The sequence below is a fragment of the Erpetoichthys calabaricus genome, chromosome 1 (genome assembly GCF_900747795.2).
Source record: "Erpetoichthys calabaricus chromosome 1, fErpCal1.3, whole genome shotgun sequence".
Classification (NCBI taxonomy): Eukaryota; Metazoa; Chordata; class Cladistia; order Polypteriformes; family Polypteridae; genus Erpetoichthys; species Erpetoichthys calabaricus.
This window is the reverse complement of record NC_041394.2, coordinates 292,091,055-292,230,512: the sequence shown is the minus strand read 5'-3', so window position 1 is coordinate 292,230,512 and position 139,458 is coordinate 292,091,055. Positions and strand designations below refer to the sequence as shown.

At 36.8% G+C, this 139,458-nt stretch overlaps 4 protein-coding genes across 9 annotated transcripts; 3 read left to right on the top strand and 1 right to left on the bottom strand.

The window, feature by feature from the left end:
• Nucleotides 1–2,182: 2,182 nt before the first annotated feature.
• Nucleotides 2,183–28,840, bottom strand: tcp11l2 (t-complex 11, testis-specific-like 2). 3 transcript variants are annotated; one of them, XM_028816726.2, is made up of 10 exons: nt 28,688–28,840; nt 25,223–25,394; nt 24,000–24,132; nt 20,021–20,141; nt 18,981–19,201; nt 18,618–18,754; nt 16,591–16,781; nt 5,878–6,059; nt 4,083–4,255; nt 2,183–3,068 (listed from the first exon to the last, which is right to left on the bottom strand). In XM_028816726.2, the coding sequence occupies exons 2-10, from the start codon at nt 25,383–25,385 to the stop codon at nt 2,815–2,817; spliced, it is 1,575 nt and encodes a 524-aa protein (XP_028672559.1). In that variant the 5' UTR covers nt 25,386–25,394; nt 28,688–28,840; the 3' UTR covers nt 2,183–2,814. The 3 variants fall into 3 exon arrangements, with proteins under 3 accessions (XP_028672559.1, XP_028672567.1, XP_051780642.1); XM_028816734.2 differs by lacking the exon at nt 28,688–28,840 and having other exon boundaries at nt 25,223–25,447; XM_051924682.1 differs by lacking the exons at nt 2,183–3,068; nt 4,083–4,255; nt 5,878–6,059; nt 16,591–16,781; nt 28,688–28,840 and adding an exon at nt 17,599–17,907 and having other exon boundaries at nt 25,223–25,705.
• Nucleotides 28,841–32,796: 3,956 nt separating this feature from the next.
• Nucleotides 32,797–43,404, top strand: actr6 (actin related protein 6). Its single transcript, XM_028816714.2, has 11 exons — nt 32,797–32,990; nt 33,347–33,464; nt 34,977–35,045; nt 35,352–35,475; nt 38,555–38,690; nt 38,975–39,031; nt 39,916–40,014; nt 40,104–40,182; nt 40,393–40,564; nt 40,863–41,001; nt 43,102–43,404. The coding sequence occupies exons 1-11, from the start codon at nt 32,920–32,922 to the stop codon at nt 43,229–43,231; spliced, it is 1,194 nt and encodes a 397-aa protein (XP_028672547.1). The 5' UTR covers nt 32,797–32,919; the 3' UTR covers nt 43,232–43,404.
• Nucleotides 43,405–45,693: 2,289 nt separating this feature from the next.
• Nucleotides 45,694–63,262, top strand: depdc4 (DEP domain containing 4). Its single transcript, XM_028816703.2, has 9 exons — nt 45,694–45,927; nt 49,932–50,352; nt 52,056–52,201; nt 54,599–54,791; nt 56,960–57,189; nt 57,819–57,961; nt 59,532–59,657; nt 60,833–60,911; nt 61,282–63,262. Exons 1-9 carry the CDS (start codon nt 45,852–45,854, stop codon nt 61,479–61,481), a joined length of 1,614 nt encoding a protein of 537 aa, XP_028672536.2. The 5' UTR covers nt 45,694–45,851; the 3' UTR covers nt 61,482–63,262.
• A 9,046-nt stretch (nt 63,263–72,308) lies between these two features.
• Nucleotides 72,309–136,408, top strand: scyl2 (SCY1 like pseudokinase 2). Of its 4 annotated transcripts, none has more exons than XM_028816688.2 (19): nt 72,309–72,332; nt 75,688–75,889; nt 76,764–76,921; nt 87,808–87,952; nt 91,449–91,598; nt 91,905–92,126; nt 97,613–97,729; nt 98,424–98,549; nt 101,779–101,955; nt 102,598–102,609; nt 102,691–102,813; nt 103,973–104,086; nt 108,981–109,113; nt 109,659–109,777; nt 111,194–111,294; nt 111,676–111,739; nt 125,993–126,082; nt 130,264–130,383; nt 133,385–136,408. In XM_028816688.2, exons 2-19 carry the CDS (start codon nt 75,713–75,715, stop codon nt 133,988–133,990), a joined length of 2,754 nt encoding a protein of 917 aa, XP_028672521.1. In that variant the 5' UTR covers nt 72,309–72,332; nt 75,688–75,712; the 3' UTR covers nt 133,991–136,408. The 4 variants fall into 4 exon arrangements, with proteins under 4 accessions (XP_028672521.1, XP_028672513.1, XP_028672505.1 ...); XM_028816680.2 differs by lacking the exon at nt 72,309–72,332 and adding an exon at nt 72,957–73,014; XM_028816672.2 differs by lacking the exon at nt 72,309–72,332 and adding an exon at nt 73,018–73,156.
• Nucleotides 136,409–139,458: the final 3,050 nt, after the last annotated feature.

Genomic DNA, 139,458 nt, shown 5'->3' with positions numbered 1-139,458 from the left:
AACTAATCCGGCCATCATGTTTTTGTGGCTAACTAGTGGTTTGCATCTTCGATTGTGGCCTAAGCATTTCTGTTTATGAGGTCTGTGGATAGTTGTCTGGGACACATACACTACATACAGGCCTACAGAAGACCATTTCTGATCTACTGGACAGGTGTGTGTGGGTTTTTCTTGACCATAATGTGGATTCTTCTGACATCAGCAGTGTAGGACTACCAGTTCCTTTGTAATTACTGATCTCACCAGTGTGTTCTTTCTTCTTAATGATATTCCAGACTGTTGATTAATATACTCCTAAGGTTTTATCAGTGTCTCTGATGGTTTTATTCTTGTCTTTCAGCTTCATAACAGCTTGTTTGACTTTCATTAGCACAGCCCTTGTCGTCATGTTGAACAATGGCAACTGCAGACTCCAAAGATAGGCTTACTTCTACCTACAGCACAGGTACGTGAGCAATAATGAAGCAATGAAACACACCAGAGTAACCCACAAACACCTGGGACTCCAATTGTCTGAAATGGAGTGAGCCATGTAGATAAAGTGTTGATATTTCTACAAAGTGTAACCAAAACGTATGCAAATACCCTTAAAATGAAAGTCAGCACTGCACACTTTAAAATAACAAATCACACAATTCAGACATGATTAAACTGGAGCAGAGCAGTAAATCAATGAAAAAACAAACAACAAAAAAAAAAGCTTTAAGAAGGGCATTTCCTTAAGAAAAAAAATCTAATATAAATTTAAGAAAAGTGTGAATTTACTAAAATATTCTCAAAAACAAAAATTACTGTTACAGAAAATAAGACATAGTGCAGTAAAGACACAGAGACGGTATCCAGAAACGAGTTTTACTTCAAGAACTCTTTCCAGTATTTCCAAAGTTGGATACACCAATTGTTAAATACATTGTCAATTGGATTTTCTTATATAAAAGGTCCATTTCTTATACAGAAATAATTTGATGTTCATGTCCTGGACAACAGCCACTTCATAACAAAATATATTTATACAATTGAGCATTGAGGAACAGATGCAGATACAACACTGATCATATATATTGCTTTGTGAAAGTTTTCAGAGCACCATGAAGATGGTTCTTCTATACTTGTGGCTCAAGTTAAACTACAGCACCATACAAAAAGGCGATAAAAGCTGGAGCATTTAAAGATGGTCAGTGACTGCTTGGAAAGCAACCTGAAGCCAATGGCATTCGTGAAACTTCAGAAAGGTAACTTGTGCAATATACAGCGATGGCCAAGCAGAATTCCCATTATGTTCCCATAATCTCAGGCAGAGAAAAGAAAGAAAGCCCCTTAGTCAATAGAACATATCTTATAAAATGATTTTTATCATTCATCTGGACTGTAAAATGGCAGTGATACAATGGTTTTTTTTTTTTGGTTTTTTTTTAATTCTACACATGTTCATTTTTCTTTTTAATTTGAGTGACTTGTAGAATCTTACAAGTTTTTAGAACCACTAATATTAAACTTAACATCCTTCTTCTCTGGTCTAAAAAAGAAAAGTGTTAGCCTCTTCAGACTTTGCAATGTAGACAGTATGTAATGGTGTCACCTAAACTATACTTTAAGAAAACTCAAATATTGAATTTAAAATGTATTACAAGAGAAAAAAAAAAAAAAGTATAACAGGTATATGGCAGCCATGATAGAATGTGTAGGTGCAACAGACAGAACCTTTGCCTTGTTCCAATATCATTCACTTGATTCAACTCCAAAGTCGGCTACAAGACTCAGGATGACACTTCTTAAACTATGGTTGATAATGCAACAGTATCCTTCAACCCAAGATAATACAAGTTGGTAATTATTTGTATTAAGAGCAAGGATGGACTTACAAAGTTTATTGTACAATAGTTTTAATGCCCACTCTGTACCCTAGAGAGACAAGCTGTTGCCTGCAGGCTCTCAGTTGGCATCTTTTCTTTTGCACCTTTAAGGAATTCTTGACTAGATTAAAATGTTTTGGGAAACAAAACCAAAATCAGTGAGGCAAAGCCACTGAAGCAAGTTCACTCCTTTTAAATCTGTAACATCTTTTACCTAGTCCAATAAATTATACAAAATATACATCCAAAAAAAGAAATATGTTAGTGCATACTTTAAAATTTCACTCATTTAAACAAATTAGACAAGTCAACACCCCCCCCCCCCCAACCCCCCCAAATGTGAGCATCAGATCTGACATATATAAAAACGGGAGCTATAAAAATGAGCTCCACAGTTTTGGACTGTGACAAAGCCAGGTACTGCTGTGGTAGACTGAAAGACTTCAAAATCCTAATTTAAACAGTGAGACCCTACAATATTTCCCTGTGTGAAGGCTAAGAAAGTTACTTAAGCACCATGAGCATGGGAAAGGTGCTATGTATTATTTTTATTATTATTATTATTATTAATGTACTGCAATTGCCCAGCTATGCACAATTAAAAATATTGTGCATTTACAAGAAAACTCCTTCAAGTATTTACAGTAACTTCTAAATGTTACATTTTTATATACAAATAAAATGCAATTAAAACCAAAGCAAGCTTAAAAATGGACATTTGACTTGTTACAAGTTGAAGTCACTTCAAAATGCAGCTACTTTTAGGTTGGAATTAAATTTTGAAACGTGCATTTTTCACTCCAAACACAAAAAACACACCCAGTAAACAAGATGAAGGCAAAAGGTACTGTGGCCTATTCATAAGGTTGCTAAAAAACAGCAAAACATGTCATTAATGTACATTTTCATGCAAGGAAATGGCACAACATTAATTATTCAAGCAGGCTAACTGGTTTTTAGGTCATTCAGATTTTACAGTAGTTGGCGCAGGGTTTGCAGTTTCCTCGGGTGACTCAAGAAAAAGCAACTTCCGTAGAATTTTGACATAAAAAGGACTGTAAACCTGTTTGTTAAAGTTCACAATGCCAAGAAACTGGGCCCCTAACGTCTCAAGCTCTGCCTGGATAAGCAAGAGTCCTCCAGGAACGTCAAGTCGATTTCGGGAGTCAAGAGGGTAAGAGAGGAAATTTGTCAAGTAAGCGTGGACTCTGTCATCTGCAAAATAAAATTAAGTGGCTATAGTTAATCATGTCATGGCTGGACTACATCTACAAGATGCGACAACTTAATAATGTCCGGAACCATTCAGTGTCTCCAACACATCAAAGTGTGACTGAAAAGTTGGAGTGAAATCAGGGCGAAACCCTAAGTCATAATGTGCTCAGTGTATGCAATTCCCTAGCTAAAAAAATAACCAAATTGGATTATACACCCTTTTGATTTCTGATTCTTCCAAAAAATATAAACTATCATGAAAGAACAAAGATTTGCAGCCATTTCTGACATCCCGCGTAACGAGAGAAAGGAACTCGAGGGCATTCCAGAAACAGAGTTCCAGCAGTGGTAACACTGTCTAAATGCATAGCTGCAGAAGATTACTTCAAAAGGCAACAGTAGACACATGTGTGCCGAGACACACATTTTTTCTATTGGTTCATTAAGAGAACAAAAAAATTCACACCTCATAACATACTTCCTTTGAAGTAAGACTAATCAAGGAGTAAAAATAAAAAGTGAAATGTTCCCCAGTTACAGTATTAGAAAAATCCCTCAAAACTGTTTCACAATGCCTTCCAAAAAGAGGACTGAAGATGCTTACAGTGTCAGCAGGTGTAAAATTCCCTCCCCTTGCATTGTTGTGAAACTCTTAGACTAAAACAGACGTAGGATGGAAAGCTAAATACTATATCCCCCAATTCTCCTTTTCTAGCCCAAATCTCAATCCATGCTATTCATTTCCCACCTTTGCAGATTGATCCTGCCCCAGAACCCAACATCTATTATTCCTAATATATCTCCCCTCAGAAAAATTCTTGTTAACAGTTCTACAGAGGACATTGAGATTAGCTGCCTTTCTTACAACTGCCACCAACAAAATGGCCAGTTTTGTTCATGGTCTTGTGCTAGCAAAAATTACCAGGCTGAATTTATCAGAAACCCAACCAGCAGTTATTTGCAGCTACTTTGTGGCTACATCACTATTACTGAAATACACCAATAAAAACTTACCAATCAAATTGAAAACTGGATTGTCATCATTTCTGATGGTACCAATCTGCCCTGCAAGACTAGCTTGAACTTCCGAGGAAAGTGCAGAATAGCCTCGTTCAGTCAGCGACTTGTTGAGTTCAGAGCACACCTGAGCACTTATGTTTTCAAGTGCATCCTTCAAGTTAAATGTTCTAGTGGAAGACAGAAAGAAATGGGGTATCATTACTCTAAGGTGTAACGCATTCATCAGTTAGAAGCTTACTGCCCACATTAAGCTAGCCTTCCTTCCCTTGTATACACACACACACCTTTTTTCACTACAACTGTTATAATCAGTCATTCTTTTATGACAACATCCACGTTTAGATGATCTATAACTTCAGAACTGAATATACTTGTCAGCACCCACACAAACTTTCACTGTCAATTAACCCGATATGCAAGTCTTTGGAAAGTAGAAGGAAGCTTCAAAGATTTTTGCAGCATACAACTCCTGTCATTAGAGAGGGGGGAGAAACAAAAAAAAAAACAAAAAAAAAAAAAATTCACACTATCACTGCGGAATTTAATACATCTTTAAAGATGTTCTCAAAGTATTCATTTTGACCAATACAGCAATACTAAGTGCCACGCATGCACACTTGAGGATTAGCTTTCCCCCAGGTACAGTATATGATACCACCACAGGCTGAGAGGGGGCGCTGCTGCCATTCATGTTGCTTTTTTTTTTTTTTTTTAAATGCCATCAAGCAGGTTTTTTGTTTGAGACTGAAAGTATACTGGGAGGACTGTGATGGCACTCCAAAATACTATAGTTGTCAGGACCTTCTCTCACAATAACCAAGTACAATCTGGGAGGACTGTGATGGCACTCCAAAATACTATAGTTGTCAGGACCTTCTCTCACAATAACCAAGTACAATCTGGGAGGACTGTGATGGCACTCCAAAATACTATAGTTGTCAGGACCTTCTCTCACAATAACCAAGTACAATCAACTTTTATCATGAAGCATATATGTAGTTAACATATTTGCTCACCCATCCTTCACTGGAATTAGGAGATTCTAAATTTGTGTGATGAGCATGTGTGAACAAAGACAAGGTGGTAAATGGACCACAGCCCCACTGCTGCTGGGGGACAGGTTTGATCCGTCTCTTGACTAAACTGTAAAACACCTTGGTTATTAGTTTCACATATCCACTATGCTCCTTTATTGTGAGCTTCAATTGGAATAATGACTTGTCAGTGTTTCAGTAAAAGCAAGCCATTTCATGAATGTACAGTTGTGCTCACAAGTTTAAATGCCCTGGCAGAATTTGTAAAATGTGTACCATACTTTAAAGAAACTGACTGATCAGGGAAAAGACATTTTATTTGCTTTTGATGGAACCCAAACTAAACTATAAGGCATCACAGAATAGCACAACTTTAAACAAAACATAGTAAACAACTAACTATGTTAATTAAAGCATGCATGCACTTAAGTACTGTATTAAATCTTTTGCACACTTCACTTTATATATATATATATAAAAAAAAAAAAAAAAAAAAAAAAAAAAAAAAAAAAAAAACTTATTGTCCAAATATCAAAACCTAATCTATAGAAGTGCTCTGCAGAGGTATATTCAAATATTGAGGGTCTTGCATATTTACCTGCAACTGTACTACAGCACACAGACAAAATAAAAGACTAAGGTGATTTAATAAATGTGTTAGTTACTAGGCAAAGTACAGCAAGAATTTTAATTGTTTTAGTGTAAAGAGAGAAAGGGAGGGGAGAAAAAAAAAAACAAAAAACCTTCAAGCTTACTGGCTGTTCATGCCTTCCAGAAGAATCCTTATGACCCTTTTCAGCCGGTCTGCTAGTTTAGGGATACCTGAAATTGGTCCTCCTCCAACATTGTAGATAATTAACAGTATAGCTGCCATAGTCTTCAGCAGGTCCAATCTATATTGCAGGTCCTTAAGTCGAGCCTCATCAGCCATTAATGTCTAGACATACAATGCAGGCATAAGGTTACAGCACTGATTTTTCAAAATTGTACTAAAAAACCTTAAGCCAATGCAAGACTACAAACTTTGTTGATTTCTCTACAGCATGTAATATTAACAGAATCCAAAGAAATCTGTTCATGTAAAAGCAAGATCAAAAACCAATAAAGATCCAGTCCTTCAGATGACTATTGAAAACTGGGATGCTTCTATGACTAATAGAACCACATGGAATAGTTTGGAAGAGAAGCTGTGGAATTTCCAGATGGTGAACTTTGACACATCCGCAAAAGGCTTGGTCATTATTATTATTACGACGCTTCTTTTAACTTCATCTGTTTGTTGTCTGGTACAAATCTTGTAATTGATACTGAACCCACTTCCTATTGTCCAAATGACTTGGTATTTTGCACACTTACTCTCTTCCAATGACAATTCATGAAAATCAGTTTCACTAATTGATCAATTAATCCATGTTAATTAAGAAATTAAAATCTTCATATGAAGAATAGTTAAAGATTTCACCAATAGATGGCGCTAGTAACAGATAGCAATATTAAAGGAAGTGTTAAAATATTGATTACAAAATTATACTAAAACAACCCCATAAAAAGTAAAAAACAAGTCTCTCATACATCAATCGTAAAATAAAAGCATGGGCACTTTTGCCAAGTTTTTATTGATTGATGAAAAGCGCCTACGCTTTTATTTTACGAGTGATGTATGAGAGAGACTTTTTACTTTGTAGTACACTTTAACTTAATATAAGCGTAGTTTTTAAAAAGTTTTTTTTTTTTATATATATAGATATTAAATTTTTATAACCAAGGATGTTCCTTTTACACCAAAGCATGACAGTAGCAGCTTTGAAGGACATTTCTTGAACATTCTACGATGTTTACAGTTCACTTGTGTTGGTACATACTGCAAGCACCAAATTCAGAATGGTCATGTATTTACAAAAAAAGTTGCTATTAAATTCCTTGTCATTTTTACGGTGTTAAATTTAACCACTACTTTATTTTTATTAGAACTTTATACACTGTCACAACATTTTTGAAAGGAAGGTTTTGCACAAAACATATCCATATTTCTTCTTTGACAAGAGTTGTGTCTTCTATGCCAGAATAGTGCTTCTTTAAACTTTGGCCGAATTATCACATATCATCACTCTGAAAGGATTATAAATGCATGATAATGGTGCACCAGTCCATAACTGAAACAAAAGCCTTAAATTACATAATGCTATTATGTTTATTGAAAAAAAAAATCCTGCGACGAGACATGATCTTTTGAAGAGAGACAGAGACACTTTCACGTCCCACGAGATGGTCAAGTCACATCATACTTACAACCTTTGAAAGCAAGTCCCGTGAGAGTGACTTTTGCAAGTCACGCCCTTCTTACAACCATTTTCAAACAAGACCACGGTCATCTAACCTCTCACTTGTTGGAATGCTTTTGGCAGACACTTCCTGTGCTCTCTTTGTGCCAAGAGATTTAACCACGCCCGGAGCCGGAAAAACAAAGTAGAACATCGTAAAGAATTCGAAAATGTTGGCTCAATACACATGCAGAGAAGGTGAGAGATAATAGAAGTAGGAAAATTTGAAAGTCTCAAAAATATTATAGTAAAGATCGCATTAACGCAAACAAACAGAAATTACTCTGAAATAACGGAACAGCGAAAAGAGATCGAATAGTGTGAGGATGTCTGGGGGAGAAGAGACACAAGGCAGTGAGACAAAAGGACAGCTGCTGTACAGGCTTTTAAACATTCGAAGTGCCGTATGAGATGCAGATGACGCAGCATGGCAGCAGCAATCCAGCAGCTGCTCGAGCAAAAAGGTAAAAAAAAAAAAAAAAAAAAAAAAAAAAAGTTTCCCATTGTATCACCATTTAAGAGGGGTTTCAGAGTAGTGACCATGTCTCCTTGGGGTGCATTCAGTCCCCCTCTTCACAATGGCGCATAGCGCTGGCGTTGGGGGGTTGGACGGAGGAGATGAAGTCCCATATTTTCCTCAAAAGAAAGTTCCAGTTAATGGATTTGCTTAACTAAAAAAAGTCTTCACAAGGACATTTACATGCTTCCTTATCACTTCATCTCAACATGCAGAAAATCCATTCACAGGGATGAAACATTAAGTCTCATGACAATACTGGGTGGGGTTGCTGCACCATATAGAAGAACAAAGGAAACACTGTTGTGCTGATTATGGAGACATTAAGAGGGGAGGAAAAAAAATTGCAACTCTACCACCAATTTGATGCAACCTTTTCTTATTTTTCTTATTATTTTAATTTTCACATGCTGCACCACTTCTAGTTCATTTGAAGTTTTATCATAGCCCACTTTCAACTACCTCTGCTATATCCCACACACAGATCTTTCTTTGCATAATCCCACCCACACTAGTCATTGTGAACACAGACTTCCCTTGAAAGGAAACCCTAAAAATTTGAGACAATTAAATTTCTAGCCTATTTTCACGTCATAGACATTTAATGTAAATGCATTTTATAAATCTGGATCTGCTCTTTTAAAAATGAACAAAATGTGAAGTTTAAAAAATATTCTGAATTGGGAATCAGCACACATGTTAAATGGCTCTCAAAAGTGGATATGTCTCTCTATTATTAAAAAAATAAATCCTGGCGAGAAAAACAGTAGTGCGTCGAGACGTGATCTTCACGTTAAGATCACGGAAGACAGGAGTTGGTTTCGTCCGTTTATAGGAGATGGACGTCTGAAGCAGAGCTCCGCTAGCAGCGGCTTTATTTTCCCACGTATTTCATATTATTTAGAGGTATCCTGTATTTAACCCGACCAAGGAACTTCCACTACAATATACAAGCATGAGTAACAAGAAGAAAAGTCAGAAAGAACCGGAAAAGAAACTTAAAGCTGCATCAAAGTCCGGACAGACTTCCGGCCTGAGTGCAAGTGTAAGGTATGGCATCACGGAGACTGACCTAGAACAGGCAGAAGAGTGCGCAGAATTCCTGGGACCCCGCTCCATTGTATCGTCTCCAGTCGAGAGTGAGAATGGGAGCGAAGGCGCAAGTGATACAGGTCGCAAGGGATCGCCGATTTCTGAGGATCATTCGAGACTAGAAAGGGCTCTGCAGGACGTGCTCTCATCTACTCATCGCGAGCCTGTAACAGGAGCTGCATTTTCACTTGCGGAGCACGAAAACAGAAGCGAACTGTCTGAACTGAAAGAGATGATCGCTACACAGAAAGAGATGATCGCTACACAGTCCACTGCCATAGTTACGGCCATGAAGGAGCTTAAGAAAGATAACACAAATGATCTTAAGAAGGTGGCCACTGAGCTCAAGAAGGATAACAAAGATAAGGAAACGCGTCTATTTGAACGTTTCGACGTGAACTTTAAAGGCATGTTGGAGAAATTAGTGGAACACATTGAAGAAACTAACTCCAAACTGAAAAGGCTTGATGATCATATTAATGACGTTTCAGATCAGCTGGAAGACGTTAAGCAGGGACTCACGGCTCGAGTGGAAACAGCGGAACAAATGGCATCTAACGCCGATGAAAAAGCCACAGCTGCGAACTCGGAATACAAAAAACTTGGAGACAGACTTGCAGCCCTGGAGGATGGGTGCAGAAGAAATAATATAAGAATTGAGGGTATACCTGAGAAACGAGAAAGCTCAAGCCCAGTGAAATTTGCAGTAGAATTACTGTCTAAAATAATTGGAGATGACTTTAAACTCGACAATGAGATAGCCATGGCTTATCGCACAAAGATACCAAGCGCCTTTAAATCTAGGTCTTTTATTGTCCGCTTCGAACGACTAAGATGTAAGCTTGATGTGATGGCACTTCTCAGACACAAGCAAGAGATTATATTCGAAAATAATCTTATTCGTATTTTTCCCGACTTCTCACCATCAACAGCTGCAAAACGCAGATCCTACAACGACATTAAAAGGATGCTACGGGAAACCGATATCAAATACAGCCTCTTGTATCCTGCCAAACTGAAAGTGGAAGTTCAAGATGGACATTATATCTTCTTCAGCAAAGAAGAAGCTGAAAAAGAATTAAAGAAGCTGTTTCCGACACTTTTTTGAAAGTTAATTAAAATTAAAGAGCCGTATTCTATCAAGGCACGGGAAAGACCTATGATCTGATCGCTGGATCCATGTTTAAAGAGACTGGTATTATAATTATACATCTTATTTTCTTTTTTTTTTTTTTTTTTTGTTTTTAGCTGGACTTTATATGTTATATGTTTATGTTTTAATCAGAGTTATAGACGTGAGTGTGAAAATGTGGAAGTGATTAAAGTAGGATTCGTTTTATTTATTTATTTTTTTATTCCTTTTTTGTTTTTTTTTTTTTTTATTTATTTTTTTTATTTTACTATACCTTAAAGTAGACTGTTTAACTTCATACCCTTGGTTTAATGCTTGTTCTACTATTTATACAATTACCATTATACTATTACAGTATGAATTACCAGGTTTATCCTAGACTAGTTTTTAAAATCACTCCCAGGGTTTTGTTTTTTTTTTTTTTTTTTTTTTTAATCTTATTATCTTAACTTAAAAGCGCTGAAGATTATTTCAAGCTTAAATATTGTTAATGAGAACATTTTTGGCAGATAGTATTAAGGATTTAACTGTAAAAGATATCTCTGTTTTAATTCTGTAACGCCGCTGCAGGGTGGGGTTTGTTTTGTTTTGGACGTGCTCTGTCTCTTCGTATGTCAGAGGACTGGAACATCGCGAAGTGGGGTCTAGCCTCATGTGGGGAGGCAAAATGGGGGGGGTGGGGGGATAAAGGGGGGAGAGAAGGAGAGCAGGTTATATTTAATCTATTCTTATAATCCTTATAATTATAAATATCAATGCAGCAACAGGCTAACATGCAACAACTCCTGGGGAATCTTGAAACTAAGATTAAAACTGCCATTTTACCAATTAAAACTATAAAATGACATTAAAAACTCAGAATCAATGTCTCCATGATGGGACAGTTAACTTTGTGAGCTGGAATGTTAAAGGCCTGAATCACGAATTAAAGAGAAAGAAAGTATGCTCTCACCTAACAGGCTTAAACGCTAAAATAGTATTTCTACAGGAGACCCACTTACTAACCAAGGATCAGTTCAGATTACAAAAAGACTGGACTGGCCAAATGTTCCATTCTAGCTTTATAAAGAAAACTAGAGGGGTGGGAATTCTCATACATAGAACAGTTCCATTTGTAGCATCAGAGGTAGTGTCGGACCCTGAAGGGAGATATGTGATGGTCATGGGCAACTTATATAACAGTAAAATGATTTTGATAAATGTTTATGCACCCAATGTTGATGATAAGGAATTCATGCAAAATCTATTTGCATCCATTCCCAATGTGAACACTCATAAAATTATAATGGCTGGGGACTTTAATTGTGTTTTAAATCCACTCTTAGATAGGACTCCCGTGACAGGGGGGACGACATCTAATACTGCAAAGATAATTACACAGTTTTTAAATGATCACAACTTATCAGACCCCTGGAGGTTTCTTAACCCAAACTCAAGAACATATTCGTTCTACTCACCAGTGCATTATAGCTACTCAAGAATTGATTATTTTTTTATAGATAATAATTTCCTGCCTACAATTAAATCATGCAAATATGACACAATTGTTATCTCTGACCATGCCCCTCTAGTCTTGGAGCTAAAATCAATAAGCCCCTCGTACTCACCTCGCAGATGGCGTCTTAACCCTCTTTTATTGGCAGACGAGAACTGCACAGAATTTATATCCAAACAAATCAGCTTCTTCCTAGAGACAAACACGTCTACAGAGGTTTCTGCAGGAACACTCTGGGAAACTCTAAAGGCCTTCCTAAGAGGCCAGATTATTTCATATCTTTCCCATAGAAATAAATTAGAAACCAAGAAAGTGTCAGAGCTAAGAAATGAAATTACTAGAATAGATGAAGAACAAGCCAGGCGTCCAAGTGAAGCTCTTCACAGGAAAAGGCAGGCCCTGCATACAGAACTTAACATCTTAACAACTAAAGAAACTGAACAACTTATTTATAAGTCTAGACAGCATTACTATGAACACGGAGAAAAAGCTAATAAGCTTTTAGCTCAACAAATTCATAAACAAGAAGTTCACAATGCAATACCAGTAATCACCAACAAGAATGGAGAAGAAATCATCGACCATAATAAAATAATGCACACATTTAGAGATTACTATAAGTCTTTATATTCCACTGAGCCCAAAGAAGACAACACGCAATCTAATGCATTTCTGGATAATTCACAAATACCACAAATAGATGCTTTAAGTGCTGAGGAACTAGATAAACCTCTAACGCTAACAGAATTACTAGACGCTATAAAGTCACTACAAAGCGGGAAATCATCAGGCCCTGATGGTTACCCCGTAGAGTTTTATAAGAAATTCTCCACTCAGCTAGCTCCACTCTTATTGGTAACATTTACAGAAGCTAAAGACCACCAAATACTACCTCAAACATTTCGACAAGCATTAATCACCGTCTTTCCTAAACAAAATAAGGACTTGTTACAATGTGCATCATATAGACCAATTTCACTCCTGAATAATGATGTTAAGATACTCTCAAAAATCCTAGCTAGAAGGATGGAGAAAGTGCTGCCCTCGGTAATATCACAAGATCAAACTGGATTTATTAAAGGCCGACATCTATCTTCAAATCTCCGACGCTTGTTTAATGTTATATATTCACCAGCAAAATCAAACACCCCAGAGATATTACTATCATTAGACGCAGAAAAGGCATTTGACATGATCGAATGGAATTACATTTTCACTGCATTGGAGAAATTTGGGTTTGGCCCGAATATTTGTGCTTGGATTAAACTACTGTATACCAGTCCAGAAGCTTCAGTTTGTATTAATAAAATTTGCTCAGACTACTTTAAACTAGAACGTGGTACCAGACAAGGATGTCCCTTGTCACCACTGTTGTTTGCAATCGCTATTGAACCACTGGCGGTTCACTGCCGAAATTCTCATCAGATAAAGGGGATTGTCAGAGAAGGACTGGAACAGAAAATTTCTTTATATGCAGATGATATGGTCTTATATATATCGGACCCAGAAAACACTGTCCCTGCTGTTTTAACAGCACTAACAGAATTTCAAAAGATATCTGGTCTTAGAATTAATCTGAATAAAAGTATACTCTTTCCAGTGAACTCACAAGCATATAATAATAAATTAGACACCCTACCTTTTACCATAGCAGATCAGTTTAAATACCTAGGGGTAAATATCACAAGTAAACATAAAGCTCTTTATCAACAAAATTTTGGCGTCTGTATGGAAAAAATTAAGCAAGACTTGCATAGATGGTCAACCCTTCATCTCACTCTAGCCGGAAGAATTAACATCGTTAAGATGAATATCCTTCCTAAACTTCTCTTTTTATTTCAAAACATTTCAATATATATCAATAAATCGTTTTTTAAACAGTTAGATTCAATAATAACCTCATTCATTTGGAACTCAAAACACCCACGTATCCGAAGAGCGACCCTACAAAGACCTCAGGCAGAAGGTGGCATGGCTTTACCTAATTTTCAGTTTTATTACTGGGCAGCAAACATACAAGCCATAAAAACCTGGACACAAATAAATGCACATACACAGGCTTGGTCTGCAATAGAAGTAAAATCCTGTAGTACTTCTTTATATTCCCTGCTCTGCTCTCCAATAAATGAAAGTTATCGCAAATATACTAATAACCCAATTGTGCTTTACTCACTCAGAATATGGAACCAAATTAGGAAGCATTTTAAGATGGAAAATCGTTTATCAGTGGCACCTCTGCAAGGGAACCACCTCTTTCAACCTTCGCAAGTATATCCAGTTTTTAATACCTGGAAAAGTTTTGGGATTAAAATGCTCAGAGATCTTTATATAGACAACATATTTACATCTTTTGAACAATTACGTTCAAAATTTAACCTCCCAGCTACACATTTCTTTTACTATCTTCAAATTAGAAATTTTGTTAAACAGAAATTGCCCGATTTCCCCCACCTTGCACCCTCCACAATGCTGGAAAAAATACTGCTCAATTCCGAGGAAACAAACACTATTTCCGCAATATATAAAATCTTATTAGAGTCCCTACCTTTCAAAGATCCAAGAGGACATTGGGAAGAAAATCTCTTAATCAATATATCAGAAAAGGAGTGGAAGGTAGCAAAGCAGAGAATTCACTCGAGTTCTATATGCGCAAAGCATAGAATTATTCAACTAAAAATTATATATCGAGCTCATCTGTCTCGCTTAAAACTGTCCAAAATGTTTCCAGGCCAGGATCCAACCTGCGAGCGCTGCAACCAAGCTCCTGCCTCACTGGGTCACATGTTCTGGGCCTGCACCAAACTAACATCATTTTGGACAAAAATTTTTAAGTGCCTCTCAGACAGCCTTAGTATCACAATCCCTCCTAACCCACTAACAGCTGTGTTTGGTGTCCTTCCAGATGGACTTGAATTGGAGAAGGACAAACAAACGGTGATTGCATTCACTACACTCTTGGCACGCAGACTTATTTTGTTAAATTGGAAGAATCCTAATTCTCCTCTTATAAGTCAGTGGGAAACTGATGTTTTATATTATTTGAAATTGGAAAAAATCAAATTTTCAGTTAGAGGATCTGTACAAAATTTTTTCAAAACTTGGCAGGATTTAATCAATATTATTTTAGAATAAGAGAATTAACTATTATTGCATTTAACTCCCTTCTCCATCTCTTATTTATATAGATATTTACTTCTCCCCTTCTTTTGTCTAATGTTGCCTTATTAAAAAGCTTAAAGCAATTTTCCTTTAGCTAAGCTCTCCTTCTCAGGGGTGGGGTTTGATTTGTCTTCAAATTTGTTGGGTTATAAATTGATCCGTTTGTATGGAATGATTACAATGAAAATTAATAAAATAAAAATATTAAAAAAAAAAAAAAGATCACGGAAGACAGTTAAAAGACCCGTGAGGACCTTAAACATGAGACGTTGTGCCAAGAGATTGACCCAGGACAGTCTCGCGATGATGTAGAACATGTGATTCTTGCAAGACATGCCCTACTTACAATCAATATCAAATAAGATAATGGGGCAGCAAAACATTCAGTCTTGAAGGATTTGAGCACACACAGATCCAGGGTCTCCGCGCATATAAAGCGAATAAGGACAATACGTTATAAATGAAACGTCGACGACTAAGCGAAGAAGAAAGCAGCGTGGAAAAAAGAGACAAAAAGAGCAAAAAAGAAAAAACAATCTAGGTGCAAATTCAGAAAATAAGGAAAGCAATTGTGGAATTGAAACAAAGCACGTCCAATCGGGCTGAGAATTAAGAGTAAGAGAAAGTAGAACTTCATAAACGTTGGTGCTATACACATGCAGAGCAGATTATGAAAGCAGTGGAATTCGAAAGGCTCAAAAACAACACGTAGGCGCGATACAAATGTTAAGAAAGTTAAATATTAAAGTATAAAAAAAAAAAAAAAAAAAAGTAAAGATCGCAGTAGTGCAAACAAACGGAAATTACTCGAAAAAGGGAAAATAATCACCATGGACCAGGTGTCATTGAAAAAAAAGCAAGACAAAGCGAGGTCAGAAATAAAAGAGTAGAAAACAAAGTAAAACGTCATAAAGAGGTTACAAAACAAAGGGGGCAAACACATGCAGAGCAGGTTAGAGATAATGCAAACTGGAATTCAAAAGACTCAAAAAAAACGTAGGCACGAAACACATGCAGAGCAAGATACAGAATATGAAAGCAATATGTTTATTGGTTACTTTGCAAAAAAATTATTAACTGCAGATGATGTAGATCGCTTTATCTGTGCTGAAAGTCCAAACAGAGAAACCTATCCTGAATTATGGTACAAAGTCATTAAACAAACATACATCTCACTGACCTCATTTAAAAGATTCAGCATATTGGGACCCGAAAGATTCCAAATATTATTTATACATAAGTTCTGAAATAAAAGTGAAGCTAATGAAATAGCAACAATTCAAAGAAAAAAAAAAATCTTAAAAATGTGTATCTGGAAAACCAAACACGGGGGTTGGCAAGCGAAGTGAGCAGGTGGTGAAGCCCCCTAGTATAAAACAACAAAATGAAGGGTAAACACGGTTGCCCTTAACTTCAATACCAAGCGTAACAAAGACACCTTATACCCCCACCACCAATTCAAAAATGTAAAGAATTAAGCAAAAAGATCCTTCATTTTCCAGCACACTTTTGGCCGGAACATAAAAGGAATAGATTGTTTAATTTATTAGTATTTAAAAACCAGCCAATATTATTCCAAGAAAATGTTTGAATGTAATTTAATTAAGAAAATTGCTGTTCATACAGGTATTTAAAGCCATTTTAATCCCCATATACTGTATGTTAGAGACAATTTATAAATAAGCACTTATTAAATGTAAAATATTCATTACTTGTATTAAAACGAATGGCGGAGAGGGGGTTAAAACTCACCTCAGGAATTGCTTTCTTGCCATGGTCCCAGTCCAAAAGTTTCACATAACCTCTATTTAGGACTGCAATTGGACTAGGAAGACTAGTTTTACTGTTTTCAACAAGTGATCCACATTGGCTAACACAGGGTTTTGATACCATTAGCTCATCAATGGACTCCTTTATCCATTCAGTTGCATGGTCGAGAGCACCTAAGAGGAAAACAATAGTTAACACCCAAGAAACCTATTGAAAGTCTTGCAGCTCAAGACAACAGAAATAAGCAGAATGTAGCTCAGGATTACAACTTTGTCTTTTTGAGTCATTAGGATATAAAAACAAAACTGGTACTTTTGATAATTATTTACTTTTTGAAGTTTAGTCGATGACATATCTAAGTAGTAACAATGCCCATGATATGCATGTTATGGGGAGGTCCCCCCTCCCCAAACAGGATAAGATCTAGAGGTCAATTTAAATTGAAGTTAGTTAATGAAAATGTCAGCAAGTTAGGATTAGCCCCGGTCATTAATAGAATACTCATTTCTAATTTCCAAAGCACATTCTGGATAGTAAATGGATGTTGCATTATTTTCAAAATTACAGATGCAAGCACCAACTTTCTGCTATTTAATCTTTTTTTGCAAAGCAGCCCAAAACAATTAACTGAGAGGTATCAACACATCCTGAATGAACGCAGTTACTTTCTGGTAGCAAGACGTCAGAGCGCTAAGAAAAGGTACAAAATTTAAAACAGTCAGTTTAAAAATAAACACATTAACCTACAAAACTGTTCTGTTTTAGATGGGTGGCAGGGTAACAGTGGCATTATTTTATGGACGGCTCCAGGGCTTTTGTCCCTGATCAATCGGAACCCTCCTGCCTACTGGATCCAATGAATTTAGGTTTATAGGCCTAGGAAATCTCCATTGCTCTGGTATCATTGACAGCAGTTAACCTCTGCAGAGCAAATCTTCAAATGCACAATTTATGAGGTAATGGATTTAGAAGAGAGGGGTTAAGCCCCTAATAAGTGCTAAGGCTAGTGATGCCCTTTGATTAGCAGCACTGCCTCGTGTATGAGGCATCTTGGGTAAAAATCAATTGCTCAGATGCCTTTCATATGGAGTTTGTAGGGTCGGTCTTCATCTGCAAGTGATTGGGAACTTGGTACAAATCTATACAGGTGTTTGGTCTTCTGGTAGTTGATAGTTCAATAAACAAATCCCCAAACCAGTAGACATGAGAGAAAAGCAAAAACGTACCTTGAAAACCTATGGAATTCAGTGACCAAGAGTCATTTAATACTTGCATCAAAGTGGTGCAGAATACTGGCAACTGCCAGCATGTATGAAAATTTAACAAGTTAAGTTTTTCTATAAGGTTTTACGGACAGATAAAACCAAGTTTTAAACCTTTGAGGGCAATGCTCAAAGCACTATATGTGATAAAAACCCAAAACTGCCCTCTGTTTAAGAAACACTACACCTACAATACAGTAAGTGCAACATTAGTAAGGAACTGATAAATCACAGCACAGGTCTGAAGAACATTGTATTTAAGCTGTTTTGTTAAAAACAGCAATTTGAAAGATTCACCTATTGTCATGACAATGATTCTAGGCACAACTACACTGGAGAGTTTAAAAAGTTGAATGTTCTTGGACTGAAAAGTCAAAGTTCTGACCTCAAAACACAATCAGAATTTGTGGACACTATGCTTTCATTTAAACCAGTTATTGCAGTGAAGCTGGCTTATCTAATACAAGCAAGAATATTTAACAAAACCGCATATTTTAGTTTTTGACTTTAAATACCCTTTGAGCAATAATTCACATTTAGCACTTGAAGATTTAGATGTTTGTGATAAAAATGTAAACTGAAAGATGTTCATTATCTATTTCATTTGGCAGTATCCGAAAGTTTTAAGAAAACAGGAACAGATTTACTGTAAATTGTACAGTATACACTTTTATTGCATCCTTCAGCTTTGGAGAACGATTCACACTTGGATGCAAAATTCTTAGCAACTTAATGTGCTCTACTTACTAGGAGTTTTGTCCAAGATAGCCTGAAATGTTTCTCTCTCAAATTCGATTGAATGCTGTTGAAGGTGGGGCCGAACACTCCAGATGGTAAAGTTTACCATATCAGTTTTCATCAATTCCAATACGTGGAAAATCTCTCTAGAAATTGCAAACAAAAAAATGATTCAATAATTGTGCAAAAACAGTCCTTACTCTTCCATAGCAATCATATTAAGGTAGTCAGTCACTGGCATTATAAATCTTTCACTTAAGAAATTAATGTGGTACACAGCATTAGCAATTGTGTCCATAAAGAAAAATGCTAAAAAATTTAAAGAAAATGCAGAATTGTAAAAGTCACAGGACTTGAATTTGTTTCACTTACTTGAACAATAAAACAATGTCGGAGATCTCTCTTAGCTTTTTGACATCACTGTCTCGTATTGGTGCACAGAGCTTTTCCATAACTGTTATGATGTAGTTTGCAATTCCACAAATATCCACAGCATCATTAGCAGCTTGCTGGCGCAAGAGATCTATATCCAGAACTTCACAGATTTGACTGCGAATCCTGTTGGCACCAGGATTCAGAAATGACAATAAAATCTAGGAGAGTAAAAAAAAAAAAAAAAAAACAAAAAAAAAACACGTTAAACTCTACAGTAAACTATATACAAAAAATACTTTAAATATACATAGCTACATATAATATAAAGATATATTTGCAACATAGAAGGGGACAAAATGTTATCACATGCACATGGTTTTAAAAGTATCAGGGTTCCCAATCAGAACCTTATATAAGCTCCAAGACCACAAGATTGGAGTTTTAGAGTAAGTGCATAGCAAGTTGGAAAAGAAACATACTGGAACACTGGTTACATAAAGTTCAGATACTTTTCAGTTTACCATTTTGCTCCCTATCACCCAAAATCTATTTTATTGCATGACAGTCAATTCACTTTAAACACTTCATATTTGTGCAGCACGGTGTCAGAGTGGTAGCACTGCCTGCCTTACAGTAAAGAGACCAGGATTTGCATCCCAGGTCCTCCCTGCATGGAGTTTGTATGTTCTCCCCATGTCTGCATGGGTTCCTTCTGGGTGCTCTGGTTTCCTCCCACGGTGCATTGGCGATTCTAAGATGGCCCTAGTGTGTGCTTGGTGTGAGTGCATGTTCACCCTGTAAAGTACTGGCACCCTGTCCAGGAGATTGTTCCCATCTTGCACCCTAGGGTAACTGATACAGACTCCAGCACCCACCTGTCACTCTGTTCAAGAATAAGCAGGTTAGAAAATGACTGACTGCCATTTCATATTTATTTTATGTAAAGTATTCCTGTGCAGATGGCAAAATATTTACTACTAGTAAATGTAATGGTAAAGTAAAACACAACAGCATCTTGGTTGCAAGTATGTCTTCACCTCTTTAATTTCTTCAACAAGACGAATGGCATGTTCATATTCTGGTGGATCTTCCATTAGGTCTTTTTCCAACTTATCCCAGAAAGCTTTATGCACAATTTCCTTAACTTTTCTCTCTAAACTGTAAATAAATGACACAGGAAATATCAAAAACACACTGATAAAGTAAAGAGATTTACAAATTAAATTACAGAGTTCTGAACATGAGCTACATACTCTAGTTTGGCAGTAAAGGCCATATAAACATACTGCAATATATGTAGATATTGCCAAACAGGCTACACAAAATGTTCTATACTTAATAATGTAGTACCCCCCCCCCCCTTTAAAATGATGCATTTATTAAGGCCCTGTTTCAGTCCTATAGGAATAATAATAAATAATAATAATTAATTCAATTTATAAGGCACTTTACATTTGTAGTAAAATCTCAAAATGCTACATAAAAAAAAAATTTAACAAATACAAAAGATAAAAACCCAAAGATAAAACAATTAGTGGCATTCCTGTTAATATGCTTTCCTAAATAGAAAAGTCTTTAGCTGTTTTTTTAAAAACAGCTCAGAATCTGCCATGTTCTCAGGTTCTCTGGTAGGGCATTCAACAGCCGTGGAGCATAAACTGCAAAGGCTCGATCACCCATTGTACGACGTTTGGTCATAGGGGGGCGAAGGCAGTAGGAATTTGAATAACGGAGGTTTATTGTAGTGGATTGTAATATAAGGAGTCCCTTAAGATATTGTGGAGCATTTCCATGAATACACTGATGAGTGAGCAAACAGTTTGTACTCAATACTGAGGTGAATAGGGAGCCAATGAATTGACCGAAGGATCGGTGAAATATTTTCATATTTCTGCACCCTCAACAGGATCCTTGCAGCACTATTTTGAATTTGTTGGAGTTTTTGAAGGCTTTTGTTGGGTATCCCGATGAGGATTGCATTACAATACACTGTTCATTCACCTTCCAGAGACAAGAGTGGGAGAATAGTAAAAAGCATCACAAAATTGCATTGCCAAAACTCTGATCCTCTCAGGACTAATCATAGTATAGATCAATTTACCACTAGAAAATGTATTTTAAAATGAAGCACTTTGCTGTACATTTTAAAAAGACCTAGTCTGTTCTTGTCATTTACAATGGGGCTATAGGGCATCAGAATCCAAAGGTTAAAGAAAAAGCCTCATCTTACAAAATACATCCACTTTGAGGAAACAATAGTTTTGATTTAAGAAAACGTGCAGCGTTTATAAGGCAACCTTGTAAAAACAAAAAAGGAAAGCAGGATATATAATTTTTACAATACCAAAGCATTTACATTAGGTGTTATTTTATTAAGCCTATGGAACAAGCTGTACACCATGTGGGGGTGTAGTGTAAACTGCACATACATGTCTCATTGTACTTAATTCAGTTCAATTTATTGTTATGTGTACAGATTACACTGCTTTCTATTTTTATTTAAAAAAAAAAAAAAAAATGAACAGATTAATGATGGGAAAATATTGAGAACAGAAATTATTGTGCAGCAAAGTGGTGCAGTGGTAATGCTGTTGTCCGTCAGTGAAAGAGACTAGGGTTTGTGCCCCAGGGTGCTTACGGTATGCAGTGTGCACATCCCCCTCCACAACCCACCACCAGCCCCTGTCCAAACAAACACATGCAAATTAGGTGCACTATTTTTGCTAAAGTAAACTGTGTGTGTTCACTTGGGTAATAGACTGGCACACGGCCCCAATAATTGTTCTTACATCGAGTGGGATGCTGGCTGGGATAGGCTTTAGCTGCCCTATGGCCCTGCAGTTAGGAAGACTTATGGATGCATGAATGCCTAAAACCTCTGTTCAGTTTTTATCACTTGGATTACAGGCTATGGGCACACAATATTCTCTCTCACTGAAGCACAATCCAGAGGCAGGAAGGACCTTTGTGAAACAAAAAGCTTCTGTACAGTGAAAGAATACAAGCAACTGTGTGACTTTTCATTTATTGTTTAGTTGTCTGAGACAGAACTGAGACAACAATCCACATCTGGTGCTTGTCAATGACTTTCCCAGATGAATTCACACCCCTGAAACTCAGACTACAGCAAGGTCAGTTGTCCTGGGGCTTAAAAGGTGCTGCGGAGGAATAATAACTTAGAGAATCTGACACAGACGGTCTCCTTTTAAAAATGGCTGAATAGTTTACTTTTTGCTTATTGTCTTCTATAAACACAGATACACTACTTTGCACTGTGTGCAGTGTCAAGACACAGATTAATACTTAACATTGTTCGCTTGAAAAATTGACATATGTAGTAGGCATACTGTATATACAGGGTTTTCTTAACAATGGGACTCCGGTATCCTTCACTTCCATCATAAAAACTCCAAGAGTGGGCTAGTTATTTTTCAATTTAATTAATTAAATATGCTGCATTTTTCAACAATTTCATGTGGAAAATGGATATATACCATTGTTATGAAGGAGTTTCTATTTGAAAAATAAACATATCCTTTAACACTATAGCCCCCTTTGTTCAATCCAGCACTTTTGAGCATGATGCAGGTAGTCAGCACTCATATTTTATAAAAGTGGGAGTAAAAATGTTGGTACAACATTAACACTACAATGTGCAAACTTTAAAGACTGAAAACATAAGAAAATGCGGGAGTATACATTTGTCTTATATCCATTGGAAGAAAATCAGGACTTGTCGTGATACAGTAATAAGCAATTCATTTATCAAATATTCTGATTTAGACAAAGGACATAACAGTTATTGAAAGTTGAGTGAATTTTTAAAATTTAAGATACACGCCATAGAATATTGTTATTCCAATTAAGTTTATTACCTCTGAACTATAAAAAAAAACAAAAAAAAAAAAAAAAAAACACCCCATTTATACAGTAATGGGCACAAGTCAGAATACCCAAGAATATTTGAAGTTATCTGGGGCTTACTTATGTGAATACATGCAAAATTAGATAAAAAGGTTGATAAAGTAAAAACACCAAAAAAAAAAAAAAATTCATGGGATTTCAAACTACAGGATACCTTACAAGCTAGAACACAGGCTTGGTTCCATAACTTTTTTGTTTTTAAATTCAACCAGTAGCACACCTAATTCAAATTAAAGTACAGGTTAGCCATACCAGGTATGATAGTATGAAGTCCAACATATTCAAATACAAATAGTTTTGTTTCAAAAAGATTAGTCAGCAAGCAATTCAAAACTAATTCAGGATTAAAGTAGTTTCAAACATGGATAGATGGAGTAAAATACCAAACCTTACAAAATAAAAATGAATATTCTTTAACATATCAGTTATTAAATTAACACTCCACCTCAAATTTTTTTTATGTTACTTACCCTATGATGATAGGACATTTGACCAATGAATGTGTGGGGAAGACGAGTCTTCAATTTAAAAGCACGATATCATGTAAAGAAGCTTTCGGTTTGTGGACTACTTCCATTTTTTGGAGATATTTAAGAGTACAGTACTTTAACAAAAATTCATGTGTTTTATACGCTAAGCATAGGACTGGGTGACCTGACATGATTATGCGACATGAGATTTTTTTTTTCCCCCATGGATGTTTTGATATTGTTTGCTGTTGTCAACACTGGTCACCATTTGGTTCTGTTCTATCCAAATGATGTCCTTTTTCAGAGAACAGGAGAATAAAAATTTCTCAGCCATCACTACAAACTAAAACGTGGTGTGTAACATATTAAGAAAAATTATGGGAGGTGCGTTTTAATCTAGTTTAACAACAAACAAAACACACAAGCCATTTTTCAGTTAAATACAGCAAGTACAAGCTTACTTAACACAGTCACATTTCCAGGATGTGAACCTCTGCAACAGCAATACATACACTTAAGGCATACTGTAATTAAGTTGTTGACGCTTCCTTGTTCCTTCATTTTAAAGTAACATCAATTTTTGCTTAATACACCAATGTGCAAATCCTTTCAATTGTCTCACCTGTTTTGAGGTAGTTCAGGTTGTTCCACTTGGAAATCACCATTAACAACAATTTCATGAGCAAGACGCAAGTTACACAGGTTTTTGGAACATGCCATAATTTCATCAAATGCAACCACTTTGGGAGGGCTTGCTGCAGAAAGACAGAAATGTTAATACACTGCTTTTTAGAGATTTGCAAATGCTAATGACCACTGTGTGATCAAGAAAGCTGAATAATTAAAAGGAAAGAAAACTTTTCAAATCAGTCATGAATAAGGTTAGTGCACAAAATGTGATAGCATTACCCACATTATCCTACATCACCTCAATTAAAACCCATCCATTTTCACAATATACTTTTCTAGTATAGGAATACATCTCTTTGATGTATTGACTCTTACTCTGGTTTAAAATTTGCAAATCAACAATATGAATTTAAATGTCAAGTTAGCAACCAGACTCCAGGGTGCAACATTTGTAGGGTATTCTTAAAAAAATAAATAAAAAGACTGAGCATAGCGAGAATAAATGCAGGTACAGAAAACTGCTTTGTGGAAGAAGCACCCTGCAGGCTAATCAGTTTGATTGGTATTCTGAGAACAGCATACTGGACAGAAAAAAAAAAAAAAAAAAACACCAATGCAATAAGAGTAAGAAGTTGGGTTTCATTACAGCTAAACGCATTGAACCTATAACTAATAGATTTTTTGTGTCAGTGAGTAGACACTGACACTCAAGTGGCTTTGCTTATAGTATTGAATACACTGCTGACAATCAACCTTTACTTTCTGTAGAACCTTTCTACACCATCCCAAATCATTTTACAATAACTGACAAATATACTGTATATATACTGTATATGCATAGTACAACAGTTTTAAAGATCTGAAGCGCGGTCAAAGAAGACTTGCTCAGGGTCAGATAAAGGGTAAGAGGATAGAAATGAACCAGCAATTTTGCAAGTCTAAAACTCCACGCATTTATCCACACAATCCACAAAATCCATATTAAGCAATTGTCTACTTTGTGGGCCTTTAATCCATTGGAGATAATTGGGTACAAGCCAAACCTGGGAGTATTAATCTATTACAGGCATGCATAACTCTAGTTATTAACCAGGTCAGGAAATAAATACAGATCTCTTGAACAGAAACAGAAAAGGCAGCAATCAGTTTACTGCACTACTATGCAAACAACACACAATAGTTTTGAATGGTTAGAAATAAGTAAAATAATCTCACAGGCTGGTGAGCCAACTTTGCTTGAGGAATCACTAGTGAAACTCTGTCGTGAACTCTCAAAATCATTTGAGGAAGCCATGCTATCACATCTTTCTGAGGATTCCGTGTCACTGCCCTGGTCATCACTAACAGAAACGGAGGGTCGTTCATCATTTAGCGGCATCTTAATGAGCTACAACCGTGGAAATAAAAAAATAAGGAAAAAAAATCAAAACAAAGCATTAGTAGAAAAATAACATTTCATTAATGTATTTTAGTCTCTAAACACAATCATGTTGGCAATCTTTAGCACCACAAATGACAAAACAGTCCCAACTTCCATTACTCCTAAACAATCCATCCAATTTTGGTACCCAGTTAGCCATTTCAGCATCATGGCAGCTGGAGTTTATCTATGCTGACAGAATCAGGTGCAATTCTGAAATTAACTTTGAAATAGTCCACTTCAGTATAAAAATGACCCTGATTCATATGGGGAAATGTAGTCATCCTAACTGTCAGATCTTTAGGATACACAAGAAATCAGATTATCTACAGAAAAGGCTAAACAGACAGAAGGAGAAAATTCAACTGGATAGTGACCAACCCAAGAAATGAACACAGTACTCTTCAGCTGAGTAGACACTGACACTCAAAACAGAATCTTAAAACAAAAAAAAAAAAAAAATTGAAAGCTAAGAAGCAATGACATATTTAAAATTTGTAAAGCTAAACAAAATGCTTGCTAGCTAGAAAAAAATAAGTATGGTCAACATAAACACTGCTTAACTACTGTGGAACATTGTACCTGTTGCCATCTGCTTGGAATAATGGGTTTAAAGAATGAAAAAGAATACAAGAACATATTGTCCAAGTAAACAGCTGTGTAATGGCAGAGCCAATACAAATAAGAGCCAGAGGAGGAGGGGAAATCAGGCGTAGCTATGACAACAGAGCGAAAAAAACAAAACTTGGTGATACACTCTGGATATGTGCAATTACTGCAGACTTCAAAACATTGAGCTAAATGGACTGTGGAGGTGGGGTTGGCAAAGGCAACATTCCAAAAGATTAACTTCCTATTTCAGGGAGGCGCAGATGTTTTAAGTAGTTATACATACAGTATGCACTGTGTATCAGTAACAGTTAGAGGCCAGTTTTAGCTGCGGTCTTTTAAGTGTCTGCTCCCTTTAATGCATTTCAGAGAGAAAATGTAATGTTATGTCGGTGACATCTATATAGAAAGTGTCTGGGGCATGACTTTTCCCTAGGTAAAGCTGCAATTTTAGCAGTAAAATTACTGCAATATCCTGCTTCCCATTTTTTCTGATGCTGACAAAAAAAAAAAAAAAAAAACGTAACTGCAAAATTTCATTCAGATTAAGTAATTCAATTTATGTCCACAGCCTCACTGATACTGTATATAAATAACTCTCAAAGTAGGCAAACCACGTTAAAAGATGATTAAGACAACTGAAAAAAAAATATCCAAAAATTGTGTCCCATTACTGTACTTTCCAGTTATATATACACCCAAGGTATAAATAAGGGAAAGTTTACAAAAATAGGAACTGGTTTGCCAGAAACTATTCTATTCTGAATACAGATTAAATAAAACCTCAATGACTGCTCACCAACACAAAGGAAATCTGGTTAGCAGTAATTCTAGGGTCTTACAAATTGATACACAGTAAGCAACACAGATTAGCATAATAAAATGAATATGAATTAAATCTGTTTATTTTCTAAATTAGAACAGTTTTAAAGATGATGCTTTCAGCAATACCATAACACAGGCCATTACAAAGGGCTTGGGTATTATTTCCATTAGAACGCTACATTTAGGAATGAAGGAAATTCCAATCATAAGGTTCTTAATCCCACTTAACCCAATTCAGAGGCACTGCAGACTGCAGCCTATACCAGCAGGAAGGCAAGAGCCAACTCTGGTCAGGAAAACCAATCCATTACAGGGTGCATTCATGTACATACAATGGACCAACCAGAAGTCACCAATCAAACTACGTGTACGTCATCACAACAATGTTAAGTTTTCACAATACAGTACATGTTGTGAGCAGAGTTTTCCGGTAAAAGGCACAAGGAAATGGAGAAAATTCTGGGCATCACAAAGCAGATACTTCCCTGAAAGTTAACTGGGATCGATGTTCTTGAGTGTTAAATTTCCATCATAAATTATCATTAACCACGCTAGGAGAACTTAACCACTATATGCGAGTTGTACATCATCATCAACAAGATAAGCACAGGGAAAATGAACTTGCAGAATAAGACCCTGATACAGGGTAGTTCTTCTAAGGCAGGTACAAGAAGATAATACAATTGAACATTATCAATTAATCACACTGTTCACTTTGTCCTGCATTAAAGAGTCGTTATTATACTGGATGAAAACTAACTTTACAAATAGAGCATATCCTCCACAATGCAAAAAAATAGAGTTGTGATGGGCGGCACAATAGAGTAACCACTTAAAAAAAAAAAGAAATGCAGATAAGCCCATCTGATGGAGGTCTGCACATGGGACGACGCATAACCTAGCGAACAGACCGTGGCATTAGAACGTTATCCTGTACGTTAAACAGTAAATAAAAGAGGGTAACATTTCTTCAAATAAAAGAGCGTGAAATTAAAATCCCAAGTGATATCGAACTTAAAACGTATACTTCGATAACCGACGCCAGCAAAAAGGGCCAAGGATGATGATCTTTCGGTGTGGTTACGTGTAAATACTCCATGACCGACAAAGGCGAGTGTTTATTCCCTTGTAGCTTCGAAAGCTGAAATGTTGGATGTTTGGATATCTTTTCATAAGCAGCATTCAGGGGAGGGACTGGCAGAGTGATATTCCTGCATAGCAACTCGTCTTGAATAGGTCCCAGACTGTTAGTGGGATGAGCCCCGGATGTGCGATGGCTCAGTTTTTCATTCGCGGCTGCTCACAAAGGACGTGTCTATCTAGCGGACGTCACCGTACATTCTCATACCAAAACAAGAGAGGTAGTGAGGCTTATCTGAGCAATCACCAGCATGCTCCCTAGGGTTCATCGTACCGTCCTATCATTAGATTAGAACAACACGGAGTACTAGTAAAGCAACGATTATCGCCAACAGTGTAATGTTGCCATAGAGTCTACAATACTTGAAGATGCAGCTGCAAAGCAGCGTAGTGGCAGCCCTTTAAAGCCTCAGCAAATGACAATAAATAGAACAACTGCTGACAAGGGAACTTATGTAAGCAACCATTGTCCACACATCGGGGAACGTAAAATTATTTATTGGCACATATATGTAGAATGCGCATCACCTCTATAATAACGCGTTTTTACTCGTTCCACATCGAACTTTAACCCTTTTTTTGGAAAAAAAAGTGTGTTACCAACAAGACCTGAGTAATAGGAATAAACAAAAACAATCGAGCCTTATGACTTAAGATAGTCCACAAACAATTTAATTAAAATATACCTTTAAAACTCTGCTGAAAGAGGCAAGTGTGCAAACCGCAGCTAAATCCGACGTTTCTGCTTTTAACTGGGTCGATGACAATTACAGGTCCAATAAATGTCACTTCTTGGTAGTCTTAATCTCCCCAGCTGGCTTTACACGCTACTATTTATATTCTTAAAGAGCTTGGGTATCCCGAAATTTCTGAGGGGGGGGAAATGACTCTAAAAACTATTTTTACGCTGCAATTGTTTTAAAAGAATTTTCAAAATTATTTTCTTACACTGGTCATATATGTTTGAATTAATCTTAAGTATTATCGAAATGCTAAATTCGTAGCATAAAAGTGTTTAGCTATTATTATCATGTAGAATATCCACCCCCGTTCAAAGAATAAACAATGGACCTTCCCACCTGGAGCGCAAGGCTTTGTTTACGGATGTGACGTTGGAGACTGAGTGCGGTCAGGTTACTTTGCGAGACAAGAAGGTGGAGGTTTGGTGTTTGAAGACTTGCGGCTAACCTTGGGGGTCGAGTGAAAGTGTTGCCCGGTGCAGTTGCCGCCTCCTTCGGCGGTAACTTCAGGAGCGGGAAGGAAGGCGCGATAGAACAATGGAAAACGCTCTGGAAACTCATCAAGGTCATCTCTTCGACAGTTCTTGGACTCGCAGACAAGCCTGTTTTGTACAGCTGCATTAAATAGTTAAATGAAAAATGCTTTTAAAAATAGTTCATAAAACATAAAAATCTGGAGTCATGACTTCCTGTAGGGAATTGTGGCAGGTGGTGAGATGTAAGGTAGCCAAAGTAACAATCTTTTTCCACAGCACCACGTTGTGACCAGTTTGTCACATTGTGTATCTTATTTTCAACCAGTGTTTATAATAAACATTGGACACTTTCACCAATTTTCTGCCACAACCAGAATAAGGCAGAGAGACTGGTAGGTGTTTTTCCGTTGAAAGTAAAACTTTAAATGAGTTTTTTTATATATAAGTTGCTAAAGTCATATAATAGATGCTGCCTGTTTTGCCCTCATCCATGTAGAAGAAATGGAGAAAATAACTGCCATGTATGACAACCATTTAATAATGCAACTTATTATTTTTTGCTGTTTTTTATACTTTTTTATTTTATGCTTCACAGAATGCCTGCTTTTGTCAGCTTTTTGTTATTTTCCTGTTCCCCTTCATTATGGATAGTTGCTTACAAGTCACATTCAGTTCCATCAAATAAGCTCTTATACTTCTTTCCAGTACATTGGTTACTCCGTTTTGCATAAAAAGAGAGATTTGCAAATCAAAAAAGTGTTTAAACATATTACACAGAGAACACTTCTGGCTTATCGTCTGCATGGGAATTTGAGCTGTAACTAGTCAGTGACCATGACATCACTGTGGTCTCACTGAGGCATCCTGAGGTCAGCATTGGTTTTGTGAACTGTGTGAGTATCAACAGAGTTGGGTTTGCAGATGACACCTCTGTGATTGGGCTCATCAGAGATAATGATGAAGCTGCTTACAGGAGAGAGGTAAAAAAAAAACCTGACTGTATGGTGCCATGACAACCTCTCCCAGAACATTGACAAAACAAAAGAGGTCATTGTTGACTTCAGGAAGAGCAGAGGCAATCATGCTCCTCTCCATATCAATGGCTCCCCCATTCAGACAGTTAGTAGCTTCAGATTCCTGTGTGTCCAGATCATTGGCTGCCTTTTGTGATCAGTCAACAACACCTGCATCCTCAAAATGGCCTAGCAAAGGTTGCTTCTCTGGAGGCAGCTAAAGAGCTTTGGGGTGGGAGAAAAATACTGGTAAACTTCTATCTCTGCACTACTGAAATTATACTCACCAAATTGCCAGGATCGCAAACTCCTCCAAAGGATTGTTCATACTACTTCTAAAATCACTGGGGCTAACCTTCAACAGCTTCATAACATCTACTCTACTGTATGTCTAAAGAGTGCTGAATCCATAATGTTTTATGCCACCATCCAGCTTATCCCAGTTTTCATTCCTGTCCTCTGGTAAACACTACTGGAGCCTCACCACATGCTCCACCCTCTTGAGGGACAGCTTCTTACCCAGGCCATAAGAGCGCTGAATTCTCAGTAACCTGATCTTACTGATTCTATGTCATACCCAGTGGCTAGTTTATGTGTAATTTCACTGTATGTTACATGTGTACTGCATGTGTTTTTTATCTCTACTGTTTATTATAAGGGGCGGCACGGTGGCGCAGTGGGTAGCGCTGCTGCCTCGCAGTTGGGTGATCTGGGGACCTGGGTTCGCTTTCCGGGTCCTCCCTGCGTGGAGTTTGCATGTTCTCCCCGTGTCTGCGTGGGTTTCCTCCGGGCGCTCCGGTTTCCTCCCACAGTCCAAAGACATGCAGGTTAGGTGGATTGGCGATTCTAAATTGGCCCTAGTGTGTGCTTGGTGTGTGGGTGTGTTTGTGTGTGTCCTGCGGTGGGTTGGCACCCTGCCCAGGATTGTTTCCTGCCTTGTGCCCTGTGTTGGCTTGGATTGGCTCCAGCAGACCCCCGTGACCCTGTGTTCGGATTCAGCGGGTTGGAAAATGGATGGATGGATGGATGTTTATTATAATCTACTGTATATGTTTGTGCAGTTCTGTTTTGTACTGTGTACATTAGGCCATTTTTCTGCTACTCTTATTTATTCTATTTATTTATTTATTTATAACTCATTGTTTTATTGCCTGTATATACTTACCTAGACCCCAAACCTCCAGCAGCTGTGGCACAAGAAATTCAAAGTGCTCTCACAGTATATGTGACAAAGAACTTACAACTCCATTATGTATTAAGACCATTAAAACCTCAGTTTTATTATCCCCATTCTGATGGTCTGGTTGAAAGATTTAGTCAGGCACTAAAACAGATGTTAAAGAAAATGGTCAGGGAAGACTTGGGATCAGCTTACATTCTTTTTGCTTATAGAGAGGTGTTTTAGTGGTACATGGGCTTTTCTTCTTTTAAGGTGCTTGGTGAGCATTTTCGATTTCATCAAGGAGATGTGGGAAGAACTGTTAACATAGTGAAGTATATAGTATACTTGCATGAGCACTTCAACCACAACTGTCCCCTTGTTCAGACTCACTTAGAAGTAGTGTAAAAAATTAGATTAGACTATATGATCACAGAACTCCCATAAATTCAAGCTCTGGCTTTAAGTAAAAGAGAAGAAAATGAGTTTGTTGTAAGTTAGTGTATTTTTTTTTCTTTTTTCAAGAGTGGTGTTTTAGTATGGAGTATTATGTATAGTTAGGAATGTTTTTTGTAATAAATGGTGCCCCATAATCCTTTTCATGATCTTTATTGTAGAACTGTGTGATGACTTCTTTGTGACATTCTTTAATATTCCTCCTGCTTGTCTGGTATTACTCCTGATTTTTGGTGTAGATGATATGCTTGGTCTTTTTATTATTTGTTTCATTTTATTTTACTTATTTTAACTTATATGTAGCATTTTCTGGAGAAAAATTAAAAAAAAAAAACCTTTGCCAAAAATAATATTCTTTAGAATGGTTTTTGAAAATATAATATTTATATATTGTAGCATTGGAACCGAGCACTGCAATGAATGGATTCTCTGCTCTTTACATGGCTCTTTGAGGTGGCTTGTAATCCTTAAAAGGACTGCTCCCCTTTTGCATCACCAGTTGGAAAAGCATGCGACTTTGCAGACATGCCATTTAATTAGAGACCCTGCCACTGGTCATGTAATGCCAGCTCATATTTGGATGACTCATACCTGGGTGTTGTAACTTGTAAGCGCCGTTACAATATCAATATATACTGTGAACTGAAAAAGTTGTAAAATTTCACATTGACAAAATTCTCTCTTTTATTTGGTCAGACAAAAATATATATTTTTTCAAGTTGGCTAAAATGCACATATTGTATAGCATTTTGTGATAATGCACTTCTTTTATTTTCTCATGTGTTCTTCCAAAAATGCGAATTAAAAAAAAACGTATTCAGAAACAGAAAGTGTTTGTATGAAATGTGCCTAATATAGTGGTCTTAATGTTTACATACTTGAGCAGGTTTAATGAAGTTTATTAATCTAGTCGGAACTATTATTCCCAGGTACAATTTCAGGACGGAAGAAATACTGCAGACTCCTTAGCCGCTCTGCGATTGGATAATAGAAGAGAGGCGGTGTGCTTACTTTGTTTCAGGGAAGGCATATGTTGTCTATTTTTTTCTTGTATGTTAATCTGGTCTAAATTCAATGATGACAACGTTAGTTCTTGACAACGGGGCATACACAGCCAAAATTGGATACAGCCACGATAAAGTCAGGTTAGTGGAAGAGATTATGTTAGGAGAATGCTCCGAAAATATTGACGCAAGATCAATCACTAGATTCGAACGGATATTTAAAATAGACATGAACTGTACCGACCACTCATATTTCGCTTATGGAATAGTTTGTTAATGTTAAAAAGGTTTACTTTTCTATGCAATGAATGATACAATACGATTTTTAAAATTTACTGTGCAAATATTCATTGTGCACTTTATAAAGTGTTTATTTGAGCGAAATATGCGTGTACGGAGAATGATACATCCGCATACACATCTCTAACTGTGATGTTTAGAATTTCTGTGGCTTAATCATAAAAGCATTCGCGAAGTTATCATCTATTTTTTTCTAGTGTGATACCCAACTGCCAGTTTCGTTCAAAAACGGCTAGACTGAAAACTTTTACTGCCAACCAACTCGATGAAATAAAGGATCCTTCAGGTCTTTTCTATATCCTGCCCTATCAAAAGGTAAGTGTACTGGTAGTTTTCCTTTTACCATGCGTAATTATTAAGTCCGTTTTTGCAAAGTTGAATGGAAAATGTAATTGTACCTTCACCCGTTGTTTTATAAGTCGCTTTGGATAAAAGCGTCCACTAAGCAAATCAATGTAAATCTATAGAGCTTGATTTTTGGAACACTACCAATTTATTCACGAAAAATTAATCTGTGCAAGAGTATGCCAAAGAAACTTACTTGGAAAAAAACAAATATAATAATAGGCCTGTTTGATTGCCACCGGGATTCTTGAAAAATTATGGTGCCAGTCCATCACAGAGACTCCCCATCTATATGACCCCATAGCCCAATTTGCAATCGCCAATCAACCTAACAAGCAGGTATCAGAAATTAGAAGTTTGTTAAACTGACATGTCAGGTGAGTTATAGTACAGTAGAAGGCAACTGAACACGAATAGCAGTAATGTTGAAAGTGCTTATTTATTCAATTTCTGTGTTCCTTATACCATACAAAACAGAAAAGTATCACCACATTGCCAAAAGTGTTGGGGCACCCCTCCAAATCATTGAATTCAGGTGTTCCAATTACTTCCATGGCCACAGGTGTATAAAATCAAGCACCCAGACATGCAGACCGCTTCTACAAACATTTGTGAAAGAATGGGTCACCGTACATCACCAAGTGCAATGCAAAGCATCGGATGCAGTGGTGTAAAGCACACCGCCACTGGACTCTAGAGCAGCAGAGACGTGTCTGCTGGAGTGACGAATCACGCTTCTTTGTCTGGCAATCCGATGGACGAATCTGGGCTTGGTGGTTGCCAAGAGAACGGTACTTGCTTGACTGCGTTGTGCCAAGTGTAAAGTTTGGTGGAGGGGGATTATGGTGTGGGGTTGTTTTTCAGTGATTGGGCTTGGCCTCTTAGTTCCAATGAAAGGAACTCTTAATGCTTCAGCATACAAAGCCATTTTGGACAATTTCATGCTCCCTACTTTGTGGGAACAGTTTGGGGATGGGCCCCTTCCTTTTCCAACATGACTACGCACCAGTGCACAAAGCAAGATCTACAAAGAAATGGATGAGCAAGTTTGGTGTGGAGAAACTTGACTGGCCTGCACAGAGCCCTGAGCTCAACCCGATAGAACACCTTTGGGATGAATTGGAGCGGAGAGTGCGAGCCAGGCCTTCTCATCCAACATCAGTGCCTGACCATACAAATGCTTTCCTGGAAGAATGGTCAAAAATTCCCATAAACACACTCCTAAACCTTGTGGAAAGCCTTCTCAGAAGAGTTAAAGCTGCAAAGGGTGGGCCAACTCCATATTAAAGCCTATGTATTAAGAATGGGATGTCATTAAAGTTCATGTGTATGTAAAGGCAGGCGTCCCAATACTTTTGGCAATATAGTATATTTTTAACCATTTTGTTTAGATCATATCCAATACAGACTCTTAAAGTATAACAAATAGGTCATGACTACTGAATAAATTATTGTTTTCTTTTCGTTCTGCCTATATTACAGGGGTACTTAGTGAATTGGGATGTCCAGAGAAATGTGTGGGATCACCTATTCGGTAAAGAAATGTTTAAGGTATGAATAACTAAAGAATAAAAACTTATTTGCAAAAAAATATTTTTCATTTCTGTGTTATTTTCTCCTGCTTTTTCCAATGCGTAACTTTAATGAATTACACAGTGGAAATAAAAGTAAATTAATTAGAATTTATTAATGAGTTAAAGTAACATAGCTAATTGTGAACTGGTATGATTTCACAACTAATATTGATTTTCTTTCTTTGCAGAGACACTGTGTTTGAGAACTGAAATGAATTATATGTTTGGTAACTTTCAGAGATGCAGACTGATGTGCAATGTAACTTTTTTCTGTAAATATTAGGTTGATTTTGCAGACACTAGCATTGTGATCACAGAACCATACTTCAACTTCAGTTCAATTCAGGAGTCCATGAATGAGATACTTTTTGAAGAATATCAGTTTCATGCTGCCCTCAGGATAAATGGTAAGTGTGCTTATTAGTGTTGGATCGGTACCAGTATCAAAATGGTTCCAAGGCAAATAATGGGGACCTCCAAAACCTCCCATTTTAGTCCAGCCTCCCTAGTGCGCCTCACAATTGCTCATCTCTGTGGTGTACAGCACCATTGTGTCACACTATGCACCTGTTGCTGGTTCCGGTCACATCACAGCACGCATCATTTCATGAAATCTATAAAACAGACATTTTTTCACAAATGCAATAACAAGTCCCAAGGGATGGGGGTGCAGAGGAAAAGCTGACATTTATTTCCAGTACTGAACATTCTGAAATGTTGGAGCCGTACTGTTTTAAAATTTGGGTTTTTTGGTGCTTTTCCAGTACCAGTATACCTTGTAATCGTAATAATAATTAATAATACATATTATTTATATAGCTCCATTCCAACCCTAATGCTTATTTATATACATTTAGCTTAGATGAGTAGGACTATTCAACACCCCTTTCAAAATCATAGGTGACAAAGTCATTTTTTATATAATGTTTAATATGTTTTGGGGTACATAGTGACAAGGCTCTTGAACCATTTCTTTATGCTAAATATTTATAAATCCTTCATGCCCTTGGCTTGTGGGCTATCCTATTAAAATCGGACAGTTTTTTTCATGTCAGATTTTGGGGTGGAAGCTAAGATAATGGTGATTGTTAAATATGTTTTCAATTAACCATTTATTTCTTAATTTTGAGTTGTGTATGCGATCATTGTCATATTGGAAGATCATCTTTTGACTAATGTTGATTAGCAAAATTGGCCAGTAACCTTATTCATTGAATTTTACCCTGAAAATTCACTATGCAGCCAGCTTAGATGAACTTTTTGTTCACAGTTCCCCATGATGCTCCATGAGACGAGTGTGACATTACAGTGCTAAAACAGCTAATGTTGGATGGGGAAGTCACTAAACAATCTGTGCAATCTGTCTGAATTTAATCGCCCATGCACCAAACTTTCACACGAGTACTGTAAATGTACTCCGCCTCACCCTTTATGCCACTGCATGATCTACTATCTGCATTTGTGAATAATTTATCTTGTATACATGCATGCATGATGTCACTACTGGAAGGGTATTCCAGCTGAATTTGCACTCCCACATGCAAATTTAAAAAAGGTTTTTTCATTTGAAGGGTACATTAGCTGACCATAATGACAATATTATGAAATAACACAGTGTTCTGCATAGATTCATTGTATATTGTGCGTTCACTGCAGGATTAAACATGTAATGTTCCTCACTATGTAGCACATAATGTCAGGAAGGGCATAGGCTCCTTACCCACTGACTTCTGTGCCTTTCATCAAGTTTGGTGAAATTTTTGATCATTTCTGTGTTTTTACTGAATTTGAGGCAAAGCAAATTCATTAGGGTTTGCTTATCACTACTCGTGATCAAACCTGTTTTTTGGGGTGATTGGCTCCAGCAGAAACCGTGTCCCTGTAGTTAGGATATAGCAGGTTGGATAATGGATGGATGTTGAGTTTTGGTAGATCAGGGACCCCAGGGCCAGCTTTGGCAATTCAGAGTAGCAGCTTCAGTCATTCATTAGATCCTTTACTATGTTTGCACCCTTTCTTTTACGCCTGATATAATGGTGATGACTGTGGTCATAGAGATCCATGTTGGTGGTATCTGGCAATAGTATCTGGTTCCAGTTAAAGTTAATTTTGTGTTTGGCAGCTGTAAGTTTTACAGCCTGCTTTGAAGGAGGGCTTTCTTCTATCAGTACTTCTAAATAGTCTGTTTGAATGAGTGCATGCATCCATTCACCATCTTCAAACCAGCTCTGTCTAGTTCAAGGTCATAGCGAGGTCAAAAAAAACTTTACGATATGTTCTATTGTCAGTTAATGTGTTGTTTAAATTTAATTGTGGTATTGATTTTAATCTATGATTGTAAATTATTAGTTGCCACAAGTGAAGAGATGTAGTAATCAGCTTTTGTTACCTGTCCTATTACACTTGCTAACAAGCCAGCCCTAGCCTAACTAATGTTACTCGATTATGTAAGTTGCTTTGGATAAAAGCATTTGCCAAGGAAATAAACATAAATGTCATAGCTGGAAGTACAGATCTTCACTTACACTGAGGTCACTTTAGAGTCATCGGTTAACCAAATGAACCAGCAAGACTTTGGAGTGCAGCAAGTGAGTGGAAAGCTGAAGTACCACACATTAAATAAACTGACCATTACTAGGCCAGGATTATCCTTGAAGTTTAAAAACTATACTAAATTATACTATACTAAATTATTGACTTGAACATCACAGTGGCACAATCCTTGCTGCTGCAGAGTCCTCTGTGCACATCTGGTTCCCATGCACAGCCACTGTTAAATCTGCACATTTCACCCAAGCCCCCCTCCCCCCCCATCTCTTAAATGGGTTTTCCTTCCACACCTTTCAGATCGATAAGTGGAAACCTATACTTATGCCAATATTGGAGCTTGTTCCAACCTTGTGTCTAATGCTGATGGGACAAGCTCCACCCTAGAATGGTTTTAAGTGGGTTCGGTAATGTATTGATCAATGAATTAACTTTTATTTGGTGCCCTAATAACTGTAAGGAGTAACTTTTTATATATTTCTGTATACACATTAAGTAATTTTTGATAATTATTTTTCAGGGTTTTCTTTAACACAGTATAATGCATTAAAAATATTTTATTTTGTACTGTCTTTCTTTTAGTCTTTTGAAACCAGTAGGTCTAGAAAGGATCTTTTAATATTAAAGTTTATTTTAATAAGCAGAATTTCTGTGTAGAATTAATTTCCTTTTGAGAAAAAGTTGCATTTCATACATTTTAAATAAATTGTTTAGAATTACATAGATTAAACTCCTGTAGTTTTTCTTTAAATGTTGGCTAGTAAATATATCTCATAATCTGTGACAACTGTTTTGCACATTTTATTTTGTTAATCTTTTATATGCACAGTTGAATTGTTCCTAGATAATGTAGATACAGTATATATGCAGTAGGGCATTTTGTGTTGTTACTGTGGATGGACTCTACCTTCATTTTAATGTGCCTTTCTTGTTTGTTAGCTGGATCCTTAAGTGCTCATAAGTATTTTCAAGAAAACAGCTCAGAACTGTGCTGCATTGTTGTGGACAGTGGTTATTCATTCACACACATCGTTCCCTATTGTCGAGGGAAAAAGATGAAAGATGGCATTTGCAGGTACATTGTTCTAAACCACTTTGCTGCCTTGGCATGGAAAAGTTTAATAGTCTTTCAATGGGATGAATACAAAATACATAGCATGTTTAAAAATACAAAACTTTAATTATTTAAGTAAAGATTGAATCTTCCCTAAGCATGTGTGCTTATGTGCAGATAAAGTGTGCGTTTAAGCCATAGATTGTGCTTTTGGTTTTCTTGAAAGAATTACTTGGGCTTTTTTTCTTATGCATTTTTCTTTTCTTTAATAGGCTAAATAACTACCCTTTTTGCATCTTTTGCAGGATAAATGTTGGGGGAAAATTGCTTACAAATCACTTAAAGGAGATCATTTCCTACAGGTATTTTATGTGTTAAATGGTAAATAAATAGTTAAGAATCTATTGCAAACAAAAATATTTAAAAATGTAAGAAGTGTTAAGGTTTTTGCTTATGTATTACTATGTAATTGTAAAATGCAATCTAAAAATTGTGAGAAAAATGTTTTGTGTGTATTATGAAAGGATAAAGAAGTAGTTGTAAAATGTGCACATCCACTAAAGATGCAGACACTTTTTTTTTTAACCATTTAATACATTAAACAATTACCTTCATGCTCACAATAACAGTATAATGTGACAAAAAGTGTGAATGCCCTCCTAAAATCTTAGCTCATGAAACCTCTCAAGCATATTAAAACAAAACTAAAAATAAAAAGAAATGATTAAATTTTAACTTTCTATGTGTTTTTATTAGGGTCTATTCTTTGGATATGTGTACTAGTAAATATTTTACTCCTGGTCCGATGTACCAGTGTGCCATAGTAGCAGACATTTGTTGAAGGAATCGGCATCCCAGAAACTTTGAAGCAGTCATCTTGTTACCTGCCATAAAGATGCTCAGAGTATTAAAGATTGCTTTGAGGACTTTGTTTATTCTATACCTGTCATTCCATAAATTACCCATTCATTATTTTGCTCCAGTACTATCTTAGCTGTCATGACAGAGCTATAGTTCTAAAACATCTTTCCATACAGACTCTTCACATTCAGAGAAATTTATGTGGAGTGGATCAGAACTTAAATAAGAAGTCCCTCCTCTTCCTATGCAGTTGTTTTTTTTTCTTTTGAATTATATGTCATTTGTTTTAACTGTCTGTGACTGTATACTTTTTCTATTTTTTTTATTTATTCCAGGCATTCCATTAGTGTTTTTTTAAATGTAATTCTTAAATTCTTTCCTATAGACAGCTTCATGTTATGGATGAGACACATGTTATAAATCAAGTTAAAGAAGATGTATGTTATGTATCTCAAGATTTCTACAAGGACATGGAAATAGCAAAGTATGTACTAACGTTTTTAGAGTTTGTGTATTTACGAATGAAAAGCTTATTACAACTTAAACTTAAAAAAATCCTCTTTTTCTCTCAAGGTTGAAAGGAGAAGAAAATACCGTAATGCTCGATTATGTACTCCCTGATTTTAGCACAATTAAAAAAGGATTCTGTAAGGTAAACTGTGCAAAACATATTTGCAATGACTCCTTGATGATGCAGTATGTACAGTATCAAAGTGTATGCAAACTCCCTTGTCTTACAAATTATGATTGGTGAGGTGATAGTCAGAAATATTGCTTAATGTGAATAAAAAGTGTTTAAGACCACAACATTCTAAGTGGTTTTCTATGTTGTTTGTCTCAGTAACATCCTTTAATTTTCTAGCCACGAGAAGAGATGAACTTTAGCGGAAAGTACAAGACTGGTGAGCAGATTCTGCGTCTGACCAATGAGCGGTATGCAGTTCCTGAAACTCTTTTTCATCCTTCAGACATTGGAATTCAAGAGATGGGCATTCCAGAAGCCATTGTCAACTCTGTACAAAATTTACCTGGAGGTGAGATTAAAGTGGAACACTGCTGTATATTATCTTTTCTGTATGTTACTTTACCAGAACTAGAATTTAAGTATTTAAAAGGATATGCTTTCACCTAAATAAGTGTTTTAGTAAAGCATTCTTTCCTAAAACAATTTTTTTTTTTGGTGCAGGAATAAAAATGAAAATCAATATTTTGAAATGTTGGCCATTATTGGCTGTATTTGTATACAGTATACTGGTCATATGTTTCTTTAAAAAAGTGTATTAGATTTCCTAAATTATCTTAATTCCTATTAAAACATTCTGCTTTTCACAGAAATGCAACCCCACTTTTTTAAAAATATTGTGCTGACTGGAGGCAATTCACTTCTTCCTGGTTTTAGAGACAGAGTGTTTAAAGATGTAAGATCTCTTACTCCAACAGATTTTGAAGTCTCTGTGGTTCTGCCTGCAAAGTGAGTATGAATATGATACTGTACACACATACCTATGAGCATACAAATTTATTTATGTAATATATCTGCTTTGTGAGTCATGTCCTGTTCTCTCTGGGATACATGTGATTTGCTTTTGTCCAAATAGAGGTTTTTAGTATACTTTGCACATATCTAAAACTTAATGATGCTAAGTATTGCAAATGGTTTTTACACATTATGTAACTCACAGATTTAAAGTAAAAACTTCCTTACCTATAAATTTCTTTCTTGGTTCTGGGTTACCTGGAAGCTGGTAGCTTTTACTCATCCCTTCAGACTTGCATTTTAATCTTCATTTTGCCCTGGATGAATGGGTTAGGAAAATTGATAGATGGATGAGAAGTAGTTAATTCAGAGTCGGGTCAACTCCTAGCTATTCTAGATAAAATCACTATTGTGTCTTAAACTGAAGTTTTATAATTGCAGTACTGGTAAATTCATACCATAACTCAGATTCCCAAAGCGAGGCAGGATTTGAACATTCTGGTTTATAATTAATTTATTGTTAACATCAGTATAATCCTGTTACACTGAATTGTTTTTGCCATATGCAGCAGCTCACACCTGGTTTCAAAGAAACAACCTATTGACTCGAATGCAGTCCATTTCAAAAAACAAACATATTTAATTTTTTTCTTCACAAAAGTTAACATTGGACCCTTTAAATGTATTTCTGTCCACACACCTATACTTTTTAGTTGAAAATATATGTTCACCAATCCGCTATAACATTAAACCCACTGACAGGTGAAGTGAATAACCATGATTACCTTGTTACAGTGGCACCTGCTAAGGGGTGGGATATATTAGGCAGCAAGTGAAGAGTCAGTTCTTGAAGGAGAAGTGGCGGAAGCAGAACGAATTGCCAAGAGTAAGGACCTGAGTGATTCTGACAATGGCCAAGTTGTGATCGATTAAATGACTGGGTCACAGCATCTCCAAAACATCTCTGCATCTCTCAATATGCAGTGGTTAGTACATGCTAAAAGTGGTCCAAGGATGGACAAGTGGTGAACTGGCAACAGGGTCAAGGGCACCCAAGGGTCATTGAGGTGTGTGGGGAGCGAAGGATAGTCTGTCCAGTCCAATTCCATGGAAGAGCTACTGTAGCACAAATCGATTTTGTACTGTAGCACAAAAATGTAATGTTGACCATCAGAGAAAAGTTTCAGAATACACAATGCGTTGCAGCTTACTGTGTATATATAGTCAAAGACTGGTCCAAGTGCGCTTGCTGAGCCCTGTCCACCACAGAAGGCATCTACTATGGGCACTTCAGCATCAGATCTGGACTTTGGAGCAATGGAAGAAATGAGCCTGGTGTGATAAATCACATTTTCTTTTAGATTATGTAAATGGCTGGGTGTGTGAGGGTTATTTACCTGGGGAAGAGAAGGCAGCAGGATACACCATGGGAAGTAGGGAGAAGTCAGCAGAGGCAGTGTGATGCTCTGGGCAATGTTCTGTTAAGAAATCTTGGGTCCCTACATTCATTGTTGCAAACCATATACACCAATTCATAGGAAAGTTATTCATTGGTGGCTGTGGCCTCTTTCACTAGGATAATGCGCCCTGCCACACTGCACAACTTGTTCAGGAATGGTTTGAGGAACATGACAGAGTCCAAGGTGTTGACTCGGCTCCCAAATTCCTCACATCTCAATCCAGTTGAGCATCTGTGGGATGTTCTGGAAAAACAAGTCCGATCCATGGAGGCCCCACTTGCAGTTTACAGGACTTAAAGGATCTGCAACTAATGTCTTGGTGCCTGATACCAGATGATGCCCTCCAAGGTCTTGTGGAGTCCATGCCTCAATGGGTCAGAGCTGTTTTGGTGGCACGAGGGGAACCTGCACAATATTAGGCAGGCAGTTTTAATGTTGTGGCTGAGAGGAGTATATCATGACACTAGAGAGCAGCAGTATAAAACTTTTTAAACTCAAATTCTATCTTTAAAAAATGGTTCTTTGTTAATTTTAAGTATTTTGTTTTCATTACATTTTGCTTCATTTACAGAACAATCTTGTTTATGTTCAGTTAATTGATGTATTTTTGTTAATACCTTAAATTTTATTCCAGTCCAATATGCTACTCTTGGGAAGGTGGAAAATTGCTGTCTGAGAATCCAGATTTTGATGAAATGGTTATAACAAGAGATGATTATGAAGAAAATGGACACTACATATGCGAAGAGAAATTTGACATTTAATGTATTTTCGATTTCTATTGAAATTAAACTTAATACAATCACTTTTCTCAATATTTAGTTATAGTTTATATTTTCAGTTGTAAAAAACATACAGATACATGCACTGAAACTTGGCATTTCAGTTTGTATTGAATGTAGGCTGCAAGGGTTTTGTCATTTTGTATTTTGTCTTTTTATAAATATTTTAATATACTGTATGTACAGTATAACCAGGTTTAAAATGTGTGTTTTTAAATATCAAATGTAATGTAAATAATACTACACCCAAAGAAATATTAACTGTAAATACTGTCTTAAATGCATTGTAAAATGTAAGAATGTATATATAAAACATGCCAGTTTAAATTCTTATCTTTAGATTTGCAATTTTTTAACATTGTTATTTTTCCTATGCACTTAATTTAACACATTCTGTCAAAAGAAACTTTTTTTTTTTTGCAGCATTGATTTATGGTGTTTGGTCCACCCATCCCCCAAAGAATGAACATATTGTGTATTTTATGAAACTATCTGAAAAAAAATTGTTTAAAAATGATTTGGACTCCTGCGATGGGCTGGCGCCCTGCCCAGGATTTGTTTCCTGCCTTGCGCCCTGTGTTGGCTGGGATTAGCTCCAGCAGACCCCTGTGACCATGTAGTTAGGTTATAGTGGGTTGGATAATGGATGGATGATTTGGACTCTCCGTACTGTATATTACATTTATTTATTTGATGCCTTTATCCAAAGCATTTGGGATAAAATTGGTTTAGGTTTTTTTTTTTTCCCCAATTGGAGCATACATGAGTGAAGTGACTTGCTCAGAGTCACATGGTGTCAGTGGCAGGATTTGAACCCACAACCTCAGGGTTTGAAGTCTAAAGCCTTGACCACTGCACCACACTGCCTGCCGTTTTAATAAGTAAAATATGTGTCTGAATGTACCTCTGCAGGGTTGGGTTCTACATTGTATATCTTGTTGTTAGGATAGACTATGTGAAGAAGCTGTTTCAGAAAATGGATAAACACAATGAAGCTCATTAAAGAAGGGCTAAAACAAAGTAAATGTGATTTTTATCTATACTGTTTTTAAAGAAAGATCGCACATTTTGGTTTAAAAATGTTCAAGTTAGTTGAGAAAAGAATAGGATTATTGAGCATTTAGTTAACACAAATATAAATACAATCATTTATATTGAAAACAGAAACTTCTCAAATCTACTTAATGCACAAGATTGGGTCATGGGGGCCAAACACTATCCCAGGAGCACTAGACAGAGTGCCAGTGGTGCTACTCGTATAAGTAAAAATATTCTGGAAGTGACTTTCTAGAACATGCAAGGAAATTTGACTAGATTAAGTGCAGTACAAGAGTATATAAACAATACATTCAATAGTCAAATTTTACACTACACACAAAGAAGAAAAATTACCTTTACAGTACAGCCTGCCCAATAATAGGTCAATTGACTAAACAAAGTTAAAATATAATTAAATACAACCCCAAATCAGAAATGGTTGGGATGGGATGGAAAATACAAATAAAAAAGCAGTGATTCTTAAATTCAGTTTGACTTTTATTTCATTGCAGACAGTATGAACCCGATATATCATGTTTTGTCTGGTTAACTTTATTTCATTTATTAGTATATATCCTTTCCTGCATTTCAGGCCTGCAACACATTCCAGAAAAGCTGAGACGGTAAAGCATTAACCACTTCGTAATGTCGCCATTCCTTCTCACAACATTTAAAAGACATTTTGGCACTGAGTACCATTTGCATTTGAATTTTCCATACCATTCCAACTTTTTCTAATTTGTGGTTATAAAACTAAACAGTACGACAATACAAAGCAAATAGAAATGTGGCACTGAGAAATACAAAAATTTGCTTGGAAGTATACCTGTTAGCATGCATCAAACAGAGTTGCAATGTATATACAGTAGCTGTAGTATAATGCTTGAAATCGGTGTACACTTCATAATGAAAGACACATTAGTAGCAAGGAATAAAAGAAGCTGTAGAAATTGACTACAATTATACTTTGAAACTACAAGGACTACAATGTAACAGAAGAGATCAACAGATTGATAAATTGTTTGAACTTTTAAAGTTAGCAGACCAAGTTACATTGTTACTGTTTGTTAGTGAAAGTTTATTGCACAGAATTGTACCCTTACTTCCCTGCTGACCTGTAAGTCTTTTTATCTGAAAAGTATGCTTTCAATAGAGTTCTCAGTTAAAGTAAACATTATAACACAAGAAGATTTTACTGCGGAAACATCCTGGAATTTTAAACCTTCAGCTGGATCTTGGAAAGATTAGCCATCCCCCTACTGGAGACGAGCAGCCCCGTAAGAATCAGAAGACCATTATTGTGTTCTAAGTGGACCTTTCCCCTAAGTGAACTGTTCTTCTCTTTTATAATTACATCTTTACACTTACTCTAATTAAATTGCGATTTTTTTTTCTAAGGAAAAGTAAGCTGCAATTTTAAGAAAATAGTGCAACGAAAAATAAATATTGCAGCAAAATAATCGGCAAATGCGCACTCCCCATTTTCCATCTTAATGGAAGAGCTTGTCCACCCCCTCCTTGTATATAGATGGCTCGGCCCAGGTGACGCTGGCACTAGATCATCATGGCGGTTGATTTGACACCGAGGTTTAGGAGAATAAAAAGCCAGTATCGAACGTTAGGTGAAAGTGCAACGACGGGTAAGAGGATTTTCATCGATATTGTTATTTTAACTGATTAGTTTGTTATAGTTATAGGATAAAGAAGCTTATCTATGCGTTTGGTGTTTTGATTTAAAACTGTCAGCGTATGTATAAGCGAAGATGAGTTTAGTAGTAAAATTGCGCCTGAAAAGGCCACCGTCTGTGTTTTTCATGTTGCCACATGTTTTTGTATAGTATGCATAAATAAACCTTATTTTATGTTGTTTTGTAAACCTTATATCCGTGTCACTTTGTTGTTTCTCTTTTGTCAAGTCGCCCAGGTTTGGCTGCCAGTGTGTTAACTCAAAAATGCACAACATTGTGTATGGGCTGTTGTAAAAAATGTACTGTAGATTGTAAAGAATTCATCAAAGGAAATTACATTTTCAGTTAAAATTAATGAAACATTTTTTACATTCCGACTTACATGACAGTGAAGTGTTGCTAGTGTCCGTGGTAAAAGATAACACTAGGTGCAGTTAAGACTGTCACGATGATTACATTTTTAGTTTTCACTGAGATTTATAACTTAATTTTATTTTTCTGTTCATTTTATGCAACTATTATAGATTAAGCCTCATAATAGTTTAATAATACACATGCACTTCATGAAGAAGAAGCATCTATTAGTAGTTAACACTGGAACATATACAGTAAATAAAAATTGCTTTTGTTTGCCTTTGTAGACAAAAATTATATAGAGCATAAATAACAAAAAGCTAAGGTAACATAATCAAAATACACAATGTACTAGAGCCAAAACAGATCATACCCCTGTCATCCATAACCACAGTCATGCTCCTCACTGGCTAGGTATATTCTGGACAAGGACCACTAACATATTTGCCTCATCTGGCTTAAGGCAACATCTCTCTGGGGTCACAGTGTTGGTAGTCACACTGAATGTTCTCTCAGAGGCAGTATTTGTTGCAGATGTGCACTGCTCAAAAAATTAAGGGAACACTTAATCATCACAGTCTTCACACCAAGTAAGTTAAGCTTCATGGATATTAATATGTCCAGTTAGAAAGCATATGCAATTCTGAATCAATTTCACTTGCTTTGGTGCAAATGAAAGTGACAAGGCAACCCCCAAAAAGGGAATGGTTTTGCAGGTGGTGGACACAGACAATTGCTCTCCCCCTATCCTTCCAGACTGATTCTCGTCTAGTTCTGCATTTTGCTAGTGTCCTTGTCACTACTGGTAGCATGATGCAGCCCCTGCAGCTGATTCAGGTTACAAAAGTAGTCCATCTACTGAAGGGTGACACATCCAGACATGCCGTTGCAAGGAGGTTTGCTGTATCTCCCAGAACAGTCTCAAGAGCATAGAGGAGATACCAGGAGATGGGCCATTACACAAGGAGAGCTGGACAGGGCCATAGAAGGGCATCAACTTAGCAGCAGGACCGGTATGTGCTTCTTTGTGCGAGAAGGAACAGGAGGAGCTCTGCAGGAGCCCTACAAAGTGACCGCCAGCTGTCTACTGACATGCATGTTTCTAACCAAACTGTCAGAAACAGACTCCACGAGTGTTGGTATGAGGGCATGACATCCTCTAGTGGGACTTGTGCTCACAGCCCATCCCTGTGCAGCATGGTTAGAATTTGCTGGGGAATACAAAAATTGGCAGCTCTGCCATTAGTACCCCGTTCTCTTCACAGATGTGAGCAGGTTCACACTGAGCACATGTGACAGATGTGAAAGAGTCTGGAGATGACATGATGAGCATTATACATCATCCAGCATGACTGGTTTGGCTGTGGGTCTATGATGGTCTGGGAAGACATATCTCTGGGGGGGATGCACAGACCGCCATGTGCTAGGCAGTGTTTCTCCTGGTGCAGAACAACACTCAGCTTCATGTGGCCAGAGTGTTTAGGTAGTTTCTGGGTAACAAAGGCATTGATGAAATTGACTGGTCTACAAATTTCCCAGACCTGAATCCAAATAAGAACCTCTGGAACATTACTGTATGTATCGGTGCATTTGCTGGCACCAAGTATTACCAAACACCATCCAGGAGCTCACTGAGGCCCCCTTCCAGGTGTAGGATGAGATCCCCCAGGACACCATCTACTGTCTCGTCGGAAGCATCTACAGATTTTGTTGGGAGTGCATACAGGCACATGGGGGCCATATACACTACTGAATCACATAATGAGTTGCCGTGATGAAATTCATGCAAGTTGGATCAGTCTGTGGTTTCAATTTTTGACTTTGATTTTCGGTGTGATGTAGAATCTAGTCCTCAATGGGATGATGATTTTGGTTTCCATTAGCCATTGTTACATCATTTTGTTCTCAACAAATTACACAGTATTAGTCATTAAAGATTTTACACTTTAATATTTAATTCACTGAGATCTGATTTGCAATCTGTGTTCCCTTAATTATTTGAGCAGTGTATTTTATATTTCCTCCACTCCCAAAAAATGACTTAATTACTGCATTATTCCGCAGAAGTATTGTCCTTTCTTGCAAATATGTTGCTTGCTGCTGTCAGAGTAAAGTCTGTTTTATACTTTCCACTTGAATCTTGCACAAAGTCAGGACTGAAACAATACTTGTATACTTGTGGTGGCCTATTCAAACAGTGCAAATCTAGAAGGACAAACAAACTATAATTGCCTTTACTACACTATTGCCACATAGACTTATCTGGCTCAACTGGAAGAATCCTAACTCTCATATTCTAAGTCCGTGGGTAACTGATGTTATATACTATTTCAAACTGGAAAAAATTAAATCCGCACTTAGAGGATCTGTACAAAACCTTTTCAAAACCTGGCAGGATCTAATCAATAACATTTTAGAATAAGCATTTAAATTGAGGAAGCAGGTTCTCTCCCCTCTTCTACTCCATTTATCTTTATTCATTTATTAATTTATCCATCCATCCATCTTCCAACCCGCTGAATCCGAACACAGGGTCACGGGGGTCTGCTGGAGCCAATCCCAGCCAACACAGGGCACGAGGCAGGAACCAATCCCGGGCAGGGTGCCAACCCACCGCAGGACACACACAAACACACCCACACACTAGGGACAATTTACAATCGCCAATCCACCTAACCTGCATGTCTTTGGACTGTGGGAGGAAACTGGAGTATCCAGAGGAAACCCATGCAGACACGGGGAGAACTTGCAAACTCCACGCAGGGAGGACCCGGGAAGCAAACCCGGGTCTCCTAACTGTGAGGCAGCAGTGCTACCACTGCGCCACCGTGCCACCTATTTTATTAATTTATCTATTTACTTATTTTTACTAGCTTAAAGTTTTACTATGCTGGCCTAGCTCTCTTTCTCAGGGGTTGATTTGTTTCTAACCTATTTTAGTAAAACTTGAGTTATTTGTATGGAATGTTATTTGATTTTAATAAAATCAAAATAAAAAAAAACAGTGCAATGCTATTCTTTTAGTCAGTAAACGACAGTGTTTGGTCAATGCAGAGGAAGTGAGATTCTTCTGATGGAAGAAGAATTGTGCCTGTTATTGTTGGCTTTAAGAAGAAAAAGAGAAGGTGGTGTGTCAGACCAGTTAACCAAAAATGGTAAAGGGAGGGCAAGTATAATATTCTTGTGAGTGGGTGGCCTACTTGATGAAGAGATGTTCCTCAAATATTTTTGCATATCTGCCTTCTGCTTTGATGACCTGCTGTCTCATATTCAGCATTTCATTCATCATTCTGACACCGATGTAACCAGCCTCTCCTGAAATTCACTACTTTGAAAAACCCAGCACTTCCAATAAGTGATGTCCTATCTGATGTAATACAGAAGCTATGGGTCTAATTTAGAATCATCAATTAAAGTAGCAAATATATGTTTGGGATTTTAAAAAAATCGGTTATCCAGCTTAAATCATATGGAGACATCAAGTGAATGTGAAAACTAAACATAAATGGTTTCCAGAGTAGGATGTGAACCTAGACCTGTTTAGCAGGTGTGTTTATCGAATTATTTAGGTTACATAAATTGATGTTTTGTTTTCATTTTAGGTTTTACTGGACCTTTTCAAGCCACAAGGCTGTGGAAGAATATTATTCATGTTCTTCAGGCTCAAGTTGATATCAAGAGGAGAAGGTGGCACTTAAGAACATACAATGCGTGTTTTACTGGCTCTGATGCAGTTGATGTAGTTCTTAGTTTTTTAATGCAAAATATATACTTTAGTTGCACTGACATTTCCAGGCTGAAGGCAGTTCGCCTATGCCAGTTACTGATGGATTCAAAAGTATTTGAACCAGTTGGAGGAAAGTTATTTAGAAAGGAAAAGGACATGGTGTTTGAAGATGCCCATTGCAGTCTTTATCGCTTCTTAGACTGTGATGCTTTGCCAGGTTCATTTAAACGAGTTAACACTGAAAATATGTCACCTGATTATCTTCATGTGAAGAAGAAGAAGAAGAAGAAAAACAGGTTTGCTGATTTCCAGTTTCTTTTGTAGGGCTGTGACTTTGGAGGGCTACACCTAAAATTTACATTCAACATGGTTGAAAATAGAGCAATGGGCTATACACATCATCAATGATTACTTTCTGCTTTCTTCTTTGGACTTAGAAATAATAAATCTTTTAACAAAAAGCATTAAGGAAAAGAGAGATAAACCTAATTTGGCAGTGGCCTCAAAAGAAGGAGTATGCTTTAAATTAATTTAAAACTAGCAAAAATTAGAACTGTATTTTTTTTGAAGTTTCAAAGTTTGTTGTTCAATTATTAACATGTATTATTAAATGTGTAACTAAAATATAGTTATTCTTAGGTTTTTTAAGGACAGAATAGAAGTTTTAAGAGAATTTCATATCTTTTTAGTAATAATTGGTTGTACAATGTGGGAAATATATATATATATATAATATCATAAACATACTGTAGCTTCAAATCTGGTGCCCATTTGGTGTCTGTTTGGAGTCTTCATGTTTTCACATTGTCAACATGAATTTTTTTTATGAGTACTTTACATTTTCAAAAGGTATTAACTTTGATTTCTAAAATGGCTTTATATGAGCATGAATGTGTATGACAACTGGCCTTATGATGAACCAGCAACTCTCCAAGTCTGGTTCTTGCTTTTGGGATAAGGTCTTGCCCCATTCTATGACACTGAACTGGGTTATCTGCAAGTGCTTTGAAAATGTTGTGAGATTACTGAAAACTAAATTAAATTATTAGTATTTTTTAAGTAGTAGTAAACCAGGAATGGAAATATTCAAATAATAGTTTAAGCAAGGGAAGTGAGGAAAAATTAACTTTATTTAGTTAAGTTTGTTTTATTTTTGGAGATTTAATTTGCAGCTGGGATTTGTGACACATGCACTAGAGGATGGAAAAAAACTAAACTATCCATTTGCAGAAAATACTTACTCATTTTTTAATTGGAATTCTGAGAACAAACCTTGATGCAGGAGCATCCTTTTGCAGGACATAATTTAGCATACATCTACACTTGCCTATACTAGACCAATTTAGCAGTACTTAATCAAACATGCCTTATGAAGGTGACCTGGAGAGAGATTGTCTGCAGGTAAACACTGAGCTTGACATATTTGGTTTACCAGATGATTCCTCCCCTAGTACACCACACCTCACTGCACCCTGTTTCCTTAGTACATGTTGATATCTGCTTAGGAAACTATTTTTGGATATACTTACAGTATTTCTAGAAGACTGACTCATTGTAATGCTCTTTTAAATGTTCTTTCAAATTGTAGCGATCAAGTACAGTCAAGCTCAGCACAGCACCTCCACTTGTCCAGTTTGTTCTGTCCTGTAATGCAATAGTGCGATTTTTTTTTTTTTTCTGCACATTTTTCTTTTTCTTACTACTTACAAATAAAAACAAGAAAATGAGTATGTTTTTTTGGTTCTGAAGTAGTCTGGTCAAGGCAGATTCTTGTGTTGGACTGGCTTTTGCTGTGCATGAAGCTGGGAACTCACTATCACTTTCCCCACTTATATCCACATCTCTGTATTATTTTTTTCCCTATTTACTTTATCTCTTTATAATACAGAAATGCAGTAAGCATGTAGTTTTTTTACCTTTAGCTCATCAGTTTCCTTGGGGATTTGTTAATAAAGTCCATGTTTAAATAATTAATTGATGAGAAAATAATTTTTTACAGTTTGGAGAAAATTACATTTTCAAACCCCCTTGCGCTGGAGTCTTCAGACCGAAGAATAGAGAAACTGTTACAAATGATAAATTTGCGTCCATTAGTTCCAGCAAATTCTACATCAGAATCATCGACCAGCTTGCTATCAAAACAAGGTATTCACCTTATATATATAATAATATATATAATTGACAAATATTGGTAAAGTCTTATTTGAGTGCAGACTGAGGAGATCGTTCCTCCCCCAAACTATGCGACTCTTCATTTCCACCCGGGGGGGGGGGGGGGGGTAAACGTTAACATTATATAAAGTTATTGCCTGTTTTTACCTGCATTATTATTAATCTTTAATATTTTTTTTTTTGTATCAGTAAGGTGCTGCTGGAGTATGTGAATTTCCCCTTGGGATTAATAAAGTATCTATCTATCTATCTATCTATCTATCTATCTATCTATCTATCTATCTATCTATCTATCTATCTAATACTTTAAATGTGATACGAAGAAAGTGTGTTACTGTCCTCATGTATACATACATTAGCCACAATTATGATAATAAATGTTAAGTATTAAGTTTCTGACGTACATCTACCTGATATTTAGAAATACTCCTGTAGCAGGATTTTATTTTCTGAAGATTAAAACTAAGTTTGGATTTAAAAATTGGACTGATGATGTAGCTCAGTGTTTTCAAACCATGTAAAAACCATGCATCAGACACTAAGCTCTATATTATGTGTTATTTAATCTCAGTGAAACATTTTTAAAAACTAGTCTATGAATCATATGAATTTATTTTTTCAAACCCAACAGTGTTCCTTGACTTTACTGTAAGACAAAAAAACTTGGATATATTTTAATGATAGTAGAATTTAATGTGAATGTCATTTAGTACAGCTGTTGCCTCTGCAGCACTTCTTTTGTTTGACTGGGAAGCTTAGGGATAAGCTGAAGTTAAAGAATGAGACTTTGTGTGCAATGTTAGTGCAACATTCTGTTGATTTTCCTGAAAGGTATTGGCAAGATCAGAAGGTGACAGTAACTGAGGCCAAGTGAAAATCTGTATGTTGCAACAGTCCCATATCTCCTTTATATGGAAAATGACTTTTAGATGGCCTTGAAGAGATTCTGTTTAATGACTTAGGAAGGTTATGTTGTTGTACTCTTCCCTGGTTGTTATCAGGGAAAGAATACGGTACTAAACTAGTAAACATGGCTATGCCCTCTCTTTGCATCATTCGTTCTAGGAAGTATTTGGTAAGATTGGGTCAGTAGGCAAAGGTAGTTTTGCAGTGGTAGGGCTACAGTGGTGTAACTAAGCCACTTAAGCTTTGCTTGGAATGCAAAGGAATTGATAAGCTGGCAGGTCATCAACATTTTTCAAAATAACTACCTACCCATTACAAATCAGGTACCGTCATCAGCTGAATATTCTGAGGTATTTGAACAGAGACTCCAGCTTATGGTGTAACCTTGGATGCTAGAGGATAAATACCATTTCTGGCCAGACCACAAACAGGTCTCTAAGGATTTGTCCATGCATAAATTTCTGAAATATTGTGGTATTTTGCTAGTTTTTTTTTTTTTTTTTTTGAGCTATATAAAGGTTATTATTATACATCCGTTTTATCTCTTGTACGTTGCTTTAGCTATACTGGGCTCCTTCCTTCAGGTACTCTCATTATTAGCATATACAACACTGTGAGCATCATACTGAGTTTAATTGAGCAGGTTCGATAATATATATGAATTCTTCCAATAAAAACTTCTAAAATGGTGATTGTGTGCACCAACCCAGTCAGTAACTTTAACTGTTTCTTTCTTTTATATTGCAGTAACTTCTTTCTGAACCTCCCTTAATCTCTGCATTTATAAATGTAAACAGATTTGATCTTAATTCCTCATTGTAGCAATTGGACGTATGACATGGACATCTGGTGCAGTGGTGACAAACATTATTGTACTGTTGCTGCACTACTTAAAAGCTAACACACTAGTACGTAATTCCTAAGAGTTAAAGTTAAAACTGTTACAGAATATTGAATCCACAAATTATTTTTTATAACCTTATCAGCCAGTGCTTTGCTTTAGCTACCAGATTTTCAAAGATGTAGGATAAGAACTTGAAGGAAGTAGCCTAAAATATTAGAAGGAAAATAGTCTTCTGCAGAAGCAGTATGGCACCTACACTTCATGTATATAATGCCTTAATAGGGCAAATCTTTCCTTGTACTGTACAACATACTGTCCAAACAGAACTGGCAGGCAAGTTATTACTAATGACACACAACAATTAATACCTTTTTATTATTAACAAATTGCCACAAGGTTAAATTTTACAGTTGTATGCATTGGGAGATGGCATAACTAGATGCACTGTATTTTCTTCTTTGTTGCCTGTTAGGAGATAGCATAACATAAATTCAGACTGCCTTTTTTGGATATGGGAGAGAGAGATGGTTTTCTGGGGGGAAAATTTTAAGGTGACATACTTGATAAGTCAAATATATATGCTTTTGAATTTATTATGTATTTTGTTTATCTTTACACAGTTGTGGAGGGCATTTGGAGGCAGCAGACATTGTTATATTTGCTTCAGTTAATTGAGCTTCCTATTCTGGATGGTATTCTGGCATCATCTGTGACGTTGGAGCAAAGAAATACAACATTTTGTAACCAGGATGGACTAATAATTTCCAATACTTTTGTGGACAGAGTGGTCTCTCAGTCTCTACAACTATCTGAGTTAATTTATTTAGCTTATTCTATTGTATATGGGTGGTGAAATATTTAAATTTTGCACAGTGATGAGAAAAAGGAGTTGCATTCTCTTCTTAGGTTATATCCTGATATGTAAACTGTAGAACTAACAATCAAGAAGTAAGTCTAACATCAGGTAACAAAAAAAAAACCCACAATACAGTTTACTCTGTCATTTTTATATTAAATAAAAAGCCATAATGGAGAAACACTGTCCAAAAAATGGAACTGCCTTCCTTGAGTTCAGAGCTTATAGAGCCACCTTCACTAGTAATAACTTGAAATAATAATTTTCTATATAAATTATTCATTCATTGCATTGCTTGTTTGAGGGCATTTTTTTATACTCTGGTCTTTTAACTTTCTGACTCACCATCTCAATACGGGTTAAAGTCAAAATTTTGGCTTGAGCACTCCACAGCTATAGATGTGCTGGTCTGCTTAGGATCATCAGCCTGTTTCATTTTGCAAATTATATACATCTTTTTTAGGACAGATGGTTTTCCACTTAAACATTCTGGTATAAAGAGTACTTTATAGTGGACTCTGTGACTGTGAGCTGTCCAGGTTCAGTCGCTATAAAGCAACGGTGAGCCACAATCCCTCCTTCATTCTTCTTAATGGTTAGAATGATTTTCATGAGGCAGCATGCTGTGTTTTTTCCCAAACTTGCCACTGGGTATAATGAATGGATTTGGTGTAAACTGTCCAGAAGAGAAGATGGGTTTTATCCATAGTACTCTTTTTATGAAATCCATACTTGCTGAGCCTTTTTCTGATGAAGTCTAACAAATTTCAGGTTTAATTTAGTGAAAATTGCATTTAAATCCCTGGTTGTAACTTTTTAGTTCTTTGCTATTTCTTGGATCATTGTGCAGCCTGATATTTAATTTTGCTTGCACACTCACTACTCAAAAGATTGGCAGCTCTGTTCATTTTTTTCTGTTTGTAAATACGAATTCTCAATGTAGAATTATAGATAGCAAATTATTTAGAAATGGCTTTATGTCACTGGTGAAAAATTTACTTGGGTGATGCTCCTCTCAATTTCACATCTTTACCTGTAGCATTTGATTGTGAACTTTGGCTGTTTGATTCAGAATATAGCGTACAGCTGTCTTAGTCAGTAGAGCTAAAGGAGAGTTCCTTCCTGTCCCGTGACCAATGTGGCTTCGGATTGTGAGAGCATCTTTTTTTCACATGGGCTATTTCTCTTTAAGGCTTGCTATATTTTATAACCCTTCTCAGACTGATTAGTAGCAACAGTTGTCTGCAGATGTTATTAGTCCTTGGCATGGTGTCAAAACACATCTGAATCCTCCAACAGAAATTGGCAAACTTTATTCTTCTATTTAGATGTCATTAGTAGTCAAGTGTCCTTAATTAGAAATAAATGTTTCTAATAACTAACTTAATTCATGTGGAAGCAGTAAGGGTGCACTTACTTTTCACAGATGGCGCCTACATGTTGGCTAAAAAAAGCATTAAAAAATATGTTATGTGTTGTTACCTGATGTTTGAACTTCATAATTATTTGACTTGTATGACTAGATGGTTGTTAGTTTTCTTCAGATACATACAGCTTCTTCCAGGTCCAAGATTTTTTATAACATATTTTATATAAATTTTAATCTTCATGCTTTCTGAAGATATATTTTTATTAAGTGGTTTGTTATTGCCGTCCCTTCCCCTTAATGTTGGGTTAAGTAAGAAACTACATTGAAATATTGAAGAAATATACAGTAGTATTTTCCTTTTAAAAACTGAATACAGTATATATTTTTGATAACAGAAGATGTGAAATCTGTAATAGCTACAAGTTAGATACTTGCTAATTAGTATTAAATGACATTAAAAAAATTTAGAATAGTTACTTAAAGGCAACTATACTATGTATTTAATACAACTACTAATGCTATGGTGTTGAATTCTTGAAAAATCCTAGGCTTAGTCACATAATGTATAACCCTTCCGCTTAAATATCTTTTATGGATTACCCTTTTATACATGTCCGTGGAATGATGCATTGTGTTTTGAAAATCTTCCATGCCAGAATGCAAATGATGATCTTATAAAATTGTTTTATATTGTAGTTTTAGAGAAAAGATGTACGTAATTATTAATTTGTTTTTCTTTGGTTAATCGTCTTTTAGGACTGATATGTGGCTTTCTGCTGCTATTGACTGTCTGGACCTTTTCCCTGACCAGATGTTGGTGACAATAGAACATCTTTTATATAAGCAGCATGCTAATGAGAATGAGAATGTGGAGGCAAAAAAGAGACTACTTTTTGACACCATAGCAAAATATTATAATCGGGATTGTGATCCACTTATGACAAGTCGATATTTTAACATCCATTCTGGAATTGTGGACCTTCTTGGTAAAAAAAAGTCATATATACTATTTATTGTATATTGTGTTATAAATTTTTCCAAATTAAAAAAAATATATAAAAGATTGACTTAAGTTTAGATTTTCAGCATCATACAGTATATGGTAGTTTTTAGGTAGCATTCCTAAAACAAAGTGTACTTATTGCATCACAGTTAAAGAGAGACCTGTAAAGGAATGTAATAAGATTATACTATAGTTTGTTTGACTGAATACAATTTTTGATAGTTGCATCTCAGTGTGACATATCCCTTTCTGTTCATTTCATTTATGATGTCATTGAGACTAAAATTTACACAATGTGGGGAACAACATCTTGAGGTTGTTTATTTATTTTTTAATGGTGTTTATCAATTTTCCAATCAAGTTATCCGTGTTCTTTTATGTGAGGTTAATATGACACACACATTAGGGTATGCATTTGTTCCATTTTCTGTTAAATATTTATGGAAATGATTTCCCTCTTATGAACCATAGGTTTTGTTAAGAAGTAATTATACCATTACAAAGTAATATATAAAATTGTCCTCTTTAATTTAGTACTGTTTAAATATGGTTCAGTAAATTTTTAACTTGTTTCACAAGCTAAACGATAATTTCTGATTTTTTTGGGGGAAGAGAAAGGAAAAATTCAGCAAGCACTTGAAGCATCTCAGCTCTGTTTCAGACTGCTTGAACCTAACGTAAGAGATGAACTAAGACGCCTTTTGGCATTCATGAATTTTGCAGCTGACCCTGATGCTTACAAACTTCATAAACAGGTAGCACTAATTGTTTTTTAGTATTGTCAAAATAAGAAGCAGCAATGCATTTGACAGTGTTTTGGATTTCCATTTGAGTCAGTACTTAAAATGTGATTCAAGCACAAAGGCTGTTTGGCAGGTGTTGTCATATTAAACAAAAACGTAACTATAAAAATATTAAAGTTCAGCAGTATTGTGGCTTCTTAAAACAAAATTGCAACTTTATGAGGGGATCTATTATCTGATGCATTACATAGATTAAGTACATTAGTAAGGTGCGAACTGCGGTGGGTTGGCACCCTGCCCGGGATTGTTTCCTGCCTTGTGCCCTGTGTTGGCTGGGATTGGCTCCAGCAGACCCCCGTGACCCTGTGTTCGGATTCAGCGGGTTAGAAAATGGATGGATGGATAGTAAGGTGCGAATCAATTATAATGGCAAAACTGCCTTCGCTATGCTTGCAGTCAATGAAAATGTTTACATGTAAGAAGCCAGTTCTATTATTAAAACAGTCACAAAACAAAGAACAATGGAAAGAAGTGAGTATCGTGGACACCTTTTAATGATTAAGATTTATCTATATTTAATGGAAGACTGAATACATACTATTAATGTTTGTACATCATTTGAATATATGCAGCATGTTTCTAAGATGAATATTCTCTGAAATTTTACAATAATAGATAAGCAATGCAGCCTGTAACCTTGGGGTAAAGACTGCTTTAAGGGATGATTTAGATTGATTGAGGCAGAGAGGAGGTGAGAGTAAGTAGAGCATCCATGATGTTTTTCACATGAATCTCCTAACTTTGATTAAAAAGTTCAGATGTGAGACTGAAATGTACAACATTATATTACTGTCTAAATTACTGTTTTATTATTTTAATGCTGGCTTAGTGTCCCAGATACACATAGTGAAATGAGCCCCAGTTAACAATATAGGGTCTTGGCAGGAGTCTTAGTTCACTGCAGTGAAGTAGGAGGCAGTTGTCTGTTGCAACATAGGCAGGAATGTTTTGACTTCAGGTAGGCTTCTGACTTTGAATATTCTATGGAGTTTCAGTATTTTTCGAATTTAGTATATTAATTTTCTTCCGTAAGTCCATACATCTATGTATTCAAGTAGAAATGTACATTCACTTTAGAACTGATATAGAACTAGACAATCTAACTAGACAATAACTTTTCATTTCCATTTTTTGTGTGTTGGGTGTGTGTGTATATTTTTTTTTTCTTTCAAAGGGGTTAAAGTCTATTGCAAGAAAAGTGGATGAAGTGTATGGAACTATGAGGGGACTATATTGAAAAATAAAACAAATTTTTTGAAAACTTTTCTATCCTACTGAGGTAGATAAGTTGTTGAACACCCCTCATATAATATACGTTAGTTTGACAGCCTGTGGTAGCATATTAATTATTAGTTATACCATGAATATTCCATTTGGCACATTACTAGTCAAAATAAAATAGCAACATTACTTTATCTTTGATTAAATTGAAGTTTATTTTCTGTAACAAAGCAATTTAATGGGTTAATAAAAATGGTAAAAAAAATTAGTTATGCTTTATTTATTTTTTTTTCATATGCAGCATGAAAATAGCACAGTTGTTTGCCGCACATTTGCAAGAGCTGTTAACAGAAATGCATCCTTATCAAAGACACAAACTGACTTATTGCTGAAATTCCTAATGAACAACCAATTGGATCTTTTCAAGGTAATGTAATTATTGTAGGTTATAAATACTGATTAACCTTTGTAATATCATGCTTTAAACTGTTTCTTCCGAAACATCTGCAGCCTAAATTACAAAAAAGTAATACTGAGGGAGAATTTCTTAAAATATTTTAAGAGACTGAAAAAGAAAAGCTGACTTTTCAATTTTTACTGAAAACTTGCAAAACTAGTAGTAACTTTTTCAGTTACTTGCTTTTGTTTTACACCCATTTCCCAAACTCTTTTTTCTGTTGCTTGTTTAATAATAATAATAATAATAATAGTATTTATTCAGTCAACACTTTAGTGAGGACCACTTTTATAGTGGTTAACATATTCCACTCCACATTTATTCACTTGTATAGCAGTTTAATTGGAAGTTTATGTTTAAAACATGTAGTAATAGTACAGTTAAAATTAAATAAAAAACACTCTACTTGCATACTGGTTTTTTTTCTTAAAATCTGTAATGTTCTTAAGTCTCCTATTAGAGTTAATGTAAGCAGATATTTAAATGGTTACATTATGCAAAATAAAGTTAGATATATAATTTAAGACCAATTAGAAATGGAGAAAGGCAAGAAAACTGTCATTGATAAATGTCATGGTGAAAATAAATTTCTGAGGTCAGCCATATTCGTATAGTAATGTGAAAGTCTAGGACCCTGGCCACACAGTCCTTCACTTAGCAGTATTTTATAGTCCAGGTGTTATACATTAGGAAATGGTGCAGGACATTGTTCATGAGTTTGTTTAATTTGATTGCCCATCTCTGGTGATAATATCTTTGTCTAATGCTAGGTGAATATTAGAGAGAAGTGCTTTAGATGGTTTTAACAATTTTGAAAAATATATACATTTATGCCCATGTTAGTATTCAGATAAGCTAGTCACATAGTCGCAGTCCCCAGTATTATCTCTGGGGCTGTATGGATAGAGAAAAATGCTCACAAAATGTATGGTTCTTCACAACATGGAAAATTCTTTTTGATGATTAAAATGACATTAGAGAATAATTGATTGTAGAAACAAGGTTGAAGAAGGCAATTCAAATATTATTTTTATTTAATGTGGTTTCATTTTGTTTTAATTATTACATGCCATAGTGACACTGTTACAATTTCACCTTGTTTATAGAACACAAGCAACACAACAAGGTTTTTTTTTTTGTTTCAGACTCCAGTATCACTAATTGACACAGTCAGGAAAAAGCTTCACTCTTTGCATCATGGTATGGATCTGGATGAACTGGGAGGTAATGTATATTGTTCCATTTGGTTGCATCCAAAAAATCGTTTTACATCTCCATTTTTATGTGATTCTTAAATTTGAATTATATTTTCCCCCACTTTCCTACCTAATAATATCTTTCAATTTGCATTTATGTTTTCAATAACTTGCACAGTATTCTTAAAAATGTTGGAAATGTACGTTTATCTTTAATTTAACTGATTGTTTTTTTTTTTGTAGTCAGTAACAATAGTTTAATTGCATGTAATTTAAAATCACCTTTTTTTTTAGTATATGAACAAATTTCAGTGCTTCCACCTGAGTGGAAAAAATTGTGCAGAGGAGAAATGGTATTTTTAGGTGTAGCTAGTTCTAACTTTTTTTTCTTCTTCCAGCTGTAACATTCTGCAAGCAGTTCACGACTGAGAAGTATGAAGAACTGAAAGAAGAAACTACAAATAATGAACTATTGCATTTAATCCAGAATATTAATCAGAGTACTACTATTCCAGTAAAAGAAAAGAAGAGACTACTGAAGGATTTTCAGAAGCACCATACAGAAATCTATCTTCAGCATTTTTCAAGTGGATTTTAACTTTTGTTTTAAATTATAACCATTATTCTACCCCTGGACTGGAAATGAACATTTGTGAAGTAAAGGTTGAATATATTCACACTAACAATGAATGTAACGGTTTAATTGCAATTGAAATGTATGCCCATACATGCCCATAGCAGCATTATTTTCTTGAATTTCTGAAAGGAATGAGGACCTCTGTTCATGTGCCATAGTGGTCAAGGCTTTGAACATCATAGCCTATTGACACTGTGTGACGATGAGCAAGTCACTTCACCTGCCTGTAGTCGAATTGGGAATCTCAGATGTCATACATTGACTTGGATAAAGGTGTCAGCCAAATAAATAATTTTCAAGCTGTATAAATTCTACTTATAGAAAGAGCAATGTGTTTACCTCCTAAATGGCCTTTCCAAATTGTTTGGGCAAGGACTGATCCACCACTATACTATGGTCCTTCCCACGTGGTAAAAAAAAAATGTTTTTAAGGCATGAAAATGCTTCTTAAATATATAAATGCACATATAGGTTTTATTCATTTTTAACCATTAATTGCACTACAGCTTTTTTTGCTGTTAAAGTATACATTTACTACATTTATACAGGTTTTTTCTTCTTTTCTTCCAGTGTACCAGCTAAACATTCCTAATTCTTAAGGTGTAATTATAAATATGGATTACCATTTTAATTATGCAGCATTTGTTTCTTACAAAAACTACAGTATACTGTACGACACACACATATAATAAACACAGTAGAACCTCTAAAAAAGCCGCAAACACCTGAAATGTTCATAAGATGTTTATCAGGAAGATAAAAGTCTAATATGCTTAACAAGTTTTCAAGCCTATTGTTTACTAAACAGCAATTTCAAATTCTTCTTTTTCTAATTGAAAATGTAATCTGCTATACTTAATGCAAGCCCTCTCACCATCTAAACTCAAGACAAGCAGTGTCCTTTTTTAAATAAAGGACAAAATAAAAGGTCTGAATTCATTAAAGTAGCTTTTCTTGCCATTTATTTAATTGCACAGAACAGCACCTCTGATTCCTTTCTCTCATTTATTATTTCACTTTTCTTTAAAACTAATATTCCAATCTTCTATTTGGTAAAGGCTGCCTTACTGCTGTCTGTTTACAGGAACTTCGCAGCAAAATTAAAAAAAAAAAAGATTTGCAATAGCTCAACTACTGGAATACCTTGTGTAAAGGAGCACTACAACTAAATGCTTGTAAACCTTCAAAAGACACGTGTTGGAAAAAAATTTTTTTTGTGATCGGCCAATTTACCTATCACTGACTGAGTGTTTTGTGGTACTAATTGGCCAAATTAAATCAGTTGCCAATTGATCAGAGAATCTCAAGTTTTTAGTAATTGAATGATATTGTGTTTAAAACTATTCACATATTGTCTGTTTTAACTTTTTTTATTGTCCATGCTATCTGTGTGATATAGTCCTTTATGAATAAATAATATAATTTCTTACAGAATATTTAATTACAGTCCACACAATCCTGAACTGAGTAATTGTATTACTTAATAAGAGACTGAGGAAGCCATGCAGCCATGGTAATGTGTATATTTGACGTATGATTTATCAACCGCTAGTTATTTGCTTTATTTGGCTTAACATTTTTTTCTTAATGGCAAATTTATGAATATTACAGAACACTGTAACCTAAATAAACCAGTAAAAATGAATAAAGTTAATAAATCTGAAATTATCTGTAAGTATTGCAACTTAAATTAAAGGGAATTATTTTTATATGTAATAAATTGCAATGAATGTGCACTAATAAATTAAAGGGTGTCTAAAGTTAATCAAATAAATTTTAAATTGTAAAATGTGTGCTGTTATATTGCTTGTATTCTATCAGGCAGAGGCGCTGTATCTTAGTGGGGCAAAGTTCAAGGTCACAGGTTCAGTGAATCCACATGCTATTTACTGAGCAGTCATTTGACCTGCCAACTCTCTAGTTATAGAATAAGAAAAATGCGCTATTCACACTTTTTGATAATTATTTCATGTAACACTCTTAGACTGCTTACATTATGTGTTTTTTTTTCCACAGAAATATTAAGTTTTTCCTAAATGTCAATTAAAGTTAAAGTACATTTTTTTTTTAAATATTTTGAAACGCTGTTACAAATATCTGTGAAGTAGTACAGGGGACATCCATTCCTGAAATGTAAAAAAGCCCATATAACCAACTCTACAGGTACAGTAAAGGAAGGAAAAGTATAGTGCCTAGACCTGTAATGTAGAGGAATAAGAGGTGGGAGTTTGTTACACACGCCATATATCTGGGGAAAATGACCTGTGGAGATATTGAGTAAAATTCTACAGATAAACCACCACTTTCTTACTTATTTACACACATTCCATTTTTGCAACTGTTTTGTAATATCTTCTGATCATCAATTTTTACTGTCATTCAAGGTTTCTTCCTATCTATCATGCCTATATTCATCATGCCTATATTCATTGCAAACTTACTTTTTACTTTCATCCCTCTTTTTATGTTAACATTCTGTGATACCCTGGGATTGTACTTCTTTCCCCGAGACTTGACTGCAGTTATTGGCAGCACGTGTACTCCCAATGGTCCAAATGAAAAAACCAGAACTGAACTGACCAGTCAGATTGCTCTGGGGGACTGGACATTCAGACCTCTTAAGTTTACATACCCTGGTGGAATTTGTGAAATACTAGCCATTGTTTGCAAAATATAAGTAATCAATCAGAACACTTTCCTTTTAGTTAAGGAGTGTGCACAGGCAATGCAATTTATTATCACATAATTGTGTGGACCCTTTTTAAATCGTAATGATTACTGAGGTCACCCAAATAGGTCTGATCAAAAGTTTACATGTCTTTGAATGTTGGTACTGATAATATACACACTTGTTGACACACACAGGTTCAAATTAAGGGAGAGTCTCCACACCTGTAACCTCTTTGATTGTAATCAGTGTCTGTATAAATAGTCCATTTAAATTCACATAGAGCTGCACCAACTTTGCTGGATACTCAACCTTGGGGAAAGCAGAAAAATTGTCAAAGGACCTGTGAGAAAAGGTTGCTGATTTGTATAAATCAGTAAAAGGATAAAGAAAGACTAGCAAAATACCCACGCTTCGCAGTGGCGAAGTACTGCTTTAAAATTTTTATTAAGAAGAAAAGTAAACCTTTTTAAACTGAGGGGAAATATACCAATAATTATTTGTTAAGGATCTCTTTGTATACCACGTTGCCAGTTCAGCCCTCCGGTTGTAATGTGACCAAGCTGTGCGCTGAGCTTACTCTTGAGCATGCAATGTATAGTTGGCCATGTGAAAAGCAATCTTGCCTCAAATCAATGCCAACCTTTTGTAGGGTCTGTCCCTGAGACGTATTGTCATTGCGAAGTAGAGCCTTACTGGAAATTGGAGGCATTTGAATTGAAATGGATTTCATCGATAATTTCGCATCCAGCTTTTGAGAGTTTAAACATTCATAAACATCAAAGTATCCACTACTCAAATTGTCACCTGTGAATCTAAGATGTTTAAGAGGCATTGGCGGTTGTCCAAAGGTGTAAAATATTTGGCCATTTCGGTACACTTGAAAGCGACAACCGAACAATTCAGTGGCAGCCATCAACTCACATGCAGAATCATAGGTGAAGAGCTTAAGCATTTCACTCTTATAGTGCTCCTGTGTAGTATAATTATCTCCTGTACCGTCATCAATCCACACCTTGAACCTGTCCCAGTCATTCAATACATAAGACACAATGTTCCTCCGGATATCAAGAGTGAGCCTGAAATGGCCGTGCAATATGTAACACAGAGAATGGAAAAGGCAGTCACCATCTCCGGGCATGGAAACCACTCAGTAAGTGACAGTTCTTTGATCGATGGTGATCACCTCGATAGACATGTTAATGGGGGTACGGTTCGAATGATAAAGGAAATGGGTACCTGAACAATATAAACTAAGTCTAAAATACCTACACAATAACTATCTATATATATAAAATCCCTGTGTGCGTCCAGGTGTCCATGTGTGGGTGTCTTCTGGTGAAGTGCGCATGTGCGGGGCACGGTGTGATGCGCGATATTACTGTCAGAGAAAGTTAAGAGGCGTTTTACGGAAATACAAACCAGTATTACTGCAAGAGGAAATTAAAGGTACACAATACAGTGACGCATATTACAGCCACATACAAGCCAGTATTACTATCAGAGGAGATTAAAGGCATATTACCGACGCGCACGCCTGTATTACCGCCAGAGAAAATTAAAGGTATATTACGGACATACAAGCCAGCGGACGTACAAGACGGTATCCTTCAATAAGGGCGCTCACAAAAAGGTGAGCCTCAAAAGGGCGACCTCAATTGGGCGCAGTGAATAAAGGCGCGCGTAAATAAAGATCTGCACCTTTGTTGCTCTTCACATATTCCAGAGCCATTTGAACTAAATTATCTACGAACGCCTTTATTCATCGCCCTTTTGAAGCTCGCCTTTTTGTGTGTGCCCTTATTGAATAGAGCCGTACAAGACAGTACTACTGTCACAGAAAATTAAAGATACACAATACACGGCGGCAGCCCACGAAGAACGGTCAGCTCAGCAAGTAAACATCAACAAAAGAAAGGCTGAAAGAAAGAAAAATATGACCAACAAAAAGAATTAAGTCAAAGTCCCTTGCCATTTAATATAGACTGTTCCTACTAATGTTTATGCATTACTGTTCTAACGCCCGTTACTGTAATGGGCTAAATGACTAGTAATCATAATAAAAGAACAATAAAACAGCGGAAAAGTCATGGATTAAATAAAAAGGCTGCAGAGAGACGTGAATACTGTGGCGAAGCAAGGAAGGGAATGAAGACACCGGAGCGACGGACGGCCTTATATAGGCAGGCAGTCAACTACGTGGGAGGCGTGGGGATGGGGGACCCAACGCTGCCTCACACGGCGATCGAGCTGCAGGCTATGGACGTATATATGTACGTAAGTAGGATTCAGTTAGCATTGGGAACCTGCGTATCAAATTTCTTGAAGATGGGCCCATAAGTAACAAAGACCGTTGAAAAGTTCAATATGGCGGCCGACAGTGGCGTCATACCACCGAAATAAGTACGTACATCGGTTTCGGTTAGCACAGGGAAGCCGCCTACCAAATTTCGTGAAGATGGGGCCATAAATAAGAAAGTTTAACATGGTGGACGTTGTCAACCGTTATGCGTAGAATTTTGAAATGAAACCTGCTTAACTTTTGTAAGTAAGCTGTAAGGAATGAGCCTGTGAAATTTCAGCCTTCTATACCTACACGGGAAGTTGGAGAATTGGTGATGAGTGAGTCAGTGAGGGCTTTGCCTTTTATTAGTATAGATATCCAGAGATCTGAAAATTCCTGTCAGTAGTGTTCAGACTCTGATAAAAAAAAAAAGAAAGGTAGGGGTTCTTTTGTTACCAAGCCACAGACAAGTACACCAACCGAGATTCCAGTCACAAGTGCCAGGGTCATTGGTTGAGCTGCCAAGAAAAACACAAACCACTTCAACTGAGATACATGCTTCTCTGCAAATAAGTGGTGCTGCTGTTTCAAGCTGCACAATAAAGAGGTCCTTGAGCTAAAATGGGCTGCATGGTAGAGTTGCAAGAAAAAAAAAAAGTCTACTGTGTCAACGTCACAAAACAGCCCACTTACACTATGCCAAACAGCATGTAGACAAGCCTCAAAAGTTCTGGAACAACGTCCTTTGGAGTGATGAGACCAAAATTGAACTTTATGGTCACAATCATAAACACTATGTTTGGAGAGGATGCAACAAGCCCCATGACAAAGCATGGATGTGGATCTCTGATATTCTGGGGGTTTCTGAGCTAGAGCAGCACAGGTAACATAGTGAAAACTGATGGCAAGATGAATGTTCAGAAACAGATGCACCATACTGTTAAAATTGCTGTGCTACTGCCAGGACTGCCATCAAGAGAGATGGGCTGAGTGTAAGCAGCAGGTGTTGCATCCAATTCAGTCTCCCTTGTCCCCTGCTGCCAAAAATGTCAAACCTTGAAATGTGTGAAGTTTCATAACCAGGACTGCAACAGAAATCAATAGTAGACCTCATCCTTCTCTACAGATAATTGCAAGGTCAAAGTTATTTGCCTTTATTAATGTTCCACCTGTAGCAAGGAATCTGTGAGAAGCTACATTTCTGTGGCTCATTCTCAGGTGACAATGGCGTGCACAGTACTTGATTCTTTATCATAGTACAGGAGCATTAACTAATAAATTACCTACAAATACTGTCCCACTCCAAGACACCGACTGCACCACAATAAAGTCAGACAATGCACCTCACTCAATTTTGGCAAAATGCGACAGTCTTCCTTTTTGTCGCACCACCTGAAATTCTATCTCACACTCCCTGGGGGTGCAGGCACTGTAATACATGATGACAATTCATATGACATTATCCTGATTCAGGATGCAAAGCCAGACAGTACATTTAATTAAAACTAAAGTTAATTTGCTGAATGAGAAGTTAACGAGAATCATGTAACTCATTGGCTGGGAATGATCTGTTCAAATGAATGAGAATCGTACAACTGATTATAGGGTATGATTCAGTTACAACTCAAAGGAATCTGATTAATGATATGCCTTCTGTGACAATGCGGGGGTTCTCTTCACGCTCCCAAGTCCTTAAGAGAGCCCTTAACCCAACACCGTCAGTAATGTCACCGAGATGAGCGGACAAATCTCACATGAAGCCAGGGGATATATTTAAAAAGTGCTTAAGTGTTTTTATTAAAACATTCATCAAAACAAAAAAGTGCAGTGTCCAAAGTTCCAATAAATATTCCATAAAGCCAGTGTCTAGTGGGGATAAAAGCCATCAAATAAATAAATCCTTTAAAATCCAAGGTTAAAAAGTGCAGAAGTTAAAAAGCAGTCTCTCTCTCATTATTCTCCAACCCACCTCCATCACTCTCTCCCCGGCTCACCCATTGCTTGCAGCAGGCGGAGACCAACAACCATGAGCCCCTTCAGCTAACCTCCGTCTTGGCCTCCTTTTGGACGTCACTGCGCTCTCTCGAGGTTAGCTCTCTTCCTCTCCTCCTCAGATACCATGGGAGGACACCTCTCTGCTCACCCCACTCGCTTGTTTTCAGTGGGGTGAACTAGCCCCTAGAGCGCATCTGACTAACGCTCCTGCGCGGGGCCCCAGCTCGTGGTGTCTGCTCATCCAAGGTGGCCAGATCGTCCTCCCAAGCTGCCATTCATTCACGTTAACCTCATGCTTTCTCTTTTCCGCGATCCTTTCATTTCTCCCCCTACGATTTATCTATTGCCTTGTCTCTGGTGTCAATCCGTGTGTGTGTGTGTGTATATATATATATATATATATATATATATATATATATATATATATATATATATATATATATATATATATATACACACACACAAATACAGGTGCTGGTCATAAAATTAGAATATCATGACAAAGTTGATTTATTTCAGTAATTCCATTCAAAAAGTGAAATTGTATATTAGATTCATTCATTACACACAGACTGATGTATTTCAAATGTTTATTTCTTTTAATGTTGATGATTATAACTGACAACTAATGAAAGTCCCAAATTCAGTATCAAGGAAAATTAGAATATCAATTAAGACCAATGCAAAAAAAGGATTTTTAGAAATGTTGGCCAACTGAAAGGTATGAACATGAAAAGTATGAGCATGTACAGCACTCAATTTTTAGTTGGGGCTCCTTTGGCCTGGATTACTGCAGCAATGTGGCGTGGCATGGAGTCGATCAGTCCGTGGCACTGCTCAGGTGTTATGAGAGCCCATGTTGCTCTGATAGTGGCCTTCAGCTCTTCTGAATTGTTGGGTCTGGCGTATTGCATCTTCCTCTTCACAATACCCCATAGATTTGCTATGGGGTTAAAGTCAGGCGAGTTTGCTGGCCAATCAAGAACAGGGATACCATGGTCCTTAAACCAGGTACTGGTAGCTTTGGCACTGTGTGCAGGTGCCAGGTGCTGTTGGAAAATGAAATCTGCATCTCCATAAAGTTCGTCAGCAGCAGGAAGCATGAAGTGTTCTAAAACTTCCTGGTAGACGGCTGCGTTGACCTTGGACCTCAGAAAACACAATGGACCAACACCAGCAGATGACATGGCACCCCAAACCATCACTGACTGTGGAAACTTTACACTGGACCTCACGCAACGTGGATTCTGTGCCTCTCCTCTCTTCCTCCAGACTCTGGGACCTTGATTTCCAAAGGAAATGCAAAATTTACTTTCATCAGAGAACATAACTTTGGACCACTCAGCAGCAGTCCAGTCCTTTTTGTCTTTAGCCCAGGCGAGACGCTTCTGACGCTGTCTCTTGTTCAAGAGTGGCTTGACACAAGGAATGCGACAGCTGAAACCCATGTCTTGCATACGTCTGTGCGTGGTGGTTCTTGAAGCACTGACTCCAGCTGCAGTCCACGCTTTGTGAATCTCCCCCACATTTTTGAATGGGTTTTGTTTCACAATCCTCTCCAGGGTGCGGTTATCCCTATTGCTTGTACACTTTTTTCTACCACATCTTGTCCTTCCCTTCGCCTCTCTATTAATGTGCTTGGACACAGAGCTCTGTGAACAGCCAGCCTCTTCAGCAATGACCTTTTGTGTCTTGCCCTCCTTGTGCAAGGTGCCAATGGTCGTCTTTTGGACAACTGTCAAGTCAGCAATCTTCCCCATGATTGTGTAGCCTACAGAACTAGACTGAGAGACCATTTAAAGGCTTTTGCAGGTGATTTGAGTTAATTAGCTGATTAGAGTGTGGCACCAGGTGTCTTCAATATTGAACCTTTTCACAATATTCTAATTTTCCGAGATACTGAATTTGGGACTTTCATTAGTTGTCAGTTATAATCATCAACATTAAAAGAAATAAACATTTGAAATACATCAGTCTGTGTGTAATGAATGAATCTAATATACAAGTTTCACTTTTTGAATGGAATTACTGAAATAAATCAACTTTGTCATGATATTCTAATTTTATGACCAGCACCTGTATATATATATATATATATATATATATGTATATATATACAGACACACAAACATCTCTGTGCGCCTCCATGGGCGCAGCGCCTTAATCACACACAGCAGGAAGCCAGTGAGGCAATCAAGAACAACCGCAGCCACAAGTGCAGGTGCGACTCGCTCCAATTACCTCACTAACTCCCCGTGGTCGTGTGATCGCGCCCACAGAGAACGACACGACTATAAGGATTTAAAAACCCGGCCTTTTTTCGGAAGCTGCAGACCCGCTATACCACACCTTCTTCTTCATTTTTCCTAGGTCAGTACTTCAATGTGAGACCGATGTGCTTGATCAACCTTCTCCAAGCATCACATTCCTGCACCTCCTCTTCCATCAAGTCATTTTCCTTCAGATCTTCTTTTACTTGATCCATTCACCACCTCCTTGGCCTCCCTCACTTTTCGCCCCCTGTACTTAACATTCCCATCACTCTTTTGCCCACATATTCATTGTCTCCCCTCATCACATGTCAATACCACTTCAATCCACTTTCCTGTAGTTTCTTAGACATCTTTTCTACTTTTGCTATACCTGTGATTGTCTTATTTTTTATTCTGTCAGTTTTTTGTAACTCCACATATCCATCTCAACATTCTCATTTCTTCAACACCTAACTTCTTCTCATGCACTCCCTTTACTGCTCATGACTCAGCTCAGTATATCGTTGCTGGTCTTACCACTGTCTTAAAAACCTTACCTTTAACCTCTGCCTTAATTCTTTGATTACACAGTACTCCTGATACCTTCTTCCATTTGTTCCATCCACATTGTACTCTATGGTTTATCTTTGCCTATAATTTCCATCTTGTGCTACTACCGAATCTACATATATAAATTTATCCACTCTTTTCAATAGCTCTACCTGCACAATAACTCCTGAATCCTGAACGTCATTAAACCTCATATATTTTGTCTTCTTCTTATCTTCAACCCTCATCTTCCAACTTCCTCTTGTGTGGTGCTATACAACACAAAGTCACCTGAAAAAGCATGGACCAGGTCAAATGGTCTTCTATCCCATGACTCAACATGTCTGTAACCAGGTCAAAGAGGTAAGAACTTATAAAAGATCCATGGTGCAGACCTACTCAAACTGGGATCTTGTATTAACCAGAGTCCTCACTCCCTCATACATGTCCTGGACAATCCGCACATACTTTGCCTCTTTTCTATCTCACACACTCTATTATAAACCTTCTGCAAATTAATAAACACCATATCCAATCCTTTCTACAGTATTTTTCTTGACTCTTCTCTATTAGCTATCTCAATGCAAAGACTGCATCGGTTGTTCCTCTCCCTGGCATAAAACCAGTCTACTCCTTACCTAGGTGGTCTCTTCTCTCTTTAACCCAATTTTGTGTGACTAATTTGTTCAATGTACAAAGGGCCATAACGCATTTTTTAATACTATTGATATATTCAGTTTGAAACAATTCCAATAACGAATAGTACAAAATAAAACACATTATCTTATATGTTATTATATTGCAATTAACTTGTATGGTGAATGAGCGCATCCTCGGTGACAGAATTCTCGATTGCCGATACTGATACAGACAAATCAATCAATAAAAATAATCGATCCACTTAAACAAGTAGTTCAAAAGAATCGATTCGGTAAAGTGATTTGAAATGTCCATTACTGCTCGAGCATTCGAGAACTCTTCTGTCAGTGCCCTTCTTACGCAATCTGTCTGCAAACCAACCTTCTTCCACAGGCACAACGCAAAAGGTGCAGGCGCTCCTTCTGGTAAGAATTTACTGCTAAGAGAACAGAGTAGAATGTCTTTAAAACCGATTGAATAGAAAATAGAATATTTTAAAAAAACTGACATTTGCAACAAAGTTAACTCTAAGCTTTTGAAGACTGGGCACCCTGCTAAAGCAAAAATAACTCGCATTTCACCAGAGTGATACACCAGCGCACCTATTCTTGTTTAAAAGCAATGACAGTTAGGCTAACACACAAAAAACAAACAAAAAAAAATACTTATATCAGATAACCCTACAATAGCAAACTAACAAACATTAACAAATATACAATAGATTTGAGGGTTTGAAAGTGTAAAGTTATCAGAAAATAAAGATAGCAAAAAATTGTACCGATTTTTAAATCTTTGAATTAAGTGAAAAACTCAGTACAGTGTTAGAAATGTATAACTTTTTTTGACATTCTTGTATTGCCAGCCGAGAGGAAATGCCCTGTAAAAAGGCGTGCCTTCTACAGATGACGATTAAAATAAGCCTGCATGTGTTCCAATCTTTGGAGGACTTCGTCGGACACTTTCTAATGATTGGCCAGTAATAAATGTTCCGCCTTTGGCCTTGCGTGATAGCAGATCCTCTCGTAGTTTGTTTGCTACATGGGTCTTCACGTGATCTTATTGGGCGTGGCAGACTCGCGATTGCCGGAAATGACATCCCCAAGGCAGGTAGGTTAACGCTGTCAGGCTGGCCGGAAGACAGAAATGGAGGTTAGAGTTATTAGGCGAGACTGACACTTTCAGCTGGATTCTTTGACGTGGAAAGAGGGGAAAAGCTAGCAGTTGGCTAAAGGATAGAAGCTCCGAGAAGGTACGTGAGATAGCGATGAAGCAGTGTTTGTGCTTTAAAATTAAATTACCATTAACAGAGAGTTTGCCGAGCTAGAAAATAGCAGCTGCAGCACTTGTTTTATTAGTTGAAAGGCCTAAGGTGTGTGCGGCTCTTGACAGTGTGGCAGGTGTCTTCCACTTTTAAATGTTTAGTTAGTTGATACCATTAATTCTATTATATGAATGACGCGCTCGTGTTACTTGATTGGTTTTGTTACGAGTATCTGGACAGATTATTAATAACAGCAAAGTATACGTAAGTTTATTAAACGACTATAGTCAATCTGTAAGTGGACACAGTTTGGTCAACATTTCAACCAGTCTTTTACAATGAACAGCATGTAACATATTGATTCATTCGTTCCACTCCTTGTTTCTTTTAAAACGGTCTTGATGGGCGCTGTATCAATTTGCATTTAATTATTCAGCACGTAATCGATTTACTGATTCCTTATATGTATACAGTTAATTTGACTAGCGTACAAAAGGCGCCGTATATAGTATTGTAAGAGGTTCAAGTGAACATATGCTTTGGATGTGATATATTGCAGGCTGCGCATATAATGAGGTTTCCATTAGTCCTCATTATTCACATACGCACGTTTCGTTTCTTTAAACTTTTGCACACTCATATTTCAATTTTTGTGATTCTTTTTTCCCCGCACTCTTACTCAATGTAGAAGTTAAATTTGTACTTAAATATTTTCTGTATTTTTCAGCTGGTTCAGTGTAAATACATTTTGACCTCCTCGGGTTTTTGCTGCAGCATACTGTACAAATAAATATAATTCCCCTATTAAATCCGTATAAGGAGATGGAGCTGGAGCACATCCTGGTAGCATTAGGTTCAACTATACAGCAGAAAACACTTTCATAAAACCTCTCGCTCTTGCAGAGCCAGTTTTGCATTGCCAAATACAAATGCAAACACAATGTGTCTTCCTTTGCTGCAGACTCTAGAGAATAGTTAACTAGTTACATCTGCATGGCTTTGGGAGATTTTGAGTAAACCAGGCAATGTGGCTTAAAAACACAAACATTGAAAAACTAAGCAATATCTTTGCAAACGGTGCCCATTCTAAGATTAAAATCCAATACTTTGAGAGGGGTCTTTGTAAATTAAAGTTTCCAGCATGAATTGAAATTTTAAAATTTTCATTTGTAGAGTTGTGGAAAATGTAGTTTAAAGTTTAGCTGTCTACTGTGCCATAATTTAATATTTGTTTTCTTTTTGAAATAGGATAGCTTAAGGGTGCTTTTGGAACAGTCTGTGTAAAAGTGCACATTATATTATTAATTTTGACCAATTTAATTAGAAGAGTTTATATAGTTTTAAGCAACTCCATGTAGATGTTCTTGTGTAGACATCACATTTTAATATGAAATTAAGTTTTTAGTTAATCGTAATTAAAATATTAATAAGCAATGCAGAAAGCATGGAAAATTATGATTTGGCAAAGAGCCAAGTTCTGCTACATTCTTAAGTAAAACTTGCAAGCTAAAACAAATTATTACACATTTAAAGATACAGGTCCACCACATATATTGCCCCAGATGTAACAGTACAAACAGCTTCGCAAGGCTTGGCATATTTGATCATGTATTGTATTACTGTATATACAATATACAATTTGTTTCTAATGAGAACCATGGTTCTCAGCTGCTTTCTGAAACTGTTAATATTTTTGCTATAACAATGTGTTTGTCTTCATTTAATGTAGGCTGTAAAATAATAGGTTAGTTGAATGTACTTTAGCTTCTAATGCATTCCATAGCAAGACATTTGATATGGATTTGCAGTTGCTTATACATACAGAATGCTCCTGAATTATAGTTAGATAGATATATATAACTTGATTTGTCCCTAGGGGGAAATTTGGCTTTTTAAATAAATAAAAACAAAAATGGGTAGATAAGTAAATAAATAAATATGCACACGCACTTTGGTCTGAACACACACCAGAATGACTATAATGCAAGGAAATTTAAAAAGAAAGAAACCCTCTGACTTGGCTGTCACAGTGAGGCATTATGCAGTCATGTTGCTGTTGGTATAAAGGAGCCTCAGTAGAGTTTCTTGACACACTTCTGCTGAATAATTCATTGGCTAAAAGTACTTAGTGTGTCGCAGAGAGAATATGTAGCTGTGTTCATAATGGCACTCCGTTTGGTTTTAATTTTCTCCTTTGCTATAGGAGTACAGAGTGTGCCCAATAATTGAATTTGCCCATTTATTAACTTGTTGATTCAGTAGGACTCTCTTGAAGTGATGTTACCAGCCCAGCACAGCATATAAAATTACTCTGTCTGTCAGAGTTATGGAAAATGTAAAGGATGTCACTTCCCAGATTAAAGGACTGTAGTCTCCCAAGTAAAAAGAGCCCTCTCTGCCCTTTCTTATATAGTTCCCATGTGTTCCAGGACTAGTCCAACCTGTCATTTTTCTGTAAGTAAACAATTGTCTTTAACTAGATTGCTTATGTTGTTTTTTCAATACTATATTTAATGTAGGCAACACTGTCACACAGCTGAAATCATGGAGTCCATGCTAAATAAATTGAAAAATACTGTAACCAAGGTGACTGCCGATGTTACTAGTGCAGTTATGGGGAATCCTGTTACTAGAGAGTTTGAAGTTGGACGTCACATTGCAAGTGGGGGACCAGGGCTTTCTTGGAAGATCTTCAATGGCATCAAAAAATCTACCAAACAGGTCAGTTACAAGGAGTAAAAAATATGTTTTTTGTATTTTATAAAATATGTATGGAGGGTCTTATGTGTGTCAATGTAGAAAGTAAAATCAAGCTAAATTTATAAAGAAATGACTGCTGAATGTGTTACGTATTTTTAAATTTTGTGCTTTGTTTTTTCTGATGTTTGCATTCAAATTGTCAGTTTTACTGAAATTTGAATAAACCATCAGTAGCAGTTGAGTTTCATGAATTGTTGTCTGTAAATTGCTATTTTTCCACGTTTCTCTTTCTTTATAGAAAGTTAAAATTGTTTAGAACGCAATGACAAAGTGAACTGTAATGAGTGAATACTTTAATTTTGTTTAGAAAATAATGGTAAAATACTTGTAAAAATATAAATTGATTTGGTTCATATTATGTAGTTACAAGTACACCTTAAGGTAGTGTTTGACTAGTAAACCTTGTTGATCATGGCATCAGAGACCTGTGATATACTGCATGTTGTTCAGTCATGTAAACACAAATCTCATTGTGCTCAGCAGAAATCACATTACTTTTAATATTTAATACCTATTATTGAGAAAACGTTTCAGAATTCCTGGTTACCAGAAAGTAGAACATATCCCTGCATTACCAAGCACAAATCACATTTACCACTGGTTGAGATCCCAGTATGCTGCAAGGGTCACACTCGGTCATATATGGCTAATCTATACTGACACAAGTCAACTTAACATGCACATTTTGGGTATTTGGGAGGAAAACCAACACAGTTTATTAACTCACAGTGCCTGGGACTGGAAGGCTTTGAGGCACTAATCAGTACACTAATGTGGCACCAGGATATAATGTAATTAGGCCCCCAATTAATGTAATGTTTTTACTTTGTTTTAGGAAGTTGCAGTATTTGTATTTGATAAGAAAATTATTGAAAAATATCAGAAATTTGATAAAGACCAAATAATTGATTCGCTTAAACGAGGAGTTCAGCAGCTTACAAGGCTTCGTCATCCTCGACTGCTAACTGTTCAGCATCCTTTAGAAGAATCAAGGTAATTTCTTATTTTTCCTTTCAGATCTGTAATTTGGTTTGTTTTGTTGAGTACACATGGAACTTAAGCTCATTTAATTAAGGTAGTTCTTCTAAAATGTAATCTTGTGCCACAAATTGTTAGTCTGTATCATTGAACGTTTAGGTCATTAAGTAATGTATTATGTGATATGTTACTTAATAACCTAATGATTGGCTTCATTATGGAGTCAATATTGTTTTTGCAAAAATTGACTTCTAGCTTTCAAGAGAAGTTACATTTTGACGAACATCCATCCATCCATCCATTTTCCAACCCGCTGAATCCGAACACAGGGTCACGGGGTTCTGCTGGAGCCAATCCCAGCCAACACAGGGCACAAGGCAGGGAACCAATCCCGGGCAGGGTGCCAACCCACCGCAGGACACACACAAACACACCCACACACCAAGCACACACTAGGGCCAATTTAGAATCACCAATCCACCTAACCTTCATGTCTTTGGACTGTGGGAGGAAACCGGAGCGCCCGGAGGAAACCCACGCAGACACGGGGAGAACATGCAAACTCCACGCAGGGTGGACCCGGGAAGCGAACCCGGGACTCCTAACTGCGAGGCAGCAGCGCTACCACTGCGCCACCGTGCCGCCCTATTTTGACGAACATGTTTACACTTTTTTGGAAATAAATGTGAGTTTCTGTGATTTTGTGCATACCATAACTCAAAAATTTCAAAAGAATATGCACATTCATTCAAGTACACTTATGTTGTGCTTTAGGCTTTAAAGGTAACATTTTTAAACTTAAAAACCAACTTCCTGCATCACTATTCAGGTTAAAATTTTCAAACATAGATGTGGTATTACATCTTGCATATATTTTGTCAGTTACACACTAGGTAGTGTGTTCGTGTTGTATATATGAAGGAAGACTCTTTTTGACAACATGTTGTTTTTAAGAAACTTTTCTTAAAAAAAAAAAAAAAAAGTGGCTTTAAGTATAATTTTTTCTTAGCAACGCTAAGCAGTTAATGTGGTTTGTGGTATTTGTATGTTGCATTTAAAGATGAGAAATAAGTTCTATTAACACAATACTTTTCAAAATGATATATTTGATATACAGTATGTGGGGTATATAGCTGTGTGGACCACCGGTATACACTTTTTAATGTGTTCTGGAGTGTTGACATTGCATCTTGCCGTGCAGAATTTTTGCTGGCAACATGTGTAGGTATATTTGGCAGCAGGTAACTGACTGGTTTTCTGTAGACTCTAAAGTGCTGGTGCAATTGAATTTGTAATTCTCAGAGCAGGGGAGAAGCAATAAGGGGTGGGGTTATGTTTTTGAACACCTTTATTGCTGAAACTGGTATAGATTTTTGGCTTCTTGTTCAGTGACTTATGAAGAAACCTTTTTTTTTTTTTTTTTTTGCTTGTATTGAAGACTAGATATCTCCCACAGCTCCGCCCATGTAGTAGTGAAATAGGGCAAACCTTGAAAATTAATTATATATATATATATATATATATATATATATATATATATATATATATAATTAAAATAAAAAAGCAATTGTGGCCATTTGGAAGGTAGGTACGCTCCAATGTCTAATGTTGGCCCTGTATCTGATCATGTTTAGCTCTGACAGGAGAGCATCCCCACGTCGGGGATGGCCGTGATATCTCTGGCAGTCGGTAGATACCCTCTAAAACACACAGCTCTGATTTCTCTCTCTCTCTCTCTCAAAAGGTACACTGCAACACATGCTGAGAGATAAACCGACTCGAATGGAGGCTGGCATGTGAGTGAGGAGGGCCCTGCTCCCCTCGGCCCGCAGCCTCTACCTCCATTTCATGCAGATAAATTGCTACCATAAGCGAACTATGATAGTGCGATGAGAGAAGTCACAAAATCAACCAGTATGTTCAAACAAATTATAGAAAGGAAAAAAACAAAAAAGACAGACATACAGACAGAGAAAGACATTGGATTTTATATTATACTTGGCGCGATGAGAGAAGTTGTAAAATCAACCAGAATGTTCAAGCAAATTTATAGAGAAAAACCCAATTTAAATCTGTTAAGTAGTTCTCTCATTTGCTAGCCATGTGGAGGCAAGGTACACTCTGAGGCTGGCGCGTGAATGTGGAGGGCCCCACCCAGCTCCCCACTCCTGACATCACGCTTCCCCCTGCCCTCGGCCCACAGCCTTTGTCTCTGATTAGTGTGAATATATCGTTCCTGCAAATGAACTATGATACTTAGTGTGATGACAGAAGTTGCAAAATTAACCGGAATGTTCAAGCAAGTTGTAGAAAAAAATCTGATTGTTTTTGTCTTGGTAGAGTGATATATTACTCTACTTTACCCTTTTGTATTATTAATATGTAGCCTTTGTCAGAATGCCACAAATCTCACAGACTTGCCACTGTTTCTAAGGTATTGTACCATATAACTTCTCCCCACCTTTTCTTCTACATGTATAACCTCAGGCAATTAGATGTAGTAAAAGACAAGCATATAACCTCAGGCAATTAGATGTAGTAAAAGACAAGCAGGAGTTAAGTTACAATTTAAACAATGTATTATTGGTAATATTCATAAATAATAACAATATGCAAAGTACATTTGAATATTGGCAACCATACAACCTGATAAATGTTGATGTGTACAGTAATCCATCCTCCATTGCGGGAGTTGCGTTCCAGAACCCCCCGCGAAAGGTGAAAATCCGTGATGTAGAAACCATATGTTCATATGGTTCTTTTTATATATTTTAAGCCCTTATAAACTCTCCCACACTATTATAAACATTTCCCGCACAATTATACAGCATAAACCCTTTGTATTCTCTTAGATATTAGGTAAGATACGTTGAAATTATGTATGTAAACACAGTTTATATACAGTAAAACCTAAATATTATTTTAAAGATATCGAGCGTCTCCAATATCACATATGTTTCAGCCATTACGACAGACAGGCCACCAGCAATAAATACGTACATTGCAAGAAAAATTGTATACAGTAAAATGTGTGTACAGTGACACTAAACTATGTACATGTAATAAGTACTGTACGTAGATAATTAATTATGGTTACTCACCAACAATGACATGACGACTTGTCCGATAACGATGAGTTTAATTTTACTGCACAACAAAGGAGAGCGTTACAGCTCTTCTAAAGGAGCCTCGTCTGTGTAGCAACCGCCTTCATTCTTCTTCCATCAGTCTTCAATCCAAATCCCTAAAGCAGATTCCATCCAGACTACTGCCTTATCACGTCCACTTGCAACTCGTTTTGGGCCCTGGTTAGGGGACACTGCGGCTGTAGATCTTATATGCTTTTCTTCCTTTTTAAATAAAAAGAATCGTGGACTCATTGATACCGTAATGGTGTCCTGCAGCGGTGTAGCTGTTCCCTTCCTTCAACATATCCAAAACTTTTACCTTTTCTGCAATCATTTGCATCTTCTGTTGGCGCTTGGACACGGCCCCTGAAGCAGTAGCAGGAGCATGTTAATGCTGAATGAGTGAGATGAGACTTCCTGGTTAATGCAGCACTCCATCGCTGAGCCAATCAGCACACAGGAACTTTAACTGTGTGCTCTGATTAGGTAGCTTCTCAGTCATCCGCCCATAGCGTCCCTTGTATGAAATCAACTGGGCAGACCAACTGAGGAAGCATGTACCAGAAGTAAAAAGACCCATTGTCCACAGAAACCCGCGAAGCAGCGAAAAATCCGCATTATATATTTAGATATGCTTACATATAAAATCCGCGATAGAGTGAAGCCTCGAAAGTCGAAGCGCGATATAGCGAAGGATTACTGTAGTTTCAGGCGGCACACAGACTTGTTAGTTACTTGTCTCTAGTTAAGACATCATTTGCGGTTAGCTTTCTTCAGAAAAGGCCACATGCCTGTCTCAATATGGCTGCTGAGCTGTGCTCTTCATTGTGTTATCCATTACAGTGCATGGTGTGAGATGGTCTTTCATCAGTCTGGTAAGAGAGACAGCTGGGTAAAGCAAACAAATTTATAGGTTTCCTGTCCAACCCCTAGAGCCAATAGGGCGTCATGGTACTTAAAGGCTTCTCATACAAGTCAGTTCCAAACAGCCATACTTCAGACCAATGGGGGGATAGAACACCTTCACACCTGCCCTCCAAACCATGTGTTAAGGTAAAGCTTTTCAGTTAGGCAGCCTGGCTTTCCTGTGGGGGTTGACTGAGAGATTTTAGCCGAGAAATATTAGCCAAACTTGTTTGAGGCACTTCCTCCAACCCTGTCATAAAATTACAAAGAGACTCATTCCTAAAAGGGGGGAGGGGTTCTTGAACCATCAAACCATTGCTGTTATAATCAGTAATGTCACACTAATATTACATTGCTTTGTCTAAGTTACAAATAAAGACATACAAAATATTTATCACAACACCGATGTAAATCCATTAAGTAGTTCTCTCGTGAAAAGCAGACACAGACAATGGATTATATACACATATATATATAAATATAATATATACATACATACATACATACATACATATACCAGGGGGCTTTGTCCCCTGCTCGCTTCACTCGCCAACCCCCCTGGCCAGCGCTACACGGCAGCCACTTCGCATCTCTGCCACTCGTGTATCTGGATTTCACTTTCACCAAACAACAAATCTTTCAATTCTCGCGGATACGCCTCTTCATTGGGAAGAAACACTGCTTTTCCCTGATGGCAACACAAATTAGACAATCTACAAGTCTCCGACTTAAAGTTTAAAGCTGAACAATATATTCGATCTCTTTTCGCTGTTCCATTATTTTACCGAGTAATAATTTTTATTTGTTTGCGCTAATGCAATCTTTACTATCATTTTTTTGAGTCTTTCGAATTTTAGTACTTCTTTCTGTAACCTGCTCTGCAAGTGTATCGTGCCAACGTTTTTGAATTCTTTACAACGTTCTACTTTGTCATCTACTCTTTCGCCTGTCACAGGAGCATGTGAATATACTGATCATTTTTTTTTATTATTTTATATATATATATATATATATATATATATATATATATATATATATATATATATATATATATATATATATAAACACTGGTCTTTTTAAATGAATTGTATAGATCACCTTTTCCTTTTCAGAATTTTGAGTTAGCTTACCTGAATTTTCAGTAGCCTAACAGTTGAAAGCTAGTTATACTTTTTCTCAAAATATAATGTACACCTAGAGGATCACTGTTTCAGTAAATAAACCAAGAAGTAAATGAATAAATACAAATTTAAAGAAATAATATTTAAAGTGAACTTTATATCTCTGTACTTCTTAACTATGTTATCCCTCCCTCTCTATATGTCCACTGCCTCAGGAATTTCCACTTTTTGTCCTCCCTAGTTAGTATGTCATTATTAGAATACCCTTAAGAGGCTGTATGTTTACATACGCTTGGCTAAAACTTTCACACTCGGAATTCTCCTACTTTACACATTTCATGTTACCAAATAATTCATGTGTTAGGTCAATTGCTGTATCTACTTAATTTCAATAAAAGATTTCTCCAAAATCTCCAAACACATTTCTGAATTGTAATTGCACAGGTTGAACTAAAATCTCAAATGGAATTTGCATTGGAAAACAATTTTTATTTTTCAGTTAAAGTAATATTAAGAGATCTAATAGAGTCAATTAAAAAGAAGTTGCCTATTAAGTGATTCAAACCACTTTGCCAAATAAGATCTTGTTGATCATGTTGAACTGCTTTTCTTTTTGCTCCACTTTTTAATTTACCTGGGAGATGAGGCCATTAATGTTATGAGATTTTTTTTCCCTATAACTTGACGTGGGTAGTTGTTATATTCATTTCCTGGTGCTCAATTTTACATTAAGAATATTTTTGACTAAACTGTAAATAATTTTATTATGGAATAATACATAGTATCAAACACTTCAAATTATAATTGAATATTACTGAGTATTTATTAAATTAAGTAACTTGAAAATGTTGATGTTAAGTTCTTTAGGCTGTTGCTGTAACAAACAAGTTATTTCAGTTTAAACATGTTATAAGACATTTATCACACTTCAGAACCGCACCTTTATTCCTTGTTTAACTGACCAAGATAAAGATAATCATTTACAGTAGATTGGGTGTAAACATCCAGGTACTGCATATTAGTCTTGTATAGTAAAAACAACACAGTTACTGTGTGTTTTTTTTTTCATTAACAAGTTTTTGATCAGTAGTACAAGTCTGTTGACTATCTTTTTACCAGGACAAAATTTTGAGTTGGGGACTTGTGGAGAGGAAGGCACAGGCACCATTTGGCCACACTACGGTAAAGGATGATTTCTGCATCCTCCAACAGGCTGGGCAGTTAAGCCAAAATATGGTGATAATAATTGTAGTATATAGTAAGTAATAGTTTATATACTCTACAATAAAAATATCAGTTTTCAAATTAAATACAATGATAGAGGATGCACAGAATTTTATTTTAAGCAAACAAATGAAAATTACTACACTGAGAAGCGAAGACACATGGAGTAAGTTACCAAGTATTATTGTAGACAGTAAAAGTTTAGGAATCTTCAAGACTAGACTTGATGTTACAGTGGAACCTCGGGTCACAAAAGTCTCGGACCACGTACAAATTGGGTTACGACCAAAAAGTTTGCCAAACTTTTGCATCTGTTCATGACCACACACTCGGGTGACGAACAAGCCAGTTTCCCTTCCGGTTCGTATGCGCCAATGATTTCAGCATGTGTTCAGTCTCTCCCTGTGCATTCCCTGTGCAGCGAGAGAGAGAGAGCGACCGACCGAGCGAGAGAGCCCAAGCAGAAGAAGTAAGTAAACATTTAGTTTACTATTACATTGTGCATAACATGGTATAATTAACTATTTTTGTTCTTAAAAATCTTTTACAAAAAAAAAAATATATATTTACATTCAGCTCGTACGGTCCAGAACGGATTAATTGTATTTACATACAATCCTATGGGGGAAATTACTTCGGGTCACGACCAAATCGGGTTGCGACCAGAGTTTTGGAATGAATTACAGTCATGACCCGAGGTTCCACTGTATTTGGGAATAATCAATTGGATAAAACTATCAAGCTTTGTGATTCTAAATGACCTGTTTTTGTCTAGATTGTTCTAATGCAAAAACAAATATCAAGGTGTTTAATGAAAACAGGCAATGTAGTATGTGTTGATGACAAATAATAACTTTAAAAATATCTGCTTCAAGAAATGCTTTAAATGTATAATTTTTTATTAGAAGCTGTTGAAAGTGATATTCAAACACCAATAAGTGAAAGTAATCTTGAAGCAAATATGAATGATATGGCATGCAAACGTAAGTAGTTTCATGTTCAAAAGACTGTGGTATATTGTGTTCACAGCTCAGAAAAAGGTGACAGATTTTTAAATAAATAAATAGTTGAATGGCTGGCTTGATCTCCATGGGTGTGCGTGATCCCGTGGCTGCGGAAGGTTGGTGAAGTAATTGGGATGAGATGAACCTGTACTTGAGGGTATGGTGTGTCTCAATTGCTTCATCGGCTTCAGGCTCTTTCAAGGTTTGTTTTCATTGTCAATGTGGGTAATTATGCATGCATAGAGCATACACCTCCTTCTTTTATATTGACATTGAACTCGAAGATCAACCTGCACATTTTGCAATTAAGCATGATAACTCATTATTTGTGCTGTATATGTTTCATAAAAAATAAAATTTGAGAACCTGCATTATTTACTTATCTGATAAACTCCTTAAAATGAGTTCAACTGTGATACACAGTATTAATGTGCCTTTAAGATTTTACATTTTATATAATTTTGTTTCTATGGAAAATATGAAAAACTGAATACTGATGCTATAGTAGGTCACCAGCTGCCTTAGCCCCTTTGGTTTCTATGAAGTCTTTGTGGTGGAGAAAACTTGAGAAAAAATGAGCAGAGTCTTCAGAAAGGCAGTCAGAATTTAGACTTTATTACTCAGCATAAAAAAAAACAGTGCAGAGCACATAAAGCCTGTCTCAGTTCATGAAGTAAGCCCAGAGTGTTCGGTGAGCCCTGAATATATTACAGTTCTTATCACAAAATGCCTCCCTCTCACACTAGTTTCCCAAAATCTCCTCTACAGGATTTCTCATGATGTTGTCCCCACTCAGCACCTCTTCCCATAACAATCACCTGGTGTTGCAGACCTTCTCATAACAATATTCTTGCCCCTGTATACATCCCCATAATAATCTTCTTCCCAGTAGACCTTCTCATAACAATATTTCCTTCCCAGTCCATCTACTCATAACAACTACTTTGGCTGGCAGGACATTTTTGCCACCTGGCGGTGAGCATCACCTGATTATCCCTCCCTTCATTCACATCTCCTAATCCTGAACTGTTAAAGATCGGTGGCCTTTCAGTTAACCAATTCTTAACAGTTAAGTTGGGATCAAAAGGACCCATATACGAAAACTGGACTGCCTAATTAATAATTCAATAAATGATTGCTTATTGCACTAGCATCCTGTAAGGCTAAGGCTAACATAATAGGCGACTGTATCAGTGAGCGGCAGCACGCAGCTTCACTGATAAGGGCCAAGCTGTGAACAACCTTGACACGGTGCTTCATGCTTGAGAGAAAGAAAGAAAAAGTCAAGCCTTTAACAACTGCTTCTTTAAGCTAACTAATATATGCTACTGTATGTTTTTGTCATTATCATTAAGATGTATGAAGAAGCATTGGCATATGAACTTAAATGCTAGCTAAATTAAACATAAATGTGCATGCTAATATAAGAGCCCGTGGCTGCAGACAGCAGCGCTGTTAAGTCATGGCATGCAGCTGCACAGTGCTCTTACAGAGGCCAAGCAACCGCTTACGTCATGGGCACATGTTCAGGAAAAAATCCCTAACTTTCAACAATCAACTTGTAAGCCCTTATAGAGCTAAAACTAACTAATATCCTAATATGTTGTATTTTAATTTTATTGCCTCAAGTATTGAAGAGCTCTAAAAAAATCTACTTGTCAAATAAGTGCGTATATATTTTAAGTGCTAGCTTGAGAGCTTGCCCTTTACTCACACAGGCAAAGGCCCCCTGCGCAGTTTGTTTTGTCTTCTATCAGCAGGAAGCTCAGCACCTACATTCTCAAAACAAAATCTGCCTGCTTGCATCCTCGGAGAACATGATGACCTTGTCTCACAGCTTGATTCACAAAAACTCAAAACAAGGCAAGTGAGAAGGACAAACAGTCTCTTACAAAATAAATGGTGTCTTTTTAAAGCTGTTCAGGCCTAGACTTTTCATGGCTAAGAGCACTAAAACTACTAATCAGGCATACTGATCCCTGATAAAAATTCTCAACATCTGCATGTTCTGTTTATACGTGTGTGAGTTTTCTCTGCTAACCCCGAGTTTCACCCAGTGTTCAAATTGGCAGTGTATCAGCCAGTAGACTAGCAATACTGTAAGCATGATTATGTGCTCTTCATAGTGCCAACCACTTCGTGACTGTACCTCACTGAGATCAAAGAAGAAAGAACGTAGTGAGAGATGCTCAAGCTTTGTAACCAGTCTTTAATGCACAAGATCAGCATTATATACCCCGGGGGCGGTCCCATCCAATGTTTGCTGCTACAGCTCTGTGTCTGAAGGATGACGTGCTGTGCTCACAAAGCAGTATGGGACCATGTTTTCTTAAACTAGCCGAATTATCAGTAATTTGACAAACAAGGGCACATGTGAATGCAGCAAATTCACTACGAATAACAATTTGGCGAAATTCATCGATCAGCACTGCCTATTATCAGGTCTGAATATAGTAGAAAGGCACAACAATGGTAAAAATATTGGATAAATCAGTTGTACTTTTTTACAGAAGAGAGCACTTATGGCTTAGGGTGCCCAGAGTTGAAAGTCACCTGTAGTGGCCTTAAAAACCCAATAACGTACCTCTGTGTGACCCAAAATACATACCACCACACCTGGGTACAGCTTCTGAGTCTCAATAGGTTCCATTTGCATGAGCACCAAAACTCTGTGGGTTCGAATCTGGGGCCTACAGGACTATTTGAGAACAAAGTATATATATATACTTAATGTTAGTAATTTTCATCCTTGGAACCAAGCCCTGAGTAATTATCAGTCATAGAAATCAGGCAAAGAAACATTGATAAACTTAATTTTAAGCTAACAGTTGCACCTGAGTTCATTTACTTCCAGCTAAAAGACATGGGCTATAGTCAACATTAGCTGCAAAAGGAGATGGGAAAAAATTGCAGAATCTGTCTTGCAGCACATAAAATCCTGAAAGCGAGGTTCAAATTCTTGATGAAGCATGTCAATCTGATCTGCACGTCTGGCAAAGTCAACACTTGTGTTTGAACAATAGGAAAATGAACAAATTTTTCTTGTAGCAGCTGATTCCTTATTGTAAAGTTTGTAGACAGGAGAAAAATGTAAATAAATAGTTCTGTATAAGAACTGAAGTGAGCTCATTTGAAGAGATTCAACTATCCTTCTCTTCTGCCTTGTCCATTAGATGTTTAAAAAACATAAAAATTGCCAAAAGTCACAGTTGTGGTGCTGGTTGTGGTGTTTTGCCAGTTCCCCAATACCTTGTCCAAAAAACAGATAACTATGCCCAACTTGAGTACTAGCCACTTGGGCCATTTCCTCCACATCCTCTACTGTTCTAATTAGTGTCATACACCCCTGTAGTATTTCTGGTCACAAGAGCCTCAAATGGTGTAATGCTGTCTCATTTGATTTGGGTTCTTTGGTTTCCCAGTGCTCTTAACCAGTTTCTTATTAAATGTGCTGTAGTATATAAAACATAAATTAATGCTATTACTGTTTTTAAAATAGACTTTTTTGTTTACTCTAGAGATTGCCTTGCATTCTGCACAGAGCCAGTGTTTGCAAGTTTGTCTAATGTTCTTGGACAGTGGGACAACTTGCCAACTCCAGTACCACCTGAAATCAAGGAGCACAAGCTTTATGATGTTGAGACCAAATATGGCCTCTTGCAGGTAAATAGTAAAATGTATCTGTGTCTAACAAAAATACTGTGTGTAAAGTATGAATTAAATGTAATACGTGTTCAGATGTCTTGAAAAATTCTCTAAGTTTACTGTATAACAAATCCTACTTTGAAATCTTTAATATAAATCAGTTAATTTTAAGACACATCAGAAGAAAGAAAAAAGGAAATATGCTGTTTGTGTATTCTGTCCCCACCTTTTATTATTTTTAAATCTTTTACTTTAAGTAAGAAGTTCAGGAGTGACCTTTTGGTCAGTTCTTCTAGGCAGACTTGCTCCATGTTATTCAGGTTAAGTCGAATAGTGGATACCAAGAAAAGAAGAATATCTCCATACCTTCATCCATCCTTTTCTGGCGCACTTATCCAGTTCACTGTCATACTGTGCACTATTTTAGGAACTCGCATTGATATTTTTGGAGTATCGTTCTCTGCACAATACTTGCATTTTTATGCATTAAGAACACCTTAAAAATAGGATGCGTGTCTGTATATTCCTTATGCAATCCTACACCCTTCGACTGATCTGGATTAAATTTTGCATAGTTCATCACTAGGACCATATGGACAAAGTGGAGTGCTTTGGAACCCAAAATTTTGATCCTGGGAGTCCCAGTGGGCTTTTTCTTTTCCAGTGTGTGGTTGCACAACAGTACCACTCGGAGAAAGCAAAACATTCAAACAGACTGTAGTCAAACTAGGAGACAAAAAAGCACAGGGCTTAACATTACTAGTTGTATTTGATGACACATGTGAAAGAATGCAAAAGTGTGCAGTATTCTGCTTCAGCCTTAGTGACAACTGTTACATATTAATGTGTGTCAAAACTAGTTTGCGTTGTTAATAAGTAAAACAAATTAAAATTACTAGATGAAAGTTAATTGAAATTCAATTGAAAATAAAACATTTGGGGTGTCCTTGCTTGTTTTTTTTTGTATTTGTGGATTTACCATAAGTTGGGAAAGCCATAAACTGAGACCCACCTGTATTTTTAGAAAAAAAAATCTTTTCCATTTTCAACTTGAAGTAATCTGTTGATACTAGATTAGACATTAACCACAAAGTCTGTCCGTAGCATTAAGCATTTCAGATTAGTCAGCTCATCAAATTATTTAGATTTATCCTGTCACCATGTAAAATACAAATAGTGCATCTTTTTTTTTTTTTTTTTTTTTAGAAATGGTTGAACTAACTTTTTTACTTGATTTATTGAATTGTTAAATGGAAAGCAGTGCATGTTAAACTGTTTGTGACCTCATTTAGAAAAATGTATTGTTAGTGGTGGAGTGCATTTAAAAAGTTTTATTTTTTTTAAGAAAAAGTAAATAAACAGCAGTGATTAATTGGTTTTTGACTAGTTTATTCCATATCCTCATGACCTGAATCAAGTACCAAAGTTACGTGATCATTCATACCATCCTTTCAGAAATCATCATATCTTTGTGCCATAACCCATAAACTTATTTCTGTCATCTTTACTAAAGCCTATAGCAAGTATCTGTAATGGTAGTGATATACCTCAGGGATTTTTTACTTTTGTTTTTATTATCAAAAGCATTTGCTTTCCACTTTTCTCCTTTAGTAATATTTATGTGAGACATATGCATGAAAGGAAACAAAAACAGTTACCGTTTTTATCCTAAGGCAATGTTCTCTGCCTATTTATGTCTCCAATGTCATTATCATGATAATCCTCTTCTTGGGTCCCAGTGTGGTACTCATTTTCTTATTATGCAGTAATGCAGAATATCGTACAGGGCACATAATATTTGGCAAGTGTTCTTGACAGAAAACATTTTTATTAAAGGAATACTCTATCTGCAAGGAGAGGCTGAAAAAAAAAAAAAAAAAAGTCTTGTCGCTTTTCGGAAACCATTGATCGAGCTGCTGTGTGGGACATCCTGAGACTTTGCAGGATCCCCTCAAGGTTTCTGGATATCATGGTCGGCCTATACACTGGTACTGTGAATGCTGTGTAGAGGGGAGGCAGAACCTCTGCATTTTTTGCAGTTGATTCTGGGGTTTGTCAGTAGTGTGTTCTTGCTCCTACTCTGTTAAGTGCTTGCATGGACTGGGTGTTGGGCAAGGTCATGGGGTCCAGTGACCGTGGGGCATCTGTTGGCAAAGAAAGATTTGATGATCTTAACTTTGCTGACGATGCTGTGATCTTCACAGAGTCAATGGAGGCTCTGATCGGGGCACTCGAGAGATTGAGCAAGGAGTTTTTGAGTGTTTGGGCTTGCAAGTGTCCTGGATGAAAAACAAGATTTAGGCCTTTAATGACCTCTTAGGTGCAACCATCGGCAGGGTGTCTGTCTGCGGAGAGAGTGTCAACCTCTGCAGTGACATTCATGTCTCTGGTGACTCTTCCTATGAAGTCAGTAGACAGATTGGGAGAGCATGGTGGATCATGCGGTTGATGGTAAGGGGTGTGTGGTGCTCCTGATATCTATGCAAAAGGACAAAGTTCCAAGTCTTTAAGGTCCTGGTGCTTCCTGTCTTGGTTATATATGGTTATATGGTTGTGCAACATGGATGCTATACAGTGACCTGAGACGAAGACTGGACTCCTTTGGTACTGTGTTTCTTTAGAATATTCTTGGGTACCACTGGTTTCAGTTTATGTCGAATGCACAGTTGCTCATGGAGTGCTGAATGAGGCAAAGTACCCACATTGTGAGGGAGTGTCAGTTACGGCAGTACGGCTATGTAGTGCGAGTGATCCAGCTCGCAGGATTCTCATTGTTAAGGACCTGAGTGGCTGGACCAGGCCAAGGGTATGTGGCTGTGGCATATAGAGCCATTTCTGGAAGGTGGGACTGGACCTTGTGCCTGCCTGAGTGGTTGCCAACCAGGATCTTGAGGTGTTTCATCTTGTGGTGGATGCGGCAATGCTATGTACTAGTGTATGCTTCCCACCCTTACTTGACCTGTACTCTACCTAAAATTAGATTTTAATATGTTACTTCTTTAGTGGTGTTTATAGTGATGGTTGAGAATTTTTAAGCTATAATTTTTATGGAAAACAGGTTGCAGAATTTTTGATAAATGGGTTTGAATGGCTGGCTTTGGGCTGATATTAAACAATTACAAACAATATTAAAAACTTAAGTGAAAAAAGTCAAGTTACTTTTGTCACAATCTGCATGTCACTTATTCATTTGCATGCTCAAAAAATGCATATTTTTTTGCCAAATTATTGTTAAATAAATACATCAGGAAAATCAGAGTAATGTGCAGACATAGTGTATTCAAACAGGATAGTGCTTATGAATAAATGTATCTACCAACTCAATTCTCCGTGAATGTAACTAGTCTTTTCTTTTAATTTGTCAGCTTTCTCTCATGTTTATGTTACCAGAAATTGATAGAAACAAGTGAGGTCTCTCATGTTTATGTTACCAGAAATTGATAGAAACAACTGAGGCATGAAAAGAAGTGTTTAAGAGATTTTTTATGTGTTTTTTTTTTTTTTTTTTAAACAGATCTCTGAAGGCTTATCATTTTTACATAGTAGTGTTAAAATGGTTCATGGAAATCTTACTCCTGAGAATATTATCATTAACAAGAGTGGAGCTTGGAAAATAATGGGCTTTGACTTTAGTATTTCTTCAACTAATCCTTCAGAACAAGAGGTAAAGTTGATTTGTGCTCGTGCACAGACATTATTGTTAGCATTTATTTCTTGTCATTTGTTAGGAAGGTGACCAAACTTGTCTTTGGTTTAAACTTTAGTAGATAAGTCTTAATTTTACATCTTTCTTTTAGATTGCTCATTTTATTTTTTGTTATTTCTTTACATTTTCTATGTTTGAGCTAAGCTATTGAAAATAATTGAATAATTTTTAAGCAATTAATCAACTGAGCAGAATTATGTTGTATAGGAAAAGCATTTTGTTATTTTTAGACTAAAAAAATTTCTTCCTTTAACTCTTCTTTAGCCAAAGTACTCCTGCAAAGAGTGGGACCCGAATCTCCCATCCTTGTGCTTGCCTAATCCAGAATACCTGGCACCTGAGTATATTTTGTCAGTAAGCTGTGATGCAGCTAGTGACATGTACTCTTTAGGAGTTGTCATATATGCAGTGTTTAATGAAGGAAAACCCATCTTTGAAGTTAACAAGCATGATATTTTTAAAAGTTTCAGCCGGCAGCTGGATCAGGTAAGAAAAAACTGACAGGTATGTATTTTCTGTATGAAGTAAGGCTATGTTGTGCTGAGTGACCTAGAATACTGTGCAAAAGTCTTAAGCAACTTGAGAATAATATTTTTAAACAAAGTGTTATTGACAGAAAATGTTTTTATTTATGCAAACACTATATAAGAATAAATAGAAATAAACATTGATACAATGTATGTAACAAGAATTTCTTATGTTTATTTCCTTGAGTCTTTGAATTGGATAAGCAAATACACATTGACATGCACAAAAATCTTAGTTTTGTATCAAGGCAGTAGGTTAATGAGCAATACTGCACTAAACCAGATTTTCAAGATATAGTTTTTCAGGTCGTCATAAAGAAATTTCATAAAAATGGATGCGGCACACAGTTTAGTGGAAGACCCAAAAGAACTGCTTAAAAATCACTTCCATCAAGGATAATAGAAAATCCAGTGAAATGTTTACTCAGCATCTGACATAAATACACACACTTTTACTTTGTGAATAAGTTTTAAAATAAATGATCTTGTAGGGTGTGTTACAACTAAGAAACCATTCTTGCAGAAAGGCAAAAACAAAAGTGCAGTATACAAAGAACCATAAAGTATGCAGTGAAAACCAGTGGTGGGAAGGATGACTAAGCAAAGAGCTCTATATTTATTTATTTGTTTCAAAAGGATGAACAGTAGGTCATAACAGTTTGGTCTTTTGTGGTCTTCTGCAAAACACAGTGACAGATCTACAATGGCCTGTGGTGGGTTTCAGCCCATGGTGTAGGCAATCAGGCCAAAATCAGTTGAATGATGACTGCTGAGAAATAAATGAATTTTAATTCAACATGTTCTGCCTTTTGGGAAGAGGACTGCATGTAGTATGTTCACCTGAATGCTGCTACTTATTTGGATGAAACTGGGGAGAATTTTTTATGTGTAACAATTCAGTGACTAAATAGATAATGGTTATACTAGTGCAGCGCTTCCCGATTCATTTTACCCTCGCACCCCCTGTGACGGACGAGGCCGATTTCGCACCCACTTGGTTTGAGAAGAAGTATGAAAAAATATGAGGTTAATTTAGAAAAACAGATCACCAATTGAAGCTTTATGAATAATGGATACTTTATTCACAGCTAACAAGAGGGTTGAAAGATCAGCCTTCCACACCTCAACCACACAAAATACAAGTATGAAATGATGTTCTTTATAAAGAAATGTATAGAAGGAATAAATAGTTTGAGAATTTTATGTTGTTTAGGTTCTTTGAATTTTCTCCTGCCTCTTCTTTGTAATTATCTCTTCGAAACGTGGTTCTTTATGTGTTAATGAAATGCGTAGGTCATTTTCGGGGTTCAGTGCGTTACAATATTTATTCTTGATGTACAGTACAGATGAAAATCCCAGTTCACATAGCCAAGTGGTGGCAAATGGGACAAGGATTTTCAGTGCTCTTTTTGCAAGAGTTGAATACCCAGTTTGAACACTGCACCTAAAGGTTTCGAGTGAAATGGATTCGTAAAGCAGCTTCATTGCTTGGCATACTTACATCTCAATTAAATGTTCTTTGTCTTCATCCTCATCTCTCATCTTTTCTAATTTGAAAGCAAAGGGGTTGATGATCCAGGTTTCTGATTCTTCCAGATCTCCCGGGCAGAAATAACTGTCAAATGACTCTTTCAGGCTTTCCAGGTGCTGACTGATTTCTTCTTTGACACTGTCTTTAAAATGTAAGCTGCTGCACTCCACAATGACTTCGTCCAGCGAAGGAAAATTAGCGAAATTCTTATTCTGGATACGTAAACTCCACAACAACAACTTATTCCTGAAAGCACGCAGCTTGTCGCAGACGGTCACATTATTCATTTCTTTTCCCTGAATCGAACAATTCAAATCATTGAGATGTTGGAAAATATCTGCCAGGTATGATAACAATGGTGTAAAATAAGGAAATTCGAAAGAATGCAGAAGGTCACATTTCTGTTCTCGCACAAACTGTTCGATTTCCTTTCTGAGCTGAAAAAACCTTGTCAAAACTCGACCTCTAGAAAGCCATCTGACCTCCGTATGAAACAGGAGAATACAGTTGGGTCCATAAAAATTTGGACAGAGACAACTTTTTTCTAATTTTGGTTCTGTATATTACCACAATGAATTTTAAATGAAACAACTCAGATGCAGTTGAAGTGCAGACTTTCAGCTTTAATTCAGTGGGGTGAACAAAATGATTGCATAAAAATGTGAGGCAACTAAAGCATTTAACACACTCCCTTCATTTCAGGGGCTCAAAAGTAATTGGACAATTGACTCAAATGCTATTTCGTGGGCAGGTGTGGGCAAGTCCGTCGTTATGTCATTATCAGTTAAGCAAATAAAAGGCCTGCAGTTGATTTGAGGTGTGGTGCTTGCATGTGGAAGATTTTGCTGTGAACAGACAACATGCGGTCAAAGGAGCTCTCCATGCAGGTGAAAGAAGCCATCCTTAAGCTGCGAGAACGGTAAAAATCAATCCGAGAAATTGCTACAATATTACGAGTGGCAAAATCTACAGTTTGGTACATCCTGAGAAAGAAAGCAAGCACTGGTGAACTCAGCAACGCAAAAAGACCTGGACGTCCACGGAAGACAACAGTGGTGGATGATCGCAGAATCATTTCCATGGTGAAGGGAAACCCCTTCACAACAGCCAACCAAGTGAACAACACTCTCCAGGGGGTAGGCATATCGATATCCAAGTCTACCATAAAGAGAAGACTGCATGAAAATAAATACAGAGGGTGCACACAGCAAGGTGCAAGCCACTCATAAGCCTCAAGAATAGAAAGGCTAGATTTGACTTTGCTAAAAAACATCTAAAAAAAGCCAGCACAGTTCTGGAAAAACATTCTTTGGACAGATGAAACCAAGATCAACCTCTGCCAGAATGACGGCAAGAAAAAAGTATGGAGAAGGCGTGGAACAGCTCATTATCCAAAGCATACCACATCATCTGTAAAACACGGTGGAGGCAGTGTGATGGCTTGGGCGTGTATGGCTGCCATTGGCACTGGGACACTAGTGTTTATTGATGTGACACAGGACAGAAGCAGCTGAATGAATTCTGAGGTGTTCAGAGACATACTGTCTGCTCAAATCCAGCTAAATGCAGTCAAATTGATTGGGCGGCGTTTCATGATACAGATGGACAATGACCCAAAATATACAGCTAAAGCAACCCAGGAGTTTATTAAAGCAAAGAAGTGGAAAATTCTTGAATGGCCAAGTCAGTCACCTGATCTTAACCCAATTGAGCATGCAAAGGCCCACAAACAAACAGCAACTGAAAGCCGCTGCAGTAAAGGCCTGGCAGAGCATTAAAAAGGAGGAAACAGCATCTGGTGATGTCCATGAGTTCAAGACTTCAGGCTGTCATTGCCAGCAAAGGGTTTTCAACCAAGTATTAGAAATGAACATTTTATTTCCAGTTATTTAATTTGTGCAATTACTTATGAGCCCCTGAAATGAAGGGATTGTTTTAAAAAAATGCTTTAGTTGCCTCACATTTTTATGCAATCGTTTTGTTCACCCCACTGAATTAAAGCTGAAAGTCTGCACTTCAACTGCATCTGAGTTGTTTCACTTAAAATTCATTGTGGTAATGTACAGAACCAAAATTAGAAAAAAGTTGTCTCTGTCCAAATATTTGTGGACCTAATTGTAGAAGCATCATCATTAAGATCACTACAAAACGCTTTGAACAACCTGTGATTCAAAGTTCTTCCACAAATAAAATTTATAATTTTAACACACGAATCCATTACGTTTTTCAAAGTAACTCGCAAGGTTTTTGACACAAGAGCTTGGCGATGAAGGATACAATGAGTAACCGTCACCTCTGGTACTTCATTTCTTACAAGAGTAACAAAGCCAGATAGGTTTCCTAACATAACAGGAGCACCATCAGTACAAATAGATCCAATAATTTGTAATGGAATCTCGTTAGTATTGAAAAAGCTTTTCACCGTATTGAAAACATCCCTTGCGGTTGTCGTTGTTTCGAGTGATTTGCAAAACAGGAATTCTTCCTCGATGGCATTTCCCTTTACATAATGAACGAAAACGATGAGTTGGCTACAATTATCGACATCTGTCGATTCATCTAACTGATTTGAGATCTTGACGGGGGAAGCTTTGATGTCCGAAACCACTTGATCGAGAATATCAGCGCCGATGTCATCAATCCTACTTTGGATAACATTGTTTGACAGAGGAATCTGTTGAACTTTCCGTGCGGCCTCTGCACCCAGGATAGTCTTCACTATATGTAAAACACATGGTTTGATAAGAGTCTCTGCAACAGTGTGCGGCTTTTTCATTTTTGCCACTTCGTATGCAACTTTGAATAATGCCAGAAGCAGGGGCTTATCCACAGGAGCGAACCCTAACTTCGGAAGCGTTCCTTTTAATGTTGTAGCGTGCCCTTTTAGCCTTCAAGGAATTAAGATCATTCCCTTCTCTCGTGTTTCCACCATGTTTAACTTGAAAATGTTCACCGAGCTTTGATGGCTTCAAGTTGGATTTGGAAAATATTGCATTGCAAAGCACGCACTGCGGTCAATCTACTCCATCAAGAATTGTTTTGGTAAAGCCATACTCCGTGTAATACTCCTTCCATTTTCTAATTTTTTCGCGACTAGCCATGATTAAATGAACGGTAAAAAAGGAAGATTGAAGCGACGGTGACTTATTGAGGGAGGCAGGCGACAGCACAATAGCATGCGGGCTCGATGTAGTGCTCGTCAAGTCGATCTAAAATGCGCGGTCAGATTCGAAAAATATATCTTTTCAAGTTCTATTTGGATGTAAGTAGGTTCTATTTAGTCGATAGAAATATCTTTGGTGGGAATGTAAGTTGAATTTAGTCTTTAAATTTCTATGGTGAAGAAAAATTTATGCAATGATGACTAAATTTAACTTACATTCCTACCAAAGATATTTCTGTCGACTAAATAAAACTTACTTATATTTAAAATTTAAATAGAACTTGAACAGATACGATAGTTCATAATAACCACGCAGCACTAAGTGCGCGTAAGAGCGGAAGTTATCCGTTTTAACAAGCAGCGTATTGCACTGATATGAAATGGCCTGCCCATTTAATTATTTAGGAATGGATAGATAAATTAAGATTTTGTACAAATAATGTTTTTCATTTTTCCTCCTCGATGTATTCTGGCACCCCCAGCAACAGTTGCTTGCACCACCCCAATAGGGAAGCGCTGTACTAGTGGTTTAGTCTTGAGGCCTTTGTCTTGAACCAGTCACTGTACACATAGGATAAGTGCAATATATTCGTTCTCAAAACTTTATAGTCCACCTGTTACACTTTGTGCATGAGAGCTAATAGAAAGAATTGTGAATAATAAGTTATTTAGCTTTTTTTAGATTTTATAAAATATGTAAAAGACTTTTTTTTTTTTTGTTTGTTTGTTTTTATATATATTCTGGAAACAGTTGAGCCGTTTGAATCAAAATATTCTCCAGAAGGTACCAGAAGAGGTCTTTGAGCACATAAAGCTATTATTAAATGTAACCCCCACTGTCAGGCCAGATGCTGATCAAATGACTAAGGTAAATTGTTATAATATTTTAATCTCTGACAAAAGCAATAATATGTGTTATGTCTTAAAACGACTAATTCAAATAGTAATGCTTTCAACTTAACCCCTCAAAGATGGAAAGTATAATCATATTGAAAAATTCTCCAGCACAAACAGATCAAAGCATGTGACATCCTAGGCTATTGTCTATGTAACAAATCTTTTATAAATTTAATGGCGCATTCTACAAAATGCTTTTGTATACTTGTGCCATTTTATCAATATGAAGCATTGCCTTTCATTCAGTGATCATCATCATTACTGTAAATTTAAAAGACTGGAGTGACTTCTTTTCAATGAACAAAAGAAATATGGAATAACTTAACCTGGGTCATCTGACATTGGTATTGTTTTGGATAAGTGTAATAATTGTGTATATCTTACAGTACAGTATACATTACTAATTTTATATGTAATGTTGCTAATACAGTCATCATTGTTTGTTTATACAAAATGGTTGTGTCATTTATATAAAAGTATTCATTTGCTTTTATTAATCTTCATTATTTGAGTATATAAAGTTTAGTATATTTTGTTACAATGTATTGTACAAAGACAAAAGAGCTCTTTGTATTATACAAAGTATTGTACAGGCATTAGACAAAAGTTTTTTGATACATAAAATGTGACCTAAGATGCAATTTTTATGGTTTCATTTATTTCAGATCCCTTTCTTTGATGATGTTGGGGCTATGACTTTGCAATATTTTGATACATTATTCCAAAGAGATAACTTACAGAAGTCTCAGTTTTACAAAGGCCTCCCAAAGGTTCTCCCTAAACTTCCTAAGGTATTCACTTATGCTTTTTAATTTCATTTTTTGTTTATTTGAAATTATTTACAAATAAATTTATGCCCATTTTGTTTGGTTTGACACCCAAACAGCCGTTCTGTGATAGCGATGCAGAGAGCATTCCATACATGCTTTTCGCTCGGTCAAAATGCATCTTTATCAGATCGGGAAAACAATTTTGCTGTGGATTTCTAACCTTCAGGCAACTGGGTCCACACTGAAAAGAAAATCACCTGGCAGACCTAAGGCAGAACATGTGTGGTTTCAAGAGGATGGGACAACAGCTAATGCAACACAACATTCGCTCGGAGTGTTGAGGGAAAGTTCCCTGGGCATTTGATCTCTTTAAGGGGAGATGTGGGTTCGCCGGCACGGCTTTTTCTTTTGGGGATATCTAGAGGAAAAGGTTTTCAACATCATCCTCGATCTCTTGAGGATTTGAAGGAAAGTATCAAACAGGAAATCAATGCCATTCCAACTGAGATGAACCTGAATGTGATGGAGAATTTCTGGGAATGTCTTCAGCAATGTATTGCCAACGACTGCCACCATTTGTCTGATATTTTTAAAATGCATTAAAACAAAACTGTTTTATGTACTTTTTCATTTTTTTTACACTCCTTCAAAATGTTGGAGATCTTTATACCCCACCCTGTATTTATAGAAAAAGGCACATTTTGAAAACACATAGAAATGTTTCAATATACAATTCACTTCTTTGTTATTTGAACATACACCGATCAGCCACAACATTAAAACACCTGCCTAGCAATGTGTGGGTCTTTCTTTCTTGTACCACCAAAACAGCTCTGACCCTTTGAGGCACGGACTCTACAAGACGTCTGGTATCTGGCACCAAGACATTAGTAAGTTTTTCAGGTGGGACCTCTATGTATCTGACTTGTTTTTCTAGCATATCCCATAAATGATCTAGGGAATTTGGAGGTAAAGTCAAAACCCTGGACTCTTTGTCATATTCCTCAAACCATTCCTGAACAGTTATTGCAGTATGACGGCGAGCATTATCTTGCTGAAAGAGGCCACTGCCATCGGGAAATACCATTGCCATGAAAGAGTGTATGTGGTCTGCAACAATCTGTAGGTAGTTGGTACGTGTCAAAGTAACATCCACATAAATGCCAGGACCCAAGGCTTCCCTGCAGACTTAAAGAAGTCATTGCATACAAGGATTATGCAACAAAGTACTAAATATAACTGCTTTAATATAACTGTCATTGCTATGTCCCAAACATTATGGTGTTGCAATTTCTGCATGGTATGACTGAAAGTGTATATAAAAATACCCTAAAGTTTGCAGTGTGCATTTTAATCATGTCTGAATTGTTTGATTTCTAATTTAAAAATGTGGAGCAGAGGAGTAAATCAAGGAACAATGTGTCTTTGTCCCAAAGATTATTGAGGACACTCCATAACATTATAGATATAAGATAACATTGTCTTAAATAAATGCAAGTGCTACTAGTGTTGTTACTAATAATTTTCTTTTAATTTTTCGAGTTTATAGCTGAAGAATTTGACCAAAAAAACTAGTCTTTTGGAAACTTGGTTGGCTCATAAAAAGTCAAACTGATGATTGTTTGTTTTTTTCATCGCATATTTTGGTCAGATTTGGTAGAAGAGGAACAGGGTGCAAAGTGCATTTCCTTTTTTTTTTTTTTGTTTTTGTTTTCTGTACTGTACCAATTCTGAAAGGCATTTAAAGGAGGTAGGTCTCTGTGATAAAACAATAAGATAATTACCACAAAATAACTGATATAACTTTTTCCATCCATGATTCGACAGACAACATAAAAAGCCAATGATAATGAGAATAGCGCCGTACCAGATCAATCATGTGGTTGGAATAGAGTTACAGCCCTGTCAAGTTAGGTTAACAAAGACAGCACGGAAAAGGCAACAGCACACGTGCTAATGTTTGGGTTGCAGCAGCCGCGTACGGCAGTACATCGGGAGTGAGAGCTAGGTAAAAGATAAAATAACAGAAAATGTTAACGACAACTTGGAAAAACTATTGGCGTTACCGAAGTAGACACCCCAACGGGCACAGCCCAAGGCTCAAAAGACAGGAACATTGTTGAAAAGTAGGATCCGAGGAATTCTGTAGTTTGGAGATATTTTAGCTATTTAAAGTTTGACGAAGCAGAGTAGCATGTCCTGCAAAATGTGTTGAAAGCATGTTCCCACAAAGACAGATGATACAAAAGATTAGGGGTATCATCTGAAGTAGTGCTATCCTTTTAGAGCAAGCACAATGCAAGACTTTGCAGTCCCAGACCCAAGCAAGTACTGTGCTAATGGGGGTTTCTTGAGTACTTCTTTTTTGCATTGAAAATTAAACTAACAATTGAATGAATATGTCAGTTTTACTTATGTACTCCTTCGTTTATATTTGAAAGCTGCATGAATTTGTACGGAGGATATATACAAAGTGTTTTTTGTCTATTTGTGGGTTTGTTTCCCAACTATTTAAAATGGTCTGAAACTTTACAAAGGAAAATACAGTATAAGAGGTGTTTTTTTTTTTTGAGATTTTATTTTATAATAATACCTACTTTATTTGGAACTGACCAAAGAATGTGAGCAGAGTGGCAGCAGTGCTCTGTGTGAAGTCGACCTATCATATCCTACAAGAGGCTGTCACATCTTTGGCTTTATGCTAAAACACTAAGATTTTTTTTTATATTCGTGTGGCATGTCACCTTCTTTTCACTTTGTTGTCTTTAGTCATTACGAGCAGCCCACTCCTATACAGTATATGGGGAGCCCATCCAGTCTTTACCTAAAAACAAAGTAGACACTGGATACGTGTTTTGATGGCAGGGGTTAAGTGTAATCATTGTTGTGAGTCGTATGTACTATTATATGATCTAAATATTGATAAAGCAGGGTGTTTTGAAAAGATCACAATCTGGCCTTTGCGCCTTAAGTTTGACACTCCTGCTGTAGCTTGACTTTTACTTATTTTAATTATTTTGCTGCTATTTTATAATTATTTTTAGTCACCTTACAGCTCCCCCAGAAGTGTTTACTCAGTATTTTATTTAGTATTTTTAAGTCTTATAGCGAATTAAATATGTCTTGGGTACACCCACATAGTTTTAATGTCAGGTTTTTTACTTTACATTTTTCAAACTGATCCATGAAGGTGTTTAGTAGGAAAATGTTTACATTGTATTAATTATTTTTTTTTATTTTATTTTTTCAGCGTGTTGTAGTACAGCGTATTCTACCTGCTCTGACTTCTGAATTTGTGAATCCAGATATGGTTCCATTTGTATTGCCAAATGTTCTGTTCATTGCTGAAGAATGTACAAAAGAGGAATATATAAAATTGATTCTCCCTGAACTTACTCCAGTCTTTAAACAGCAAGAGCCCATTCAGGTAATGGTTGTATTCCATACATTTTTTTAGCACTTTTATGAATGCTTCTGTTATCAGTAGATGCCCAGTTAACCTTGAAATGGTAGCCCTTTCTCATATAAAACACTTCTTGACTATTACAAGTATAATTTACCTGAATGTCAGTTGTAAATTTTTATAGCACTTTGATTTTGCTTCTCTTTTAATTTGAGAAAGGTAATTCTTGAAATTGTTATTGTTTTTATTGTGTTGCTACTCATTAATTTTGGTTTAATTTTACTGTAAAATAACTTAATTTAAAATTTTTCAAATCCCATATACATCTTTTCTTATCTTTTATATTGTTTGCTTTGAAAATATAAACATTTTCTATCGTTTTATGTAGAAGTGGTTTTTTTTTTTTTGCGATATGAAAGTTAAATTCACTTTTTGTAATGTTTTGTTTGATTGCTAAACAGTACTTTATATTCAGTGAAACAGTTTTATACTAAACCTTAATCTAATCGTAAAAGTAATAAATATCTATCTTTTTAATAGCTGAGAAATTACTTTGCATCTGAGCAGTTCTGAATATGAATTCTCTGTGAAATGTAAATCTAGTGTTAAAACCAATTGAAAGATTTAAATTAGATTTTTGACTTTTGTTTTCTTTCATGCATTCAGGCTAGTAATATGGTGAGTAATCTGTTTTAGTGCATTAGTTAAGTATTAACTGTACTGTACATATTGTATGTAATTAACTGCATTTTATTTCAGATTTTGTTAATCTTTTTGCAAAAAATGGACTTGTTGCTGACAAAAACTCCCCCAGAAGAAATTAAGAATTGTGTCTTGCCAATGGTTTACAGAGCCCTTGAGGCACCATCCATTCAGATTCAGGTACTAGGAAAAGTTTACTTTTTGTTTGTTATGTTTATTATGAACAGTAACATTGAAAAATACTCTTGAGTACTTGAATGTGAGCAGCATGGTGGTGTAGTGGGTAGCAATGTCACATTATAGATTCAGAAATCTGGCTTCAAATTCTGTGCCCTGTCATTGTCAGTATGGACTTTGCATGATTTTTATAGGTCTGTGTGGAGATTTTGTTTATGTTTACTATGAACAGTAACATTGACAATTACTCTTTTGAGTACTTGACTGTGAGCAGCATGGTGGTGTAGTGGGTAGCAATGTCACATTATAGATTCAGAATCCTGGCCTCAAATTCTGTGCCCTGTCATTGTCAGTATGGAAATTGCATGATTTTTATAGGTCTGTGTGGAGATTTCCTCAGAATACTTTGATTTTATCTCTCACACTCCAAAAGTATGACTGGTGATTGTGTTTGTGAATTGGTCCGGTGTCCGTGAAAAGTGTGGATGTAGTTAAGTGAGTGGGCTCCTTCATCGATTATGTCACCGTCCAGCACAGTTAACGAATGCTAACCACACTTAAACATGGTTATTATCTTTAAAGATTATGAATAAAATAAAATGTATAAGGGCTTGAAAGAGTTGTGAAGTAAAATGTTATGTGCATTTTTTATGAAAGAATTGATAATAAAACTCTGATTTAGCTGTTGCTTTGTGGGGTTTTTTTTTTTTTTAGATATAAAGTTGATCACTATTACTTTTTCTGTTCAGTGCCCTCATGTAAATGCATGTTGCAATTGTTTATGTAATGATTTCTACTAGAACATTTTAAAAGCAAGCTTATATTGTATCCTGTATATAGTTAAAATTGAGGCAATAATGTTGAAGTTGCATTATCAGAACACATCTTAAAATGTACTAATTTTTAATTTCCCTTATAAAAAGATTATTTGTAAATTGTTAATCTTGATGTTTAACATGACTTTTTGTTTAATAGCCACTCTATATTCTTATATATGGTTATCAGTGGCCTGTTGTCTTAAAATTTAGGTGACATAATTTACAGTTTATATTTATGGTAGAAATATTGGTCAAACACCTCAATCTCGGATAGAAGTGTGAACAGATAAAGATAAAGAAGAATTTATGATGGGAATAATACTAATTTTTGCAACATTTTACAGGAGCTCTGTTTGAACATCATTCCCACTTTTGCAAATCTGATTGATTACCCTTCCATGAAGAACTCATTAATTCCAAGGATTAAAAATGCATGTTTACAGACCTCTTCTCTTGCAGTAAGTTGAGTATTTATTAGAACTTAATGCCCTTTACAGATGTAGGCATAGTTCTTAATTTTCTTTAGAAAAAGTACAGTCACCTATCATGTACTTAACATGTTTGGTTGCTGTAATCAGGTTGTTAAAAGCGGATTTATTAACATTGAGGTTATTAGTTTGTGGAAAATAAAATATGAATCGTTAGGACGTGGTAATTAGAAATGTATTTTTACAACTGTAAGCTTGTTTACTTTAGTTGTTTGTGTTTTAGAGATTTCTAACTTTCTAATGTTGAATAACTGCGCTCGATTCTTATGTTTTTTCTTTCTAATATAATATAGTTAGGTCCATAGGTATTTGGACAGTGACACAATTTTCATAAATTTGGCTTTATATGCTACTGGAATGGATTTGAAATGAAGAAATAATTACATGATTGAAGTGTAGGATTTCAGTATTAAGTGTTATAGAAATATTGTATGAGGCGTTTAGGAATGAAAGCCATTTTTATATATGGTCCCCTCATTTTCAGGGGCTCAAAAGTATTTGGACAATTGACTGACAAGCTGTTCCATACCCAGGTGTGAGCTTGATCCTCATTTCATTAAGTGTTAAGCAGGTAGTATGTCTGGAGTTGATTCCAAGTGTGGAATTTCTATTTGGAAGCTGTCGCTGGGACCTCTCAATGTGAGGTCCAAAGAGCTGTCTGTGCATTAGGCTGAGAAAACTAAACAAACCCATCTGAGAGCTAGCAGAAACATCAGGAGTGGTCATATCAACCATCTGTTACATTCTTAAAAAGAAGGAACAAACTGCTGAACTCGGCAACTCCAGAAGGCCTGGGCAACCATGAAAGACAATTGTGCTGGATGATTGTGGAATTCTTTCCATGGTGAAGGGAAAAAAAAAAAATCTGTTTTTTTTTTTTTTTTTTTGCCAAACCAAGAACACTCTCCGGGAGGTAGGCCTATCATTACCGAAATTCTATAATTAAGAGAAGACTTTACGAAAGTAAAGACGGAGAGTTTACCACAAGGTGCAAGCCATTAGTAATCAACAAGCATAGGAAGGACAGATTAGACTTTGCCAGAAAAAATATTTCTAAAAAACCAGTCCAGTTTTGGAAGGGTTTTCTGTGGACAAATGAAGTTAAGATCAATATTTACCAGAATGATATATAGTGAAGAATATGGAGAATAGAAGGAACGGCTCATGTCTGAAGTATACCACATCATCTGTGAAACATGGTGGAGGCAGTGTTATGGCATATGGCTGAACTGTACATACTGTCTTCTCAGGTTCAGCCAAATGCTGCAAAACCGATAGGACAACACTTCACAGTACAGATGGGCAGTGAGCCAAAACATATTCTGACTGCAAACTAAATGTTTTTCAAAGCAAAGAAGTGGAACGACCAAGTCAATCAATTGACCTCCACCTAATTGAACATGCATTTCACTTGCTGAAGACAAAAGTGAACTCCAACGAACAAGCAACACCAGAAGACCGCTCTAGTAGAGGCCTGTTCATATTGAGTTAATGGGGGAGGGGATCATTTTAATGTTGACTTTAGTCAAGAATAAAGATTTTTGTAGGGCCAGATGTCTTTCCAAGTTTTGAGAAAACATGGGTTTAAAAATATGATTAGCAAGTGTAGGTGACAGTACTGTAGTGCAATGATGATATAACTGATTATCTCAAAAGGCATTGATGGGGATCTCTTACATATATTTCTCTTCTGGTTTGTCCTGCTTCCACTTCAAAACCAGTGCCGCCCACACGCAGCCGACACAACATTTCTCGATTCCTATTCATCCTCTTCCATGTCATGCACTATACTGGCCTGCTGAACGTGCTGCCACAATGGTAAAGTAGCTTTACCACCTTTGCAGGAGCCACCTGTGTTTTTACAACAGCTTCTTACACAGCAAACATCAGAAGCTAAAAATTATCATGAACACATTCGAGAATACAACTCTAGCATTTGCTTCCATGGGTGCACAGATAACTCAACCTCCTGGCCATGAACCATACTGTTTTACAATACACAGGCAAATTTATTACCAAATCTCTCAACTATACGCTAACACTTCTACCTCTCCAGGATATGAACAGTTGTATGTTTTTGACACAGCGCAAGCTACTTAAGTACGATTACAAAATAAAGCAAACTCTGTATGCAGCGAAAATGTACTTCTCCAGCTAGATTCCATGCTCAGAACCATCAACCCCTTTGCTAAATCATACAAACACATGCATGAAATCGCTCAGTCCAATCCAACAGCATCTGTACGATTGGTTGTCAAGGAAAACCCTAGGCAGGATTTATGACGATGTTGCAGCGATTTTTGTCGGAGAAGATGGTGAACAGCCTGCCGAAAGGGACATTTGCATCTATCCTATAGGGAACTCCAGTAAACAGATTTCCATGTTCAATATGAATTGCAATCCTATGGTTTACCCACTTTTAAAAGAACCGCCAAACGAATAAGGCTTATTCAATGCCAATTTTACACGTACAGATTAGCAATTAGGAATACATTTAGTATTTTGCACTCCAGCAGCAAACTGTTCCAACAGTACGTCGTAGATGCGTATGTTAAAACAGAGGGCGCGCGTCTCAACTATCTCGGATTATATCAACAAGATCTGCGCATGGAACAATACAAAGGACTTTTCAGACGCATTGCAAGTAAACGCTGAAAATAACAATGTAAGTGTAGGCAAAATGATCATATTACTGTCCACATTTCCAGGAAGTCCAAGATACATGCAACAAAACTATCAGGATGCCATGGCCATAGTACGTAAATTTGGAAAGCCTTTATCACTTTCACATGTAATCCTGCTTGGCCAGAAATTCTACATGCATACTGCGTCTTTCAAGAAGTATTTTTTTTCTTCTTGATTTCTGAATTCCTTTCTCACCGTTTTCCGTTCCTATTCTTACACCGCCGTATGCTACGGCGGGCGTCGGCTAGTTTAAAATATTACAGCAACAACCTCAGTTACTGAACCAAGACAAACCATCTTCAGCTCTTGGCAATAAAAATGGCAATGTTTTTTAAAACTAGGGGGCTCCGCCCTGTGTTTGCATCACTTGACAATCCCCGGGTATGAGTAACCAGATGTATGATTGTTATTTTCATGGGAACTGTTACATATGCATTATAGAACTATTTTACATTTCAGTGAGTAATTAACCATAGTTAAAAATAGTAAAACGTAATAAATTGAAAGAAAATGATGTTTCATGTTGCGCTATAGGTATTCGTTGCGTTAAATGTTTTCGTTCTGTTTGTCTTTGATATTAACATGCAAATACTTTTTAAAATTTCACTTTTACTTTAAAACTTCAGCAAAAGCAATATTTGGAATTAACACTTCTTCAATATCACATTGAATTTTGATTCCATGTTTGGACTTACATCGTGAAAACGCAACGTATAAATGCCTGAGTGAATATTGTTTCTTTCTCTGTAATAAATAAACCGACTTTTCTTTAAACACTTTTTTTTCTTTTTAGTCCCAACATACTGAATCTTTTAAATGAGTTCCGTGAGACATGTATTTAATGACTTTGTACCATAATTCAGGATAGGTTTCTCTGTTTGGAATTTCAGCACAGACAAACCGATCTGCATCAGCAGTTAATAATTTATTTTGCAAAGTAACCAATAAATGCATATGAGGCAAACTCCGTTTTTGAAATTCAATCGTGTAAATGTATGCTCTGATTTGACCATACACCATTTCGAGTGTTTCATCAAAACGTCTTAGTTTTATTGAAAGAAATCTACTCACAAAAGTCGGAATATCCAGAGCCGATTTAACCTGTGGCATTTTTCCCAAGAATCGACTAATTTCTGGCCACTGTGGATTGCAAATCTTTGTAATAAATAAATCTGGCCGACCGATAGTTCGGGATACTGCCATTGCATCATGATATAACTTCGACTACCTTGTTTTGATGATGGTAATATTACTTCTTTACCTACTTTGAATTTGTCTGAACTATTGAATTTGAATTTTGAACTTGATCAATGAGACCTTGCATATGTTCCATTCTAAGTTTTGCTTGATTTGATTTAATAAAGAAGAGACGATTACATTGTTAATGCATATCTAAAAGTCAAAGCTAATGTTGCGATAGACGTTGAAATGACAGAAGTGGGTTAAATACATTGGGACGTATCGCTAATTTTGACCCGAAATATTATGTGGGTGTTATTTGTTTATCCGATTTCGTGCGTTTCATATTATACGACCATCCTGTTCACCATCAGGGAAAAGCAAAGCAAAGAGTAAAGGATCAGAATGAGCCGATTTATTAGACAGAAACAACGAATCGTGCTTTGCTTTTGGATAAACACAAATGTCAACTCTCTTTGATATCTCCATTTTTCAAAACTATTATCGCTGAGAATTTGTCACATGTTGATTTATTATAAATGTGACCGTGATCTTTCGGATTCATATAGAAATCCAAGAAAACTTATTTGTCCGTGTTTTGCAGATAAATTAAGTGTAAAGTGTGATACTTTTGGATGTATGGATTTGTATCCATTGTTGGCTGTATAATTTCTAACACGTCCAATTGTTTAACTCTTTTGATTCTATGTTGCATCACTTCTCAGTGATCATAAATATACACCTGACCGAATTGTGGTTTCTTCGAAATTGAACTTGTTGTAGCTTGGGCCTGACTTGAAAAAATCTCAAGGCAAAAGTCTCGTCTCGCAGGACTTGAAAAAAATCTCTCTTCCAAAAAGTCTTGTCGCGTCAAAGGATTTTTTTTATATAATAGAGAGATGTATTCTTGTATTTATTTTGTAATGTTTTTCACTATAGTTTATTTTCTTTATTATTTTATAAACTAAATGTAGCTCTTACTTTTTTTCTTACATTTTAGGTACGTGTGAATTCGTTGGTTTGCCTAGGCAAGATTTTAGAATATCTTGATAAATGGTATGTAATTGATGAAATCCTACCGTTCCTGCAGCAGATTCCATCTCGGGAACCAGCAGTACTTATGGGAGTTTTGGGTAATATTATTAATTTTGGTTTAAAATAACTGATTTGTTTCAAATATATAATTTTAAACTAAAAATACTCTGCCACAAGTTATAATAAATTACTGAAGACCTTTTGCAAACTGTTTTTTTTTTTTTCTTATCATTTGCTATCATTGAATTTTTAATATTTACTTATATTAGCCAAAACATCTATGCCAACCATTTCAAAAATTTTATTTGTTCTATCCATTGTTCTGAATGTCAAAAAAAAAATTGATGGACAGGTTCAACAGATTTCCTATTAACTGGTCATTTGTGCATGTGCTTGGTAAATATGTTGTAATGATGAGACAGTCCTCCTTAGTCAAAGTGCACTTGATTCATATATTTAAGTTTTGTTATTGATCAACTTTTAAAATGCTGATCTGTACTATAACATTGTAATATATTAAAGATTATTTTGGATGGCAAAGTGTTTTGAAATTGATAATTCTCTCTTTTCATTTTTTTATTGTAATGTGTTTAATTTTAACTTGTATTTATTCATTGTTGAATTTCCTTTTAAAATATTACAGGTATCTATAAGTGTACTTTTACACATAAGAAGCTAGGAATTCCCAAAGAACAGCTAGCAGGAAAGGTTATACCCCATCTCATTCCACTAAGCATAGATAATAACCTGAATCTGCACCAGGTGAGTTTTTGGCTTAATGAGTTTGTTTTATCCATAAACGACAAATTGATGTAAATTCTTTTATATGAAATGTATACACCATTCATTTATATATACATTTTTTTTTAAGTTGGCTAGGGTGAAAGAGTGTAAACTTCATAAAGTACATGGTGTCATGTGCAACTGTTTTGTTAAGTAACAAGGTTAGAGTTTTAATGAAGACTGATTGTTTTGCTAAACATATTGTGTTACCTAAAATATCTGAAATATCTTTCATTTGATGTCTGAAATTAAAGAAGTTGTATTTTTTGGAACACTAATGGGAGATAGTTGTACATGTATATACTGCACTATCCCATAACCCTCCCTGACTGTACTTTCCTTGTGCAAGTATTACACTGTTTTCTGACTCTTTGATATTCCTGCAGTGCTTTGTCCTCCTACCTCTCATCATCTGTCCTGAGCTGCACTAAGCTGAACTTTGACAATAATTTAAGAATGTGTGTGTGGGTGAGGTATACACATGAAAAGAGTTGCATTTTAATCTATCTAAACTTCTGTTCACTGCTTGCTACCTATTTCTACCCCCACATGCTCAAACTTTGCTGTCCTTATAAAAAAAAGCATTAAACAGTTTAGATAAGTTTAACCCCAGAAGTCTGCATGTTCCTGAACTTTCAACTGTTCCTTTTATAACCGAGTTCTGTTAATTTGAGTGCTCTCATGAACAGCCATGGCTTATGTAGTATCACAAGTAACGAGAGTAAACAGGTTACAGAGCTGAACACTTCTACATTCTAATTCTGCTGCAGTTCCTCACTTGGAAAAAGTCCAAATAAACTGCTGACTTTCCTACAATGTCCTGGCCACTATTGGAGCGATTTTATAAATATTCTGACCACATACCAAGTGCTCTTTTAAACACTTTGGAATACATCAGTTTTCTGATACATACGTTTCTGATTCAGAATTCAGATGTGTCCATCCCTGTGATGTGCAGCTACTAAAGGGTGACCCAGTGCACCTTGACCTAGTTACTCATTATTGTACATTAAGCTTTCAGCCACATAGAAATGCTAAAACAGGAATTACCCTACATCTGCTTTCCCTAAAACACAAATAGGAACCCTTCCTTTCTCCCGCAATTGTATTACTGGATTTCCATGGGAAATCAGCTTTGTGCTTTATGTTCCAAATCTTTAGCTTAATACTTTTTTAAACTTTGTAAGTATTAAATATCTCCCTCTATAATATAGTAGTAGTAGTAGTAACATTATGAACTATTACATTATTTACATCATGATGTATTTTTTTTTTTTCAAAGTCTCACCCAAGGTAAGCCAAATGGTACCAGTCCACTGTGACTTTTCTTGAATTGTAGAAAATGGACTGTACATTGCTTATTTAAAATGTTGAAATCTTGTTTTTACTGTCTAGTTCAGTTCTTATATAAGTGTAGTTAAAGATATGCTGAATCGAGTGGAAGCCGAGCACAAGACCAAGTTAGAACAACTACACTTGATGCAAGAACAGCAAAAGTGAGTAACTATCTTCAGTTAATATTTGACATTCTGTTATAGTTTATTTAATCAATTTAATGAGAGCACCACATAAAGAAAAATATTTTATGGAGCAGTCAAAAAAAGCCATTCTGCAAAAAACATCAAGTGGTGGTTTATTTTAAAGTTAGTTCAATGTGTTTGACTGTTGATTAATATTCCACAAATGTAATGACCATCCAACATATTACAGGTGAAGAAATCAAGGAGCAAGGCTTGATTAATACTGTGCAAAGGATTTGCTAGGCATGCTCATCAGGAATCTGTAACTACTAGTTGGGTGCAGTGTCTACCACAAACTTGATACACAAATAATGTCAGTAATTTAAGTAACCTATCTTTGTACATTCTGCTTAATAGGGGTATGGACCTTACTAATCATATTGGCAAACCAGAAGATACCAAGACTAGCCCAAGTGATCAGGTACAGACTGAGAGATTTAATATTGTGCATATTATAGAAACTGAAAATTTATTTGTAAAGCATTTTGATTAGTCATTCAGACATGTATTCATAGCCTTTGGACTAAACTTTCCAAAAGTAATTTGCAACACAATTTTATTTTTGTTTGTGGTTTACATTTTTTTTAGAATGTCATGGGAACACAAAGTACAACACAGGGACATTTTGGTTTATGTCAAAAACAGATGAATGAAAAGTCAATAAGCTTTTTTGTCTGTTGCATTAATCAAATTTGAGAAATGTTATTTTTATTTGAACAACATACATGGGATGATCAAAACATTTTAAGCCTAAACCTGATAGGGGTATTCCTTGGTGCTGACTTTGTTACTGGCCAAACATTAAATCCTGTGTAATAGAATATGTGAACATCAAGTTTCTAGCAAGTGTGAAAACCACAGTTTGAGTTATAGTTTGAGTAAATGAGTTACAACAATTATAGAGAAAGTTGTGAATATCTATACTAATTAATAAAAGGCAAAGCCCTCACTGACTGACTGACTCATCACTAATTCTGCAACTTCCCGTGTAGGTGGAAGGCTGAAATTTGGCAGGCTGATTCCTTACAGCTTACTTACAAAAGTTAGGCAGGTTTCATTTCGAAATTCAACGTGTAATGGTCATAACTGGAACCTCTTTTTTCACAATATACTGTAATGGACGGCAGCTCGATGGCCGTGGGAGGAGGAGTTGAGTGTCACGTCATCACGCCTCCCACGTAATCACGTGAAAAGACTGTGAACGCAGTAGGGAGAAATGAAGGAGGAGCCGCAAAGAACAAAAAATTCATTAAACAATTGAGAAGGGAGCGAAACAATAAGAAGCGAGCGAGTAAAGCATACAAGCATCTTCATAAGGGAAACAAAGCACGGTGTAAAACGTAAGTTTAAATTAAGTTTATAGAAATGCTCCCGCTGCGGATTGCAATAACATATTCGCGAGATAAAAGAACGCAGTAGGGAGAAATGAAGGATGAGCCGCAAACCGCGAAGAACAAAAAATTCATTAAACAATTGAGAAGGGAGCGAAACAATATGAAGCGAGCGAGTGAAGCATACAAGCATCTTCATAAGGGAAAAAAGCACGGTGTAAAACGTAAGTTTAAATTAAGTTTATAGAAACGCTTCCGCTGCGGATTGCAATAACATATTCGCAAGATAAAAGTTTAATGAGAAGACACGAGGTATAAACGAACCACACGCCGTAGCGCAACGTTAGGGGCTTCACCTCTGGCGCTGACGTTCGAGATTCGATTACCGAGAGCGGATGCAGTGAGTGTGTACGCCTGATGAGTCCAGAATTAGGGAGAAACACGTGTCGCATACTCTTTGCATTATTTGAAAGTAAACTATTAAAACCATTCTATGATCTGCTTCTAGGAACAGAAAGAGGGCACGTGGCGGACGTAAGGCGACTTGCTGACAAACCATAAGTGTGACCTGGCAGGTAACCACCCGTACAATCAGATTGTGATTCAGAAAACGAATGCCATGAATGTAATTACCACGATCTACATACTGTCAAATAAACGAAACACACGCCGTAGCGCGACAGCTGTGAAAAGGGAGCTTCACAAAAAAACAGATCCTTAACAAATTGTTATTGGTATATTTTCGATCCGTTTAAAAAGGTTTTCTTTTCTTCTTAATAAAAAATTAAAAGCAGTACTTCGCCGCAACGAAGCGTGAGAATTTGGCTATATATATATATCTGCTTCTCGCAATTAAAAGAGGGCACGTAGCGGATGTTAGACGACTTGATGACCAAGCATAAGCGTTACCTGCCAGGTAACCACCCATACAATCAGATTGTGATTCAGACTAGGAATGCAATGAATGTAATTACCCCGATCTACATACAAGGCAAAAGTCTTACAACATTCAAAGATGATGGTTTGGGATAAGTACACCATGGAACATAAAAGAGCTTATGAAGCCTTGAACCGAAAAAAGCAAGATCTCAGAGATCGTTAAAAAAAAAAAAAAAAAGGAGGTAATGTCGTTTTACTCGCTGTAGATTTTAGTCAAACATTACCAGTTATTCCACGAGGGAGACCAGCAGACGAACTCAACGCGTGTTTAAAATCCATGCTTCTCCCACGGTCAGTTATATGTCGCGTGTTCTCGGGTAGGTACACCAAAAAATGTATACATTTAAGCATGTAATGGGCAAAGAAAAAATGAGGTATACCCGAAGGCACTGCAGTAGTACTCAATGTAACTTCACTCCTTAAATGTTAATGTTTTACTGTTTAATAATTTATACGCTTCTTATATGTTGTTCAAATTCTTTTATCAAAATACCAGGTGACAGCGCAATGCACGATAACATGGAGTGAATACACCATACGCATCCGCCCACGGCTGCCCTGGTGTGCGCAGATAGGAGTTGATTCTACAATAAAATAAAATAAACATAAAAAGAGTAATACAATCATCACCCATAAAGCGGATAGCAGACGTGACGTACTATATGTGTACCAGATTTCAAGTCAATAGGTGAAACGGTTTAATAATTTATATTTATATGAAATGTGCTTCTTATATATTACTTCATATTCTCATATGATAATGATGTTAATGTTGTTTATATTGATTTCTATGTTATTGTAAGTGCATGTATGTGTGTATATGTATATATATATATATATATATATGTATATATATATATATATATATATATATATATATATATATATATATATATATATATATATATATAAAATATATATATATATAAAATATATATATATATATATATATATATATATATATATAAAATTATAGAGAAAGTTGTGAACATAATATAATTCACTAAGCAGCCGACCAGGGCACACAAGACAGCCATGGGATATGCACGACAGAGCCACTCCCACCAACTCTAAGACCATGGGACGAGAACACCTGACCGCCTGCCTGACTGTTACCAGCATTCACCACAATGTACTGGAGTGTAAAACTATCGCAGCTGCTAACTCACAAACTGTCCTTATTCCCCGGCCCGCGTACACCCTTGCTCTCGAGGCATTCACACTGCCTGCTCACATGTTCAGTCTCTCCCTGTGCAGCGAGTGAGCCAGAGAGAGAGACACACACACACACACACACACACACGAGAGAGAGAGAGACGGCTGGACTCATAAGGTAGGAAGGCAGTTAAAGAATGCACCGGGCTTGATTTTGTTTTCACTTCTGTTTATAGCGATCGGTTCGTAGCGTGCATTGTTGCAATGTTACTTTTCTTGGTGGTTTATTACAGTGATCCCTCGCTATATCGCGCTTCATCTTTCGCGGCTTCACTCCATCGCGGATTTTAAATGTGTGATTTTTCACTGCTTCGCGGATGTCTGCGGTCTACAGTACGTGTGCTTCCTCAGTTGATTTGCCCATTTGAATTCAAACAAGGGACGCATTTGAATTCAAACAAGGGACGCTATTGGCGGATGGCTGAGAAGCTACCCAATCAGAGCCTTCGGTTAAGTTCCTGTGTGCTGCTGATTGGCTCAGCGACGGAGTGCTGCATTAACCAGGAAGTCTAATCTCACTCATTCAGCATTAACGCACGTTACTGCTACTGCTGCAAGAGCCGTGTCCAAGCGCCAACAGAAGATGCAAATGATTGCAGAAAAGGTAAAAGTTTTGGATATGTTGAAGGAAGGAAACAGCTACACCGCTGCAGGACACCATTACAACATCAATGAGTCCACAATTCTTTTTATTTAAAAAGGAGGAAAAGCATATAAGATCTACGGCCGCAGTGTCCTTTAACCAGGGTGCAAAACAAGTTGCAAGTGGACGTGATAAGGCAGTAGTCTGGATGGAATCTGCTTTAGGGATTTGGATTGAAGAGTGATGGAAGAAGTACAACGGCGGTGCTAAATAGTCGCCTGAAGAGGCTCCTTTAGAAGAGCTGTAACGCTATCCTTTGTAGTGCAGTAAAATTAAACTCATCGCTATCGGACAAGTCGTTGTGTCATTGTTGGTGAGTAACCATAATTAATTATTTACGTACAGTACTTATTACATGTACATAGTTTAGTGTCACTGTATGCAATTTTTCTTGCATTGTACGTATTTATTGCTGGTGGCCTGTCTTTCGTAATGGCTGTAACATATGTGATATCGGAGACGCTCGATATATTTAAAATAATATTTAGGTTTTACTGTATGTAAACTGTGTTTACATACATAATTTCAACGAATCTTACCTAATATCTAAGAGAATACAAAGGGTTTATGCTGTATAATTGTGCGTGAAATGTTTATAATAGTGTGGGAGAGTTTATAAGGGCTTAACATATATAAAAATAACCATATAAACATATGGTTTCTACTTCGCGGATTTTCTTATTTCGCAGGTGGCTCTGGAACGCAACTCCCGCGATGGAGGAGGGATTACTGTACATTACGAATGTTTCAAATGTTCATTAAAAAAAGTGTTTCTCAACTGTGACTCCGGAACAACTCCGTACGTGAGCTATATTAAGCGTCACCAACTAAGACTTGCTACACCTTAATGAACAAGTACTGAAACTTATCCCTGTCAACGAAGTAACTTTCACCAGCGTTGCCTCCATTGTCACAGACAATCCCGTAGACCAAGTTTCATTCCCTGAAGAATTTCTTAACAGTCTTACTCCCACTGGCATGCCTCCGCATAAACTCAAAATTAAAAATAGTCGTCATGCTTCTCAGAAACCTCATGCCAGCAAGAAGTCTCTGTGATGACACTAGACGGACTGTTGCCAGCATTCACCACAATGTACTGGAGTGTAAAACTATCGCAGCTCCTACCTCACAAACTGTCTTTATTCCCCGGATATCCCTGACCCCATCAGATTCAAATTTGCCTTTTACTTTTACACGCAGACAATTTCCTGTTAGATTGGCCTTTTCAATGACAATTAATAAGGCACAGGGACAAACTTTCAAAACGATATGCCTGTATCTGCCAAACCCAGTTTTCAGTCACAGACAATTGTATGTTGCTCTCTCCAGAGTTCTATCTTTTCATTCACTTACAGTCGTATCCTCAAACCCACCCCATTTGGACAACTGTGTTGTTCAGGAAGTGTTCACCCATCAATACATAATTATGCGGCGTATGCTACGCCGTGGGTTGGCTAGTTTTTATTAAATCGGTAAAGAAAAATGCTTACTAATAAATAAATATGAGAAATTATAGTAGAATTTGTACATTTTTTAATTTGAAAATAAAGTAACATTAAAATTTCAATTTAGTATGAATTAACTTGGAGTTAATTGCATGTAAACACAAATAACATGTTTACATGTGCAGGAGACTTAAATCTGGCCTAAAGCACAAAGCTCAAGACAGGAAACAGGTCTAAACATGGCACTAATTCACCAAAGAATCCAGTCGTGCATCATAAACTGAATGTCAGTGAGGATGTGGAAGGAGCACTAGAGCACAAAGAGGAAGTCTATAGAGAATATATAAACTCCACACATGCTACAGTGGTGTGAAAAACTATTTGCCCCCTTTCTGATTTCTTATTCTTTTGCATGTTTGTCACACAAAATGTTTCTGATCATCAAACACATTTAACCATTAGTCAAATATAACACAAGTAAACACAAAATGCAGTTTGTAAATGGTGGTTTTTATTATTTAGGGAGAAAAAAAAATCCAAACCTACATGGCCCTGTGTGAAAAAGTAATTGCCCCCTGAACCTAATAACTGGTTGGGCCACCCTTAGCAGCAATAACTGCAATCAAGCGTTTGCGATAACTTGCAATGAGTCTTTTACAGCGCTCTGGAGGAATTTTGGCTGACTCATCTTTGCAAAATTGTTGTAATTCAGCTTTATTTGAGGGTTTTCTAGCATGAACCGCCTTTTTAAGGTCATGCCATAGCATCTCAATTGGATTCAGGTCAGGACTTTGACTAGGCCACTCCAAAGTCTTCATTTTGTTTTTCTTCAGCCATTCAGAGGTGGATTTGCTGGTGTGTTTTGGGTCATTGTCCTGTTGCAGCACCCAAGATCGCTTCAGCTTGAGTTGACGAACAGATGGCCGGACATTCTCCTTCAGGATTCTTTGGTAGACAGTAGAATTCATGGTTCCATCTATTACAGCAAGCCTTCCAGGTCCTGAAGCAGCAAAACAACCCCAGACCATCACACTACCACCACCATATTTTACTGTTGGTATGATGTTCTTTTTCTGAAATGCTGTGTTCCTTTTACGCCAGATGTAGCGGGACATTTGCCTTCCAAAAAGTTCAACTTTTGTCTCATCAGTCCACAAGGTATTTTCCCAAAAGTCTTGGCAATCATTGAGATGTTTCTTAGCAAAATTGAGACGAGCCCTAATGATCTTTTTGCTTAACAGTGGTTTGCGTCTTGGAAATCTGCCATACAGGCCGTTTTTGCCCAGTCTCTTTCTTATGGTGGAGTCGTGAACACTGACCTTAATTGAGGCAAGTGAGGCCTGCAGTTCTTTAGACGTTGTCCTGGGGTCTTTTGTGACCTCTCGGATGAGTCGTCTCTGCACTCTTGGGGTAATTTTGGTCGGCCGGCCACTCCTGGGAAGGTTCACCACTGTTCCATGTTTTTGCCATTTGTGGATAATGGCTCTCACTGTGGTTCGCTGGAGTCCCAAAGCTTTAGAAATGGCTTTATAACCTTTACCAGACTGATAGATCTCAATTACTTCTGTTCTCATTTGTTCCTGAATTTCTTTGGATCTTGGCATGATGTCTAGCTTTTGAGGTGCTTTTGGTCTACTTCTCTGTGTCAGGCAGCTCCTATTTAAGTGATTTCTTGATTGAAACAGGTGTGGCAGTAATCAGGCCTGGGGGTGGCTATGGAAATTGAACTCAGGTGTGATACACCACAGTTAGGTTATTTTTTAACAAGGGGGCAATTACTTTTTCACACAGGGCCATGTAGGTTTGGATTTTTTTTCTCCCTAAATAATAAAAACCACCATTTACAAACTGCATTTTGTGTTTACTTGTGTTATATTTGACTAATGGTTAAATGTGTTTGATGATCAGAAACATTTTGTGTGACAAACATGCAAAAGAATAAGAAATCAGGAAGGGGGCAAATAGTTTTTCACACCACTGTATAATCGGGCACAAAATGATTCGAACATCATATTTTGGATCCATAAAGACGCACTATTAAACATGGTGCTACTTTCCAACCATAAAGCATAAAATCTGAAAAGACAAAATATCTTTCTGATTGTCATCTCACCAAGAAAGTAAAACCTAACCAGTTTACAGTTTTTTCTTACAACTTATATTAGGCCAGGAAAGAACACTTAATATGACAAGAGTGTGACCAAAAAAATACAGTTACATACTACATGTAAAAATAACACATCTCTGCTCAAAGAGGTCTGTGATGTACACACAACTTCCCTCCTTTATTTAGCAACTTTAACTAAAGTCAGACGCAGCCAGGCATCCTGGAAAGGCTTCTTATCGGCATAAACGGTTATAGACTTACTCCAGAGTAACATGTGAGGACTGTTTTAAAAGCTGGTGGGCTTTCAGTTATCTTATTGGAAAACAAATTCAGGCTGACATGGATTTATTGACAAAGAAATTGTCCTGTGAAGTAATCACTGCAGCTTCAAGGGGCGGCAAGCCTATATGCCATATGGAGCCAAACCTCTAGTCTTTGGAAAGCTAATAGACTGGTAATTTCAGAAACTGGTCAGGATACCAACCTGCACATCACTTTGCTATGGAAACGTTTTAACTGGATAAATGCCTGCTCTGTAAAACACAGATGATCTTGGTTATTGAGTGAAGCTTCTTGTGCATGTGAAGTAGGTTGTATAGTGGTCAATTTGAGAGAACAAAGAAAATCATGGAATATGGCATTTTAATAGGAAAATAGTTAACTGCAAGTTAAACCACAGATAATCTAGTGATTTTATGCACAGTCTGTAAAATTTGCCTTATTGTCTGAGTGACTGATGAATACTGGCTGAGTTTAGTGTTTTGAAGTCCAAGCATTGTTGAACTCCATTCATTGCTGTCATTGGGAGTGGATTTTCAATTTATGGTAGTCTCCTTTGGGAAAATCTCTATGTACAGCTCACAGATGACACTTTAGATTTCACAAATGTGAATCACATGCATATATTCCTGGTCAGTTTATGGCATAGAGATCTGTATCATCCAGAAATTAATGCAGTGTGCAACATGCTTAAATGAATGCAGTGAATATGTAAATAGTAATACACCAGAAACTCAAATTTGAACAACAAACAAAGAATACAGGTTTTTACAGCTGTTTCTCTACCACTGGTCACAAGTGTCCATTTCTGCTACTATTTTGCTAATAGTGTAATACACCTCACAAAGTTCTGTCCAAATGTGATATTTTACCTTTTTCCTCACTTCACTCATTTCATCTAGGGGGATGGTGCCTACAACCATCTTTGAATTATTCCATTTGTTTCACCAAAGGGAAGCATACAACCCAATATATTGGTAGGCACTGCTGTGAGTGTCAGCCTTTCCAGCAGCTCCGTGTACAACTTTATATTTCTACCTTTTTCTTACTAATTGGACATGGACTTTTACACGCCGAGACTCGTCTATTCAGGTAGTCCACTTCAAGCGCTGAAAACAAAGGCCCGTGCCGGTGTAGTTCCCTATTTACCTGACGAGGTAAGAAGACAGTATTGTGGCAGCAGAGCCGGCGCTAAGCTAAAGGCTAAGCAGCTAGCAAGAAAGTGGCAATACAAGCCTTCGGTGCCTTCTGTGATCCTGGGAAATGTGAACTCACTACCAAATAAGATAGATGAACTGGCTGCACTGGTGAAAAATGTCAGGACCTACAGAGAATGCAGTTTGTTGTGCTTTTGTGAAACATGGCTAACGACTAGAATCCCAGGTGCTAACGTGGAGCTACCCGGGTTTAGCACAGTTAGAGCGGACAGAGACACAAATACCTGTGGGAAGCGGAAAGGAGGAGGACTCGCTGTCTATGTGAATACAAGGTGGTGCAACCCTGGACATGTAAACGTCAAAATCTCCACTTGCTGCAGGGACATCGAACTGTTGGCCATAAGTCTGCGTCCCTATTACTTGCCCAGAGAGTTTGGACACGTCATTGTTTTTATTGTTTACATCCCTCCTCAGGCGGACGTGGAGACAGCGGGTGACATCATCCACTCTGTTGTTCCTAAACTACAAACACAGCACACCGAGGCGCTTGTGCTAATCTCTGGAGATTTTAACCTTGTGACGCTGGACAAAACATTACCTGCCTTCTCCCAGTATGTGGATTGTAACACACGGGGAAATAGGACTACAGTAATCCCTCCTCGATCGCGGGGGTTGCGTTCCAGAACCCCCCCGCGAAAGGTGAAAATCCGCGAAGTAGAAACCATATGTTTATATGGTTATTTTTATATTGTCATGCTTGGGTCACAGAATTGCACAGAAACACAGGAGGTTGTAGAGAGACAGGAACTTTATTCAAACACTGCAAACAAACATTTGTCTCGTTTTCAAAAGTTTAAACTGTGCTCCATGTCAAGACAGAGATGACAGTTCCGTCTCACAATTAAAAGAATGCAAACATATCTTCCTCTTGAAAGGAGTGCGCGTCAGGAGCTGAGAATGTCAGAGAGAGAGAAAAAAAGCAAACAAAAATCAATAGGGCTGTTTGCCTTTTAAGTATGCGAAGAACCCCTGGACAAAGCAGCTGCAAGGATGTACAATGTAAAGGTAGTCTTTCAGCATTTTTTTAGAGGAGCGTCCGTATCCTCTAGGCCAGTGTGCGAACAGCCCCTCTGCTCACACCCACTCCGTCAGGAGCAGAGAATGTCAGAGAGAGAGAGCGAGAGAGAGACCGAGAAAAACAAACAACCAAAAATCAGTACGTGCCCTTCGAGCTTTTAAGTATGCGAAGCACCGTGCGGGAAGCATGTCGCTTGACAAAGCAGCTGCACAGAAGGGAGCAACGTGAAGATAATCTTTCAGCATTTTTAGACGAGCGTCCGTATCCTCTAGGGGTGCAAACAGCCCCCCTGCTCACACCCCCTCCGTCGGGAGCAGAGAATGTCAGAGCAAGAGAGAGAGAAAAGTAAACAATCAAAAATCAATACATGCTGTTTGATCTTTTAAGTATGTGAAGCACAGTGCGGGAAGCATATCGCTTGACAAAGCAGCCACATGTAAGCCCAGCAAGGATGGCAGCAATGTGAAGGTAATCTTTCAGCGTTTTTTGAGGAGTGGCCATATCCTTTAGGGGTGCGAACAGCCCCTGTGCTCACAATATATTTGAGGAGTTTTATTTAATATGTAATACGCGCTCTGGTTGGGTAGCTTCTCAGCCATCTGCCTATAGCGTCCCTTGTATGAAATCAACTGGGCAAACCAACTGAGGAAGCATGTACCAGAAATTAAAAGACCCATTGTCCGCAGAAATCCGCGAACCAACAAAAAATCCGCGATATATATTTAAATATGCTTGCATATAAAATCCGCGATAGAGTGAAGCCGCAAAAGTCGAAGCGCGATATAGCGAGGGATTACTGTATTGACCTACTGTATGCAAATGTTAAAGACACATACAGCTCCACCCCGCTTCCTGCGCTTGGGAAAGCAGATCATAGCCTGGTTCTGCTTCAGCCTCACTACAAACCAAGAGTGAGGGAGCTACCTACAACCACACACTCATTCAGGAAGTGGTACCCTGAGGCAGAGCAGACTCTGAGAGAGTACTTTGGAACTACGGACTGGGATATCCTGCAGGGATCATATAGTGAGAACATTGAGGAGGTTGTTGACTGCACTTCTGACTACATCAACTTCTGTATGGACATTGTAGTTCCAGTAAGAACAGTACACTGCTATGCTAACAACAAGCCATGGATTACAAGTGACATCAAGGGCCTTTTGAACCAGAAAAAAGGGCTTTTTAAAGCGGTGATCAGCATGAGCTCAAGCGAGGGGAGGCGAAGGAGCAGTACAGGAGAAAGCTGTTGCAGAATAACAGCATGAAGGAAGTGTGGGATGGGATGAAGATCATCACTGGCTGCAGCTCGAAGTGGGGTGCCACCATCAAGAGAGACGTGGAGAGAGCGAACCTTATGAACAACTTCTTTAACAGGTTTAACCCACTCTCACCACAAAGTACTGCATCCTCCACCCATCCTTCAGCTGATACCAGCATAGGAGAGAGTCCCACCCCCACCCACAAGTACAGCAGCCCAGGTAAGCAGAGAGCCGAGGAGACTTCGGGCCAGCAAAGCAGTGGGTCCAGATGGAGTATTGCCACGACTGCTGAAGGCCTGTGCATTGGAGCTGGGGAGTCATTTACAGTGCATCTTCAACCTGAGCCTGGAACAGGGGACAGTCCCGAGGCTTTGGAAAACATCTTGCATCACCCCAGTCCCAAAGGTATCACGTCCTGGTGAGCTGAATGACTTCCAGCCTGTCGCTTTGACATCACATATGATGAAGACCATGGAGCAGCTGCTGCTTCACCACTTGAGGCCACAGGTCCGCCACGCCCTCGACCCTCTGCAGTTCACATACCAGGAGAAGGTGGAAGCGGAGGATGCCATCATCTATATGCTACACTGATCCCTCTCCCACTTGGACAGAGGCAGTGGTGCTGTAAGAATTATATTTCTGGACTACTGTAGTGCCTTCCAACCTTAGTGATAAGCTGACAGAGATGGTAGTAGATTCATACCTGGTGGCATGGATCGTGGATGGTCTTACAGACAAAGCTCGGTTTGTGAATTACCCCTTAGGATTAATAAAGTCTGTCTGTCTGTCTATGCGTCTCGGGAACTGCAGGTCTGACATTGTGGTCAACAGCACAGGAGCACCGCAGGGGACTGTGCTTTCTCCGGTCCTGTTCAGCCTGTATACATCAGACTTCCAATACAACTCAGAGTCCTACCACATGCAAAGGTTCGCTGACGACACTGCTATCGTGGACTGCATCAGAAGTGGGCAGGAGGAGGAGTGTAGAAACCTAATCAAGGACTTTGTTAAATAGTGAGACTCAAACCACCTACACCTGAACACCAGCAAAACCAAAGAGCTGGTGGTGGACCCCATGATTATCAGAGGTGACTGTGTGCAGAGGCTACAGACCTAGAAATACCTGGAAGTGCAGCTGGATGATAAATTGGACTGGACTGCCAATACTGATGCTGTGCAAGAGAGGACTGAGCCGATTATACTTCCTTAGAAGGCTGGCGTCTTTCAACATCTGCAATAAGATGCTGCAGATGTTCTATCAGACGGTTGTGGCGAGCGCCCTCTTCTATGCTGTGGTGTGCTGGGAAGGCAGCATAAAGAAGAAGGACATCTCACGCCTGGTCAAACTGGTGAGGAAGGCAGGCTCTATTGTAGGCATGGAGCTGGACAGTTTGACATCTGTGGCAGAGCGACGGGCACTGAGCAGGCTCCTGTCAATCATGGAGAATCCACTACATCCACTGAACAGTATCATCTCCAGACAGAGGAGCAGCTTCAGCGACAGACTGCTGTCACTGTCCTGCTCCACTGACAGACTGAGGAGATCATTCCTCCCCAACACTATGCGACTCTTCAATTCCACCCGGGTGGGTAAAAGTTAACACTACACAAGATTATTGTCTATTATACCTGCCTTGCACTCTCCACCTTGCTTGCTTTTTCTTTTTTTTTTTTTTTTAACTTGCACTGCATTTTTATTGCTCTTTAATTAATATTTGTTTTTATCAGTATGCTGCTGCTGGAGTATGTGAATTTCCCCTTGGGAATTAATAAGGTATCTGCCAATCAACCAACCAACCAACCCACCCTTTGAATCACATTTGTTTCCCTAATGTGGATCTCACTCCCTGGGCCCCGATCAGACTTCACGTGCTCTATGTGGGTCTTCAGAGAAGTGATAAAAGTAAAAATGGGTCCTGAGGACATAAATGTTGAGAATCAGTGGTCTATATCAACATCAAGAGCACAAGTTAAAGTAACAGTGGTTGAGACAGTAATGCAAGGAATTCTAATTTGCAGTGAAGAAACAATGTTTACCCAAAATAAAGTGTATTAGAAAGTTTCTGTCTAAATACGTTATTTAATTCATTAATGAGTTATGTGAACAAACAAGTATATATACAACAAACATTTAAGAATACAAGCAATTCACCCATTTTGTCATTCTTTTTTTTTGTGCTCACAGTCTTGAGCGCTGTGCACTTGTTCAGTATTACAGCCTACTCTCCATGGATGGCAGAACATGCTTTTATATCTAGTAACATAATAAACACTTTTCTGTGAGGAGTTTCTACATTATTATAGGTGGGGCATTGGTAAAGGTCCTGCTGATACTGATTCATCAGCCGCTTTATAAGCATGCCACTTGGGCCCTACTCCACAATCCCATCTTCAGTCAATGTTGCACTTTATTTCTTTTTTTTTTTCTTTATTAGTCATTCAGGGAAAGTTAAGGAAATAAGTTGTTAACCAATATCCCTTTTCCGTGATAACAATGCTACTACTGTTCATCCTGTATGAATTGCAAATACTGCTCTGTGAAACTGGATTTAAAAAGATTCTACACTTGCTCATTTCTCCAAATCCGGTCCCATATGACTGCTACCTGTTCTTCATTCTAAATGGCTACCTGTGAAGTGCACTGTGCCAATAATGAAGCTTTCAAGTTGACCACAGAAGTTTTTTTTTCTTCTTTTTACATTTATCAGTGTGTAAAACCTCAAAACAATATTAAATAACCTTAAGTGAAAGTTGTTAAATAAGATGTATGTTTTAATGTGATTGCAGTTTTTGTCAAACTGTAGCCACTTGTCTTACACTGCTTTTCTGTTTTACTTTGACCTAGTATAGTGTAGCTGCAGTGACATGATAAAATCTGAGCTTTTAGTTTTCATGAGGTTTTTGCCTTTAAAGTGATGAGAAAAACTGAAGTACATTTTTAGCATTCTCCATTTGCTTTTCCAGACTAATAATCACTTAATCTACAAAAGCAGTATGCATTGATGTGAGTTTATTATCAAGAAAGTTATACAAAGTTGTAGTGCAATGAGAAGTGGCTGTTTTTTACTTTAAAACTATAGTTTAAAAAAAGAAGCACTGAGAATTAGATCCAGTGCCTTTTGTATAGTTAATTTTCTTTTTTTGTCCTGTGAATTTTTATTATTTGCAGATTGACAAAATTTTTGTGGCAGATTCTGACTACTGTAACTTTTTATTTGCAGATTGACAAGATTTTTGGAACAGATTCAATTGGAGGAGGATCTGACAAAAAAGAAAACGAATCTTCAATAGTTGCTCCCAAACTATCAAGAGTATGTTTTTATGTTGTATGGTTTTTAAATGGATTTGATGCTTGTATGAAACAGAAAAAATACTTTTTATCTCTGTGAACTTTACCATGTTATTTGTATTGACTACCTGGGGTCATTGGCCTACTTAATAAAGTAAATAAACCAGGTGCTATAATAAATAGGTAGCAAGGTAACCAATCACAGTTCTGATCCCAAGGTAGTAATCTGTGGGACACTCTGTTATATAAAGTTATCACATTTATTTATATAGCACATTGTCATACAAACAATGTAGCTCAAAGTTCTTTACATGATGAAGAAAGAAAAAAAAAGACAAAATAAATAAGAATTAATATTAGGGAACACTAATAGATAGATAGATACTTTATTAATCCCAATGGGAAATTCACATTCTCCAGCAGCAGCATAATGATACAATAAATAATATTAAATTAAAGAATGATAATAATGCAGGTGAAAAACAGACAATAACTTTGTATAATGTTAAATGTTAACGTTTACCCCCCCCCCAGTCAGTGGAGCAGGACAGTGACAGCAGTCTGTCGCTGAAGCTGCTCTTCTGTCTGGAGATGATACTATTTAGTGGATGCAGTGGATTCTCCATAATTGATAGGAGCCTGCTGAGCGCCCTTCGCTCTATGAAAGTAAGGTCCGATGGCCAGGGAGGACAGAAAAAAAAACTCCAGACAGCTGAAGAAAAAAATAAAATCTGCAGGGGTTCCAGGCCACAAGACCACCCAGCCCCCTCTAGGCATTCTACCCAGCATAAATGACCTCAATCAGTCCTCATTGTATTCAGGGTTCTGATGGAAGAATTCGATGATGACGGTCATGTGGACTTCTGGCCTTTAATCCATCAATGTAAGGACATCACAGTGCTTTGATTAGGACAGAAAACCAGAAAAATAACAGCAGAGAAAGTAGGGGTTAGTACGGATTTTGGAGCCACCATGAATAATAGTGATAATTAATTGATTATACAGAGCATCAGGATTAAACTAAGATGAAGCTATTAGAAAGCCATGTTAAAGTAATGTGTTTTAGTAGTTTTTTAAAGTGCTCCACTGTATTAGCCTGGTGAATTCCTATTGGTAAGCTATTCCAGATTTTAGCTGCAGAACAGCAGAAGGCTGCCTCACCACTTTTTTTAAGTTTAGCTCTTGGAATTCTAAGTAGACACTCATTTGAAGATCTAAGGTTACGATTTGGAGTGTAAGGTGTAAGACATTCTGAAATATAAGATGGAGTGAGATTATTTAAGGCTTTGTAAACCATAAGCAGTATTTTAAAGTAAATTCTAAGTGACAGGTAAGCAGTGTAGTGACATCAAAACTGGGGTGATGTGCTCGGATTTTCTTTTCTGAGTTAAGATCCTAGCAGCTGCATTCTGCACTAGTTTCAAACGATTGATGTCTTTTTTGGGTAGTCTGGTAATCTACGTAAATGGAACTTGAGGTGATCCTGGGAAAAGTGGTCATCAGTCTGGATTAGAAGTCCATACAAAAAAAAAAATTGGAAGTCATCCATAAGACATATGGCACAAATGAAGAAAGTTTAACACAATTGTAATTAGTCCAAAATAATCTTGTAGAGTAATGAGACAAGTCGTACACCACAATGTAGAGCTAGTTAATTGGACAAATCTAAAAATTATTCTAAAGTTATTCTTTTTTGGCTTCAGCAACACTTGCAATATAGCAACTATGAAATCTGATCTTCATAACAATGTGATGTTCTAAAGAAACCCTCCTCAGAAGTCAAAGTCCTCAAGTTGCCTCTAGTTATTGCAAAAAAAAAAAAAAACAACTGCAAAACGAGAGACAGCAGCACCTTAAAGGATAAGTGTGGTATTTCTCAATTCAAAGCCATTCAAAACCATTTCTTCACAATCATAGTATATATTAATTTGCACAAACAATTGTGTTCTAAAGTGATTTTTTTTTCTTTTTTACTTTAAGTAACAGCTTAAATTTAACAAGTTTTCTTAAAGGCAAGATATGTATTGGATATTTATTTATGTCTTATATAACAATGTATCCAAGTCACTTTAGAAAGGAATTAAGAAAGTAAACAAACAATTTGTGAAATTCCTGGATTTTAAAAGAGAACCGGCTTTGCACCTCTTCTTGGTGAATTTCTTTCCCCACATGAAAACATATTGGGGACAAGCCCACTTTGTTACACAAAGCTACAGTATATGTAACAGATAAGGACAACATTTTCAGCTATAATCAGTCCCAGAGTTCTGGAGACATTTTTCCATTTTCTAAAGTTAAACTGGAAGAAACATTGAGCTTTCATTAGAATAAGTTTGCCTCTTGATTTTATTTTGTGCAGCGCTAAATGCTTTCTTAATGTTGATGTGTAAGACATTATTATTAATTACATGGACAACAGCGAAGGACACAATTCAAACCCATGACACTAGATCTGTGAAGCAGCACAACACCAGTACCAGTAGCTCTTTTTTGCCGTTCAACATAGTAGTTACTCATCTATACAGCATTCAGTTTCCTTGTAAAAGACATGTGACACATTGTTATTCTACTGCTGTACATTTTAGCCCATTTCAGTTGCAGCTGCAGTGAAATGACTCGCCTGAAATATGCTTGGAACTGCAGTTGGCGTCAGTAATGGGTGATCAGGAACACATTTTTCTTTTTCACCTTTTTGGCTGCAAGTACTTGTCCACGGAGAACTGAGTGCTATAATCTCGCAGGTCAGTATTCAGTAGGTCTTCCATTCGAGTGCACCTATCTGATCTAAGTGCTACATTCCATAATTATAACGTATCATGGTTAGCATAAGAAAATCAATGAAAACTGTAAACACTGTAAATTATTTTACAATGTATGTTTAGATCCTAGATATATGCATTTTTGAACCATTTTCTTGAAAGACAAAATTCTCTAAGTAGCTTTAGACATGTTTGGTGTTGTGCTGATCAGCTTCCTTTTTTAAGTCTAAACTCCACTTGTGATAACAACTGTGAGCAGACAAATGAATCAGTGACTTAAAAAAAGACTTCTTATTTCCTTTCATTATTGTAAAGATGCCTCTTATTTCCAAAAGGAACATTTTTCTTAAATTTAAACCTTGTGGTCATATTTGGTATGTCTGTCTTTTTTCACTCTTGGACCTAGGTTACTTTAAGCCCTGTTGTAATGTAAGAACAGCCAATGTATTTTTAAAATTAAAAAAAAAATACACTCCACTTTAGAACAAAATTTTATGCGGCAAATCAATATATACCATTATAGTGAAGAAATAACTTTGACTTGGAAAAATATAAAATTTATCCTTTAAAATACTTTGGATTATTATTTCAAAACACTTGAACACTTCTATGTACATATTTTTTATATATATTCTGTCTCCTTTGTGGTCTCTTTATTTTTAATAGTGTTTAATAAAAATTATTTGTGTATGAAAATGTTTGCTTTAAAAGCTTCAACACTACTACACATTTTTTGTAAAGATTTATTTATGTTAAGAGATGTTTCAAATGTGTTAATTCTCAGTATATTCTTTTTGCTTCTCAATGCTTGCTCATTTAGCAGAAATGAACAAGTTTCTGAATGCCTTTTGACAAAAGTTTTTAGTTGTCCTGAACTATAAATTTATGGCCTATCTTAGCTGTAATCTGATTTCCTATCATTTACTCTTATATTTCACTAGTTTTTTCCCACTTTTCACATACCTAAAAACTCTGCAGTCCTGACAATTGTCTATTTTGGAACATCTATATATGTTCCTATAGACTTGGTAGAGGTAAACTGTTGTCACCATACTGAAATTTAACTTATTTAATACTTCAACCACCACCCCAACCACAAATATTGCACAACACTGAAACTATTAGACAAAGCATAAATTCTTTGCCTGGTTTCAACTTGTACTGTGACAGCAAGGTCAGCAGCAGCACAGTAACAAAGTAGCAGACTGAGAGATGTATCATAGAGATACCTCACAAAAATGGTTTGGAAACATGTTGTTAACACCCTTATTATTTATTTCTGTGTTCAGAATGCTATATTTTGTGTCATCTGAATTTGGTAAAGTGTGGCACTGTAAACAAAAAACAGGATTTTTTTTGTAATGTTAGGTTTTAAACTTAATATTGTATAAGTTTTTTATTTATGCATGCAATTTATATATGTAAAAATGTATTTATTTGACAGGTTTCTCTCACATTGGAAGAAAAACAAAGATTAGCAAAAGAGCAAGAACAGGCTCAGAAACTTAAAAACCAGCAGCCACTTGCTCCAAAGAATATAACCTCTACACCTACTATCAAACCAGTAAGTATTTCAGATGTTATGTTATTTTTTAATACTAATGTGAACCATGAGATTGCAGGTTTTATTTTTAATGTAAATAATTTGGGAAAGGAATCTATTTATTTGTATTGTTGATGTTGTTTTTTCCCTCAGTTATCCTTGGTGTAAAAATGTAAACTAATATATGCTGTTTAAAAATGAAGACACCTAGGATATACACGAATGAACACAAACCAAAAAAATGTAATGCTTAAAAGAAAGACAGTATTTAAATAATGTAAGATTTGGCATTGAAACATGTTAACTGAAGTAGGCCAGTTCTTTGCCGGGACCATCACTTGTAATTTTGCAGTGTACTGCAAGTTTGTGTCCAAGAATGTGGTGGCATGTTTAAGGTTTACATAGAGTCTCCATAAATCTTGACATAGTTTTAAAGTATTGGTTAGATAAACTACACAAAAAAACACTAAATTAATATGTATTAGTTCTGAGACATTAACGGTAGGATAATGTTGAATGAGGTTCTCTTATTCGATTATAGCTGTGATTCTGCTTGTTTAATATGTAGGTAGTTCAAACTATTGTAACAGGTCGTATCCACACACAGTATAAGTGACAACTAGTTTCAAAAATAGAGGAATTTAATCATAGAATGTATTTTATTTCATCATTTTTTCTTCCGGGTGCCCTTGTGTTTGTCCCTTGATTGTAGCATCTAATAATGTTTAGCTAGAGGCAGGCCTACGAGTATGGCTATAAGTTAACACTAGAATCCCTGAAGCCTACAAAAAAAGTCATAATGCTGGGCCACCTTAAATTCCTTCACACGTCTTCCTTAGTGCCTTTGTTTTGCAAAAATGTCAAGCAGCCTGCTATCCCATCCCTTCCACCGATGCAGCTGAAGTCTGCTTATCTGGGAATGTGGTGCCTTGAATTGTATAGGGTAAATAATATATTATTATTTGTACTGCATACATTTCATGTGTGTTCCGTGACTACAAGATGGGGCAAGATCGAAAAACAGAAAAAAAAAAAAAAAAAAAAACAGTTCAAATGACATAGTGTTTTCAGATAATTGCGTTTTCAAGCATGGATGTGTGTTTGCGCATGCATGAGAGAGGCAGAGACAGATTTGATATCATTCAAGTGGTTACTGGAATATAAAATAAACACTTTCACAAAGGAATGATGAAACAAGTGTGCTTTTATTCAAGAATAAAACCGAATTAAAAAAAAAAAAAAAAAAACCATTCAAGTAACAACAAGGTACCAAGAAGACATGATTCACCAGCGTTTGTGTGTCTGCTTATATCCCTTCAGCGAGATCTTTTACAAGTTGCAAAACTTTATACCAGCTGTTACAGACTCAAATCAAATGTATGTTTTTATTATATAATAGTAATAATAATAGCACCACTACTCAAAATGGAAAATGCGGGAAAGACCCGGGATCGAATCCGCAACCTCTCGATTTAGAAGCCGCCGTTCTTACCTCTAACCCACCCATGAAATTGATAAATGGGCTTTGGTTTTTACATATCGACAGCCACCTGTAAATTGAATAATTTCTTTTTCTTTTGATTATATTTTTAAATAAAGGCACACTTGTTTTGTTATACTTTTTTGTGAAAGTATTTATTTGATATTTGAACTTCAGTCTTCACACATTATACATTTCACTTCAACATTTTATCAATTATTACTATAACATGAAAAATGTTCCTGTCTTAGTTAGGTGTTCAACATTTCTTGTCTCACATTTACTTTCATCCTACATTTATCCAGATTATTGTAGAAATGGAACACACATGAAATGTATGTATTCCAAATAACATTATATTATTTACCCTATACAGCTCAGGGCACCTCACACCCAGATAAACAGACTTGAGCTGGAAGAATTTTGTGTCTCACTTCAGCTGCGTCAGTGTGGGATGGGATAGCCGGCTGCTTGTGTCATTTGACACATTTGCAAAGCAAAGACGCTGATGAAGAGGTGTGAAGGAATTTAAAGTGGCCCGGCATTACAAATTTTTTCATAGGCTTCAGGGATTCTAGTGTTAAAAGTATATCTGCTTAAATATATCAAGAGAAGTGTTGGAGTTTGTGTAGTAGTTCACAATGACTCTCTGGATGTTTGACAGGTTGTGATTAAGTTTGCTTTAATATATGATTTGGAAGAGTTTCTTTAGAGACATCTTTCTTGTGGATCTGAAAATGAGTATGCAGTGTTAACCCTCTTGGTTATGCACTTGTTGAGCCAGTAAGTTGGTTTTAATCTTGAAATGCTTTTAGACTGATCTAAGCCCCTTGTGATATATGTATATAAATTCCTGTTTTAATACTTCACGTGTCCCTATTCCGCATAGTTGCAGTGACCCTGATTTAAAATATATTTTCCAAAAACACATTTTTCCAGTGCCACTGGTGGCTCCTTTGTCTATGTGGCTGTTAAAGCAAAGCTAAACTGTTATTTTTAGCAAAATTTCTATCTGTTTTATATAAATAGAGCCCATCTATTTACTTTTTGTTTGATATACTACTACTTTGCTTTTGGACTGTTCTCATAGTCTCTTTTTTTTGCTAGAACTTGACTTACAGATTCAGATGTCTTAATAAGCTGTCCCTTATAATAGTCCCTTTTTGTCCTTAGGCAGACATTTAGCTTTTACAGAAGCTCAAGAAATATAGAGAATACAGAGCTTCTGTAAAAGGCCCCTGTCTACACAGTGCCCAGATTAAGACAAATTTAAAACAACTCTCTTTGACCTGGAGCCCAGTTCAGGGTTCTTTTATCTTCCTTTTTCCTGATCCTGCAGAGTGGGCCTGTCGTTTTCAACCCTAACTGGATCAGTTTGGTTTGAAAATGAGTAAATGGTAGGAAATAATTAACTTGCTGTTAATTAAGCTGTCTCACCTTGTAAACATTGAATATGCTTCTTATATTTTTTGATCTTTGTAGACTAGGTAATTAATATAAAATCTTAAATAAAGTCCTTGTTTTTCTATTTTTCCCCCCCAGACAAAAGACCTAACTGGAACTCTTCTAGATAATATGTCTGGTCTTGGAAACATGTCGGTTGGCACCTCAAAGCCAGCATCTTCTCAGATGGCTCCAAATCCTTCTTTCACAACTTTATCTCCAGTGGGCACAATGAGCAATGGTTTCGGTTCAATGGGATTCCAGTCATCTGGCATTAATATGGGATTATGTAACCCCACACCCAACATATACAGCAGCATAGCACCTACAAACAGCACACCAAATTTCAGCTCCATAAGTGGCTTAAACCAACCTGGATCAATAGGAATGCCACAACAGAACAAACCACCTGATATGTCTTCACTTGATTCTTTGTTTGGTCCCCAGAAGCCCAAAGTAAGTTTGAACCAAATGTCACAGAAGCAAATGCAGACTGCTCCCAGTCCTTGGCTGAATCAGTTTGTGCCACCTCAGAGCTCACAGTCAATGGCTGGTGCTCAGCCAGCATTAATGGGACAGACCGGTTTTGGAATTCAGGCAAATCCATTCTTTAGCCCTCAGAACTTTTCCCAGCCCAGCATGCCAAAGAACACGTTGAAAAGTAGCACCTCAGCAAACAACGATTTAAAAGATCTCTTTGGATAATTATTATTTTGAGGTCATTTGGGATGATTTAAAATGTAGCATTTAATTTTTTTTTTTTGGAAATAACTTTATTTTGTTTTAGTTATGGATATAAATTTGTCTTATTCATTTAACAATTTCCTGCAGGAAGCAATACATTTTGCATTTACCCAAGAAGTATAATCTTACAAATAATGTAACAAATGAAAACTTCTTAGACTACATTACCAGAAATGACAAGGATGACTCTGAAGATGCAGAGAAGATTTTATAACACATGGTATTTAAAAGGCAACACACTTTTTACATTCTATTTTAGTGGTGTTTGGTTTGTATACAAAAGAAAGAAGACAATAGATAAAATTAACATTTATAATTTTAATCTACATGAGTCACTCAATTTTTTTTAGACTTGATTTTGATTATATTTTAGTGTACATGGACCTTTTCAAATGCTTAGATTTTGTTTTCTTTTGCTTAAAGATTTTTCTTTTTACATTTTAGGGTATTCATAAACTAGCTCACTTACTTTGTTTGCACCTTTATAAACTCTTTTTATAAACATGTTTATATGTTTCACCTGAACATAAAAGCTGGGGAAATCATGTCTTTTCATTTGGTCATTATTAATTTCTGGAAATGCATGCAGGATTGTCTTACAAATTAGCTAAAATGTAAAGGAAGAATTTTTATCACACCTTGCATTAAATATTCTCATTATAAGGTATGATTTGCAAATTGCAAAAGAAAAATCTAGAAAATGTTTTGAATGTTTACCATAAAGTATTTTGGATTTTTTTTTTCTGTTCAGCGAAGCTTTGTCTTAACTCCATCTCTGCAAATTACACTTCTTGTCATCAGAGCAAGGAAATAGTTTTGCTATTCCTGCACATATTCTAAACTATGTTTATGGATAATCCTTTTTCTTCTAGAACTACCTCCTGTTTTTGGATATTTTACACATTGCCTATAAGGTGACAATTCCAAAACAGTAAACCTTTTGCGTATGAAAATCAATAGCACATGATGTTTTCAGGTCAGCTTTTCAAATGCAGCGTGAAACAGCTTATAAATATCAAAACTGCTGAAATACATGTGTTGGTTGTATAATTTTGTTCCTGTGACAGGAGGTCTTTATGCTTAACCCTTTGAGTATTGCATTTTTTTTTTATCTTTGCTTTTGCTGCTCAGTATACCACAGGGCCTTATGAGATGAATGTGAGAGACTTTTAGAATTTAATGATGTTTATAAAAGCAGTTTTAATATTGTAAAATGTACAGATTGTAATTTTGAGTCTGCTTTTTGTCTTTTAGCAGAAAACCTACTGTATGTAATGGATGTGCTTTCTTGGATTAAAAAATGACTTTTTGGCATAATCTTGGACCAGAGAGCATATCTAGTGGATGCCTTTGTTCATAAAAGTGTTTATAATTATGTACAAAAATTGCTGCCTTTTTGTTGATATTTGGTTTTTGTGTAAGTTCAGTGGTTGGAAGGGGACTTCTAAAAAATCCACAAAATGTTACTTTGTACATGAAATGTTGACTACTTGAGAAGCTTAAGTAACACTATTTGTCTTTTGGTGTATGGCTGTCTGTTGTATAAAGAATGTACAATCTATGACCCGAATTTGTGAAACTGTACAATGCTGTGACCCATGACAGTGGACCACTTAATTTTCTGAAATTACTTTGGATTGTAATACTTGATTGACAGTTAATTTTGAAATAATTTCTAATATATTTTTTTTTTTATTTTGTATGATATGAGCCTTATCTCTCCATTGTACTTCTGTTTTGGTTATTTATTCTAAATGATTGCACCTTAAGACCTTACTGCCATATGTCATTCCTTCTGTCTAGAATATTAATGACCATCCTTCTCATGTTAATAGCAGAGAGGGAGAATTTTAAATGCTATCTTGTTAAAACTGAAATTAGCTATTTAATGAAAGCACTTCACTGGTTTATAGATGTCGATTCATAATTACTATTACAAATATGATCACGTTTCAAATAAAGATTTTTTTCTTGTGTGTGGCTATCCAAATTCATGTTGCCATTCACAAAAATGTTGCATTAATGTTCAAAGAGAGAGGTTTCTGTTCCTGTTTCAGCATATGTTTGCATAAGTGTGATTGCCCTCCACTCCTAGCGTAATTCTGTATTTCATGTTTGTTACATTTTTTTTAATATTATAAAGTTTCTTGTGATGCTTATGTTTAGGGCTTCCTTTACATTTTATCACAATTTATTTTTGTCTTAAGGTACAAAATGAGATTAGGTAATTGCAAAAGGAGGTGGTGTGCTGTGTGTATCTTAGACTGATAAAAGTTTTACTGTCTCACTGCACTTAGTATGTTTCTTCTGCCATTTCAAAGCAGTTTATTGGTTGTACAAATTTTGAGTTATCCCCTCAATAAACAGTTCTGTTTGTTGGCTGATATGAAATTTCTGTATCTGTTGCTGCTAAACCTGGATTTGCAAAAGGTAAAAGAAATTAGAAAATGCTGATACATAGTATATATTATATAATTCTTCATAAAATTTAATTTACTATGTGCAAACCATTTCTCCATTACAGTAATCCCTCCTCCATCACGGGGTTTGCGTTCCAGAGCCACCCGCGAAATAAGAAAATCCGCGAAGTAGAAACCATATGTTTATATGGTTCTTTTTATATATTTTAAGCCCTTATAAACTCTCCCACACTATTATAAACATTTCACGCACAATTATACAGCATAAACCCTTTGTATTCTCTTAGATATTAGGTAAGATTCGTTGAAATTATGTATGTAAACACAGTTTACATACAGTAAAACCTAAATATTATTTTCAGTATATCGAGCGTCTCCGATATCACATATGTTACAGCCATTCCGACAGACAGGCCACCAGCAATAAATACATACAATACAAGAAAAATTGTATACAGTAAAATGTGTGTACAGTGACACTAAACTATGTACATGTAATAAGTACTGTACGTAAATAATTAATTATGGTTACTCACCAACAATGACACGACGACTTGTCCGATAACGATGAGTTTAATTTTACTGCACTACAAAGGATAGCGTTACAGCTCTTCTAAAGGAGCCTCTTCAGGTGACTGTTTAACACCGCCGTTGTTGTTCTTCCATCACTCTTCAATCCAAATCCCTAAAGCAGATTCCATCCAGACTACTGCCTTATCACATCCACTTGCAACTCGTTTTGCACCCTGGTTAAAGGACACTGCGGCCGTAGATCTTATATGCTTTTCCTCCTTTTTAAATAAAAAGAATCGTGGACTCATTGATGCTGTAATGGTGTCCTGCAGCGGTGTAGCTGTTTCCTTCCTTCAACATATCCAAAACTTTTACCTTTTCTGCAATCATTTGCATCTTCTGTTGGCGCTTGGACACGGCTCCTGCAGCAGTAGCAGTAACGTGCGTTAATGCTGAATGAGTGAGATTAGACTTCCTGGTTAATGCAGCACTCCGTCACTGAGCCAATCAGCAGCACACAGGAACTTAACCGAAGGCTCTGATTGGGTAGCTTCTCAGCCATCCGCCAATAGCGTCCCTTGTTTGAATTCAAATGCGTCCCTTGTTTGAATTCAAATGGGCAAATCAACTGAGGAAGCACACGTACTGTAGACCGCAGACATCCGCGAAGCAGTGAAAAATCCGCGATATATATTCACATATGCTTACATTTAAAATCCGCGATGGAGTGAAGCCACGAAAGATGAAGCGCGATATAGCGAGGAATCACTGTAATTGCAAAAGAGAGAACAATAATAGTTTATCTGTTAAACACAAATGATCTTCTCTAGTCGGCTGACATGGGACTTCTATCAATTCTTGTATTTCTTGACCTCCGCTCTGCATTTGACACTATATCTCATCAGATACTTTTGAAACGACTAGCTAGTTTTGGAGTCTGTGGCCTTGTCCTCCATTGGTTTTCGTCCTACCTCACTGAGGAAGCAATTTCTTCAAATAAAGGGATTCAAATCTGAGAATGCAGTTGTTACACAGGGAGTTCCGCAAGGTTCTGTTTCGGGTCTGCTTCTTTTTCTCATTTACATCTTCCCAAACGTAATATCTTTCAGCATCATGGTATTAAATTTCGTTGTTACGCTGATGACACCCAGCTTTATCTATCCACCAAATCCACTTTTGTTTTCCCTCCAGATACTCTTATGGCATGTCTCCAAGACATAAAGTCATGGATGACCCACAGTTTTCTCCAATTAAATATCAATAAAACTGAGGTTCTCCTCATTGGTTTTAAACCTACACTTATTAAAATAGAAGAATGGTTAACCTTTGCAATATTAACACAAACATCTCTTCCCAGGTTAAGAGCCTGGACGTCATTCTAGACAGTACCCTCTCTTTTTCTTCCCATATAAGTGATGTTATTCAGACTTGCCTTCTTCCATCTCTGAAACATTTCTAGATTTTGTCCTGTTCTTATGCAGCATAGAACTGAAGTATTGGTTAATGCCCGAGTCACCTCACATACAGTGCATCACTTTTTCCACATTTTGTTATGTTACAGCCTTATTCCAAAATGGATTAAATTCATTTTTTTCCTCAGAATTCTGCACACAACACCCCATAATGACAACCTGAAAAAAGTTTACTTGAGGTTTTTGCAAATTTATTAAAAATAAAAAAAACTGAGAAATCACATGTACATAAGTATTCACGGCCTTTGCTCAATACTTTGTCGATGCACCTTTGGCAGCAATTGCAGCCTCAAGTCTTGTTGAATATGATGCCACAAGCTTGGCACACCTATCCTTGGCCAGTTTCACCCATTCCTCTTTGCAGCACCTCTCAAGCTCCATCATGTTGGATGGGAAGTGTTGGTGCGCAGCCATTTTAAGATCTCTCCAGAGATGTTCAATCGGATTCAAGTCTGGGCTCTGGCTGGGCCACTCAAGGACATTCACAGAGTTGTCCTGAAGCCACTCCTTTGATGTCTTGGCTGTGTGCTTAGGGTCGTTGTCCTGCTGAAAGATGAACCGTCGCCCCAGTCTGAGGTCAAGAGCGCTGTGGAGCAGGTTTTCATCCAGGATGTCTCTGTACATTGCTGCAGTCATCTTTCTCTTTATCCTGACTAGTCTCCCAGTTCCTGCTGCTGAAAAGCATCCCCACAGCATGATGCTGCCACCACCATGCTTCACTGTAGGGATGGTGCCTGGTTTCCCCCAAATGTGACTCCTGGCATTCACACCAAAGAGTTCAATCTTTGTCTCATCAGACCAGAGAATTTTCTTTCTCATGGTCTGAGAGTCCTTCAGGTGCCTTTTGGCAAACTCCAGGCGGGCTGCCATGTGCCTTTTACTAAGGAGTGGCTTCCGTCTGGCCACTCTACCATACAGGCCTGATTGGTGGATTGCTGCAGAGATGGTTGTCCTTCTGGAAGGTTCTCCTCTCTCCACAGAGGACCTCTGGAGCTCTGACAGAGTGACCATCAGGTTCTTGGTT

Coding starts and splice junctions, on each gene's coding strand:
- tcp11l2 (XM_028816726.2), bottom strand. CDS start 25,385: ATGCCGCTAAATGATGAACGACCCTCCGTTTCTGTTAGTGATGACCAG. Junction 24,133..25,222: donor CAAAGTTGGCTCACCAGCCT/GTGAGATTATTT, acceptor GTCTTTCTGCAG/CAAGCCCTCCCAAAGTGGTT. Junction 3,069..4,082: donor TCCAGTTTTCAATTTGATTG/GTAAGTTTTTAT, acceptor TTTATTTTGCAG/ATGACAGAGTCCACGCTTAC.
- actr6 (XM_028816714.2), top strand. CDS start 32,920: ATGATGACAACGTTAGTTCTTGACAACGGGGCATACACAGCCAAAATT. Junction 35,046..35,351: donor TCGGTAAAGAAATGTTTAAG/GTATGAATAACT, acceptor TGTAAATATTAG/GTTGATTTTGCAGACACTAG. Junction 41,002..43,101: donor TCTGTGGTTCTGCCTGCAAA/GTGAGTATGAAT, acceptor ATTTTATTCCAG/TCCAATATGCTACTCTTGGG.
- depdc4 (XM_028816703.2), top strand. CDS start 45,852: ATGGCGGTTGATTTGACACCGAGGTTTAGGAGAATAAAAAGCCAGTAT. Junction 45,928..49,931: donor AGGTGAAAGTGCAACGACGG/GTAAGAGGATTT, acceptor TTTTCATTTTAG/GTTTTACTGGACCTTTTCAA. Junction 59,658..60,832: donor ACCAATTGGATCTTTTCAAG/GTAATGTAATTA, acceptor TTTTTGTTTCAG/ACTCCAGTATCACTAATTGA.
- scyl2 (XM_028816688.2), top strand. CDS start 75,713: ATGGAGTCCATGCTAAATAAATTGAAAAATACTGTAACCAAGGTGACT. Junction 111,295..111,675: donor TTGATGCAAGAACAGCAAAA/GTGAGTAACTAT, acceptor TCTGCTTAATAG/GGGTATGGACCTTACTAATC. Junction 111,740..125,992: donor AGACTAGCCCAAGTGATCAG/GTACAGACTGAG, acceptor TTTTATTTGCAG/ATTGACAAGATTTTTGGAAC.